At 41.5% G+C, this 144,179-nt stretch overlaps 4 protein-coding genes across 5 annotated transcripts; 2 read left to right on the forward strand and 2 right to left on the reverse strand.

Annotated features, from left to right (window-relative positions):
* Window positions 1-1,238: 1,238 nt before the first annotated feature.
* tmem121b (transmembrane protein 121B) lies at window positions 1,239-3,120 on the forward strand. The gene has a single exon (XM_035147606.2). It carries the CDS (start codon window positions 1,818-1,820, stop codon window positions 3,117-3,119), a length of 1,302 nt encoding a protein of 433 aa, XP_035003497.1. The 5' UTR covers window positions 1,239-1,817; the 3' UTR covers window position 3,120.
* A 5,981-nt stretch (window positions 3,121-9,101) lies between these two features.
* Window positions 9,102-19,873, reverse strand: il17ra1a (interleukin 17 receptor A1a). 2 transcript variants are annotated; one of them, XM_047338592.1, is made up of 11 exons: window positions 19,598-19,873; window positions 18,397-18,421; window positions 18,038-18,184; window positions 17,314-17,435; window positions 16,622-16,748; window positions 15,703-15,750; window positions 15,453-15,607; window positions 14,436-14,510; window positions 14,278-14,347; window positions 12,518-12,631; window positions 9,102-12,411 (listed from the first exon to the last, which is right to left on the reverse strand). In XM_047338592.1, the coding sequence occupies exons 1-11, from the start codon at window positions 19,688-19,690 to the stop codon at window positions 10,943-10,945; spliced, it is 2,445 nt and encodes an 814-aa protein (XP_047194548.1). In that variant the 5' UTR covers window positions 19,691-19,873; the 3' UTR covers window positions 9,102-10,942. The 2 variants fall into 2 exon arrangements, with proteins under 2 accessions (XP_047194548.1, XP_047194547.1); XM_047338591.1 differs by having other exon boundaries at window positions 12,518-12,634.
* A 9,978-nt stretch (window positions 19,874-29,851) lies between these two features.
* On the forward strand, window positions 29,852-33,418 carry rergla (RERG/RAS-like a). Its single transcript, XM_035147650.2, has 5 exons — window positions 29,852-29,903; window positions 30,148-30,204; window positions 31,610-31,683; window positions 32,582-32,730; window positions 33,016-33,418. Exons 1-5 carry the CDS (start codon window positions 29,852-29,854, stop codon window positions 33,299-33,301), a joined length of 618 nt encoding a protein of 205 aa, XP_035003541.1. The 3' UTR covers window positions 33,302-33,418.
* An 8,114-nt stretch (window positions 33,419-41,532) lies between these two features.
* arhgef39 (Rho guanine nucleotide exchange factor (GEF) 39) lies at window positions 41,533-92,640 on the reverse strand. Its single transcript, XM_047338482.1, has 12 exons — window positions 92,558-92,640; window positions 91,301-91,454; window positions 88,611-88,705; window positions 80,253-80,373; window positions 79,217-79,335; window positions 69,512-69,582; window positions 63,946-64,074; window positions 54,828-55,057; window positions 49,709-49,797; window positions 45,219-45,360; window positions 44,339-44,436; window positions 41,533-43,651 (listed from the first exon to the last, which is right to left on the reverse strand). The coding sequence occupies exons 2-12, from the start codon at window positions 91,433-91,435 to the stop codon at window positions 43,615-43,617; spliced, it is 1,266 nt and encodes a 421-aa protein (XP_047194438.1). The 5' UTR covers window positions 91,436-91,454; window positions 92,558-92,640; the 3' UTR covers window positions 41,533-43,614.
* Between the last annotated feature and the right edge of the window lie 51,539 nt (window positions 92,641-144,179).

Raw genomic sequence — 144,179 nt, forward strand, 5'->3', positions numbered from 1 at the left:
TTCACCTGGAAAATCTCCAGTGAGTGCAGAACGCTGTCTGCCCATTGCAGCCGAACAGAAGGCAGCGTTAGCATCTGCTCATGCTGGAGCATTTAGCAGCTAAACCAGTACAATATTTCCCCCAGGGTTCAATGGAGGTCAAACCTAAAGTCAGCTACTTATCAGTGTTGATGGAACCTCACAAAGCATTGAACCACTGCCTGGTTCTTCACTTTTTTGGGTCCCCTGGAAACATTTCCATTGTCGTTTTCGCAATTTGCAGCGCGTTTCTGTATTTGCATGTGTTGTGACTTCTTGCAGCGCACGTGTCGTCAAATTGATAGTTGTTTTCTTAATTAACACGTGTTTTTTACTACTTGCATGTGTGTTTTCTTAATTTGCAGTGCGCTGGGCTCTCTCTGACACCGTAGCTTAAGGGGTTTTCCAACCAAAGAGTTGTCGTTGTTGTGGACTAATGTCATCAGCTGTTCGCGGGCCCTCTCATTTGAAAACACATTTGGAATTTTAAAAGGAAACTTATACGCTGAAGTGGAGCATTTAGATATTTTGGGTTTCATGCATGTACAGTATTTTCTCTTTCTATTTCCATGGCAACGAGTTTTACTTGGCCATATTGAGAGTCTGCTCTCAACTCTGAACCTTTCAGCACTTAGCAACAGGCAGACACCGCACAGCATTCTGTTTACAGAGTGTGGGTATGAAGGTATTGACTTGTTATCACTGGCATCAGTCGATACACAACACCGGCACACTAAATACACTGCTGATGATATGAGTCTTTGATAATGCTGCATTTGCAATTTTATTTGACATGTGCTTTACATAAAAATGTGTTATTCACTGTGAATTTTCCATTTTACATGTTTGTATGTCTGCACGACAGGTCAAGAATGTTTCATTGTAAAATCAATGTTGTAAATATTGTAATTTTGTTGATGTGTTTATGCGACATCTATTGCAATTCTGTCCATCCCAGGAGAGGGATCCCTCACATGTGGCTCTCTGAGGTTTCTACCCTGTTAAAAGTGTTTTTTTAGGTAGATTTCCCTTCCTCTTGTTGAGGGTTAAGGGCAGAGGATGTCGCACCTTGTTAAGCCCTATGAGACAAACTGTGATTTGTGAATATGAGCTATACACATTTTTATTGATTGATTAAAAAATTCAGAATATCTTGTTTAGAATAAACATAAACAGATAGAATAAACTATTACAATAAAAAAAAAAGAAACAGCTCCCTCATGTCTAAAAATAAAAGTCACACACACACAGAGTTCAGTGAGGGCAGCCCTTCGCCCTCCACCCTGGAGTCTTCCATGGCAACAGCACCTGTGTATTCCATTCAGCCAATCAAATTCCCCCCTGACTCTTGAGAACCAGAGTCACATGATGAGCAGCACAGCCTTTGACCTTCCTCCGTGTTGTTGTTATGATTTTATTTTTTTATACATTTTTTAATGGAAGCAGAGATTTCAGTCCAACGGTTTTGGAAATCAATCGTCATCCAGCCAATGAGTTTAGTTCCAGTGCTGCCATCTGATTGGTCAATTCAGCCAATTGCTTTTTGTCTGTCTGTTTTTTTTAATGGTTGTTCATCTTTTTTTGTTGTTTCAGGGGAATATGTCAGATGTCATCTCCTGATGGTTGGAGTGGATATGCGCATCACTTTGACCACATGGAGGTGCTGATGGAAACATGTGATTATTGTCATTAAAAGACAGAATAAGACAAAAAATAACAATAATGATGATAATAAATGACTAATAGATGTATGAATACATAAAGAGAACTGCTCTTGGCCTGTAAACACACACAGGCAGATGTTGGAGGCATCTTTAGTCCATTCCAGCTGCCTCGGTCCGCGCCTGTCTTTGCGCATGTCTCTGCCTCCACCTTGGAAAGCATCGGGGAGGAAGGAGAGGAGGAGAAAAGGAGGCGAGCGCACAAATACAATGGTCTCGGAAACTGGCAACGACAATCTGAAGGCCGACTATCTCCAGTACGAAGCGAGCTACTCCCCCGACTCATCCTCTCCGGAAGCCGGCCAGCTGAGCAGGAGGCGGGACACCCAGACCACCAGCGGCAGCATCAACCCGGAGGAGAGCGGCAGCATCCGGCCCCTGGTCTCCTCTGCCGCGGCCGCCTCCTGCATCATGACATCGGGGGAGTTCATGCAGAGCGCCCCGCTGCTGGCGCACCGGACCAAGAGGAGCCTGCTGTACAAGGCGCTCTGCTTCCTGCTGCTCGTCTTCCAGGGCGGCGTCCTGGACTTCTACCTCATCATCTTCACCGACCTGTACTGGTGCTCGTGGATCGCCACGGACCTGGTGGTGATCTCGGGCTGGGGCATCTTCTTCATGAAGAACGCGCGGAGCAAGCGGGAGCGGGCCTGCGGCTTCCACCAGAAGGGCTCCATCTTCGGCTGCAACCTCGGCGAGTTCACCTACGCCTACCTGGCCTGGCTCATCTATGTGATCGCGTGCACCCCCAAGGTGGTGCTCATCCTGGAGACCTCCATCCTGGACCTGGTGGCGCTGAAGGTGCCGTGCGGGGCCACCGGGTTCAAGATCGTGGTGCTGCTCTCCGCGCCGCTGCTCTACTGCCTCATCAACTCCATCATCGAGGACCTGAACGGGGCCACGCGGCACCACTCCCACAGCTGCTTCCTGGGCACCTGCCTGGACCTGCTGGACAGCTTCACGCTGCTGGAGATGCTGCTGCGGAGGGAGATCCCCACCGCCTACCTCAAGTACACCGTCATCTCCGTGTACTTCGTGGCCCTGGCCGTGCCGGTGGTGTGGCTCTACGCGCTGACCGCGTCCGAGCTGCGCTGCCGGTGGCTGTGGGCGCGCTTCGCCACGGGCCTGCTGGTCAACGCCCCCCTGCTGGTGGTGCGCTGCTTCCAGGTGTACGTGTACGAGATGCCCGTGTCGGTGTTCATGTTCAAGAACATCTTCTTCCTGGCGTGCGCGCTCCTGGAGCTGGTGGAGCAGTGCGCGGCGGTGCGCGGGGTCCGGCGGCTGGCGGGCGGCAGCAACACGGCCCAGTTCTCCCACTGCGTGTCCGAGAACGACATGTGTCCGCACGGATACGTCAACACCCTGGCCGTCACCCAGTCGTAGAGCCCCCAGTGGGTGCGGCTGGAGTCGTGCTGCGCGCCTGGCACAGCTGGAAAAACTCTGAATCACAAGTCAAACCTCTGCTCCGGATAGTGTCTTCATTTAGACCAGTGATGACCTGAATAACAGACAAGCATAAAAAAAAAAGTAAAACTAATTTACTATCTGCAAAATAAATTAAGATTGAAAGGCCCAAACTATCCAGACAGGTCGAACTTCAATAGCCACCTCACCTAAATACAGAACAACCTCCAATCGTGAGAGGAGATTTTTATTTCTAATCCTCCGGTGCTCAACACAGTGGCAGGGCTGGATTCACCTGCTGACAGGCCCCATGGGCAACAGGCCCCCCCGAGGTCCCCACCGTAGTTCTGGTTATTGAATTGAGGCAAAAACTTTAAATTGTTCATGCACTTAAGATTCTGGGCTGTTTGGCCTCCATATAATGTCAGAAAACAGTCAAATGCACATTTAGGTGTTCATTTATTTGTCCATTTCTGTCTATAGATTGAAATCACAATCGTTATGTTGAAAGGGCAGTTTTTTCTCATATTCTGAGTCAGACATTTTAACTTGCACCAAACTCTCCGATTTAATTCCTGTCTATATTCTGAAGGTTTTCTAGAGGGTTTTGATCTTATATATATTCCACAGCCTAATTTATATAAAAAAAATGTATTCCTAAAAATGTAGGGAAAATGTTACTTCTCATGGCTGTGTTTTCTGATTTATGGAGTCATTAAAAGAGATAACACATAATTCTCTCTGTAAAAACCTTTAGCGCCAATATGTCAACAATATGAACCTGGCTTCATCCAATGTTCTGGAAATGTATGCAAATCAGTGCATATTTTGCTATGTGGTGCCTCATTTGCACATCCAGAAAACTTAACGTAATATAAACATAATAACTAGGGTAGTTTCATGGTGATATCAATTCATAAAGGTTATTTAAGCTCCTCCCTAGTAGTTTCTAATGTCAACTGAAATCTTAAGGGTATTAAAGCTTGGTTTAGACACTGGACCTCTCTAAAAGATAGGTCTTGCAGGACCATGTCCCTGTTAACTGGAAAATCAGTGGAGCAAACCGCAAACATTTATTTAGTGGAACAACAACAAAATAACCAAATAATTTCTATGAAAACTGTGTGTACTTTAGATTATTCAGTTACAAGGACATTCCTTATGGAAATAGATGCTTTTAAAACCTGGTGGGCATGAACTGAATCCCATCCGCCTCCTTTGTATTCGGGTGCAGCCAAAAATCTCAGAGATAAATACACAACCATTAATACGACTCAGTTTTTCAGTTATATATTTGTTTTTAAGTTGCAAATAGGTTCGTGGTCACATTTTTTTAAAAACAAGTTGCTGTTTGCCTCAAGAGGCATCTTAAGGCCGTGTGCAAGAACTCTGTTAATATGTATTCCTCTGATTTATCATATTTCCGCGTGGGCACAGGTCAGCAGCTATATTTAAAGTGCCGCCTAGTACCAGCTGCTAGGCCCAGTTAATCTGATACAGAGCCTTAAGGTAAAATTTGGGGTTTGGGTAGTTCCAATCCACCGGGCCTGTTTACCGGGTGATAACGCAGGAGCTACCTTTGGGCACTATTGGTTTATATTAACCAACAACTCTAATGTGATTTCCACATCTACAGCCTGAGGAAGTTGCCTGCTCGGTAATCCAACCATGACCAGCCATGTTGAGCCAATAACCACACTGGAGTTAAGGTGGACTTAAGACTATAAGTTATTTATTTAAGGCAAAAAAACAACAACCTGGAGCTGACTTATCATCTGAGGTTTTGATTCAGAATTCTGACGACTGTTCTCCTATAGCCGGAGAACGGGTTTACACATTTTTGGACACGACTAGAAGGCATCATCTGTACCAGCCTTACAATGCTCCTTTTTTTTCTCCGACCAGTCATCAGGTGCTACAGTCAAACGCCAACGCCTGCAACAACCTACAACGAAATGGAGGACGGACGAGTGTAGTGCAACAGACCTTGTTACGTTGTGTGTGTCCAATCGGAGCGTTTCACCGCTTGCACTTGAATTAAGTGCAGAGAGACGTTCGAAACGTAAAGTGCAATTTGAAGAATCCTGACTCTACTCGTGTACTTCAGTGTTTTCTATTGATGACAGTGTTGTCTGCTGGTGTTTGCTGCTTCTAAATGCTGTGTCCGGTCCCGAGATTAGAGTTAGACACGTGTGTGTAAATTGGTGCCATGCATAAAGACCTAAAGACCCGATAGTGCCATGACAAACAGGTTTTTCTACAGCCCTTTTAAACGGACCCCTGGCCAACAGGAGTTTCCGCTGGTATTGCTGGCTCTGCTACTGTTCTACTACTTCTGTCACGTTTTGGATCAGGAATCCCAACAAACAATCCCTGGGGACTGTTCACTCTTTCACCTGTCGATTTAAAGGTCTAGTTCTCTCCATCGCCCGAGGGACCAGCTCTGTCATTGGCCCACCAGTATTTCTTGTTTGCTTCAAGATCAAAGCCATGTGTCATGGTCAACACGTGTAGTGGTGGGACCACGTGGAATCTCATTGCTCTTAAGATAGTCATTTATAAAGGTTAAAAAATAGTAATGATGAAAACAGTCTGAGTCACTGTCTGAATCCAGTAAATCATAACTTTTACATGAGTATGTGCTAATCAATATTTTTATATTAACCGTGTCTTACATACCTGTTTTTGTCATAGTAAGGAACCCACAAAGATTTATCCCCAGGCTTCTTTCAGCTCATTGACTTGCTGTGTTCGGTCCTTGACTCCACTTCTATTCCATCCACTGATATTTCCAACCGGCAGCAGTTTTAAGTAAAATTCTATGATGGGATGCAATGTGTTCTTGTGGGCGTCAGAGGATTGTTGTGAGAAGTGATGTTGTGCTACCTGCTGTGCTTACACGCCTGTAGAGAAGATCATTGTTTCTTTTTTTTATGTCTAATACCTCAAGACTTTAGAAAAAAGAAGCGCTCTTAATTAATTTGCATTTCCAAACCAGAAACTTTCTACAAGAACTCATTTCCACTGCAGGCACCAGGGTCGAAATTAAGTTTTTCGGAAATCTTTTTTTCCCTCCTAAAAACGTCGCTGCTTTGTGGTAGTACTTTCTGAAAGTAATAGAACCAAGATGCCTGTTTGGTCGTGTAATAGTTTTCGATGTAGTCTACAGCAACATTATTCACAGTTGTGAAGTTGAACTTAATATTTCAGAATCTTACCTTCCTTTTTTTGAATACATCTGAGTCAATCTCCTCTATAGGTCGTACAATATGTTGCCTTACTTTAAGTTGAGCATTTCAGGTGTTTTGAAAATGCTTTGTTACAAGTGCTTGTCTCTATGCTGATCGTCATAGTTGTTGAATTGTCAACTTGATTACCACCGCCTGGTGGACTGGAGTGGAATGGCTTGTTGTAGCAGTTGGTCGTACATCAGTCAGGATCATTTGCCTCATCTCTCGTGGTTGAAAGACCACAGTGGAAACACACAAACAGAAACCTTTTCAGTTTTTTTTCCAGTTCCTGAGACTAAATGTTCCAGATGAAGATACGTGATTGGTCGAGTAAAGTTTCCAGGACCAAAAAATTGCATGAACTTCGGGTTGAAATGCAGCTGTAGTCATTGAAACTGTTGGAGAATGTCACAAGACACCTTTTTTCCACAGTGGGCCTATTGCAAGAACTATTCTTTATTGTCCTAAAGTATAATCAACACTAATATCAGTCTTTTGGGCAACACAGTCAAACCATCGGACAGAAAAAAGTCAGTTGAAGTGATTAACGGACCACCCTCAACAAATGAATAGTGGCACACACAGTGTATCCAACAGGTTGTGTTGAAAATGGTCTTTTGTCAGAGTGTATCCAAACAATCACTGGTGAACTGAACTGGAAACAATCTGTGCCTGGCGCTGCTGGGCACAGACAACACTGGGGATTCCAAAGCTCCCTCTCAGTGCATTATTTACCACAGTAGGTTTACTACAGTGACATCATGGCTTTGTTTGAACAGTAGGAATGTCATGTCGTGTCATGGTCAGGGTTCTCCATGATGAGCTTACAAGTATTGTCAGGTATAGAGTTTATGTGACTGAAAAGTATGTACAGTCAAGAGATTGTGCAATATGGGTCGGAGGGGTTCAAACAGATTTTAGTGCCTATTATTTACGGAGTTATAGATTATATAGTAATGAATGAAGGTTGATTCATTATGGTGTATTTAATCACAATGAGGGTATCAGTGCAATTTCACAGCTCTGTTTGCTTCAGTGTATGCAGGTCAGAGGTGAATAGGACTTGTGCCTTGTGAGCAGCATAGGACAGAGGTTTCCAGAGTAGGAGGTGGGGTGGGTGGTGTCTTTTTCCAGGCTTTGTCCGAGGGGAGGCCCACGATCTCAGAAAAAACCTCGGTCACACGATGACTGCGGAGGGGTCGGACTTGATGAGGAGAAAGGGAGGTCATGTATTTTAGCTTGCTCTCAGAGCAGTTCTGCACAATCATTCTGGCATGTCGGGGTCACGTAGCACCAACCAGGATTAAAAGCTCTGTTAAATCCATTTAAAATTAACAGAACTGTGGTTAAAGATTACATCGTGAGGTTGTTTGTTCCCAAAAACCTAGTCATTTGAAGATATGTGAATATGCAGCAAAATCCAGGAATTGTTCATTTACCTTCAAGGATTCTCACGCAATCACGGTTCCAGGTCAGGGTCCTTAAAGTGGACACCAGTGACGTTTTAATTCACATTTTCAATTAGGATTGGATCTAAAGAGCTTTTCTCTGCAAATTCTGTATTTACATCTTAAAGTGGATGGCTTTGTTTGAAAGGGAACCTCCATATGAATCCTGGAAAAACAAGGAGATTCTAATAACGTAAACTCGGATAACTGAGGTTTCCAGCTATTGGCTGCTACTGCACAAGGATGAGCGGATAAGAGTGAGCGGTGACTGTATATTTGACCTATGCTGAAGTACAATCCTAAACCTGCATCTCGTTGCATCTCATGGAGCTGAGTTGACTGTTTATAAATCCTCCCACTTCCCCTACAGGGGAGGGTGTCACCAGGTGTCACTGCTGATTCCGTCCGACATGTCTTTCTGCCATTTTCACAGCGTGGGTGTCCTTCCTCCAGCTGCCTGAGGTCGTAGGTCGGCCGTGATTTCAGAACGATGGAGGAAAGGGGCAGGATTTCAGTCGGTTCAGCTGCAGGCGGTGCAGTGGAATGTTTAATCGAAATAATAGGTTAATAATTTAGAATTATGTCGAACAATTAATCAAATAGTTTGAGAAAATATTCAGAATATCAACTTTGCTTTGTTTCTAGAGCTTTTCAGCCACATCTCACAGTCTTCTCCAGAGTTTCCATTAGTGTCCTCATGTGTCCAAACTGTGGATCAAAGTGGTTTTAAATGGAGGGAGGATGGTGATCACTGGTAATCTAGTGAACTTTCTCCAGACTCTTGGTTGACTGATGTGGTGTCACATGTGACATCCTGATGATGTCATGCATCAATGCCAGTCTTCCTCAGTTTTCCATCTTTATAAAAACTTGTTTAGGTATCTCCATGACAAAGACAGTATGCAATGAGGTAGACCATGAGATGTGGTTGAAAACTCTGTGAAGTCAGCAGATCTTAAGATTATTTTTTTATTACAACACAATACAAGTCAAAGGTCAAAGCCGGAACTTTCACTAAAATGTTGGACAGTTGCTTTGTCCCCTCCGCAGACGCCAGGGTGCTGCTGTGACGTTGTCCCTGATGTGCGACGTGTCTGTGGACGGTCACAGATCATAGAGGTGCTGCTGCACAAACAATGTAACGTGCTGACTGAGAGCAGAACGGCTTCTGATTGTTTGTTGCTTCTCATGTATTTTGCCAAAATTTTAGTAATGTTATATCATAGTATTTATTATAGTATTTTATATAACTTCCTCGTGCCAGTAATTTAAACCTTTGCTTATGCATTGTGACGCTCTCTGAAAACAATCTTTATTTGGATTTGCACACAAACTTCAACATCCCAACCACACAAGCAGTTTAATCACAAGCAGGACCGTTTTATTTACATGAAACTTTAAACTGACGTATAGTGGACCTCTAACCTTTAACCTGCATGAATAAGCACAGTTACACTGAAACTACCAAAGGCTTACATGGACGTGGCTATTCAAATTAGCCAGTCATGCTAAACAGATTCAAATGTTTAGTTTTTTTTGGGGCTGTGTGCACTTAAAATGTTTTCAATATATGGGTTTCCCTTTTTCTTCAAACTTGTTTACAGGGATAGGCCATTGCTATCGTTTACACATAGGACTATACTCTGTACTATAAAGTTGTGTGGTGTATATCTGTACCGATATAATCAAATCTATGTACTGTAGATGTAAATCAGAGTATTATGTGGTTGAAACCTGAAATAAATCTGAAGAAATTGCTGTACAAAGTGTTTATTTATGAAGCATTCTTTTATCGGTGAGGGAAAACAAAGATGAGTGCAAGTATTTAACAAAGAAAAGTTAACATTTACATGACATGCTGATAAAAATGTTATTTGTGATTCCAACGGGTTTGAATATAGATGATAACAACACATCAACTCACAATATTTCCTTCAGTACAGAATAAAAATCTGCAAATTAATGTTTAATGGCTTCACTGCCAGATTAACCCACTAGTGGGTCCGGGTTAAAAATTTGATGTGGGGCATAATAACCCACTTGTTTATATTTACGTATTAATAGCAGTTTGACTGAGACCAAATGTTTGCAGTAAAATGCACCATGTCAGTACAATATTAACTGAAATATTATATATATATAAACCTAAAACTCAATTTTAAGTAGATAATCTAAGTGCTACTTTTCTCAAGATTGTGCTAGCATACAAATGTGATCTTAAAGCTCCTATCATTTTGGTTTCGAGAGTATTTGGAAGAGAGATTCTGGATCTGGAACCTGCAGATTCTGAGGATCCTGAAGATCTGGTGTGCGCTGGGCAGATTCCGCTTTGCTCAGTTTATAATCCATCTTTCTGTCTGAGACCTAAACCTCGTTCATTCAGCTGCAGTTCCTCTGATGACCACTAGATGTTGGCTCCATGAAAAGAGTGTGCAAATGTCCAACATCCATCCATCCATGGGCTATACCTCTTATCCTTTGAGGCGCACGGGAGAGGGAGCCGGGGGCCAATCCCAGCTGGCATTGGGTGAGGGGCAGCGACACCCTGGACAAGTCGCCAGCGAATCACACGACCAACATACAAGAGACAAACAACCAGCAACACTCACATTCACTCCTACATTCAATATAGAGTCTCCGAATAACCTAATCCCAATCTGCAGGGGTTTGGACTGTGGGAGGAAGGTGGACCAAACCCACATAGACACTGGGACAACATGCACACTCCACACCGATAGACCCTGGCCAAACTGGGATTTGAACCGGCAGTCTTCTTGCTGTGAGGGGCCAGCGCTACTCACCAATGATTAAATTGGGCCAAATCCAGGTGCAACATCCACGTACGTCTATGTACGTTCACCTGTTTATGTTCCATGAAGTCACGATCATATTGATACTATTAACATATTGATAATGTATGGATTATTATATTCAGAATTGTTTATAACATATGTTATATGTGCACTTTACTGGCCACAAGTAATGGATTAGCACTGTCCATATCCACATACAGCATTTAGAGTTCTTGCTTCCTCCTACATTCTGAATTTATGGTGCTCACACAAGTAATGTAGGTTAGAATTGGTAAAGTCTGGTACCTATGGCTAAGGGTGGACTATGAGCATCAGTCCCCCTCAAGATCTAAATCTGAATATCTGAGATCCTGCTGAAAGAGCTCCTCCTGCAGCCTTGCCAGCGCCGCCAGAGGGTCTTCTTTGAAGGGGGATTCATGCTGAGAGGGCATTTTGGAGATGTAGCCTTGATCAGAGCCACTGTTTGGACCCTTTCCACTGGGCACCAGAACCTCATCCTCCTCCATCTCCACGGGCACGGAGCGGCCGATTTCAGACGGAGGGAGATAATCACTCCTCGTGTTTGCATCTGAGGAGTCTGAAGGGTTTGAGTTGTGAGAGTTCTGTTGGGCCGAGCTTCTCAGGTCCAAGTGAGCAGAGGGTTGGCTATTTTGCAGCAATGAATCATCTTCATCATCCTCAGTGGGAACTTGACCCCGTGGTTCTTCCTCAAGTGACAGCCAGTTCTGTCTTGGCGATGGAGGATTGTGTAAAACAGGCTCAACTATGTAGACAGATTCTGGACCGGGGCGGTGAGGGTGCATGTGATCTGTTAACACTTCATCCAGGTCTGATGGATACTGATGGTTGTACTCAGGGTTTACTTCTGGTGTAAGTTCTACCACTGATGACAGTGGGTGCTGGCAGCTCAGTTCGGGTGTGAGGACATAAACACTGTCACAATTTTCAGTGATCTCTACCTCATGGATGCAGACAGGAGGGCCGTCTCTGATTAGAGGAAGACACTGTAGGACTGGCGGGATCTGCAGCTGCTCAATCAGCAGGTTGGCGTCAGTCATGACCTCCTCCTCGTCATCCACACACTCCCTCTCAAACCAATCAGGATTCTCCAACTGGTAGGCCTGGAAGTTTTCGATGGCGTTCTTCAGGGCTCTGCCCGAGGGACAGTTGAAATACTCGTCCCCGCCAATGCCCTCGATGTGGTTGACCTGACCTGGCTGGTACTTTTCAATGTCCAAAATGCGGAAGTACAGCTCTTCAAAATGCTTCATCAGCTTGTATTTGACCGTGATGTCGAAAAACGATGGGATGTCTTGTTCGCTGCTGATGTCATCGAAGTATGCCGCCATGTACTTGCCCTGCATGCCTGCCTGGTGCATGTCTGGTAGGAAAAGGTGGAGAAAGGGGGTGAGCATGTCGTCTGTGGGGGAGAGGAGGTCCTCCCTCAGCGTCACCCGGCCTTGACCACACAACGCCCTCCACTTTGCCTGGACGCCTTGCGAGCACAGCACCAGAATTTTGTCGGACGGGTTTTTCAGCTGTTGCCGTTGCCACTCCAGCCAGCGGAGGCGACCCACCATGCCAACCGAGGTGGAGTCCAGCAGGTCTACCAGCACCTTGGCGCCACACTTGACCTGGAGGAAGGCGCAGAGCTTCAGCACTATGTCCCTGTAGAGGTAGTGGTCCTGGGAGTAGATGACCAGCACTTTGGGAGGCTGTTCAAGCTGATGCTGTGCCGGTTTGAAACCATGCACAGGTGCTGCAGCATCACCAATTTTGGCTGAAAGAGAAATCGCCAATAACTGTCAAGGCACAAATCAAAAATATTTTTTTGAAGTTAGGACTTAATGAAGATAGAGCTGAAACTGAATGTATTTGGAACTGACCTGGCTTCCTGCAGAGGACACATGAAATAACTGCCGCCACTACACACGTCAGCATCAACATCAGGATGCCATATGTGTACAAGGGAACACCGGGGATGTCTGGATCTTTCGGTTCTACTGTTGGAAACATGGTTCATTGATTAGCTGATGCCATGAAAGAGACCACTAGTTACCATTTTCAAGGCAAGTTTTGGATTGTGCAATCACACACTTTACAGGCGTCTTTCACTGTTTTTATTTCGGGAGAAATCAGCCATTTTAATGTGCATTTCCAGGCGAGCCATCACCACTGTGATTGGTTTAAAGAAATACAAACAATCCGTATTTTATTTTGCCTATAGCAGAATAATAATGGATGCAACCAGATCATTTTCCAGCACTGACACTGGAAATTTACGTATGTGTAATGTAATAATTAAACATACAAGTATAATTACAATTATCAGTGTCATAAAACTATTTGACAAATATTCTTTGCTGTTAAACAGTGATTTTGAAGATTTTTTATGGGCAAAGGTTGAGGTCACTCTGACCTCACGTCTGTCTCAACAATAACTTGAAGTGATAAGAATTTGTGGTCATAGGTCACAATAAATCATGTTTTTGGCTTTAACTCTAGAATTAATATCCTAATTATGACAAAACTATAGAGAAATGTCTGACAAATACAGAATTCACCATGTATCACAATATATAAGTTCACATATGTTTTAGTAACTGTGTCGACCTAGATCTCTGACAAACAAATGATATTCACCTCAGCCTCAGCTGTATTTGCTTTTCAGCAAATGTTGGTATGATAACCTGCTCAACCAGAATGGCAATCAGGAGAGTGCATACCTCCACCAAGGCCCAACGGTCCCCTTATGAATCAACTTCATTGTACCCATGTCAGCCTTTAGATATTTTGTTTACCAAAGTCCCCTAAAGAGCTAGTTCCTCTAAATGTTGTCTCATTTCTCTCCTTTCAATCTTAATCCCTCCCATTCAAGGAACAAGGAAGAGATAAGGTCGAGGAGGAATTAAGGAAACACATATTTTGATAAAGGAGACTTCCTGGACTTAAAGGTGACAGATGGATCACTGCTCTGGGGGCTTGAACCTGTTCTGTAAGACCTGATTGTCCATGTTGTCATTCTGAAGGTACAGTAGAAAAAGTTGTTGCTAATAGAAATCTATAAACATGCCAAAGTCAACAAGAAGTTCCGATCACAGGTGGCTGTATATCCTGGTATAAACTGAAGAGCCACTGTAGATGTTTTCAAGAAACAGGGGAAGATCTTTCTGTCCTGGCACCTATCCAGTACTTTTATCTATTTCATCAGAGCACACTTCCTCTTTACAGCCAGCACGTGGTCCAGGCGTGAGGTATGAGGTTTATCTCTTTTCAATTTCACCCTAATGGCAACCTACGGTGAAGGTGCTGCTGTCAGATAATGGTTTTCAAATACTAAAAGAAACATGGGAATGCTCTTCTTTTTTGACATGAACATCTCTGGCTAAGGTGAAGTTTAAGTACTGTGGAATAGGAGACAAGATAATGCTGTTTCAGCTGAAGTGAAATCAAATCTTTATCACAATCTGAACTGTTAGTTTTGTTATTGGTATATTCTGACTGTGCTATTTTCAATCTGGAGGTCCAGAGATACTTCTTGACCATGTTGCGAGTCTCAGCAACGTGGGATTATAATCACCAGATCGAACGTTCAGTCACTGTCCTGCTCGGCCATGATACTGATATTTCAAATCTGCCAACATACCATCACAAATATCCCCAGTTCCTCTCTGACGGGTACAGTCCTGGCCACACTGTGGGAAAAGAGGTTCGACCTGCAGGGAAGAAGAAGGTCATGTTAACTCAGAGAAGGGCGGAGGAGGCCGTGGCGTCACCCAGCAGAGCAGATTTGAAAAGATTTACCTGAACGTCGAACTGGCAGCAGGATCTCGGCCATTTATCAAGGCTGAATGTCGCATTCAGAGTTGTGCGATTGGCCTGGAAGACAGTGAATAGTTACTGCAAGATTCTGTGATAATTAGGAAAGTTATACATTCCCATAATTACATTATTTTACAACATGCTGTGAATAAAGAAAGCACAAAACACTGGAGAATTAAGAAAAGATCTATTTTGACGACACATGCACAGTAAATACTCAGACAACACATTTGTCGGGTGTATTTGCAGTGCATGTGTTTTTCTGATGTCGCAGTGCACCGAGCCCCCATCTCAAGTTAAAGGGGGAATTCTGGTATTTTTCAGCCTGCTGCTTACAAATGTGGGTGAGTAAATTAATAGTATTTACAAAAACCATTAGATTGACTCCGCTGCCGTCTGCGACACAGCAGCAGTGAGTACAATGTGTACTTATGGGGAAACTGCAAGAGTCCACGATATGTCGACTAAAAATCCCTTGTTTCACCAATAAAAGGCTCCAAAAGTTTCCGTTGTACCAATCGTACGACATTTATAGACATAGAGTCCAGGCTGACAAACAGCATATGATTATATACAGTAGGCAGGGATGAGTCTTAGCTGAAATGTCACTAATAATGAACCGTAGCAAATGATGTACTCTGAATACATCTGAATAAACTTTAACACACCAGAGACGACAGTGCTGGAAAGCCAGATTTACTATGTGTGTGCGCCTGTGCAGTTCTACTTGTTTGTAAAGTCTAATGAGCAATCTGTTCCACGATCAGCAGAAAAACGCTGCAAGAAACAGTTTCCTGCTCTGAGAAGTAACAAACAAAAAAAAACTGGGGTAAAAAGTAGGTCAAGATACAAAGCACAGGATGTTTTAATGAGCACCTACATTTCCTCGTGTTCTAGGTCAAATCGCTGAAAAAGGAAAACTGCGTTCATCTTCTGTAAGAGACGGAGGCGACCTACTGCGCAAGTACCCTTCAAATACTTTGTGCTATGTGGGTTTACCTTGTTTACGCGGTCTGCGTGATGAGAAGTGGAGCAGCTCACAATAACGATGTACTCCTCACACAGGGTGTCGGGCCTGAAGCTGACAGCCAGCGCAGACCTGCCCCCGGCTGCAGGGACCTTAGCCAGACTGATGTTCGCCTGCCACAGACTCCCTACGGCACAGACCACGGGACGACGTGTTAGAACCGGTCTGTGTGATTCAGTCACTCACCCTGAACGTGGGGGGGGGGGGGTGTCGGTCACTCACCTGTCTCGATGCAAACCTGGGTCATCTGCATTGTGGGATCTTGACAATCTGAGAAACAAAACAGAAGCCGAGAATCATCAAAGTCAAGGAGACTGAGCGTTGTGCAAATGAGGTAAAGGTGAAACCACAAGCACTAGTTTCTTTACTCCCCCTGGAACTTACAGTGGTTGTTTTGAAAATTGTGCTGTTGAGTTGTATGAGTGCATCATCTCACACTGTATTCTTATTTACAGACCTACATGCTGCCTGTCTTGGTTTTACAGATATTTCACATTTCTCTGTAAAGCTTATCTGAGGTTAGCAACGTAGCAATGTAGCAACAAAGGGAACACAACACCAGCAACACATGTGGCCCAGTATGTCGCTGTTCTTTCATGATCAAAGTAGTATGCACCTACATACAGATGCTGAACAACCCATGTACTTTCTTACATGTCTTTCTTACTAACCAGCCATCAGACAAGCAGTCCACCTGGGTGCAAGTATAACTGGTTTTCAAAGGTAATGGGAGACAGGACTGTGAATGGTTTAATACTGGTTATTCCCTAAACACACCCATTAGTCATTATTCTGAACCATGCACTTGACTCTTTTCTCTGCTGTTGATCTAGAAAAAAGTGCATTTGGACGTGTACTCGTTTCATGATCTTTAGACCAGGAGCTTAGATTGTTTTTGAGGAATTTAAGGAATTCGAGTAATTTCTAGGAAATCATTGCCCCCCACCTTTTCATAAATATTCAACTTTATGCAGGAAGGCGATCAATTAGTTACATAGTCACAGAGGCCAGGATGATGACATCATGTCAAACCCACTCATAACTTCAACAGTGACAGTAGCATGAACAGGACAGAAAGACAGACTCTGTGTCCACAGCAGCAGCAGCAACAACTAAAATGCTGCCTTCCACATCAACTCACCAGGAACAATGACCTCCTTACTGATGTCGTAGCTACTGTGGCGCACCTCAGGTTTGGGGATGTTGACCACAGAGACCCGGTATCTCTTACCAGGCTCCAACACCACCATGTTAGCTGAGAACGACCACTGAAAACAAGAAACAGGCAATTACACTCGGACAAACTGTGAGCATGGATTACTGTGTTACTATGACGCTGGTCATCCAGAGTCAGGCCTTTCCCTCTAATCTGTAGCATTTAATGTTGAGTCTCCGCTGTTCTGGTTAATCTGAGATTATACATCATTTTAAAATGTGAACTGAAAAGTGTCCAGTACTGAAAGTGAGTGACTGAGTTCTTCGTCTTGCACCTTTAAGTTTGATCAGATAAATTCCTTCCTTCCACAAATCCATCCATCCATCTATCCACCCATCCATCCATCCATCCAGGAGCAGCTATCCTCCCTCTGGATGTCCAAAATCCTCGTTGAGTCCAGCCACATTATGGACAAATGTCCTTTTGTCCGCTTCAATCTACATTGGCATTCTTTCTGTCTCTACCCAAAGCTTATGACCAAGAGGGAACTGATCACTGATCGCTTAATTCAAAACATCAATATGCGAAAACAATAATACCGTGGAGATGAAAATTAAACATACAGATCTGAAAATATGCACGATCAATGTGGCCAGAAATGATTTGGACCCACCAACCTTTTCCCCTGACGGACTTCTCATCGGGAGTTTGCCTTTGAAGGAATATCGAACACACAGGTTCTGATTTGTGGACATCACCAGAACCTGAAGCTCTGTGGCCTTTAGGTAATTGATGCTTCCTGAGAAAACACACAGCAGAGTCACATCCTGTCTCACTGCTACTCAGACCCATCAATCATCTTCGTGGTGATGTCAAAACGCACATCACGTGACTACTCGCGTACACTGGGCACGTGCGTGCCAGTGGGATAGAAGCCTGGCGAATCAGCGAAGGCTACATCGTGCCCTTCCAGACTAAAACGTGGCCATCAGCATTTCCAAACGTCTACGTTTTAGCAGCTCTAAAACTCTGAGTTGATGTTTTTTCAAAACTGAAAATATAGCAGTATGGTTGTAGCCTCATCTGACTCCTCCCCCTCCACAGAGAACCTATGGCGGCTCTCTCCCTATGAAGGACACATTCTAAGCTTCTAAGTGAACGTGAACACAGTTCGTAATTTCAGGTAATTATACATTAATAAAAAACATAATTATGAATATCATATTCAATTTCAGCGGATATATCCCGATAAATCCAACACACTGGACCTTTAGCTGTAGTATTCAAGTCATCATCTTAACTTAAGTGTTTCATTGTTTAATTAAGTGTTTGATTTAAATAGTCATCATCAAACACTAATTTTGATTTATGAATTTGAAATTCGAACAAAGACTAACTCACCATCATCCCTTATCTTCCAGGTGGCGTCCAGTACAATCTGCAGGTGTCCTGCCTCGTCCCGCCTGGTGTCAACAGACGCCTGCAGCTCCTCTGGACCGCTGGGAGTGTATTTGTGAGTTTCCAGCCAACTTCTGTCCATACAGTTACCTGCACACACACACACACACACACACACACACACACACACACACACACACACACACACACACACACACACACACACACACACACACACACACACACACACACACACACACACACACACACACACACACACACACACACACACACACACACCTTTATAACGAAGGGCCCTGTTTACATGCAGTTCGGAATGAACAAGAGCAGCATCTACTCACTTGTCGTGATGGTACACCACAAATCCTGTGGCAGAAAAAAAATCAGATAAGAGAGAAAATTGGAAAGGAGGATTGTATATTATCATTCCTACAAATACACTGTGGATTTGACTGTATTTTCAACCTTTGACCATTGACACAAAGTCAAGTTATAAAACAATAAGCCCTGCTGAGTAACTGCCACCAAGGCGCTTAACACGAAAACACTTTAGTGTCGTGCTGGGATTTTTCTGGTTATTGTATCAAAACAAAAGTAATGTTTTAATGTTTAGCATTAACGTTTGATGTTTAGCATTAACTATGACCTAGTAGCCTGCAACCTACCACCACATTAGGCTTCCTAATGGGTATAGAAGTGTAATGTTAATTTCTCGTAATAATTGTCTGTACTGATCCACCCAGTTCTACTGTTGTTGATGCATTATCGTTGTTTCATAGAAGCCTCAATGTAACAACATAGTCAAACATTGTTACATTAGTTAAAGGACCAAGTGAAATTTTTGAAGAAATAAAAAAACGAAAAGGACTAGAATTCTGAGTCACTTCTACACATACTCTTTTTCTTTTTCAAAAGAACTCAGCCACAGGTCTTGACCTTAAAGAACCTTGAGGTAATGTCTGCTGTCATTTGACACTATTGGATTTAATCTTCTTCCAGATTCTGCTTAATCTATTGTTACAGTTTGTATTAATTACCTGTGTCCCTCTTCTGTATTCTCCTTTATCTATTGTTTCTATATTTTTTCGCAATATCTACTGTTACGTGGCTGTACTCATATTCTGTATTTAACATTATTTATCATTACCTTGTATGTTTTATTTCTGTTCCACATTTTACCCATTGTTGTTGTTTTTTTCTTTTTCATGGCACTCATAATCAATATTACACTTTATCTGTTGTGGCTATCATTATATTACTGTATGTTTAGTTTCCCCCACATTATCTGTTGTTTCTGTTTTTCTCCTTTTCCAGAAACATATCACATGCCTCCTATCCTCCATATTTGACTACACTCTCTCGGTGTCTTTTTCTTTTTTGCCCTAATTCTCTTCTACTTCAAAAATGGCAACTTTAATTTTCCCTCTCCAGAAATAAAATCCACATTGGCACTGTTGATCTCCCTCGGTATAGAATAATGGAGCATAAAGGATCAATAAGAAAACAAGAGTGTTGAAGTTGAACTTGAAGAGTTGGAGTTACCTGTGTGGAGCAGTTGAGGGGGGGCCATGTCAACACCTTCACTGAGGACGACAGACCCAGACACAGCAACAACAGAACTCCTCTGAGAATCATCTTCTGCCTCACTGATCCTCTCTCAGATTACATCGGTGAAACGTTCCGCCATGAGAACAAGCTACAGACTAACGTATGGACCGCTGTGAGTTAAATGAAATGTGTCAGCACCATGAGAATGTGTCGACTGACGGTGGATGAAGTAAAAACTTCCTGTTCGAGGAAATAACCTGTTAACTGGAAGTTACCTCATGCTGCCTTCACAGCACATGGGGAATCAGAGAACTTCTGACAAGCGCTGCGTTTGATTGTTCACTTATTTGAAACCTTGTGAGATATGCACGTGTCATTGAAAATCAACTTTCATCTGATATGAGATATTGTTAAGTTTTTATTTTTACGAATAAAGCTCTTTTTAATCATTAAAAAATATTAGTATCCATTTTATTGCACATGAATGATTGAACCCTTCACTGTGGACATGCTGTTTTAGATGTAGTGGGAAGACAGTAAGTGTCAAAGATTTTCTATTATAATAATTAAATTAAATTGAAGGACATAATTGTGTTGAATACATTCTTACATTAATCCCTCATTACATCTACCTTTGAAAATATTTTTTTTTTGTTGTCATTTTTAAACCTAATAGCAGTTTCAACTCTTTCTAGAATCAGTGATACCTGAAAATTAGCAAACACTTTAAGTATTGTGACATTTTATTTTGAAGGTTGCTGCTTAAGAATGAACACAAATTAAAAAATTAAAAAATATTAATTTTCCTGCTCAACACATGCATAGACAGACACATACCTCGTACACTCGAAACCTGCAGGATTTAGTCTGCGACATTTTTCCTACGGACCCAAATGCACCATGGAGAGTTTACTCAGGGCTCTTCCTGGTTGTGTGGGCTCACACCTTCCAAGTACAGACCTCATGGAATGTGACGCACAGGTGCACTGTGACACATTCACCACTAGGTGGCACAGAAACACAGTGTCGTTCACTTCAATCTGTTGTGTCTGTGCTGTAGCTACTGTACATACAGTTTTTTTGTTACCCTCCATACCAGCTTAGCCAGAAGAGGTGTGTGTATGTGTGTGGTGTGTGTGTGGTGTGTGTGTGTGTGTGTGTGTGTGTGTGTGTGTGTGTGTGTGTGTGTGTGTGTGTGTGTGTGTGTGTGTGAAAAAGTTAGACTATTACTTGGAGGTGATAAACTTGTGGAGCTGATCAGTCAAAGGTCAACAAAAATAATCTCCTTGAACAGATCCTGCATGTGAATATGTAGAATCTGTCTGTGAGGAATATGATTCGAGTTTTGACCTCTTCAAGTTTGACCCAAATGCATCTGCTATAAGCTTTTTAATGTATCTGCAATCACATGCAGACAGCTGTAATAGAGTTTAGCCTAAATGTTAAATCGCTGTATCTGTCTACACCAGAAGAAAAGCACCAAAATATTGTGGATTGGCTCCAGAGGCTAATTCATCATCAGGAGATAGCTGATGGCTCCAAGAGTGGTGATTGTTCGATGATCTGAAGATCAAAGTTTCCAAGATATCTACTAATAACAGAGGATCTAAAACATATATTCATCGGAAAATGATTCCCCATCATATGATGTTACTTGATAAGTGACATTGTGCAGAAATCACAGTGAAGTAAGAAAAGTAGATCATACGTGGTTTGCATTTTTCCATGATTGTATGGAAAGGATGATTTCGTCATGACATCATCATGATGTCAGTCAATGATGTCATATAATAAAGTAATGCATTCAATTTTGCAGCCAATACAATTTTAGATGAAATCTACAGCCTATTCAAATTGACCAATCATTTAGCATCATATGGTATGAATGTCAATATGATGACATCATTATGTCATTTTTACTATATAAAGGCTATTGCCTGATTGGAGTATAAACAACGTGCACAAGTTACGGCTCGCCCCTCTGATGCTTTCCATATTTTAGTTTTGATTTGTTTGTTTTTTAAGCTGGACAAACTGTTTCCAAACAGTTTCATTGCTCAGGTTTCTTAACTTCTTTGTAGTGACACCATCATATTCCCAGAATTGACATGAGCACAATTTAAACAAGATGGTTCTCCAAGTAATAAACTGGTATCATCCTGTAGTATCCTCTTTGAAATGCATTTGTCAGCCTCATAAACCAACCATCACTAAATCAAAGAGAAGTCAGTCCCTCATGTCTTCATCCCTGACACCTGGATCTGACAGTTTAATCCGCCACACCTGGATTAAAGCGCCCTCCGCCTGCAGGGACAGTACTGTACCATAGCGGCCGTGGTCAGAAACAAAGCTCACTGACAGCGAGCGAAAGCTGAGTATCAGTCATGGATCAGTGTGGGCCTGCAGCAGCAGAGCAGGGGGCCTCTCCACGGAGGTATGAGCAGCAGAAAGCCTGCTGGCTGACATCAAATGGGGAAACTGCGCCTGGCTGTGCTGGATGAGGGCGGCCCCCAGTGAGTCCAGGTGTGTGTTTACAGAGGTTTCAGCCGCTCAAACGGAGATCAGGCCTACCAGAGATAAGATGGAGCTTCTTTTCACGGGAGGTGGGAATGTGGACAGTCAGTGACAACATGTGTCGGTGCCGTGACAGGCCGATTTGTACCGAACAGGCTCCTCGACTACAGGTCACTGAGATGACGGTGAACTAGAAACGCTGTCCCATGCTACCACCACACATCTGTGTCCACATGGGAGCAAAACACAAGGTGCCTGGGTTGCTATGTTCCAATCCAGTTGCAATCTCACGTCTCTGGATCAGGTTTGAACACTACTGCAAAAAAGCAGAACCTTTTAAATACAACATACTTTACAAAAAAACTGATCTACGTTCTTTTTACCCTGTTAAAAGGGTTTTTTCGTAGTTTTTCCTTACTCTTGTTGAGGGTTAAGGGCAGAGGATGTCACACCTTGTTAAAGCCCTATGAGACAAATTGTGATTTGTGAATATGGGCTATACAAATAAAATTTGATTGATTGATTGATTGATTGATGATAATAACACAGTCAAACTAATCAAATATAAATAATGTCAAGGATCGTGGATATTGATCATGGATGCTAATTGTGGACTATAACACAATATGCCTACTCACATATATTACTATTATTGGTAAGATCTCTATCATTATAACTGTCATTACTGCTTCCTTCATCTCTGTCAGACATGTTCTTATGTATACAAAACATTGATACACCTCTTCATTTGGGTTAGATGCTGGTTTTTCTCATCAGTGTTGTAAATGTTGTCGTTTTGTTCAGTTACTCGCAGCATCTATTGTCCGTCCTGGGATCCTCCCATGTGGCTCTCTGAGGATTCTTTTTGAGGTTTCTCCTAATCCTTGCTGAGGGTGGAGGGCAGAAGATGTTGCACCCTGTTTAAGCCCTTTAATACAAATTGTGATTTGTGAATGAGTTATACAAATGGAATTTGATTGTTTGTTTGATTTGACTTTAAACAAGTTAGTGTTGGAGCACATGTGGTGAAGTGCTCCCTTTGCAAGGATCTTAAAAACCCAGACTTCCACCATTTTTACGTTCAACCCTGGGAATCACCAGATGAACTAAGACCTCATGAGAATATCAGATATGCAGGTCAGACAGGAATTGTGACTGTCATGGTTTTGTCTTCCTAGTGTGATTGAGTGTTTTCAGTTTAATTATTATTACCGCCTCGTGTTTCATGTTTGTCCCTGTGTTTATGTTTGTTTATGAGTCGTGTCTGTGTGTCATGTTTGCCCACTCCCTGTGTTCTGTTTCCTGTTTTATTTTGTAGTTTCTGCTCCCAGTGTGTTTTCTTTCTTCACTTCCTGTCTCTGTGATTGCCTGCACCAGTCCTCATGTGTTCCACCTGTGTTCAATCGCCCCTGCCGTCCCTGTGTGTATATAAGTCTCTGTGCTTCCCTTTGTCCTTGTTGGTTCGTTGTCTTAATGTCTGTCTTATCCCTGTCGTTATGTTTCATCTCCTGTGCTCGCGTCCCCTGCTTCTTCTCGTCTCTTGTTAGCTTCCCCCATGTCCTCTGTGTTTTTCAGTTTAGACTTTTTTGTGAGATTGCTCTGTTTGTTGTTTTTTCTCTGGACATTTTCCTATTAAAACGACACCTTTTGTTTAAACTCTGCATCAGCTTAACCAAACCTGACAGTGACGTAAAGAAATCCCATTTTTTAATCAATACTAACTGGAATGTAGTAGAGTTCCCTTAAATTCAATCAAGCTGAACAGATCCATACATTATTCCCTGGGAAAGTTGTGAGAATTATACATTGGAGGATCCATTCTATTGAACAAGAAATTCCCCCTTTTGAATTTACTGGTCAAATTTTGCTCATTTATTTCCTCTGTCTAATCTTAAGAATTTATCAATGTTAAAATGTAAAGGATTTTCAATTCAAAATTGAGCAGCTAGACCACATCATAACACTTTTGTTCCTTTATTAGTCTATTTTTTTTTCAGAATTTGATCATTGTTCTACTCTAGTAAAGTGAAAAGTATTGAAAGATGAGATGAACACACAGTATTTGTCCAGGCTCTGGGCAGGTTTGTTTTGTGGAGTTATGCTTCCAGAAAAGAATACAGGGCACTGACGTCTTATGGAGGAGCACACTCCCTGATACAGTCACGACAGATCCTCGACTGTTTTTGTGTGTCCCACCTATTAATGTCCTTTTTCTGAGGAAGATAAATGTGTTCCATAAATGGCGACCTCCTCCTGCAAATGAAAGAAGTAATGAGCTCTCTGTTTCCACATGTGAAAGGAGCATGCGGGTGAAAATAATCATCTGACATTTCCCCTTAATGGACGTCTTTATTTCCGAGTGGCACTCGGCACAAACGGAGAGCGCTCGTGTCGTCAGCCCGACTTGTCTCTTCTGTCGCTGTGTTCGTCATATTTTTCCTCTACAGAAGCCACACTGCCTATTTGCTCCATCTGGCTCTGGAGATGATGTCCGGTGGTGGACACATGATGGGTAGAACCCGACACAGGTGGAGGAGGTGCAGCGATGTTATTAATAGCCTGTGTGGACAAGAATACAATCCTGTCTGAGCCAAACAACATGTTGAAACAGAAACAATCAACAACTGGATTGTGGAAAACGAATTGACAAAAGCTAGTGATGAAATATTCAAAAGAGTAGAACTCTTAAAGGCACCAGAGTTTCAAACAATCATGCATTTCTGCCAAACGCCTGTGAAAATAACAGCTCCAGCAGAGAGTGGAGGAGGCCGGTGTTAAAATAATCCATCACCCGTCCTGCAGAAGCAACATCTGTGCTGTGATAATCTATGTGGGAGAGACCGGTCATACTGCCGTCCCTCGGCAGATATAGACGCATATCTCCACCCTGCCTACATGCTCCCGTTCAGTGAAATGACACAGCAAAGGTTATTTCAAAACCTTCTATAAATATTAAAAACTACAAACTAAACAGCCACTTATCCTGAAAAGGGATGATGAGCAGCAGACGTCTTGGGGGGGGGATCTGCCCCCTCAAACGTCTCTGACACTGAACAGAGCTCATTCCTCTGACAAACTGTCAAAGTGCTTTTCATATCTGCTGTAGCCTGTTTCAAGCTCAAATTATTTATGTCAGGTTGCTGCTGATTTACATTATGTGATAAGATGCATAATAGTCAGTAAACATGACGGTGATAATGTAATCTTCCATGTCGGCCTCCCTCAGAGTCAGTCACAATCACACTTGTCACAGTCACAATCACACTTGTCCTAGCTACTGGATAAAGGTCCAGGCTGCCTACTCTTAGCCAATGTACTATTGGTTTGTATTCATATACATTTAGGACGTTTAGAGTCCAGACAGCCCCTTTGGTTTGCTGAGACTCTCACAGTTGACTAGGATGATGTCACCATGAAGTTAGCAGATAAGTTGTTGGTGCTGGTACATGTTGCTGAGTGGGCACTGGATGAAATCTTCTTTCATCCAACTTATTTTTAGAATACTTTGTTTCATGTTTTTAACAGTTCTCCCACCTATTCCCACCCTCGGTCTCATCCCATTGAAGTGTCTCCCAGAAAAGGCTCCCCTGTTGTTGCAGCCATACCAGACCTACATTGTCATGGTTACAATAATAAATGTGTGGTTAAGGCTCTTGGATTTGGGCACAAAAACAACTTGGATAGGTTTAGGAAATGATCGTCATCAAAGTAAGTGCTTTCCGAATGTAAGACAATCTGTCGTCATGGTTACAGTAATAAACCTGCATCTTAGGTTGAAGAGCAGATATTGTTAACACACCAGTGACTGTGGGTTTTGAAAGGAGAAACAAACAGAGGTCTCCTGTGTAAAAGTATATATTTACCCATCCATCTACCCTTACCGCCTCATTAAGTAGTCCTATTCATGGAGTGCCTCAAGGGTCTGTTTTCGGTCCGATTTTATTTTCTATTTACATGCTACTGTGAAGTCTTTTAACTCCATGTTTTGATATATATTTTTGATTTGTTATGCTGATGACACTCAGAAGTGTATAGACTCTGTGAGAAGCTCACATCATCCTCACATGTTTTTGTTTTTATAGTACATCGACACCGGCATCGGCCGTTATCACCAGAAACCCTCATAACACCTTCTTCGGTGTCTTCTATGTGCGTGGCACTGCTTTTTCATCCTGACTAATTGGATTCTATTTGTTTTTACATTTTTGCGTCTGTTTTGTGTTCTCCTGCTGTGTTCTCACAGCAGCTCCTTCGGATTTTCTGCATAATATATACAAGGGGGCCAGACGGAGAAAGTCTGGAGGACCTCCAGAGAATCTCTGGAGTTTTTAAGACACATATTGGTACAGTAAATGTTGTTGGCTCTGACTTTAATCTCCCACAACTCCCCCTTGCCAACAGGATTATAGTAAGAAAGCTAGATAAATTATTTTTGGTGAGTCTGCTGTTGTGGTTGCGTTTTTCAAAGCAATGATTGCTGTTTGCAATGAGGCGCTGCAGTGAAACACAGGTTAACCACAGAAACATGATGAAGACATGCATCTGAACATGCAAATTATTTCCCCTCCACTCTCCTGGCCATCTTGGAAAATCATTTTAAAATACTCTGCATGACAACAAAAACATCACCCTTCATTTTGAAGATATTTACTAAATCACAGATTGAAATGCTGACATTATAATTCATAACAGACTCAACTGCCCATGTTGCCTTGCTCTGTTAGAAGTGTCACTTACCTATTGATAAAAAAATTAAAATAATAAACATTTTTTTAACTCATTAAGTGCTTTAATTTGCTTTATATGTCAAAATGTTCGTTTTGTTAATGCCAGTTTTTTCTTATTGGTTTATAGAGATAACCATTAACATACTCTTTACAATCACAATTCACAATCTGTTTGCAACAACAAATTTCATACAAATGATGACAAATACTCAAATGAAATAGATGTGTCCAGTGCATTATGCTGTGGATGTCTACGTACATATCCGACCTCATCCTGACCAGTTTTTAAGATTCACACTGTTTTCTTTTCATACAAGATTTAATCTTTGATTCCAAACAGCGAAACTGTGCACGACTGGAGGCTGACATTCAATGATTATACCTTTCTGGAGAAACTACAGATAAGGCCCCAGCAGAATTTCCTCTGAACTTAGTGGACCCCCTGAAGGAGCCTGTGCCCCAGGTGGTGCAGAGGGAAGTAAATCCCTCAGGAAATCCTCTCTTCCATCTCCAGCATTTCTGCAGAACGACGTTGATCCAGAGGAAAGTATAACTGGCAGCTCAGCTGGTCCCGTCATCCACAGTGTTTACAGCTAATGGAAACATGCAGCTTATCAGCGCGTTATGTAAAAAGAGGAATGCCAGTGGGTCTGTGGGCCTCAGAAGTCTGCAGTTATTTAACTGCCATACCTGCACATGTTATATCCATGGGACTCTTTTTCCCATCTGGACCCACTTCACAGGAAATGATCAATTTGAAATATTGTGAATCAACACTTGTTACTTCAGAAGCCCTGTGATAGACTTGAGGAGAAAAGATGGGGTCAGATGTGGACTTGCAAGGGAACCTACCAGACCTGACAAAAACCTAAATTACAACTAACTACTACTTTCTAGTTAGACGCGTTATGTACAAGTGAAGTGTTGTGCAGCCCATCCAACCTCTATGGCTGCGGTGAAGCTGAAGCACTACATTGTCCCTTGTGCAGAGGAAGAGGAACTCCTCTTCTTAGCAGCTGCCCTGAAGCATTCAGGGAGGGATGCACTTGCCTGTGCCGTAACCACGTGCTGAAGGTAAAGGGGCGGCGTGCATAGTGCATGCCCATTGAAGTGGGGACAGGGGCTTTGCAGATAAGTCACTGTGCAAATCATGCAGGCTCCTGGGCATCAGCAGGATGAGGAAGACTAGTCAGAAGAACTTCAAAGAAAGTTCAGAAGTTTTGGAGATCCTCTGGAGTTTCTCCAGCTGAGGTGCATGTGTGATCGCAAATGTCCGAGTTGGAGCCTCTGGAGTTCCTCTGCAGGACGTGTCTGAAAACAACTTCAGATACGGACTGAGAACTAATCACTCCTGGTCGGCTCGTCTTAGTTAGTTACTATCAGTGATGATGTGTCCAAGTGTATCAGTAGATGTATACATCAACCTTCTTGTATGTCCCCATCTTGAACGCATTAAATCTGAAGTGACAGTGGTACCAGAGGAAAGGTCAAGGGTCACCCAAAATTTAAAGAATCATTTTCTTGAGACTGTGATTATACAAAGAACATTTCAAAATGTATGGACAATGAGAAAATTTGCGATCATTTCACTTTTCACTGAGATAGTCAAGAGTTCATCCCCGTGATCTAATTTGACTTTTTTTTTTGACCAACAAAATAATAAAACAGCAATTTGACCTTCATGTTGGTAAATTCAATTTTTACCTGAATATTTCACTAAATAAGTCAAATGCAAAAAAAGAAAGAATCAGAGACCTTCTCTTTAGTTTGTGTCAGGTGCTTACCCTCAGCCCTGACCTCACATATTGGAACAAAGACCTGAGGAAGTAGGTAATGGGCAGGTCCACACAAAGCAAGGAGCTGGGAGTCAGTGGTGCTGTATTATCTGTAAATATAATCTGTAATTCACTGAGCAGATGATTAGCCTGTTTGTCAGAATTTCAAAGAAAGTTGGAAAGTCCCATTACTTTTGTGTTGTGTCTATTGTCCACTGAACCGTTTAAAACAGGATAACATTTTCCCTCTATACTTTCCATGCAGCTCCATCAACCATCTCATGAACTCGTCAGTCTAGTTAAACTAGTTCCACCTCCAGCAGTATGTGAGTAAAATGCTCATTATAGAGTGAAAGTCAAATCAAAGTCAACTTTATTGTTGGACAGAACATATAAGTACGCAACATAATAAGTACTCAGAACAAAGTACACAGTACGACATGGTATGCAGTCATAAGGTACACGTTGGATTGGATGAGAGTAGTGCAAACCGGAATAGTGCAAGAGACACCTGCGGTTTTTAGAATTGATTTTAACATCATATGCTTGGTTTATAAATTACTTAGTGGCCCTAGTTCCTCATCCCTTATTCCCCTGCTCTTCAATCTGCTAAGCGGCTGTCGCTCTGTGTACCCGGGACAAGACAGAGGGTGGTCGAGCTGTCGCTGGCTCGAAATGACCTTCCTTTATCAGACAAGCTTTACCTCAGTGCTTATAAAAGGCCTCTGAATTAGACATCTCACCCATTATTCTCTTGCATTAACTGTGTAAACTTGTATTTGCACCATGTTTTACTGTTTTTATGTCACCAAAGCTCTTAACCTATTTTTAAGTTATATAAAAAGTTAATAATAAGTTAATTATTATGATTATAAATATCATATAATGATGAGTTTTTAATACAGGGATTTGACTTGTATAGGGGGTTTGCAGCTTCTATGGCTGCATATTTCTCATTATGATTTACTGACTTAAACCAGAATTCAACAAACTGTTGACTCAGTCTATCCTACAGTCTGATTCTGACACTGGGAGGAGGAGGAGGAGGAGGAGGAGGAGGAGGGTCGTGCAGCTAATTGAGGGGCCGCCCACTGGCCAGCATGCAGCAGACTCCAGCAGCTCTTCCCCTGCAGCTCATCAGCTCTGTGGCTCTTTACCTCCTCGGCTCCTCAGAGTGATGACATCTGAGGGAGATCACTGCTCCGGACACTGAACTGGTTTCCACAGCCAACATGACTGAGATGAAGATTGCAGTGCTGGGCGGTGAAGGTGTTGGCAAATCAGGTAGGACAGCTGGGACACATGTTACTGAACATAAGTCAGACAAGTTTGTTTCATTTAATGGACCTCACCTGACTAACTGTCTGTACATGTCTGTCTCCATGTACCTGTCTGTGTGTCTGTCTGGACCTGTCTGTCCATCTGAACTTGTCTTTCTGTCTCTAACTGTTTGCCTGTCCACCTGCCTGTCTGTACCTGTCTGTCTCTGTTTGTCTGTCTGTACCTGTTTGTCTATATCTGTCTGCAGCTCTCATCGTCCGGTTCCTCACCAGGCGTTTTATTGGCGAGTACGCATCTTCCTCAGGTAATAAACTAATTCATGAATTATCTGTGTTTAAATACTAATACTAATTACTTGTCCTTTTTGTCCAAAATGATTCAATAAAAAAAGAAAATGTAATAAATAGGTAAATGTACAGGGAGAAGACTTGGATATATTGTGAACATATTTAATTTCATTTGACTTTTTGGTCTCCAAGTCTTCTACTGTAGTTATGTATAGGCAAGTTTAAAGTTGTATAGAATAACCTTTGAATGATTCTCGATGAAAATATTTCTTTAAAAATGTCCAAAATGATCATTTTAAATGTACAGTAACTATTCTAACCATGTCAGGACACATGTCAACGTGGGGATCCAGATGGAAATCCTAGAGTTGGAACAGTTTGCTGCACAGCATAACATGCCAAATTAAATTAACTCGACAGGCAATTGTATTTTTCATGTGCAAAACATGAAGTTTATACAAAGACTAGTCCTGGTTAATAGTAATGTGCAAAAAGTTACCTTTTTACTTGCTTACTACATCTACTTTTTCCAAGTCGATCCGTGAATGATGCATGTCCTGCTTTATATCAAGACACTTTACATAGAAGGTCAAGACCTTAAACATGATAGAGAAACCCAACAGTCTCCACAATGAGCAGCACTCTATTCATTCTTGTATCAGATTGTTCCTGCTTGACTTCTAACTGCAGCTCAGTTTTCAGAACAGAGCCCTAAAACTGTCTGATCCATTCATTTCATCATATTTTTGAATCTGCCACCGTCTGCTCTGAGGAGCCACGCTCCATGAAAGGTCATGTGGCCTGCACAGAAAGTGACTCAACACTGTTCTTAGATAGAGGCTCAATATGCCTTTTGTTTTCCTCAGAGTAATCTGGTTTCATGTGAGCGTGTTCCCCTCTGAGTGTGTCACCGTTTTGTCTTCGGTCCAGATCAGATCAGCAGAGCCGAGAGTGGCTGCTTCGGAGACTGTGTTTACCTCTGGCCTCAGTTACATGATTACACGTGAAACTTTCTGGCCTGATTAAACTATCTACATTCAACTGAGAGCACACATCAGTGTTGTTGATTTGGCTCCACAGTTTATTCGATAATGCACTTTGCCATTAAGAAGGTGGAGGGCTTCAGCCAGTGTTTTTTGAGCCTCACCACTTCTTAGCAAAGGGTCATAAACTCTGTACAAACAGGCTGTCACACAATGAAGGGTTTCACAGATACAGTGCATAGCAATAAAGAGACATTAGTTTCACTGTTGGTGACACACGCATGGTTCGTGATCTACAAATACAGACAAAATATACAAAAGCGTGTGATTGTTTGCGAAGGATTATTTTTCATCCAAAAGTGCATCATCCAATTAAAACACCAAGTATTAAAAAGTAAGCTTACATTACACTCTTTTATTCTGTGATTGTCTTCCACAGAGTGCGTGTACAGGAAGTGTCTGTCTGTGGAAGGGAGGCAGGTTCACCTGGAGCTCTATGACCCCTGCTCTCAGGTGAGTTCATGGAGGAACAGAGTCTCAGGATTGTTATCGAGTATTATTTATGAGGTCTTTTTGCACAAACAAATCCAAGCACAGGAGAAAACAAGATCGAAGACCAGAGGAGAAATCCAAAAGCAGATGTGTCACGCGCACACAGAAGTAACTTGAGGACAAGAGCTGAAGCTGGAGCGCAGAACATCTGTCCAAGCAACAAAATATCTGAGTGCAAGCGCACAATTCGAGCTCAAGCTGAGCAAATCTAAGCACAAACAGGGTCTACTTGAGTGCGAGCATTACAAAAATCAATCATGAAATCATTAAATCCTTCTCTAAAACTGAAAAAGACCACACTCTTGAATAAAGAGGTGAGGTGGCACAGTGGTAGAGTCCTGGATAGTGGTATAGAATTGAGAGGATTGGTGAATTGTTGTTGTGTTTTGACTCTCATGGCCTCCATATAATTCCGGCTGTATGTTTGAAGGTGTTGTCATGCTACAGAATGTAGTTTCAGGCTGATCGGACGCCTCTGTCATGATAGATAAGAACCTACAGGGGGCACTTGGAGCTGTGCGGCCAAGTCCTCTCGCTGCAGTCATTCCAATTGTGCGATTGAAACATAAAGCAAAACCCCGTCAGTATCATCCATCTTAGTTTGCAGAGCCAGTCATGCATGTGGCCGTCCTCAGCTGAACCACTGTCCAGTCTCCGGTCCATTCATCTGAGTTAGATATCAAGGCAAAATTGAAAGTCCCCTCACAACCACAAACTCTAAACCCCCTTTAAAGTATTTATATTTACTCGGACAACAGTTGGATTTCCGCAAATTCTTGTGACCACAAAATGTAACATTCATGTTTTGTATGTATTGACTTGATTCAATATCATTAAACTGTGTTTGTCTCTGTTTCAGGCCTGTGAGGGTAAGTCTGCTTTAAAGAGCCAGATCCACTGGGCTGATGGTTTCATTTTGGTGTACGATATCAGCGACCGCTCCTCCTTCCTCGCCGTCAAAGCCATCGTGCACCTGATCCGAGAGCTGCACCGGGGATCTGCCAAAAGGTGTGGACCAAGATCACTGTAAAACTACCTCCGCCCAAGGTTAAAGCCCAAACTAGCAATATTAAAAAGGGACGAGCTGAGAATTTCCCGAATCTGCCCCTCTATCTGGATGTTCCCCAAAGTTTAACGAGTTCCTTCTTGTCCCATCCTTTAACAAAGATTAGTGGAAATCTGTGCAGTAGTGCATCTAAACAGTACTTGTGAGCAGAGTGTCCCATATTTCAAAATGTAAAAGCGATGCACAGATACGCCTGTGACCCTGCTCTGCTTCTCTTCTTCCCGCAGGGACGTAGACTCGCTCATATTTCTGGTGGGCAACAAACAGGACCTGTGCCACATGCGAGAGGTGCAACGTGAAGAGGGTCAGCGCCTCGCCGCCGAGTTTCACTGCCAGTTCCACGAGCTGTCGGTGGCTGAGCACTACCAGGAGGTGGCGCTCATATTCTCCAAGATGGTGCAGAAGGCCAGCCTGGGCAGCAAGGCCAAGGAGCGCAGGAGACGCCCGAGCGGCTCCAAGTCCATGGTCAAGCTCATCAACAACGTCTTCGGCAAGAGGAGGAAATCGGTGTGACGAGGACAGCTGTCAGTCAAGACTGGGACCAATGGCTTCATACCTTCATCATGTTTAGTGTTGCTGTTGATTAACATTGAACTGACTCACAGTTTAGAGGTGTAGCAACTGTCAGAATTAGTTTGGAGTGGGGGGGGTTAACCAAAATGTTCCCACATCACTTTCTAACTTTTTCTCTCATTGATCATGATTGGACCACTATTGTCACATGACACATGCGGTTGTACGACAAAACGTACACTGTAGCTTTCCTTAGCGTTAAATGATTAACATGTGTTTAAGTGTTGGTGTACTGCGGTTCCTTTGTCCCATATCGTGATATTAGATTGTCGTGGTTTGTATCCGGGTTTAGTCTTCAGTTTCAGAATCCTTACAGCTCTAGTGTGCAAACAGCTGTCAGCGTGATAATGCAGTAATACACAGCTCGTATTTACTTTATGACCTGCTTCCTGCTTCCTGTAGCTAATTCATACTTTTAATCTTTGAGATCCTTGGAAGTCTTTTAACGTGGGATGTGTCCTGGATCATATCAGTCAAAGAAACCAAACTTAAGGAAAAAGTTAGTAACATTTAATTCAAGAGAAACAAATGAAGTTAAAGCTATATGATGTGTGACTTAATGTCAGCGTTGCCAGATCGGGAATTGTTGAACTATCGAACCAGAAGCTTAAAAGGAAAACGATCTTACTCGGCCTGAGTAGGGATGGGGCATTGAATACGGACGTTTCGAAGCTGTGTCGAGGTTTAAGTGTACAGAAACGATCATTTTCAATGCACAAGGCTCTTATTTTGAAACATGTGACAGAAAAGACTTGTGTTAAGCTTGCGAAGGTGTCACGACGCGATGGTCACATTCGTCATCACAAGCTTGATTGGCTGAGTTACTTCACGTGAGAACAGATGCGTGAACACAGACGTGATCCATACTTTACTATCCAGATCACAACTGATAATACTAAGTGTCACAAAATGATCAAATAATCGTACACCATGCATTATTGATCGTACATCGTACAGAGGGCAAAGTTATCGTACAAATATGATAATTATCGTACATTTGGCAACACTGCTTCATGTATTTAGTATTTAAGACTCAAGACGGATGAGACTTAGATGTGGAGTGTTTTACTGAGACTTTTGTCACAAGTTATTATCTTCTCCAATTTCAATTAAGGTTAAGTCTGACGGTGGATAAATCTTGATTAGATCATGTCATGGTATATAATGTAGATGTTTTTGCATCAAACACAGAGGTCCAAAGGAACTTATAATGCTTTTACTTATTTTCTGTCAAATATGTATTGTTACAATATTCCATATCCATATTAAACATGGACAACTCCTTCCTAAATAAAGCTGATGTCAGCTCTTCAGCTCGATCTCCCACATCGGAGCAGTGTTATAGATAATAATGTGCTGCAGCATACAAATAACCAGCTGTTCAGGTTTATTATTCAGTCGCTTGTTGACATATGTTGTGGTCACTGGGTTGAGCCAGATTCAAATTTTTAAAAAACGCTGATGTTTTACAGCTCAATGGGCATTTTAGCTGAATTCCAACACATATCTACTAACTGGAGCATATATAGAAACATGTTTGTGTATATATATATATATTGTGTTTGAAAGAATAAAGCCACTGTTAGGTCACATAATAACCAGGTAACAGGTGTATTATTTACTAAGACCTGATACTTCACTTCACATCCTTGTAGTTATTCATCATCACCCAGCCAATGCTAATGTCTTCTTAATGATAAATGATGATGAGTAGGGAATATACATTTGCTCTGTCCATCGACTGCAACTCGCTGTTAAGTTCTGTCTCTGTGTGTGTGTGTGTGTGTGTGTGTGTGTGTGTGTGTGCGTGTAATGTAAGAAGCTTGTTGTCGCCAAATAAAAACAACTTCTGTCTTAGTCTGTAAATCATTTTTTAAAGTTTTGTTACAGAAATGTGTGGACATGGTGGGACCATTGGACACAGTGGAGTTGAATAGAGCAGCGTGCAGTACATAGCTCTGCAAATTCCCATTACTACCAACAGACCGACTGTCATGGTTTTGTCTTCTAAGTGTGAAGAGTGTTTTCTGTTTAATTATTACCTCGTGTTTCTTGTATATCCCTGTATTTATGTTTGTATATGAGTTGTTTCGGTGTCGCATGTTTGCCCACTCCCTGTGTTCTGTTTCCTGTTTTATTTTGTAGGCTCTGTTTCTAGTGTGTTTTATTCACTTCCTGTCTCTGTGATTGCCTGCACCAGTCCTCATGTGTTCCACTTGTGTTCAATCGCCCCTGCCTTCCCTGTGTGTATATAAGTCTCTGTGCTTCCCCTTGTCCTTGTCAGTTTGTTGTCTTAATGTCTGTCTTAATGCCTGTCGTCTTTGTCGTAATCTCCTGTGCTTGTCGTATGCCTTGTCTCCTGTGCTCCCGTCCTCTGCCTTGTTGTAAGTTCCTCGTGTTTTCCCCGGTGTTCTCTTAGTGGTTTTTCAGTTTAGATTTTTGGAGATTCCTCTGTTTGTTGTTTCTCTCCGAAAGACTTTTTTGTTTAATACTCTGCTTCTTGGTCCAACCTGACACCAACCACAGTAGTGTTTACATTGATATTGGCTTCTCGTCTTGTAGATAATAGATCATTAAAGTGGGAATGTGGATTTTATTCATCTATTATTGAACAAACGCAAACCTCAGGATCTTACAAGAGTCATGATGTTCAAAATCAAAGCAGAGGCTGAAATATTCAGATCTTTTACTCTAGTAAAAGTACATTTCCAACACCTCATTCCTACATTTCCCATAATGCAACCCATTACTTTTCTTTTTTAATATAAGTCCTTACATTTCAAGTCAAATGAATTGGAATCACTCAGCAACTGTTATTTCAATTTCTGTGACTTCCCCTGTGCACGACGGCAAACTGACCAATGAGTCGTGACCTCAGCCAGCAGTGCAGAACCAGTTCAGTTGCGAAACCAGTTCAGCTGCAGAACCAGTTCAGTTTAGGAACGATCTGAACGCATCATTGCAAGTTTGTAAAGACACAGTAAAAGTATTCTGATCATGTCCACACTCATTTCTACACTACATCTCCTGTTTGGTTTGGTTTCGATGAACAAAACTCAGTACAACACATTTCTGCCCGACTTGGTGAGAAAGTAAAGTGTTTCCATGGAGAGAACGTTGAACCCGACTGTGTTTGGCCTCAGCAGGTCCGAGTTGCGTTCAGTCTCTGGGAGCTTATCTATCATGAGCTGAGATCACGTTGAAACTCCAGTTTCACATTCCAGCCCTGAAATGTCACCAGTTTGCTTTGCAGCTTGAAATCGAGTTGTCAAACAAACCAGAAGAAGTAAGTGTGCAGGAGGTTAGAGCCGGGAGGGACTCCTGACATCAGTCACATTCAGACTCAGAAAGTGAAATTACTTGTGTGCTGAGCAAAAACTACCACAAATCCAACAGCTGCTTTGACTAATGTCTGCTATTATACTACATGATGTATTATTTTATATTTTCTGGTCAAATTTAGACCCCACAATGCAGTATTATAGAGAAACTCACAACAAGCAAGCACTTTGTAACAGTGGAGAGTAAAAACTCCCTTAAATAACATAAGAATATATAAAACAAATCTGAAGATTACTTTCATTAATCCGTAGACTTAGGAGCATTGCTGATCAAAGTCATCACAGCTGAATGACAGACCTGCTACATGTTGCCATTGAGTGTAAATAAAGATGGATGACAAATCTCCAGTTCCTCCCACTATCCAGGAATGAAGGTAAAATAATCTTGTGCATTTGGAGTTGTGATCGGGGAAAGGAGCAATGGCATCGAGGTCCACATATGAGTGCAACCAATCACGAGTCCGTCTCAGCTGTCAATCATCAAATAATTAAATAAAACCAGACTTACTGGAAAAATTAGCATTTGAACAAACAGTGTGATAAGAACAACCTAAGATGACATAAACCCTCTTCGAGAAAGATGTATTTAATGTCTTCTTTGACTTTTTACTTTGGTTCATGTCCCATCAGGGCGGCTGTGGCTGAGGGGTAGAGCGGTCGTCCTCCAACCTGAAGGTCAGCAGTTCGATCCCCAGTCTTCCCCATCTGCATGCCGAAGTGTCCTTGGGCAAGATGCTGAACCCTGAATTGCCCCTCATAGAACAACAAAGTGATGCTAATAGATGCACTGTATGAATGTTGTTCTGTGAATGGGTGAATGTAAAACTGTACTGTAAAGAGCTTTGAGTGGTCATGAAGACTAGAAAAGTGCTATATAAATACAAAACCAAACCCATCTACTAAAATGGAGGAAGCCAGAATTATGACCCATGTGGCAGCCAGCCACCAGGGGGTGATTGAGATGATTTGGCTTCACTTTGGGGAGCAGTCAAGTCCTCCATCTTTATTTATAGTCTGTTTCTGCTACCAACACTGTAACTTGGTCAGTGTTTACTCAGTTATCTGAGGAGAACAGGCAGGTGGGATGTTCCAGATGTGAGGTCCTTCCGGGCTTTATTCACCCGACAGCTAATAACCAGATGATTCTGTGAACCTGCTCCGTGGAACAAGCTGCAGGGCATGAAGGGTCCTCAGTGGTGTTCACCTCATCTCCCCGTTACAGCAGCTCCACCAGCTCTGAGCTGCTGAAACCCGGGTGAAGCACATCCAGCTCCAGCTGCAGGCTCCACAACATGTGGAAGAGAGAAGAAGCCACGTTAATGAACTCAAATAAAACAGAACACTTAACTTATATAAGCATACATGCTGGTGTAACAGGAATCTGCAAACCTACACTACCCTTTTTTTTGTTTTTATTTAAAGTCATTTCTTTCACATTTGAAAGAAAATGGATGAATGACTTCTTTAGTTTTTTATAAACTGGCCGTGATTCATTTAAAGATGAATGTACATTATATCCAGACTGTAATGCAAAGAATAAACAGGCAAACTACAATGTTTTTCTTCAGGTTTGGGACAACTCCAGGCTAAATGTGTGTTTTACTTGGAAACAACCAGAGGTTCAGGACATGGGGTATTGAACTAATCCAACTAATTGAATTAAATGAAATTATTTTACAATTACTTTATATATTAGTACTATTATAGTTCCCTTTCAGCCCATTTTGGCTGTAGCAGAAACAGCAGAGAAACCAGTCTTGTTCCTTGGGTCAACATAAGTGATGAAAAGCTTCCGTCTGTCACTCAACACTCACACAGGTAAGGATGAGGAGGAGGGGTGGGGGGGGTCTGTACATAGATCATATCTAAATCCAGGTTGGGGAGGGGTTGGGGGGCTCTGGAATCTTTTAGATGTTGGTGAGAAGAACAATGTCATACACCTGGCTCTGGTTATAGAGCTTTCTGTGGGTCCAGCAGCTGAAGGCCTCCAGCCTGATAGACCCCCCCCACCCCACTGTTATGACAGTGGATTTAAAATCAGCTCTGCGTGCGGTGGCTCCTAAGCCGTTCCAACCGTTAGAAATCCCCCCCGACTTTCTCTCTCACATTACTCTGCAGATCCTCCTGACGGACGGCTCAATGGGAACCACCTGCAGCCCAACACACATGGAAGTGCTGCTCTGCCGTGTCCATAGAAACCTCTAGACATGAGGGTGTAATATCACAATATGTGGTACTAGTTATAAGATAATATAACTCTTCTTCTTCAGAAACTTAGGAAGATGTATTTAAGATGTTTCAATTCCTTCTACGGCTCTCAAACTTTTCAACTCCTGTGAAAATGACACAACAGATGATGTATGTTGGGATTAATAATGCTGCTTTTAGCCGTCACCTCCTTATGTAAAGTCTTAGTAATGGTCATTTATCATGTAGACAGGAGAGCTGCTCTGAGGCTGTGAGGCTTACAGGGATTCTGTGTCATGAAATACCTCAGGTACCTTTTTAAATACACAGAATAAAGACAATGACACATTTTTATAGATGTTCTCCTAGTTCTGATCTAACCATTTTATGTTTAATTTAATTGTCTTAACTCTTTTCTCATCTGTAACTCTGCTCTAATGTTGTGTCATCTTCAAATAGCTTATTTCTTGTTTCTTATTGTTTGCCTTCAATGTTTAATTTTTACCTTGTAAAACAACTTGTAACTGTGTTTTGAAAGTTGCTATAGAAATAACGTTTATTATTGTAAATAAATGATTCGATTATAGATAAGTGACAAAATTACAGCACAGAAACATAGCTGCACCAGTATGTGTTCAGTCATGATGCAGGAAGAAAATCCATAATGTAAAAGCCTTTCTGTCACTGCTGTAGTTTATATATATCAGACAAACAGAGTGAATGAAAGATCCTGTGAAAACAGAGAACAGAGTGTGGGTGAATCAGAGAAATGCATCAGTGCGGAGAAATGTATTCCAGGCTAATCTCATGCCCCCCCCCCACACGCTGCGAGGGTCACAGGCTGCACATGACGCAGACACAGTGAACAGACGTGAGGGAAGTAACACAAAGAGAAACACTGACACGTCACAGACACAATGGAGGTGGTGCGTTCATGTGGGGGGGGGGGGTCGAGTGAGAGTGACGGGAGACAACTAATGACACAATCATACGTCAGTCACACTCTGATCTCAGAGGTGGTGAAGTGAAGTTTATCCAAAAGGAAAATTGGAAAAGCACATAAACTTTCAGACTCGTACTGAGGTGGATGTATTTGGACACAGTTTTCTCCAACTTTCAAATGTTTTTCTCTCAGCTAAAAGGAAGTGATGAAAGAAGTCGTTCCATAGTTTCACATCCCACTTTATCATAGCACCATAAACAACATAGACGTATTGACAGTCTCGCCCATTCCTTGGGCACAATTGCCCCTAGCAGCTGTGCCGACATGTTTAGACTGATGTGTGATAGAGAAAGTGCTGCACATAGATGCACCGTATGAATGTGTGTGAATGGGTCAATGGATATATGTATATATAATTACAGACGATTTCTCCCTCATTCTACTGACAACACAAACAGAGAAACACATGCCAGCTTAGACCTGTCTGCTAAACCTTAGCATTGGTGCATGAAGGTGCAACAGGGAGAAGAGTGTGGAGCATAACATCACAATCATAAACTGAGGCTGATATCAAATGCAATCTTAATTTATTTTGGATTTTTTATTTATCAATTCAACATTTGCAACAACAAACCAGAACTTGTACCATATTCATCATGGACAGCTCACACACAGAATAAAGGTTCATTCTTCATCCCAAGTCGTGGCGTAGATTACGTTCTACATTCGTGCATTAGATTGACGACAAAGAAAATATATAGTGAATGATAAAGGATGGATGTTAGACCTATATATTATATTTCCTTGTGCCAACCTTGGGACAAGCTGTGTGTTATGCTTTCAGAAAAATAAAACTACACAGTGATATTATTCCTTTAACAAATTTAGAATTGGCTCTGGAAAATTACATCTTTTCCAATATATTAAAACTTTATTAAATGTATTGTCAATTGTCCCTTCTGTCCAATAGGGACGCTGTTGAGCTTTATCAGGATGCACTGCAGCAGTTTATAAGATTTGCCTTTGCCGCCACCCTGTGTTCATAAAGCGGTACTGCAGTTTGGACAGAAGCAGTGATGGAGGTGTGAGGACTGAAGTGACCACCGACCATCATCTGTCTTCTAAAATAGAAACCTAATCACTTCCTGTTCTCTGCAGTCCACATATAGAAGCGCTGAATATTTAAAATATCCTCATTAGCGTGACACTGGCCTGAGCCACCGCTCAGTTAAACATAGATTTATATCAAACATCTTCAGATTTGTGAATTTACCCTCGAAACATATTTCTAATGTCATGTGGTTTAGTTTATTTCTGTATTTTGGACTGATAAATGATGGGTCAGCCGTTTACTGTGTGAGGATGAATGACACTAAAAGTAAACTTCCAACTTGATGTAATGTGACTTTTTATTCTTCCTTTATTCCTCTTTGTTCTAATCACCCTTCACTTCCATTTCCAACAATCTTTTGTTGGCCTGAGTGAACCGGAGGGACACAACTGGTTCAGTGTTCATATGAGCTCCTCACTGTTATTGTAAAAACATGAAACCCTTTAACACACTGGTCTCTGGTCCTTATGTGAGTAACCATGACGAGAAGTGTGTGGGATTCTTTGGATTTATTTTTTTAAATATAAACTGTTGCTCTGTGTATCCATCTATTGGAAAATCAAAGAGCTGAAAAACACAAACACACAGCGACTGCTTTTTAGAGTTTTATTGCAAAGTTGCCATCAATTCCATTCCTTTGTATGATTTGCAAGCAGCTTTACACAGAATCATTAAAAAACACGAAGAATAATATAATAAAAATAAACTGTAAAATACCCACACAACTTTTAAATACATAAAACAGAGTTAGTAAAATCTATCATATAGAAAAGAAGAATATATTTGTTGATTGGCTCATTAAGGATATAATATAATGTAGCATAAAGGATATAATGGTGATAATGTAAAAATAAAAAAGGTATTTAGATAATCAGCAGTGAACGACCAGGTTTTCATGCCTGGTTGTTCACATTTCACTGAAACCCCCATAAACACATGATGTCATTTCTAAAATACAGTGCACATGATTAAATGCACTTATTGAACATCAAGTATGAAAAGACAGACGTCCCCACTGTATGTCTCCCATGTCAAAGCTATGAATACCGGGTGTGTATTTGGCAACAAAACAATCGAATCATACATTTCTATAAAAATGTCAGAGCAGTGATATGACGTCAGGGCTCGTTCTGTGGCTGTGATCAATAACGTGATAATTCATATATTCATGTTCAGTGGGATTAAATGATGGCATGCAGAAGATGAACAAAAATAAATACCTAGTCATAATAATTGTTAGTTACTCAATAAATAAAACATTATGAAACAAATAATCATATTATTAAATATAGTAAAATGCACCAATAAATGGCTAAATAATTAAACTGTGTAATGAAACAGAAAATGACTGTGTAATATTATTTCTTCATTTTTATGGAGTCTTATTTCATTGTTACATTGGAATTTAGTTTAATGATAGACATCGTAATTTAAAAATAAATTTTAAACGGTTATTTCTAAACAGCATTTTTCTTTGGAAGGTGTGTGTGTGTGTGTGTGTGTGTGTGTGTGTGTGTGTGTGTGTGTGTGTGTGTGTGTGTGTGTGTGTGGTGTGTGTGTGTGTGTGTGTGTGTGTGTGTGTGTGTGTGTGTGTGTGTGTGTGTGTGCGTTCATGTATTTCTATGGTTCTGAGGACAAATGTTGGTTTAAAACCATCATTGGGCAAACATTCTGGTGTGATAAGGACATTTTCCCATGATGAGGACAATTTAATGTTAGAGTAAGAATTATGTTTAATTTAGGATGTGGATCAGTTTGAGTCTTTAGCGTTTAGAAGTGATGGTTAAGGTGAGAGCGATGGAATGCATTCTGTCACAGTGTCCTCACAGCTATAGAAAGATTAATGAGTACGAGTGTGTTTTTGTCTTTAGAAAAAGGGGCATTGGGAAAGAAACTATTTTTGTGATAAAGTTCAATATTAAAATGTTTCTGTGTGTTTGTTTATCATTACAATTTTTGGTTTATAGATTTTATATTTTACTCTCTATTAATATGATTAATCATTTCATAATGTTTATGGTCATTTTTGTATTTCCATCCATAATCACTACTCACACTTTGGATTACAGAGAATTCCACATGGCTGCTTCATTGCTTGTAAAGGTGATGAAAACAGCTCAGTGGCAGCTTCATGTTTCAAGTCAGTGAAAGTGAGCGCAGGTGAAGATCACAGCCACGCTTGTTTCAAAGCAGTGATGGTCCACATGTTATAAAGTGACTTTCCTCATGTATTTATAGTTTCTTTAGCGGCTATTCAGATCTCTGCTATTTGTATTTTTGTCATTTCTTGTGTCTACAGTCGGCCGGTAAATGTAATATAAAATCCCGACTGAAATAAAAAGACAAGCGGAAGATGTACATTTAGGCACAGACTATGAATAAGGACAGAAGTGGTGAACATTCATCAGATATTTGGTTTTCAAGCAGCACATCGATGATACGTTATATTGCACAGGATGAGCAGAGGCTGAAGCTGCTGTTAGTAACAAGCCAGACTTCTCCAGACCTCATGTTAGAACAGTGAAGGAATAAAAAAAGAGGCCGTGAGCAGCTCAGACGAACAGTAGCATGAGCGTCGCGTTGCAGAGTGGAACACAGACGTCAGTCTGAAACGAAACTCTCAGACTGAACCGTCCTGGATCCACCGAGACGCTGAAGACCAGTCGGTCCATCAGAGGATCACACAGCCAGAGGTGGACACCTCCACACTGCTGGACACAAATAACAGGTTTCAAATCATATTCAGTCAGAAACTAATCATATTATCAGCAGCCTTCACTTTGAAATATGCCTGAGCTCGGTACAGATCTCCTTCAGTCTGACTTGATTTCAACCTACAACCAAGTAAAAAAAAAATACTTTTTATATCTCATCTCCCTCACTGAAAAAATCTGGAATCTTTGAATGTGCAGTTATTGTTAATTTTTAACATTGAACTGTAGAGTGTACAGTGTTTACTGTTCAGGTTAATGATGTCTGATATAACGTCTACAACTTTTTCTAACAGGAAAAAAGCAGAAAAAGATGTTTAGTATTATTTAGAAATGGAAAAAAAGAAACATGATAGATTAATATCAGACACAACAAACAAAAAAAAGACACTTTGTACCTAATAATCATTAATAATATTAATAAATCATTACATGTAGTCCCCTGCTCTTAGACAAGTGAAGGAAAACATTAAAATACAGAACCAACAGTTACGTGTAATAAACTGAGCTTTAAGGAGAGCACAGAGAAACGTCACTTGTTCAGCAGATGAAAGTGAAAAACTGTCTGAATACTTCCTGACGCAACTGTACATCATTCTACACAGTGCAGCTCGGACATTCAAGTGAAGGAACAATAAGCAAAACACATTTTTAAGTGGAATGAAGATTATAAAGCTGTCCCACCTCTGCCCTGGAGCATCAGACTGCTTCATCCTCTTGGGGGCGCTGCCCTCCCACTCAACTGGAGGCTTCTGAGCGCGTTCCCTGTCCTCACTGGTCTCCTGAAGAGAGGTGGTGATGGCAAATTACACGGGGGTGAGGATTAAAGCTTTCGATAAAACTGCTTTTAAAAACTTTCTTTGCAGTGTCAAAATATGAATGACTAAATAAGCAACCACTAAGGTTAAAGTTTGAAAGGAAAAATCCGATGGTGATTTGCTTTCACAGAATTCATGACTATATACAGTAGGTAAAGGGAGAGGCTCAATGAAATGACAAATTACATGTTTCTAGTTTTCATTATCACAGTATTTCCAATGAAAATTCTTGAATTTTGTACTTTCTCCCCAGAAACCATGACAAAAAAAAAGTCTCCCAGTTAGCGAATGATCTACACTGAATAATCCACTGGTTCAATCAGAAGGGGAAGGTGCTGGTGAGAAGTCCTCGACAACAAACATCACCAATCCAAAATCCATCATTTCCTCCATAGTTTTGTGTTTTTACCAGACACACCACACAACTGTCATCCCATAATCCTTCACTTCAATCAATATTATTATTCCATCCCATGAACAGTCTCCATCAGGGTTACAAGATTATTACTACTATTACTATCATTACATCTATGAATATCACTCTTACTGGTTATTATTTTCATTAAAACCAGTCTGACAGAGAAATAATTTGATTTTATGAATTTGTACAGTACAGTATTCCACCAAATAGGACGACTAAATTCAACCTGTGTCTGCTGTATTTGGTTTTATGCACCTGGATGAGGAGTCTCAACTGCATCTTTGGTAGTGTGACGGTACCGTAACACTGTGGGTGTGTATCTCACCATGTTTCTCTTCCTGACAGGGTTGCTGCTGCTGCTGCTGCTGCTGCTCGGTGTGTTGTGGCTGTCGGCGGCGTGCAGGGCTCTCTGGCGCGGCGGCGGCTCAGCTCTTTGATAGACCACGGTCTCTTTCGACTGCAGCTTCCTGTAGAGACAACACACGCTCAGTTAGCAGCTGATCCAGTTCATACGGCTAAGTGACATCCAACACATCAGTAAACCCCTCACTGCAAAGAGTGTGTGTTTCTGTTCAACCTCTGTGTGGTCGTGCTTTATGCTGCAGTTTGTGCTTGTGTCCCTCCTTTCTCCTAGAGGCTGCTTCCAATGTTCAGTCCACACAAAAGACATACCCAAAGGGGAAAGGTGACTCACCTGTATGAGTTTACAATGTAACAAGTGTCCCCTGGTGGACAGACATAGTAGTGGACTCAATGTTTCTACTGAATGACCTAAAACACATTTGTCTCCTCATTATTCTGGACACATAAAGGATAAATAAAGAAAAATTGGCCATAATGCAGTGAAATGGGAAATATGCAGTGGCAAAAACAAAACTATCTCAAAAACAGAATTGTCATTTTTGTCTCTGTGATGTTTTTCTTTGATGTTCCTGTACATCACCTTGAATCGACCTCTGTATTTAGATTTAACATACACAAATAAAAATAACCTAAACCAAGTTAAAGGGTGTATATTGTGATAATTAGATTAATGTGTGATTTGAACCCTATTCAGAATTCCTCTTCATATTGCCACCAACTTAACACAATATCACACATACTGGAAACTTAGTCACACATTGTGAGCTTGGTTACAATCAATGATTCCAGTCCTGGTCGACGTCACCTTTTAGTTATTCCTGGTAACAATGACTCATAAATAAACAGACGAAATAAGTCTTCTCTATCTATGAACCCCTCAGTTCAGCGAAGAGTTAATAAATGATAATAAGGAAATCGTGACCTGCTACACGATTATGAATTTATCTCTTCGAGGTCGGCCTGAAGACCCTCTCCACCTTGTGAAGATGAGAAGTAAGTCAGAGTTAAACTGTCTTTAGCCTTCATTACATCCCTGGTGGTCAGGCCTCATCCTGCCCCACCATTCACTTAGTGTCACCGAGCATTGATCTACACACTAATTAAGTCCCCTGGCTAGAAGATGTGTGTGTCTGTGTGTAGGTACGAGGTATTAGTACGATTTTTGTTGAACAAAAGGAAACACGGAAAAGAAATTCAATAAGGAGTTAAAGGGAAGAATGTGTGTGTGTGTGTAAAGTAGATGTTTTGACTTAAGAAATAACGAAACCATGCCCACCAGTCTAATATGACTCAACCACACAAAAATAATAAATGTTTGATAATCTCTGGGAAGCAACATCCAATAGATTCAGAGATGTCAGTCCAGAGAGTGTGTAGTCTTAGTTAAATCAATAATTCAGCTGTGTGTAGACACACACACACACACTCACACCCCTCCGCCCTGCACTTCTCCCCAGTGGTGTGAGTGCTGCTGACCCCTGGTCCTCTCAGCCTGTCCCCTCCTCGGTCCTCCATCACGGCTAATTACACTCCCTGGAGTTTAGAGCCATCAGCCTGCAGCCTCGGCCCCCATCTGCTGCTGCGGCGGCGGGCGGCGTCTGAGCTCTCTGACAGCCTCCTCTCGCTCCCCCGCTCTGACAGAGTGATAAACTAATAAGCCTGGCTGGGCACACAGAGGTCGTGGTGAGGGGGTGCGGGTGGGGGGAGACCTGAGCAGAGCTGGACCCTTCCACGTAGCCAGGCTGACTCGGACCGTGCTCGGGGGAGGTGGGGGCCAGGCGGGCAGGGAGTGGAGTTACTGAGGTCTGGCTGATCAATGCTGAGAGACAGACAGGCCCGAGGTCCAGCATCAGTGTGTGTGGAAGTTTTATTAAGAGTCACTGTGAGAGTGGAAACACTCGCCGCTCACAGATATTCATATTCCTACTAATGCCTCATTAGCTACATGCTTCTCATCAGATCATGAGAGACAACACATCCAAGTTGGACACTTTCCTAAAATACAAAACGATGAATATACACCATGCACCATACATGCTTACAAAATCAACAACTACACATCAACTAAGCTCCCAGCAGCTTAAACCCTGTGGACAGCTCTGAGTACAGGTGTGAGCGTGCTCAGATCGGACAGCGGTCCAATCACGCCGGACCACATTCGGACGTGGTCTGGGTCACGTGTCCACATTCTTTTAGCAGTGAGAATACGAATGTGGTCCTGGGAACATGGATAGACCACCTGCTCAACTGACGTCCTCTGTGTTAGCAGAAATACACACAGAGGATCATACAAACTACAAAATGATCCCTGGATCTGTACCACAATTTAATGGGTTCTTTCCTGACCCACACCACATCCTCCCAGAAAGTTTCGTTATGCTACGTCTAGTGGTGTTTCCGTAATCTTGCTTGCTAACAGACAGGAGAGACAGGAAAACACAGAAGAAAACATGACCTCCTTGTTTCAGGTAACACAAAATATGAAGCTAGAAATAATGAATATTGGAATGAAAATCATTTTAAATATGTATTGTTTGTGCCATAATTATTTCGAGGGCATGCAGGCTTTTTTTAAATATTCCATATTTTAGGAAACTATTTTATGAAAAATAAATCTGTAAAGTGTGTTTTTGAAAGACACCAACCACTGTTTGTCTGTTTGACTTTAATGTATGTGATGTAAAATACATCTCCAATAGATCCATTTGATGGAATGATGCAGACATAACATTGATGGGTTTTAATTCTTAATTTAAAATTAGCCTCACTCTCACGCACAAATCCAAACAACACACAATACAGGATGTTGCTTTGTGCTGCGTTACATTTAAAAGGACAAACGGGCTAATTGAAGGAGAAGAGTTTACATTTAGAAATGCACCAGCTGTTCTCAGGTGGGGCTGCGTGGGTTGAGGACCTGTCTGGTGTCTCATGACTATGGACGGCTCTTTGACAGTTGCTGAAAACCTGGCATTAAACAGAGCCCGGGGCTAAATTATTAAAGACTGTGGCGCTGATAAGCTCTGACGTTATCTGTCCCGCCCTCTGTACGGCAGAAATTAAGAAAATAGGTTCCCATGTTTATTATTGCTCAATAGAAGTTATCTTGTACGTTTTTTTTTAATTAAGACATTTGTCTAGGATGTTTTTTCAGTCTCTCTCTCTCTCTCTCTCTCTCTCTCTCTCTCTCTCTCTCTCTCTCTCTCTCTCTCTCTCTCTCTCTCTCTCTCTCTCTCTCTCTGCCACGTTTAAGAGTGTGGATTGTTTAAGACCAGTTTTCAACTGCCCCTCTAATAGTTCATCAGTCGGTTCCTCAGATATGTTTTTATTATCGTGGCAGCCCAGAGAACACGCATGTAGATCCTTCATGTTTTTATGAGAGGTGTATAACATTTTGTTTGATCATTAGGAAACTGTGGTGGGACAAATGAGACTATGGCGAGGCAGCCTCAGTAATTAATGTAAAACAGGGTAATGTATGCGAGCAGCCTGGAGCCCAAACACCAGGAGTTAACTCGTTTATACAAACATGGCTTGATGTTTAAAAGTAACTGTTAAACTGCTGATCGTTATGTGTGCGTTCACGGACCCAAATCGGAAATCGTCTGAAGTGTCGTTCAGAAATGGTCTCTTTGAGTTTCGCATCATTCAGAGCTGGAGTGGATTTGGTGCAGTGAAAAGTCCTGTGTTCAGTTTTTCACTTAAGATAATTTTATGAGCCATTTTTCAGACATGACCTCTGGGTAAAATCCGGAGAGTCGGCTGGGGAGTTTACCCGCAGTTTGCCTTTCACACATGCACAACACAGCGGGAGGCTCTCAACACAGACGCGTTCACAACATCAACAAATCCTTTCACATTATTCAGGCGAGACCTGGAGCAGCCAGGTGCAGTAGACAGAAACAGGAAGTGACCTGTTAAACTCTGCTGCGTAAATCACATGATTTTGTTTACAGCACCCCGACACCGCCGTCAGCTCTTATCACCGCAAACTCTCCTGACGTCTTTGTCGGTGTCTTCTACGTTTGTGACATCGTTTTTTTCACCAGGAGATATTTGTTTTCTTTTTTGCGTCTGTCACATGATAGAAGCGTCATCGCCCTCCTCCAGAGAAAATACCGAGCAACTGCGGAGTCCAGTGCATGTCTGAAACTAGCTTTATAGAATGGATCTATTAACTTAAATAGAATTAAGTATTTATGTTTTCATTAGTGTATAACCACCTTTAACTACGGAAGGTAGAGTTTGTATTCGCTTAGATTGAGCCAGTAAGAACCGATAAGAGTACAGGATCAATAAGGTGTGTGTGTGTGTGTGTGTGTGTGTGTGTGTGTGTGTGTGTGTGTGTGTGTGTGTGTGTGTGTGTGTGTGTGTGTGTGTGTGTGTGTGTGTGTGTGTGTGTGTGTGTGTGTGTGTGTGTGTGTGTGTGTGTGTGTGTGTGTGTGTGCATACCTGATTGCTGAGCTCAGGCTTTGGTACCAGTCATTCAGATCCTCCTGGTTGCTGGACATCAGCAGGAGTTTGGCTTTGGGGAAGGTTAACTGGAGGAAGACGAGGTAGAGGAGAGGAATTAGGATGATTGTGTGTGTGTGTGTGTGTGTGTGATACACGATGGCAAGAACAGCACAGCACAATAAACATAATTCCAGTAAGATTGTAGTGAGAGGAAATGTAACTCAGGACAATTTGAAGTATTTAAAGAGGCACAGGAACCATATACATTTTCTACTTATCAGCTTTGCGTTGTATTTTAGAAGCCTCACCCTCTGTCAGTCATCAGAGGCTGAAACTGCAGTAACACTCTAAAAACAGTAGAGGGTAGGCCACATTAAGCAAAATCCTTCCCACTCTGTCACCTCATCATCCGAGCAGAACCTACGGCTGCTCCTCGCAGGCATCCATCGGCCCCGACAACTGTGAAATCCGAAGGTGAAGGAGACGGAGAGGTAAACGGCGGGGGACAGAATCCGATGCAGTCAGGTCACATTTAGTGGGAAACTATAATCGGGCTGGACAGAGATGTGTTCTCAGACGTCTTGCCCGGCTTGTCAGCGTCCTCTTCCTTTGAGTCAACAGTAATTATCAACTCTCTGGCGCACGTTGTTAAAGCCAGACTGTGATTGTACTTGTCAAACAAGCCAATGGGAGACGTCTGGGCCCAAACAAAAGGGGCTTTTAGAGCAGCGTAATTACACTGGGAAAGCTATTACAGGGGATCAAAATTAGCCCTTCACCACATTTAAATGGCCTCTCCCGTTTACCTGTGCCTCCAGCCGCCACGCGGGCGACCGGCGGCGGAGGAGAGCGGGCGGCCTGAGGTATTGATCATTTCCATGTGTATTTAGACAGAACTTTAGGCTCGAACAGAGAAGCATATAGCTCATCAAACATAATGATGTTTTAACACAGAGGGAGGGGAGTGTCTCTCATTATGCATTAAATAGATTAAGATTTCAAATGTACCATCATCAAAAGTATTATCTAATTACAGAGTTCAGTGAATGGGGCCCGATTTTGAGTGGCGCATGATATTAGGCACTCGCTACTTGGGGGACGGCGGCTGATTTATGCACAAATGCATTCCACTTCTATTGGAATGCAGTAATTAGGGATTTGTCAGGAAATCTGACCCTCTTAGGTAGAAATTACTTTGTATAATAAGAACGGCAGAGCATGGAGCCTCATCGCCGCACATAATTTAGCTTGATTATTTATACATCAAAGAGAATCTGTCAGGGATGTGGGAAAATATTCAAGTAGCGGGGGAATATTAGCAGGAGGAAGACTGCAGACAGAGAGAGAGAGAGAGAGAGGGAGAGGGAGAGGAGAAGGAAGGTCGAGGTAGACAAAAGGGAAGAGAAGACAAAAAGAGGGGGAAACGGGCCGAGGCACATGTAAAAGCCGGCTCTCCGCTAACATGCAACCAGAGAGAGAGCAAAAATAACAGGAATTTTAATAAAAGCATTTTTTCCCCCCCTAAACTTTGCATATAGATTGCCATGGCATTTACAGCTGTCAAATTTAATTTGGCATTAATTCTTCATGGCCCTGGATGACGAGGGCCCTGGAGTGCTGACAGCCCTTTTCTTTGAGCTTAGGTAGGGGCCCAGGATCAATAATGTGTCCTTATGAGAAATTACATGTAATGCTATTGAGTATGCATCTGGGCCTCGGCGGGATAAGAGGCTAATGAAATGCCATTTCTGCCATTAGATAATGTGCAGCGCGGCCGGCGGAGAGAGCGGCGACAGGCTTGAGGAAGATGTATTTACTGGAGGGGCCGGAAGAGATGGATCTGCAGCCTAATCTGATCCAGCAGCTGAGAGATTCTGTTGCAGCTGGCAGCCATCACTGCACACACACACACACACACACACACACACACACACACACACATCACCCCAAATAATACAGCTCTGACTAATCTCCCCATCAGCAGGCTTTTCATTCGTCACTTGAAGGATGCTTCTAATTCCCACTGCCTTTTAAAGATGAAGTCACGCAGGCCGAGCTGATGAGACCATCACACATGCAGGACACGCCGGAGTCTTAAACACTGAACTACATTTACCTGCATCCATCCTCTCATCTGTGTTTAATACATAAACTACACATTTGCAAAAACCGGGGACTCCACTGAATCGCTATATCCGAGTCGATAAGCACGGCAAGGTTTTAAAGTTCTAAAGTTTTTTACTGTCGCCTGAACAATTATTAACTGTCCAGATATTTTTTGTATCAATAATGAAAATATCTGCCAATTATAAGTGCTTCATTTTCTGTCTGGTTTTATTAAGTCTCTAAGTGTGTGAGCCAGCTGTGTGAGCAGACAGAGGAGGAATCCAACCTCTCCGTAGCCGCTGTGCATCACAGGGAGGCACATTAGAAACACAACATAAAGAGCTCTTTGAGCAAGAGCGCATCAGCTGAAATGAATATTGATACCGCGCAGCATTGGCACTAAACACTTGCTGCATAAACGCTTTGGTTACTTGCTCAATGACGCGCAACTCGTTCCCTTTTGAATGTTTCACGACAGCAACTACATCATTTAGACACAATTTGTCAGCCAGCAGCTGCACCGAGACCTGGAAGACGGATCAGACTGAGAGGAGAGACGCAATAAAAGAAGAAAAAAAGTTTAACTTTTGGGGCGCCATCGACAAGGGTTTGAAGGGATTAGGGGGAAGAAGAGGCGAGGTAACCGCAGGTCTCCTCTGACAAGCGGAACTAAATGACATTTCATTCAGGGAGACTGGAAAACATTCAGGAAACCTCCGTTTGGCAGATTATACAACAGGAGCCATCAAGGCCATAAGTAAGACAAATCAAAGCAGCATTCATCAAAGGAGGAAATTAAATAATGCCTCTGCTAGGGACTCACTCATGTGTATACTCAAACCAACGAACAGATGTCTCCCCACCTGCTGCCCGACAAACACTTTTCTCTTTTTCCCTTTCAACTTTTCTACAGTTAGTTACCCAGGACATCACAGAGCCTGTGTCAGCCGGTGGCTACAGTAGCTCTGTTACACACTAAGATCTTAAGTTTGTTAATGACCTACAACACAACTGTCACACAGTGATAGTCAATGACTTCAAAATTTTACTCAACAGCATTTTATTACCCTGTGTGCTAGGAAGGGTATTGTTTTCAACCCTGGGTGTGTGTGGACAAAATGACTCAACAACGCACAAACTCTTTAAGTTGATCGATCAAAGGACAAGGTCAACAAAAGACATCTCTGCAAATAATAGAGACCATCTAGAGTTTGTGTTGATCAGAAAACTGGTAACCATGAGATAATAAATGACCACATGAAGAAGTCACAAAGAATTAAGAAAATTACATCACGCATAGTTCATAAAAAAAGCATTTTTCCAGGTATCTCTGCATTCTGCAAGACTATAGCCAACAACCTAAAGCTTATTTGGATTGAAAAATCTGAATTTTTGTATGTTTAGAAGGAATGATGTCATCATGGCATCACTATGAAGTCACAGAATTATGTTATATAGCTTCACAATGCATTCATTTTTGTGACCAATAACATCAGACACAATCAACAGTCTATTTAGATTAACCAATCATTTGTTATCATATGGTGTAAATGACACCACTATTAAATGACATTATTACAATATAATAAGTTAACATTGTCTGACTGGGGTATGTTCTTTATAGCTGCTCTAATGCTTTTCATTCAATCTGAATCCTTTTTGAATCTCGTTTGAAATCTGTTTAGCTAGTTTGTTGGGTAATGAATATGTGGTAACGAAACTAATTTAAGTTGTTTGTTTTGTTTGTTGAATATTCAATATTCTAGTTTCCTAGAATATTGAACATCTTCGATACACATTTTGTTAGTCAAATTGTGATTCAGTAACCAATTACCAGACAAGAATGACTCTGACACTAGAATTAACAAACACCTAAAGTGTGTAGGTGTGTGTAGGGACCTTGTGGGAAACATTGACTGCAGAGTTTATAAACGATAATAAGTAAATCATGACTTCCTACATGTTTCGGAAAATTGTGTTTCAAAAACCCTGTAACAGAGACATGTGGTGGAACCAATCAGAACAGCCATCGAGCGGACAATTATTCCGTTGCTTTTTGAATGTGGCGTGGGTGTAATTGTCATCTCCGTGTTTGTCACCTGTACATATAAGTACACAACATCTTACAGAAATTCATAGTAAAAACATAAAAGTATATTCAGAAAATAGCACCGACCGAATTGATGATGGGGGCTATACAAATGAAATTTGATTTAATCGAAATTGTTTAGATACTGGTTTCAAAAAATGCCTCTTCCAAAATTTAATTGAATCAATGTCAGAGAGCCAATAAGCACGGATAATGCTTAGACCACGATCTAATGATGCTGGTGATTGGCTGTGTAACGTACCATTACAAGAACATGCACTGTGAAGACTGAGGATTTTGAAACATTTCATACAACAAATTGAATGTTGCTGCGTGTCCAAGTGCAAGAAGAGCCGTCTTATTCACATTGTACAAATCTGCCTCATCTTTCAAAACCGGAACCCCCCTCATCAAAGAGTACAGACAACTGTGCTGTGAACATATAACATTTAGAAAGCATAACAATTCAGCCAATTGATAAATGGTTGTTTACTAAATTTAACAAGACTATAAAATGCGCAGGGGCTTAAACTGGGACCTCAATGCAACATAAAGAATTAAACCACATTGTGGTAAATAGCTTCATCAATTTTAAATTAGGAAAGTGCTTCGGGGGAATGTCGATGAGAATGTCTCTTACAGTATATGTATGGACAGGAGGAATGTAATCATTCACTTCCTGCTGTTTTCCTTATGTATTATTCTTTTTTCTACTATCATATGTCAGCTTCTGTTCATAAATGAGTCAACACTCCATTATTTCCCCCTTCCTGGTTTGTTAATGTTGTTTCTCAGCCTGCTTTCTGCCAAATGAACAACATAATACAATATTCCAAGATATCCCAGACACTCCCTGATCCCTCTTATGTCACATGGGCCACACAGGTAAGTCCGCTAAGGGTCTACGTGGCTGATACTCACGCTGAGCAGGCCTCCTTTGCTCTTGGTGTGTCCAAACACCTTCTCCACAGCGCAGGCCTTCAGGGGGAACATGTGCTGGCCGGTGAACTTGTCTCCATTGGTGGGATCCAGGGGACTGCAGCGCTTGGCCTGCAGCAGCATGTCGGAGAACAGGAAGAACATCTTGGGCTTGGCCTCTTTACCTTTCGGAGGAACCATGTTCAGCCAGCCCTCGCGGATGTACCACCTCCCTGCGAGAGGAGGGGAGAACAGACAGAGGCATGAATGGTCATTATCGTTAGCAGCTCAGACCTTGTTTGAGTTTCAGGGAAGCTGAGGGTTTTACCGGCTTACACTAAACTGCACTGGAACAAAATAAGTAAGGACTTCTATAATTTACAAATTACAAAAATGATACCAACAATGTTGCTGATCTACCAAGCCAGTGTTGGGGCATATAGTCAACCAGCAAGTATATATACATTTAATATAGACTAAACCACTGCTGCAAAGCTGAAATGTGTATATACAGTCTATGGTTTTGACACTTGACCAGTTCATACATGACACAGCTCAGTCTGCCCATTACCTCTCACACACTAAAGACTATAGTACATCACTGTTTAACCCACAGATTTACAAAGTCCTCTTGTATTGTGTCTCTCTGAGGAGTGTGTTACAAATGGCATTGAAACAACATTATATCAAAATGCCATGGTCATTAAATCAGATTGGTTAATGCTTCGGTCCAGATCTAAGATGAGATAAAATAGCAAATAAATATTCGATACTGATAATTGCAGTGAAATGTAAAAAATCTATTCTAGAGTTGGTCTCCAGTGGGTTTAATGGTTAATTGTCTGTATTTATATTGCACTTTTCCAGTCTTATTGACCACTCATTGTTCTTTAGAGTACAAGTTACATTCACCAATTCACACACACATTCATACAGCACTTCTGTATGCACGGCTTTCTCTTATATACACTGTAGACACAAACCCCTGTCAATTCGGGGTTTAGTACCTTGCCCAAGGACACATTGGAATGGAGACTGGTGGTGGCAGGGATCGAACCACCGACCTTCAGGTTAGTGGGGGATCCTGAGCAGAGGAGTTAAGCTCCAGATTCCATTAGCTCTCTTTATCTCTGCAGACTCTCTCTTTGTTAGCAAATAAAGATGTGCGGGACCTTCTGGTTAGATTAGCAGGCCTCTCATTTAAGTGTTTTCCAAAAGACACAGCCGGCAGCTAATTACATCACCTGTAGCTAATGGTCATTGATCCAATTTCCAGTTTGGAGAAGTGACTTGAGGACGTCTAGATCAGTTGATATAATTTAGCAATCAACATTTGACGATTTACGCTGCTTAGCTTATTTTTAGGTTTTCACTATTAGGCGCTCCAAATTATCTTTGCCAGCAGAAGGGGGTAGAGATCCTTAAGTTTAAATTCTTTCTTCATCCGACAACGAGGGTATGTTGTTGCAGCTGTCCTTTTGTTTGTTTGTTTGTTTGTTGGTTGACTTTCACCAAACCTGGTGGCCGGATGGGACATGGGCCAAGAGAGAACCCATTCAATTATGGCTCGGATCCAGACAAAGGGATGGATCCAGAGATAGGGCATTTACATTTTCACCCATTTCCTAGGGAGTAATTCCTGGTCTTGATAAAATAATAATAATAATAATGAAAAATAAGGCATATTTAAGGGACTGATATTTAAGCATGTGTGCAATCTGGTGCAGCTTGATTGAATCTAGGGGACAGTTGTGCCATTCTAGTTAACTTAAGGCATTTGCAGATGTTGAAACCTAAACCAGATATAAATTCAAGAACGATTTCAAAAGGATTCAGATTCACTAAGTGGATTTAATACGGAATTCGGACTTGATGGTTGTGAATCCCCCAAACCAATGCAGGTTTATCTCATTTTACAGATTCAGTATAAAAGTGGTAATAACCTTTGTCTCCTCAGCATCGAATCGAAGGGAACAAAAAAAGAATGAGACTAAGCTATGCTGACTTGGAAAGATAAATGAAGGCTATTCAAAGGGAACAAAAAAAGACAAGAGAGAATCTAAGACAGACTCAGTGGGAGGCAGGCATATCAGGGTGTGGCTACAGAGGAGCGCTCTCATCTCTTTCCACTGTGATTGGCAGCAGCGCGATGATAGCTAATAAGCAAAAGGCTGACATTTGGATAGATAAAATGAAAATTGAGCCCGAGTTCCAGGATGTTTTTGTAATTGCCCCAGCCAGTAGCCTGTGATTGCAGCTAGCCTGAGTGGCTGGAGCTGTGCCTCTGGGGCTTAGAGAGGACATTTTCAGCTACAGACAAGTCTACTGAGATTAAGTGGCACTGCCAGGCGGGGGTCAAATTGCTTTTAAAATGCCATGGGTCTCAAACGGGAAAAACAGTCGAGAGACATGCCACGACTCTCTAAGGTGCTCTGTGGAGATTGGAGCAGTGGTTGTAATCGTTCTATTAAATATGATATAAATAAAGCCCTGTTTGAGCCTTATACAACTCTTTAAGGACACATTTACTGAGTGTGTAGTCAATAACCACTCAAACATGATCAGTTAAAGAAATTAAGATTTTTTGAAGTTGAAGACAACTGTAGGGGAACTGGATGCCGCACAAATGCCTCAACTTAACTGACAGTCCTGGGACGTATATCCATATTGTATCTGTCATACCATATAACTGCATAGAAAGTATGTGTCAAGCAGCTTATATTCACAATCAAGTAGATTTAAAGAGGTACAAGTACAAAAAAAAAGTAGTCCAATGGGATACATGTGTTGCCCTGGGCAGCCACCCTTTAAGTATGAATACACAACTGTCTCATTAGCCATAACTCCCAGTAAGAGAAAGGTATACCAGGAATGTATTATTGTCTTTTTTTTTTATATCTTCAGCCTGCAGCCAGTCGAAGATCTGAAGGTTTGCATTTACAGAAACACTCAAATAAGTCCCCCTTAAACTGTGGGATTTTCAAAAAGCAGATTTAAAGCTAAAACAGCAATTAGGCCAATCGGGCAAATCAATGAAGTTATTTCATCTTTAGAATGCCCAAAAAAAAAAAATGTTACTGGTTCCAGCTCATAAATGGGATTATTTGCTGGTTTTCTTTAGGGGATTCTTTTATTGTAAAGCACTATTGATTGGTTCATCTATAAAAGGTCAGAAAATAGTGAAACACGACTGTTGTAATTTCCAACAGCCCGAGGAGGTGTGTGTGTTACGACTTTGTAGCAAGGGCTCCAGACTAACCCGTTTTCACCGGTGCAACTAACTTTTTCATTTAGGTGCACCAGCATATAATTTAGGTGCACTGAAAGCTTTTCAATGCGCCTTTTGGCACCGCAATAATACACCTTGAAAACCTTTTCTTGACAGTTCCCATACGCATTGGTCATTTCTTAACTAGGGCTGGGTTTGATTCCATTTGATTGGTTCCAATAGTGATTCAGTTCAGGTTATTTCATTGTACAATGCCAATTTTGCCTGATTATGAAAGACGTTGTCAGAGAAGTTAAGCTACTTAAAATGAACAAGGAAACCTCAGAGCATTCTTAAAAATATTACGTTTCAAATTTTGTTGGACGATATTTTGTCCCAGAAAGTATTGCGATAAATTATATTATTGTCATCATTGTGAAACCATTTTATACCAATGTTACTAGGATTAATATTATAGTGTAAGAACAGGAATAGGAGGAATCTCATCTTTCAGACGGTAGTGGTGATAAAGTCAGAGGAGCTGTTTCAGGGGCACCAAGTTAAAGTCACAGATGGAGCATTTGTACAGCTAAGATAAAGATGAAATCACTCAAGCTAAATTTAATCAGTACAATATCTCTTTCTTTGATAGAAAGTCAAAACCACTGGCCTGTTGCATTTCTACAAGAAAGGTCAAACTTTCTCAGAAACAATTCATTAGACCTTTGTTGCCACACCCAAAGCTTGAGAGATACATTTTCTGTTATAAATTTTGCTACTTTCAAATACGTCTTCACCAAGTACTGACCATGATGAGTAAAATCATCTCTGAGTAAAATCAGCAGAATGCCCCTTTTTTAACCTCACATCGATTGTAAACAAAAGTATCAAGAGTGTTACAATATTGTAACATCGCACGATTCAAATCAGAAGGACACCAGTCAAAAAACTATGAATGTATTATTTGTTGATTGTGGCCATAAAAATGGCAAAATGTGTTCTCTTCATGTATGTTTGATGAATGTTCTGACCCTGATGTCAAATTTACGGTGGCAATAGAAATGTGTTAAAAATGATTAAATGATGTTTTGCTCATAGATCAGACTGAGATTGTACGGTTGCACAGGCTTGAAAAGAACATAACAGCAGCATTCTGTGATAACAGTGTGTTATCACTTTTAATTCACACTTGGGCAGCTATGTGTTAAGTGTCTGCTCAAGCATCAGAATGCTGCCAGGGTCCAGTGTGCCGAAACTGACATGTTTCAGTAGACATCAAGTCTGCTAGTTGCCCAGATGTGTTTGTGTCATCTTCTGCTCCCTTCACTATTCAAACGATACGAACGATTCAACTATTCAAACGGTTGCATCTGACCAGGAGATGTGTGCTAGAGGTCTGCAGCTGTCCTGTATTTCGCAGTTAAGGAGGAGAGGTGCTGACATTCATACTCTGAATACAATATCATGGACAACAATCACTTGTCATAATTCCTTACTATCTGTCGAACAATAAATATTATTTATTGAACTATACAAACATTTAAAAAAAGGTGTATTACTTTTCATAAATTTAGTTGTACATGCTAACTTGAATATATTAGGTGTTTATTAATGTACAATATGGAAACATACAAAAACTAAATTAAGTGCCACATTGGAAAGTATGGCTGTGGAATGTGACAATAAACAGAATGATCCGTCGGTGTCAGTTTGGCCGATGCTTTGAGTTCTTCCACACGACACGGATTCAGGAAGGGAATTTGCACCAACAAACATGGAGGGGAGTGAAGTTGACACAGGAGGGCGACTCCAACCAGCCGAAACAAAACAAGGAGCTCGTACCTAGCGGGGCTACATCTGTCGCATAAATGTGGTTTGGTATAAAAAGTCTGACACGGACCAGAAAACCATACATTGCAAGTTATATTGCAAACCGTTCCCAGCCGAAGACTCAAAAACCACAAAACTTTTACCATCCAAGGAAAAAAAGTCTCAAAGTACAGTGGAGTGCTCGAAACAAAGCCCCGACTCAGATGTTGCAAGAGGATTCTGCCTCCAACACAACATATGACAAGAGAAAAGAAAGTTACGGGGATGGAAGGAGATTAACAGCTGCTGTTAGAAATCAACATCTGTTAAGACACGGACCTGATTTACACAGTAACATTTACATAAAACGTGCGACGTCGTGATGTGCATCATTAACTGCTTATGAAATGACCTATACCAGGATATGAGAGTTTGGTGATATGACATGACCCTACTGGAAAATTATGATTTTCCACACCTTTGAGATAGTATCAGATATTCCCTATCAGACCCCCTACCTGGGTGAGTTGAAAGGGTCAGACGGGGTTGGATGTGCTCTAGGTGAGGAGGAGTCTCTTTGTGGACCAGGTTCCCTTTAGACCCCCTGCCTACATCTGACCAGCCACAGTACTTTGAGGCAGCGGCAGGTTCAAAGAGCAGGTGGTGCCAAGCACTCCTCTCCATGTCCAGGCCTTTCAGCTTCCCTTGTCAAAGAGCACCTCTGCACTACTACAAAGTCTTTTGGGCTGGACCGAGTGGGGGGGGGGCACTGTGGAAACTGGGGCAGGAAATAAAGGTTGATCTACAAAGGGTCCTGTTCCTCCTGGTGTGTCAAAGGCCAGAGGAATAACAGGAGCAGAGGGCTGGCCAGTGTGGCAGAATGAGGACAAGTCAGGTTGGGCATTGTTGAGTTCGGAAAAGTCAGAAGACTTCTTTCACCTCGTTTATATGGATTATAACAGAGGTGTGTGCTGTAGGTCAGAGGACTAATGGAAACTTGAATATTTAAGCGACTGATGACACTCGGGTTAACAGGTGGGCACAGGAGGGTAGATGAATCTAAGTCTGCAAAAACTTAGTATTTTAATTATCAATTATCTGCCTCATGTGGAGGTGCAAAGATTCATCAAAATGTTTTAGATAAACAACTCAACAGTTACAGATCCTCATAACACAACCTGATAGCAACCAGGTCTTCCAGATCAACTAAACTGGTGAGAAGAAGAACTAATTGCCGCCAGATTACATTTTCTGCCAATATTTGGCAAGTCACAAAAATGTCTTTTAAGAGAGCAATGTTCTTTCTCTAAGATTACAGGAGTAACAATTGTGTCAGTAGCTATTATCACATCAGGACTGTGACTAAATTCATCCACGTAGAAGGAAATTGCATAAACATTAAATGGAAGCAAAATGGAGGGTATTATTATCATTATAAGGCCACGTAAGTCAGAAGAGGGGGAGAGAGGGCTTTAGAGAGGGCAGCACTTACCACCCACCAGGTCGTACTTAAATGACATCTCAATCAAAGCATCACATTCTAAAAGGCGGTTGGAGAAGTCGAACACTTGGTTTAAGTGGGCCAGGATGAAGGATAAGTCAGAGAAATCAAGGAGTATTTCAACTGTAAGTAAGAGGTTTTATGTAGATGAGGAGGCAATTCCAAAAGAGAGAAAAGAGAGGCCAGCTGAAAGTTTATGTAGGTGGTACGATGCAGCTCTTAATGATTAGGATAACATTAGGAGCATTTAGATCAATGGAAAAGACGTCAGTAAATAGGGTCAAATATTGTCGTTGACAGAGGAGGAAAAAGGAGAAGAGCAATTCTTCCTCACGTGAGAACCTCAACACACGTGTGAACGCAAATGTCCAAGTGAGAGCCTCCGGCCCCCTCGTAAAAAAAAATCAGCAGAAAGTCTGCAGAATTTGATGTGAGCCCACAGCAGGGGAGGCCTGACCCATCAGGAAACTGGCGCTTTAATATACTGTTGGGGTCTCTCCCAGGACGACAATGCTCCCATCCACAGAGCATGAGTCACTGAATGGTTTGATGAGTAGGAACATGATGTGAATCATGCACTGTGGCCTTTACAGTCACCAGATCTCAACCCAATAGAACACTTGTGAGAGATGTCGGTCAGATGTTAGACACCCCTCTCCACCACCATAGTTGAAACACCAAATAAATGAATATCTTTTGGAAGGCGAGTGATTCCTGAACACGCTCATAGCATGTAATATCAAACACTAAGGTTTCATTAAGCCAGCTTTTTGGGGTTATATGCAAACAAGTAAAACATGCATAATGATTCTTATATGTTTATATCTCTGTTTAAAGAGGTATTAGATATATTCTTTTGCTGTAGAGGTGTTGTTGGCAGGTCAGTCTGGGAGCATTGTTTTGCAGATTGCCTAGATGGGGGGGCTGTAGTGGTTATATTGTGGCTTAGGCAGCAGGCTAGTTAGCATGGCCTACTGTTAGCATGCTCGTTAGCCCAGTGTGTGTATGTGCAGTTCGGTAACCACGCCCTGCTCAGACCTGGTTTTAACATCCGTCCTGAGAGATCTTATCACAACTGGACGCAACCCTCAGGAGCCCAACAGAAATAAAACCCTCCAGCCCCCCCCCCCAAGACGCTCAAAAGTCTGAACCCATTTTCATTTTAACAAAAGCAAACATTAAATCCTCACACGGGAGAAGCCAGAACCAGAGAATGGTTGGCATTGCTGCAGTGACTTACATTATTACTGGTCAGAATTGCTGTGAATTAATTTTATTTGGACTGACCGTTGAATCATTAAAATGTTTCAGATCGAAAAAGCGAAAAAAACATCCGTGTAGGAGGAGAATTTTCCAGGGAAATAGAGGAAACATTTCATTATTTCTGCTTCTCCAAGTTTGCTTAGACTCACAATAATGCTTAATTGAATGAGGTAGTCTGAGCCCTCGACACCTGAGACAAGAAAAAAGAAAACGCATACATATAAATGACAAAAGACGAAACACAATTATGTGCAATAGTCAGGGGGCATAGGGGGGACATACATTTGAGAAAAATCAATGCGAGACACGGTGCAGAATGTGAAACATCTTTGTTTTAAATTGAAGGAACAGGCTGGCAGACACAAATATGCAGCCTCCCAGGAAACAGGCCGACTGTCTGCGGTATCAGTGTCCCATTGATTCAGGCTTTGTGTCTCACAATCGTGCCCCCCCCCCCACCGTCTCCGACAGAGCTACTTAATATGTTTGAGGGGCTCCGACGCCTCTCATCTGTAAAAGGCAGAGCTTTTCTTTTACCCACATTAGAAGTGGAGTTGGTGGGAAGGAAGTAGAATGGGTCTGCATGGGGTTACGGGTTGGGGTGGTGCTGCGGCTGCTCTGAAGTCTGTCTGGTGGGACCGAAGCTTTATTGGCTGGAAAGGAAGCCGGCGGAGTTGCAAGGGCCTGAGAGCCTGGATGAGAGGAAGCTTTTGAAACTTCCCACATCGGCATTAGAGAGATGAGCAGCTATTCAGCACTCGCTCCCAGCCTACACACCAACACATCCGTAAACACACACAGACACACACACACACACACACACACAGAAAGCCAGCCTGCATATATCTGAGCAAACACACACTCGCGCTCGCTCGCATCCAGCAAACACACTTTGGCTTCCTTTTTATCTGCTGGTCCGTTAGATGAGACTGGGCTCTAATTGGTCCTGGGGGAGATTGGCAGGACGAGCGGATCAACGAGGAGGCCGGGCCCTCTGGAGACAAACAACAGGAGAGGGAGTGGCAGGAAAGGAGAGGGCCACAGCTCCACAAGTAGAGAGGGAACCGTGACAGAGAGAGGGAATAAATGAGCGGGAGGGAAGGCAGGATGACGAGGAAAACCACTGGCAAGAGGGACAGGTAACAGTTAATAGAATTCCATTGATTAAAAACCATTCGGACTAATGTCTCCATACTTGGCTAGTTCTACTTCAGTTTATCTATACTTCTATACTCACCCCCCCCTCCCATGTGTCCCATAGGACGTAGAGCAATAGATGCAGGGGAGATGGAGGTGGTTCTTGGACGAGATGAAAGGAATATGTGATCAGAGGCTCTAACCTGCAGCCAGCACCTTTGTACTCCGTCCTTTCAGCAGTTTCTGCACACGGCAAAGCTGCAGGTGGTTCTCATGGCGCCTGGTATTGTTCTGGATGCGCTGGGACACTTCGCTCACCGCAGTCACCGCCCCTGCAGCACACATGCACAAACACTGTTACTTTTACCGTACATGTGAGGACACTCACTGATGTGATCTCATCTGAGGAATAATATGAGACAGATTTGGGTCAAAATCACAAAGCAGGACTGATTAATAGCAAAAACATTTTTCAGGTAATTTCACTTGGTATTTAATTTGCCAAAAACAAACATTCCTGTATGATCACATGAACTTTAAACAGACTGAACATCAATTCAGCAAATTGACAACATCGCAAGTAATAATAACATTGCAGTAACATTGCATAATACATAATACATTACAGACATGATAAAGGGTATTTATCCGTGCCACCCACTCAGCGGACACAGCCCCAGTTTGTTCACGCTGGCCGTGCCCTCAGCGAACATTTCAGACTTTTCTTTGAAAATATATGGTGATCCCGACCATAAAGGGGCTTGAAGTAGTCAGTGACTTCCACTGGCAGTCATCGGAGATTTGAGAAATGACTTATATTTAAGTCCCTGTACAAATGCTGCTTTCTGAGCCCACCACCGGTGCTCTTTGGTTTCAAATGCCCATAAATGACAAAAAAGTAATTCCCTTTCATTAACCGCAAGAGGGAAAGAAGGCCTGGAGCACAGATGATGTACAGTATATATAGAAGTACATGGTTGGGGCTATGCAGAGCTGATTTCAAATCTTTGTTTAAGGCCCAACACTTTTTCTTAACCTGAGTCACTAAGTCTTCATTTGTTTACAGTATAAGACTTTATCACAGGTAGTTTTAGCGATGGGCTCAACTTCTCTTATCAATGCTCCCTTTTGGGCCCAGCACTTTATTGATCAGGGCCAGATACCTTTTAATGCATGCTGTTCTCCAACTGTATTTCCTCATTTACTGCCATCCCTCCATGACTAACCCTTTTATCAATTAAATAATGATAACAACAAATACGCTATGGCCCTTTTGTGGTGATACACTTAAGCCTATTGCAGGCTAGCAAATGCTACACGTGCAAAGTGAAACGTCAGGACTGAGAGGTATGAACCTTTGTTTTTTGGAGGCTCACTCGGCATCGAGGCCTGATTGTGCTTGATTTCATCAGCGGTGCACTTGCAGAGAACTTAACCGAGCTGCGCAAATTGAAATATCCAGACAGCCCTGATTGGGCCTGATGGTCTGCTGTGTGGCTCAGACTGGGCTGGGTCTTGTGTTTGAATGCGTGTTCAGGGGCACCAAAGCATGGTAGTATTCATTAGGGGGTGCTCGTCTCCACCACAGGGGGCCCTCGTAGCTTATAATGCATTGCCCTCCTGCAAATCAGCCAAACTGTCAGTCTGTAATAGTATGCAAACAACAGCAGCCCCAAAATAAGCTCAGCTCATTTGGTTTAAGTGTTCACTTCGACATCAGACAAAGAGAAGTCCCCTTCCCACCTTATCTGCTGTACAACACCCATACTGAGAGTTGAACATATAAAGCTGATACTAGCTAAATATTTTTTAATCAACAAAGTTGTTGGCAAGCACTAATTGACCAGAGGAGGAGCAAACACACTCTGAGCAGCTACAGGCTACATCCACACTAAACTGTTTCAGTTCTTAAAAAGCATCACTTTTGTTACGTCCGAGTGTTTAAGCATCTAAAACAGACACTTGGAAACACTTCTGGCCCCAATTTTTGTTTAGTAAACATGAGTTGCACTTTTGTCAGGACAGTCAGAAACTCAGACTTTTGGAAATTATGACGTGGTCAACTTTTTTCCGCTTCCTAATTGGGTCTTATCAGTAATGACTCGAAAAAAAGTGGTGACTGTAAAATGGATAATGAATTACAAGCATTTTAACTTTCAGTAACAGTTTTACTACGTTGTCAGTCTTACTTTTCACCATCGCTGCTCCTAGTTTTGAGCCTTTTCTGCGAAGTAGAAGATGCTGTTTATCCATACTTTATCTTAAGGCCTCTGCATAGTAAGAGAACTTTCAATATTATGGACAAACTCAACAGTTGCCACAACGAGCAACTCTTTTACTGGAAGAAACCTCTAGCAGAACCAGACTCAATGTGGGCGCCCATCTGCCTCAACCAGTTGGTGTGAGATGAGAAACATGGGGGAGAGGGGAGAGGTGGGTGAAAACTGGAGCCTGAAGGCTTGTCTGAATGAAGAATGTTTTTGTCCGAAGCACCATTTTAAAATGAAAACATATTAGTGTGGACATAAATTCAGAGCAAAATAACAACTGGTGTTATACTTGATGTCACTTTGTTTCAATGAAGAAGGACACAGAAGTCTGTCAAAAAGCTCTGTCATAGCATTGAGTTGATGGTGTATCTGTTTCCATCAATTGGATGTTGAAATAAAAGTATCTCTTCCAACCAATGCTTATGATTAGAGGACAAAAGGTGTTTTCGGATCAGAGGAACTTCTATGGTTCGGAGAAAAGTTGGAAGACCCTGCATGTTTTTCAGAAGTGATGTTTCTATACCAACCGCCAGCGAGCTTACCACACACAGAAAAAGCCCTCGAAGGTGCTGAAACGCAGTCATAGTTCTCGAGTTGTGAAGAGATACTGAAGAGATACTAAAAAGTAAACTAAGCCTGCTGTACAATAATATGCAAATGACGTCTTTTGGAGCGTTTGAAGAATAGATTACAGTGAGAAAACAGCATCTTGTTTTGATAAACAACTACATTTTACTTGCATTTCTATTATTTTAATCAGTGTCTAACAATAGGCAAAGTGGGCCTCAGGATAAACCAGCACACTGAGGAGAGCACGGAGGCCCAGAGGCAGCTGCAGAAGAAGAAGAAGAAGCGATTGAGGAGGGCGAGAGAGATGGAGGGAAGGAGAGAGAGAGAGGAAGGAGGGGAACACATTGTTCTTTTCTTTCTTTTTGTGTTTTTAGACTTTTTGAGTGCAGAGAATGGCATATTCCACAATAGTATCTATTAAATGACCAGGTTTAGAATCAGGATGTTCACCACTTTAATGTGGCAGCTTGTAAATTGGAACCCAAAATTTAAAATAAATCAAAATATAATCGAGTAAATGCAAAGTTCATTCAAGTGCAAATTTTTCACGTTGGTTTTAATTAGTTATTTGAAGCTATTAAACAAGTGTCATGATTGACAGGTGAGATTGACTTGTGATTGGTTGAGCATTTGTATCGACGGGACTTCTATCAGGTGTAAGGTTGGAACAGCACCTGTATATTTTGGCTTCATTTAAAAAAATTAAAAAAATGTTTAAATGGCGATATGACAATTTAAACATGAAAAAAATACAACATATAAACCTGAGAAAAAAAGGACATATCTGACTGGGCCAGTTCCAACTTCCAGTAGTTTAAGGTTTTCCATACCTAATTATGGACAGAGTTAAGCTAGTTTTATACCAGCTGTACTCAATTAATAAGAAGAATAGCAAAAGTGAACAATTTTCAATGAAACTCCACCAAACTAATGGATCTTCTATTAACGGTGCTATTCCAAATCTATCTGTGTGAAACTAACTCTCTCACAAACTGCCTTTCCTTACTTATTTTTGTACAAAGCTTTAAAAATCTTTGCCCCAGAACAAATAGGCAAATCATCAAAATAGAGAGAAGCATCCAATTACTGTGTGTCAGCCATAATAACTGCTGTAAACATTTAGAACGACATCATTAACGCGTCCAAAATAACAACAAACAGATGGATTCTAATTTCAAGCTCAACTTTCCTGCTTTTGTTCTGAGCGCTGGAACTCGGCAGATGAACTTGATCCTCAGGGCGACTTGTCTACACTGAAATAATCACGGCCTAATTGGCTCGCTTAACTTCACAACAATTACAATGTAAACCAAACAAGGCATCCGTGTAGACTTTTTTTTTTTTCTCCCTCCCTTTGTTGTTGTACGTGTTTGGAATATTTTCCCATAGCCAGCTTAAGAAAAACAACAGCTCCTAATTACAGTATTCTTGGACTGAGTTCTGGCTGAGGCATTAATAATACATCTGGCCCATTACACATTCTGAAGACGACTTCCTCCTCTTACAGCTCTTTATTCCTTTTATTCGCTGTTTGAAAAGTGTTTGACCGAGGGATGAGGACTGTTAACTTTTACTGTTTAAATCTCTGACAGAGTGGGACAGTCGCCCCCGTTTCTGCTCAGAATTGGTTACGGTTACTACAGCGGCGTTGGGTTGTGAGAGTGTAATATTAAAGCTGCCGGATGAAAACTGCTACAGTGATGTCATCACTACAATTAAATCCAACCTGAAGGCACTGCGAGGGGAAAGAGGGAGGCTTGAGGGGAGGGAGAAAGAGGAGAGGAGAAAAAAAAAAGAGAGACAAAGACGAGGAAAAGCAGACAAGACCGACAAGAAAACAATAACAACAACAACAAAGCCTCTTGTGATTCTATTTGCTCGTTTGCTTAATCAGATACAATGTGATTTGTCTGGAAATTTTCTTTTTTAAATTATTCCCTTTACAATACAAGCGCGCTGACTGTATGAAGTTTCTCCTATACCCCCAGCCCCCAATAAAAAAAGCAGAGGAGTTTAAAAAAAGGATCTCTAATGAGAAGAGGAAGCGGCGATGGTGGGAGCGCATTTAGAATATGTACCTTCATCTTAGAGTCAGGGGCTGTTTTAATTTGTAAGCAAAGGCAGCACACCCGCAATGAGATTTTAATTGATACACATAAATAATTCCTTGTGTACATCCGCACTTGAGTCAGATTTGCTGTTTATTTGACGATTGAAATTAGTCATTATCGGGATTCGTGTTGATGTTGGAGATTTTATTTATTAATATAGCTCCCGCTTAATATCCTCTGATCCGCTCCCAATTAATTATGTCAAAATCCACATCAAACTAGAACTTTACACGCGCAATCTCGGCTCGCCTCGCTTTCATTCCTCCGCTCGCCGCGCGCTGCTGTGACAATAACAACAAATGAGGAATGAGAGGGAAAAAGCACTTTCCCTTTGTTCCTCAAATGAAGATAATGAGGGCTGTCTTTCACTATGAGTCTGACTGGTGCGATGAAAGTCTTCACAGGTTGCAGTTTTTTTTTTCTTTCTTGTTATTGTTTGTTTGCTTTCCCCACTGTTGGAGGGCTGGACTTTTTTGATGATTGTACAGCTTTGCTTAACTCTCCTGTGCGCCACGCTGCTTGTTACAGGTAGGAAGAGTCCCGCTGTGAGCGAGCCAGAGGTCTCTGTGTCTACAGCGATGCAAAGCACATCATCACACAAACACATCGCTTGTTGTTAGGTCGCTGCCACGGAAGGATCCTGACAGAGCGGGAGAGGCGACGGCGCCGACCTCGGGTTCACGCGTGCGCAGCTCAACGCACGTCGCCCCAAAACACACGATAAAAACCCACACAGGATCAATCTGCAGGAATTTCCCTTGAGAAGCAAAAACAAAATTACGATTGGGGCAGCGTGCATGATCAGAAGAGACACTTACTTGAAAGCTGCTCAAACTCCGGGTTGTCTGGAGTGGTGTTGGCAGTCAGGTCTTGTAAGAAATGCATATACCTGGGAGAAAAACAGAAAAACAAGCAAGGTCACCGTCTAAAGCACGAGCTGAAATTAGCACGACAGACTTTTTTTTGAGTCGTGTGGCTTTGTCCTGTCACTCAAGCCTCAACGCGGGAGAAGCACCAGCGGCGTCGTACAAAACACACTTCAGGAGAAATCAGAAGTAACAGGCAGGAAGATGTACACAGTGAGGCTCCAGACTCGTGGTGCAGATGGGGGAGAACGGCGTTTTGCTTTGAAGACTTGTTGATGGTGACAAACCCTGACAGATGCAGCTGGAACACCAGGAGATGGAGATCTCCACTGGTTTTTACTCTGAGTCCTCCCCAGACACATTGCCTGGCAGAAAACAAATTACTCCATCGAGTGAGTCAAGAGACAACCTGGTTGTAAAATGGACTTTTTCACCTTTTTAAATAAAAGTTATAAAAATCTGATGAAGTCCATCAAACTAAAAGCTGGCAGAGAGTAGATAACAATCCATGTGTTGTGTTCTTAAGACTGACAGCCTAGAAACATTCATATAACTACTAAGCGAATAACCTGAGAGTAAATTTAACAAAGAATTATCCACAACAATAGTCATCATGGACGTTTAGCAATATTGAATAAACACAAACATTCTCATAAATGATGCTTTGCTCAGAGCAAGGTTCTTGACCTTTAGAGCCCTTGTTTAGTGTTTTGCTAGATCATCGGTTTTACATTATCCACTGTGGAATAACGAACATGGTTTATCTTGGTTCTCAGTGCAGCTGCCTGACCAACTTTTGCTGAGATATTTAAAACGTTTCTATGACTCATGTTTCCACCATGGTAGGATACGTTTCAGATATCCTCTGATGTTTCATCCTTCAGGACATAAAAAGAACAGACTCTTCAGTTTCAACTAAATCATCCATCTTAAAATAAGACGTTAGAGTTGCACAGAAATTGCGACAATGCATTTCTGGCTCAAAGATCCAGAGCCATGCTGCGTCATTATTTTGTTCAAGAACAGCAGTGGGGTGGGGATGGGGGGGATCACAGGCCCAACCCTACATGTCTGATTTTTTATTTATATAACATTTGAAAGTCTCTGGCTACATCCACACAAGTGTGTTTTAGTTTAAAAACGCATCACTGCTGTGTTTCCGCCTGATGGAAACACTATTCCAGAGATTTGGTAATTTAGTTTGAAAACTCCAGGGCTGTGTTGTATTCTGAGACGATGACACACTTACTCACATTAACTCGCTGATTGGTTCTTATCAGTCAGAACCTATGCAAAATGTTGTAAACACATGCTGTCAGACACAGTTCTACCTCATCGTCGTTCAACGGAAAGAAATCCCTAATCTAACTTTTCATCATTGTGTTCCTCGTTCGTACTTTTTGCTGTCACTAAGGAACCAACTAAGTTGAAGATCTGCTTTCTGTTTACACTGGTGCGCACATGCTCAGCGTCATTCTCAGGCTCGGTTACTTCTGTTACTTCAATACTCAGGTTTGGTTACTTCTGTTACTTCAATTCTCAGGTTTGGTTACTTCTGTTACTTCAATTCTCAGGTTTGGTTACTTCTGTTACTTCAATTCTCAGGTTGTTATTTATTAATTCTCAGGCTTGGTTACTTCTGTTACTTCAATTCTCAGGTTTGGTTACTTCTGTTACTTCAATTCTCAGGCTTGGTTACTTCTGTTACTTCAATATCCAGGTTTGGTTACTTTTGTTACTTCAGTACTCAGGCTCGGTTACTTTTGTTACTTCAGTACTCAGGCTCGGTTACTTTTGTTACTTCAGTACTCAGGTTTAATTACTTTTGTTACTTCAGTACTCAGGTTTGGTTACTTCAGTACTCAGGTTTAATTACTTTTGTTACCTACTCTTCTAATCTGATGGGGGCAGCTCTATTCTTTTCTTGTTTTTAAGTTAAGTAAAAACTAAATTTACATTGAGTCTGATTATTAAACTTGCACATGGAACTTACGAATAAAACCTTCCTCTACTGAAGAAAACGTAATCCATTTGTGGCACATTGAAGTAACTTATTGTCCCAGCGTCAGCCTCCATCTAAAGTAACAGTTGCGAAGCACCAGCTTGCTCTGAAATCTTTATCCTTTTCACTGGGATGATGTTACCTTGGAGTGCATGGACAATTGACATTGATTTCCAGTGTCTGTCTCTGCCTGTGCAGCCCTGTGTTTGTGCAGTCTGGGCCCGCTCCAGAGACACAGCGGTGCCAATGAGAGAGGCCATTATTGATGCCAGCAGACTGTACACCGCTGCTAGTGGGCTATTTGGTGGCATGAGTGGGACGAGACATGTGTTGGAGAGTGACAACTGTGTAGTGGGATGGTGTTTGTATACAGTGTGTAGAGGATAACAGCAACACAATGGTGGTTCTTCAAGCTGCTTGTAGAAACCTGCTTGTTGAACTGAATCTTTGTGTGGTAATCCTGTATATTGAGATCAGGGAACTACATGAAGAGCTGTCAAATTATCTTCATCATCTAGACTAGTTGAGCGATTTGTACTTTAAGGATTTGTTTTAAAATATCAGAAATTAGTTAGATGTATAGCCTCTTTAATTTCCCAAAGGTGGGGTCTTTTTTATTTGACTAACACTCCAAAAACCACACCACCATCAAAACTTCCCTTTAGAGAAGCTGTAGCGAGCAAATGTTGGGAATCATTTCTTGAAAGAAATTTCTGTTAATGAACAAATTTAATTAATTGACTTGTATTTAGTGTTTGAATCTCTAAATATTAATTATAGTCTACATTAATAAACAATATCTTTCGAACAGTTTGCATTTCGTGTGTGTGTGTGTGTTAAATACCTGTGTGTATTGGAATGTACATGTTATCCTGTGTGTGCTTTAGTTTCACGCCATGAATACATATATTAGATATGTTCCATCTTTATAAATACTGAAAATAGTCATTAGCACAGATTTTTTTCGGAATAATCTCTATTCTATTTGATAAACACATTATTCACTTATGCTTAGTTACAGCACAGTCCAATGAAGGCAGAGTGGGCAAACTACTTACAGTATTTAACTCACGTAACAGTTTATATGAATCTCTCGCTCTCATTTTTTTTACTTTAACACTTTTAAAATACTCTAACTCTTTCAATGTGTTTGCTCGTCATCAGTGAGGTCATAATATCAGATCCACACACTGTATCATCCAGGCTGTATCGGCATCCGGATTCAATATTTATGCAGCATTCAGCACCAGAAGCTAGACTATGAACTCCGCCAAAAAGAATCATACTCAGCGCTGTTTTCAACACCCCTCTCTGTTTACTTTACAGTTACATTAGTACAGCTTCTGTGTAAGTGAAAGTTGACAGAAAAAAAGTAAAGCTGTTTGGCCGGAAATTAATCTGATCGAGTGTGTGTGTGTGTGTGTGTGTGTTGTAGCTTTTAGAGGAGCTGAAGGAGAAAGCAGCAGGTTAGCACGGTGGTGGGTCCGTGGGTGGAATAGGAGAAATGCCCTTGTAGTCGGCTTCTCATTGGAAATGAACACGGAAGCTCCAATAAGCTCCAATTATGCCTCCTTCAATTAAGAGACACTTAAAAGGAGGAATAATTTCACATCTTCCTCTTCTTGTCTCATCATGTAATAACAAATGCATTACAGGTATTATTAGCGATGGAGGCCCTCTTTTCTTATTAAGGAGTGCAGACGAAGAGCTAATTAAGGCAACCGCGTAACAAAAAAGAAACACGCTGATGAGCATTATTAAGGCACATCTCAAATAATGTAAAACCCGACTCTCCCATTTAGCTGTCCTGTCCCGCTCATTAGCAGCAAAGCAAAGCAAAGATAATTAGACAATAACATAATCTGAACCATATTTATAACAGTTAATATATATTCTAATAATGAGTGCAGCTTCAGAGAGCGTGTCCTGGTGAGGGGATGTGCCTGCCACCGCTGCAGCAGGAGCTGCTAATTCCTTTGTAACATGCAGATGATATGCAGGCTCCCTCCTGGCAGACACATCAGGTCATTTGGGCATTTACACACAAGTCGGTAAAGGGAGAAAAAAAAAGAGGAGGAGGAAATATCTGTCTAATTATTTTGCTTCCCATACATGCATTAAGGATTCAAATTTGTAATTAAGAGACAAGAGGCACTGGCAGGCTTCTGCATGGGTTAGTGAACATGGCTTGGGCTGGTGGGTAATTACTCAACTTTAATAGCTTAAAAGCAAAGGAATGCACATTCGCGGAAAAATACAGAGGACTGGAGATACTCCGCAGTCCAAACTTAAGCAATTAATATGTAATATGAAGTGAGCGAAGAGAGCATGTTATCTCTCTGAAAGTGTGACTAAAGCAGCTCTGTAACTGCGGACATTAGAACACACTTCAAAGTGCACACAGACTGAAGCTGTTATTACTTTGTGCTGCAGCATTAGTCAATTTAAGGCCAAGGCTTCTACAGCAGCCTGTCATTAAAAGGCATGGGTTCGCCTGAAACAGGGCTCCAGGCGAACCATTTACATTGGCTGCACATCATTTAGGTGCACCCAACATTTTTTTATTCGCCGTATGGCACCCCAAAAATACGCCTATGATAACTTTTCTTGGCAGTTCCCATATGGATTGGTAATTTCTTAACTAGGGCTGGGTTCAATTACATTAGATTTTTTCGAATATCGATTCGGTTCAGGATATTTCATGGTACAATGCCAATTTGCCTGGATATGAAATAAATTCTCAGGGAACTAAAGCTGTAAACTGAACAAAGAAACCTCTAATTTAGTCCATTCTTAAAAATATTAAGGTAGGCCTGTCACAATAACATATTTTGTTGGGTGATATTTTGTCCCAGAAATCATTTCGATAAATTATATTGTTGTCATCATTGTAAATCCATTTTAAAACCACTGGTATGAACTTAATTCTAAAGAATATTCAGCCTGACATTTGAATTAAATTAGGATTAAAAATATTAAAATATCCTGGATAAATAAAACATAAACCACCGTCAACCAAAACAATAGCTGGCTCTGTTAATTGCTCCTGAATAAATATTAAACATCTGTGTGTGTCTGCAGTGTGCACAAAATGATCAAATCAAACGAACACAAAGTAAACTTCAGTATTATTTAGGTCTTAATAACTCCTGATGAGTGTCGGTGTTTTTTGTAAAGTGTAAAGTGAGTGCAGGTCAGAAAGCAGTACTTTCCAAATACTTAAATTACAAACAAATCCTTTTAATAGAACTCATAACCCAGTCCAAATTACTTTTCCACACAAAACCTACTTGTTGTTATAGTTTAGTTGCATATTAACAGTTCCAAGGTGACATGACATGCCAACATTTGGAAAGTCTAAATGAGCAATTTGATCAAATATTGTATTGCATTCATATGTGCTGACAGGAAGTCAGTAGATGCCTTCATCAGTGTTTCCAATTAATTATCTAGACTGTGGTGGCCTGTCACATTCTAATTTGACCCACCACAGTTTCATAATGAACCAAAAAAATGTTTTACACTTCTCATTTAATATAATAAATCTCTTACACTGTGTGTTCAGCGCTATTTGCTACATGCTCCCTCTCCCTGCCCCACTACCGCATGCTCGTGCCATGTCCATAGTGTTTTTACCGTCCACGCAGACAGTCAGACCTCAAGGTTTCAACTGCAGCTGTGGCATCGATGCAGTTTCTTCTCTCACGTGAGAAGTTATCTTTCACTCTTTAGTCTGTGTGTCCGTCTATTAGAAACTGTTGCGCATGAGAGGGATCGTTCTGGGTGTGCATGCAAGACCCTGCAAAAGGATTGAAATAAGTCTGTAAGAAAAGCTGCCTTCATCTCTTATGCTCTCAATCTTCACTGTTGAATACAGATTCTTTTAATTAAAACCAACATCTATAGACAAGAAAAGATGTTTTTTTACTTTGAGTGAAAAAAATGATGTATTGGCCCACACTGGCATTACTTACTATTCAATAATATTCAATATTCATATTCAGTGATGAGAATTTTGAACTTGGGAAATGTGGACTCTAAGTTCAGGGTCAATAGAATTAAGTAAAGATTCACCCACAAACCACTGTGGCATTCAATAATTGCGGCACTTTACTGCCATCCTCTCTACAAACTGTGTAACACAATAAAGTGGAATTCAAGCTATTCACTGAAATACAACCCAGTGCCTGTAGACCACAGAATGGAGCCCTTTCAGAAACATTTTCAGAATTCCTTTAAAAAAAAAAAAAGTTAATCAAAAGTCCAACCTTGTGTTGGAGAACCTCACTGCGTTTGGCTGAAGGAGCTGATGGAACTACCTGAGCACATAAAGCAGTCAATGTGAAAACCCACAATGACAAGTGAAAGACAACATTAGAAATGACCAGTGCACACTGCTACACACTTACTGCTTAGCAAGTATGACAATGACCCCGCAACCTCTGGAGAGTTGCGGCCTTTTGCATTCAGCGTGCGAACCCCTGGGTCGTTCCCTTGTTAGACTAAGTGATGCTCATCCTAGAGCAGATACGTTCCCAATTACTGCCGTCTCTATGAGAGCCGCATCTCTATTATCGACAGAAACGTGGCCAATACAGGCGCAAAAAAGGTTGCTACTCGCTGCGGCAATCAACTCAAGGCCCCATCACTGTCATAATGGCGGGCTCAGTGGGGAGGACACCAATCCAGCTGGCTCCAGTGAATGCCACTTAATAAAAGCAATGATTTTATTCCTCCCCTGGCAGCAACATAAGTATCCGCACTCAACACATCCTGCTCGCCATCCATCATTCTCGAATGGTGATAAGTGACAACAATCTCGTGCTATTTCCCAGCCACAGAGCCAGAGCAAGGTAAGACACCCGCCATTGATGACTGTCTGCCCATGCTACTTAAAAATCATCATAAAATTAAAGACGTGTCCCTGGAGTCTCCCGTTTAACAGATGAATCAATAATGATGATGGTGGGAAATGTGGAGCAAAAAGGCAGAGTGAGAGAGGGCCGAGATATTTTAATCATTCACTAACGCTGGAACGCCCGGGCCACACTGATGCATGCACGGCGTTGGTGCGTTGTGCAACATGAAGATGGAAGGAGTTACCTGCTGGCTGCTACGACTTAAGCTGAATTAAAAAGAACACGACTTTCAAAGTCATCGGATCGCTGCGTAGTTCACACGACACAACTTGTTGTCTTGTGATCATACTACATGTACCTTCACCCTGTCCTGTGCTCTGATTGGCTGGAGTCGTTGCTGACTCTTACAAGATTTCCAGCAGGCCTTAAATCAGAGCCTCTCTTATCGCATCTTTGAAGAGTTTGATATTGGGCTTTTTGTCAGTGTGTTGAGAAACTCGTTGGCGACTGGCAAATTGGAATGTGAACATAGCCTTGGCGCCTGCAAAGACATTGATCCAATTTACATGGTTGAGAAAACTGTAGTGGTAAAGAGTAAGGATATGTAGTGTTACCTCAATATGGCTTTGCAGATTGTCTGCCACTGGTGTGTTTTGTAGTGTCTTCGGCCAGATGGGAGACATCACAGCTGTTATAAAGTCCTGACATGCAAAAATGTGAACATGGCGGCAAATCATCTGTGAATCATCGGTGTAGACGCACTTCTAACATGTCGGGATACACCACTGACGTCCAACCACATTTGCTTCCCACAGCTACTTGTGTGTGGTGACCCAAGGCAACACACACGTCTGATCCAGGCATTCATTGATTGTATCAACTTTACACAGCCCAATTCATTTTCAAACCTGTTTGCCTTTGCTATGCCAGCAGCCAAAAACGAACAGCGACCATTCCATTACAACCCCTTCAAATCACCGCAGTGTTGTGAGTGAGTGACCCACGGATGACCTATGGAGTTCACAAAAACAAATAAATACCAGCCAGCAGTTTTGAGTAACCCAGGGCTGTGTTTTCCTGCAGACGCAATGCAAGTGCAAGGGCAAACACAATTTGTATGCAATTTTCCTCAGGCGCGACTCTTTTGTTTTTTTGTGTCTACCCCTGACTGAAGCTCAGCCCGACTCCACCTGCTGATTCTGTATTCCTGACTGTAAAATTGCATTCAGCCTCTCCTCCATGTTGCACCCAGCTAAGCCTGGTTGCGCCTGGTTTGCACCAGCGCCTGTAGTCACCAAAAATGATTAGAAAAAAAAATAATGAATTAATAAATAAGTTTCTGGTCAAACCCATTTGTGTTTGCTCTTTTTTTTTGCCTGTCCCTTTTTCAGGAAAATACAGTAGAGCCTCAAACGATATGACAACACGCATGCAAATGTCAAAACATCTGAGGAAATTAGGCGGGCCCTCAAAGTGGTTAGAAAAAAGTAAAAGGCCTTTATTTTTAATGGGCTTGAAGCTTTGAAACACACCAACGCGTATTGGCTTATGCCTTCATCAGGGTGTACTGGGTGTACTGCTTGCAAAATGTACCTTACGTTAACATAATACCCACGGTACTCACATAATGAGCTGCACAGATTTTGAATATGTGAAAAAGAGAAAACTGGCTGATGCTCATTGTTGGAAATACCCCGAGTTGAGGTATGAAAAGAAAAGGTTGGATTAGCGCATCCCTATCATTCTCCATGGCTTGGAGAAGCTGCATGAAGAGTTTCCCATTAAGCCTTGTGCGTGGGACTGTGAGGAAATAAAAGGGAAACCGATCCTTTGTTATAGAGGAGAAAGTGAACATAAATGAGATATACAGCAGAAGTGTCTCCGATTGAAAGGCGAAGAGTCAGCCCGTCTCCCTCGCATGATGGATGGATGTAACATTACGTGTGCTCGACTATACATCTGGAGAGACGAGAGGATGAGGAGGCCCCTAATTAAGACGCGAGGCAAGCAGCTTGATAAACCAGTGTCACGATATCCGCTGCATTGGGAAGCACGTTTCAGCCCATTTCTTCCTCCTTGTTCCACTAATTAACGAGCGAGATCAAGACCGCGTGAAATTACAGCTAACAAATACTGGTGTTTAACAAAAGGGATTCTGACAGTTTCTGGACAGTCTGAGTGCTACATGTGTGCTACATCAAATAATAATTATTACATCTGTCACGGGACGCTGTACATTGTGCAACGTAGCGGGTGACTGGTGAAAAATAAACACCCAAACAGCCACCAGAGGAAGTCGAGTGTGAAATCTGTGACCCGTTTGTAACAGAACTGGTGATGGTGGAACGGCGGCGCCACAGCACCTCCTGAAACATTCAAATTAGTCTTTTCTTTGTGTGAGTTTAAAAAAAAAAAAACTGTTTCTATACAACTTGAGTATGAATTATATCCAGACAATTGGAAAATGTACAGGAAACCTTTTCTGGTTGTCAAATTAAAGCTCTGTAGGAGATCATCAGTGTATGATGGGTTTTGGGGGACATATCTTTGAGGTTTAACAGACAATGATAATGTATATATTTTCTGTACAACAATGGAGAAATCAGAATAGCTTTCGTTGATGCTCATAAATTGTAGTCCAGTGCCACTGTTAATCAACTTAAGGTACCATTCCACAATGGACCTAACTCACAGTAACCCAACCTGTGGTGTATCACTGAGCTTATCAAACCTAGGAAATAGAGAAGGGACATCTAGACTTCCTTCATTTACACAGTAGGCAGAGGGCGGGCTTACTGATCAATCCGCTGAACGGGAAGTTGCAGTAAATCCTCCAACTTGTGGTCCTTGAACTCTGCTCGGGATTCCTGCAGTTTCTTGAAACGTCTGAACGCCTTGTTTTTCTTCAGCGTGATCTGAGGCAACACCCAAAAAAACACACATATTCTTATTCTCTAAGCCATACAGGCACATTTACAAGTCATATTTTGTGATCTGCGATGAGGGATTACGTGGGCTGTCCAGTATTTTGGGGTTATGATGGCATAATATATGATTACCACATAAAAAATACCCCCCCCACCCATCCAAGAGAAATTACATCCACGTAAGGCTATGACAGATAACCCTGTTTCCAACCTGAACGCTCCTCATGCCTTTGGCCATGAAAACAGTACATGAAAATGTCCTGTACACACTAGACAGTCTTGACTACATGTTGTTTAAAGGCCTCTCAGACTACAAGAACATGACATACTAATGAGCTGTGTACATCGTGTCTTCTCCCCCAGGCAAAGTATATATTTTGGTAGAAGCAGTAATACAGCCCCTACAGCAAACAGGCATTAGAAATGAACCTGTGTTAAAATGTTAATGCACCATTTCTTTTCTTGTTTCTGCATTTGAGCCTCTCGTGTTTAATTAACAGAGGGGGAAATGTCCATTCATAATATTTATATATTGTATCATGTCATAATATTAGCTCAGGCCTCCTTACGGGAAAAAAAAACCCTATGAAACCTCTCTAAAATTCTAAATTCTTCTGATTGGCCAAACTGATTCCCCGCACCCAGCGCTTGGGAGCACAACAATATAGATATGACCATCTCTGCTGGTTGCTCCCAGAATCCCAGTCCACAAGTCCAGGATGTAACATTTTGACAATTATGATGCATATTTAGGGAAATATGCAAATGTCCTTGCTTGACTGACTTTTGTAAATGAAAGTTTAATGTTTCGGATTTAAATAATGTAAAGAACAGCTTGTTAAATGCTCATAGGTCTGACGCAGAGGTGTGATCGCCACGTGGCAAGAAAAATGTTGAGTTCCTACCCCGAGCACTTTGCTGGCATTATAGATGTTGTCCACATACGTGTTGTAGTGCTGCAGATGTGGACAGAACTGGTCGAAACCTCGGCCAAAGTAGCTGTTCTCCACATGGACCAATAGTGATCTGCAAAAAAAGGAAAATAAACACAATAATACCACACCAGAACTTACCAGGACTATAAAGAATGCAATTTTCAAATCTAAAGAGCAGACTTTTAAATGTACAAATGCACCAGGTGAATCATTTAGGCGGTCTATAATGGCAAATGACCATTCAGCTGTAGTTACATGACATATCACAATTCCTTGAGTATATAAAGTAAATACTTACTATTGCAACTATTGGTTATTCTTGTCTTGGTCAAAAAAGTGTGATGTTTGAAGAACACACACACACACACACACACACACACACGCACACGCACGCACACGCACACACACACTTTCACTTAACTTTTAATAAAAGGACTTAACTGCAATATAATAATTTGTCCAACAAATAGCGATTTGAACTTATATGACCAGTGTATACATGAATGTATATAATATTGATAATGATGTTTTCATTAGTGTTACATCACCCGAGGAGACTCCCCGAGGAAAGGCCGGAGATCCCCACGGAGATAAGAAGAGGGAGGAGGGGATGCAGAGCTGGAGCTAAGTGCCGGGAGAAGAAACCGCATGTACCTTCTGTGATTATGGGGAACTTGAGATCTTTCCCCTATAAGATGGAAGAGCTAACGGCGCTAACCAGGCTGCAGAGGGAGTACAGGGAATGAAGCAATATGTGCTTCACAGAGAGCTGGCTAAGTGAACTCACTCCGGACTCGCTCAACTCTCCGGACGGCTTTCAACTGCTGCGGGCCGACAGGAGAGCGAAGGGGAGCGGTAAGAGGAAGGGCGGGGGAATAGAGAAGTTGTAACCCGGGGCTGTTCACCTCAACAACAAACTGGACTGGTCCACCAACACAGACGTCCTGTACAAGAGGGGCCAGAGTCGTCTCCACCTGCTGAGGAGACTGAGGTCCTTTGGAGTGTGCAGGACAATAATAAGGATTTTTTTTACACCACTGTGATGGCTTTCTGCAGTGTTCTACACCATTGTCTGTTGTGGGTGTGGCTGCACTGGGAGGGACTGAAAAGGACTAAATAAACTGGGTAGGAGAGCCAGCTCGGTCTTGGACTTCCCTCTGGATTCCACTGAGGACGTGGGTGAGAGGAGGACTTGAGCGAAGCTGAATTTCATCATGGACACCTCTCATCCCCTGCATGACACTGTGGGGGCCCTGAGTAGCTCTTACAGCAGCAGACTGCTCCACCCACAGTGCAGGAAGAGACCACTTCCGCAGGTCCTTCATTCCCACTGCTGTCAGACTCCACAACACCATCCGGAATGAAGAATAAAATACTGCACTGGTTTATCAGTGTTTTCACGGTCATTCCACTTACTCAATACAAACCACTTCTGCAGTGAAAGGTGTATATTATGTACATATTCTGCATTTTTATTTAATTATCTATTTTTATTCTGTTTCCTTTTTATAATTGTATTCTCTTGTCTACCTCATTATGACTTCCCTGCTGCTGTAACAACTACATTTCCCCCGGTGTGTGGATCAATAGTTTTTTCTCAAACCAAAACTTTTTTGTATTTTCGTTGCCTCTGAATGATCCCTTTATTTGTATATCAGGAGCTGGTCTTCTTGCAAGGACAAACACTGGCTCTACTTGTTACCTGAAGGCCATTGTATGTTCCCCTTACACGATAGGAAGGAGAGGGTGAGGCAGTGCAATCCACAACTTCACCACTAAATCCTACACACTGAACCTTTACATCGTTCAGCCCTGAATCAAACACAATCAAACATTTGCAGAGTGTTCGACTATCGTTTGTAATTCACTGGGTCACTATTCACTGTTCTCCCCCGGTCAACCCACAATGGACAGGTTAGCGTACAGTGCAGCTTCCGAATGAACTGCTGCTCATCAGTGGAAAGACGCCGCTCAAATACGGCAAGATCACATCTTCAAGATATCTTTTTTCAGCACAAGGCACACATGTTTAGAGAAAGTGCGGAGGTTGAACAAAGTTCAGAGGATTGCTCCCCTGTTAAATGGGAGGTTTAGCAGGCGGGGGGGGGCTCTGTCATGTCATTTGAAGGCCCCTCTCCCTGTGGGTGACGTACTTCCTGGGGCCCAGACGGTGGGTCTGTCTTCGGGGCACCCAGGGCCACTTTGTAGTGAGAACATGCCTGCTGAACTCAGGAACAAAACAACTAGATCAAGGCAGAGGCAAAGCAATCGTTCAGCCTGTCAGGCGCATTACAGTAACACGGACGCAATTGGTTGGGGGTGTTGACACTTGTGAAGGAGCTTGTTATCCAAACTTAGAGGAAGTACCACACACACACACACACACACACACGCACACAGTCCTACTCTCTAATGATGCTCCCAGAGACTTCTGTTCGTACATGCTGTAAAAAGGAACACTTTGCAGCTGAAGTTGATTTAAATAGATTTTAATGAAGTTGCGTGCCAAGGTAGCCTCTGTTCATAATCAGGAGATGCAGGAGCAGCCGAGAGAGTTCTAACGAGGGTAAAGGGCGGGAAAAACTGTGTTTCCGCTCTCCCCCCCCCCTCTCACTGCCAGAGGCTATTATGATAAATATGAAATTATGGATTACATTTTTATACTTTTTTTCCCCCCCCTCACACAGCAATTAAATTGTCTGGCCATCAGCGGCAAGGAAGGAGATAACATTAGCATTCTGTGCGCGTCGCGCTAATCCACATTAATTCCAAGCAGTTGCGACATCTGGGGTGGATACAACCTTGACCAAACAATTCAGGGTGAGACGCCTTCATTTGGGGAAGGCTTGAACAGAGGAATACTAATTGTAATCAGAGAGCGAGGACATCCGCGAGACATAAATGACTAATTATTGAAATAATAAACATAACCAGGAATCACTGATAGGAAACAGTAATAGAGCTGCAATTGTGTTAGTCTCTGTGAACTACGGGGTGTGCTTCATGCTTTGTTGACACATAAGCTGCTTTCAGACATGAACTGGACTCCGCACTTCCTCGCTATTTTCTCTGGAGGAGGTGCATGTGTGAACGCAAATGTGCGAGTGAGACGCTCCGTAGTTTCTGCAGACTTTCTCCACCTGGCCTCCTGGTATAAAGTCTGTAGAAATCCAGGAGAAGTCGATGTGTGAACAGCAGGGGACCTCCCGCTGGATTCATCACTAGCGAGGGGGGGGGGTGATGACGCTTCTGAAACGCGACAGACGCAAAAATTAAAAAGCCCAAAAGAAATATATCTCCCCGTGAAAAAGCGATGTGACACCCGTAGAAGACACCGACGAAGATGTCAAGAGTTTGCACCTCGCTACAATTTAAACTTTGTTTGAAATGACGCCACAACATCAACACTGATCACCACATAATGATCCCTACTTTTCTTCAATGAGTCAAATCTTTCTTCACGGCTGGGCATTCATTCCTAATTCAGCTGACACGCACTCACACACACACACACACAAACAGTGTGATCGGACACATGTGGAAACTCAGACTGGGTAAAAACAACACAAGTTGTAAACTTAGTCAAAGTACTGAGAGCCGGAGGAAATGCAGGGTGCTCTCGGTGAGAGGAGCGGTAAATTACTGACAGAGCCGGTAACTTTTTTACCGTCCAAACATGTTTGAAAAGACCCAAATGAGCTCCCTGTGCGTGGCTCCCTGGGTGCCTGCGCCATTGACTCACCATTGTTCTGACTGTGTGCACTGATTAGAAATGAGCTTGGCTCGAACACGTTCCAGGGTGAGTCACATTGTTTTGCTCTCTCGCTCTTCACCTAACATATACTCTCCCTCTCTTTCACTCTCGTGTACACACTCTCTCACCCAGATGTGCTCACAGGTACCGAAATTTGGCTCCGATTGATTTCACATGAATCGTACCCAGTTGTACTGACGTTATTCGGTCAATACCCTTAAAAGTACAGAGTTCGGTACCTGACCATAGTTTTAAAGTATTTATTTGATGCAATAAACCCGGGATGAAATGTCATGATTGACAGCTGAGATGTCGTCACCAGCACAACATGGCAGCCCCTGTATCTGGAATATTTTGACTTCATTATTTTGTATAGTGGGAAGTTGAGACGCATTGTTCATCTTTATACACCATCATTGGTTTTCAGACAAGAACTCAACAAAGACTTCTGAGAGCAAATGCTCATACAACAAACAACATTTGCAAGCTGTTTCTGGACAAAGACTTCTAAAACTAAACAGATAAATTCCCAATAATGTTACGCTGAAAGTTAGTTTAAGCTACCTTTTACAGATACTGATTACGATCAGCGCTAGCCATTAAAGTAAATCATATTTATATTTTTCTGCGGTGTGATATAGTAAAAACCCTATTTCCTTATTTGGGCCACCACTGCATTGAAATTCACTTTATCAATGTATAGTATCATCAGGTAAAAGTTTAACTGTGAAATGAATGATGCCCTAAAATCCTTTTTTACATTTTTAATATTGGGCTAAATATAAGTTCCACTCATTGATACTGATCCTTAACTTTAATTCTTAGTACTTGATTTGTTTTATTTCATGAAATTCTTACTAATAAATGTACAATGTATTCGAGTAAAAGGCTGAAAGTTAATTGGTAGAACATACAGTCATTATTTATTGGTTAACCAAAAGGATAAATTTACTAATTAGAAAAAAATCAAAACATTACAAATATAATCAATACATTTATCGACTGATAGAGAAACCCTCCTCGTCCCCATCACATTACATTCATTGCAGATTGTTTGCTCCTCACTGAATGCACCGACAGCTCTCTCCTGTCTGTCATGTTCGTCGCTGGGAATAATTGGCTTCCTGCGTCTGCTGCCTCCTCTGTTTGACACAGACGGTTCGAAGCAGAATAAATGGCACGACCTATCGATATATTCAAATATCTTTCCCTAATGAGGACAGAAGTCATTGGCCCTCTTCCCACTGAACTCTGAATTTAGATAAGTAAAGACGGAAAGATCAGATGAGATAAATATACCTTCTGCACTTGCATTTAGGGTCAGAGAACCGAACTGTGTGGAGTTGAAAAGCACAGTTCTCACAGAAGGTTTCTGACACTGGCAAGTGGTTCCTTGCTGCTGTGTGAGGATAACAACTCGTCTCAGGTATCGGTGCCCTGCTGCAAAAAAATCATCCAATTAAAATACTTCTCCGCAGATTGCCACAGTGTTGGATTCTTCAGAAACCACACAGCACTCAACATCCATTTGGAGCGCCATCATATTGGGACCTGCTTGTTTAGCCTTTCATGTGCATGTTGTTTCCCACGGTTTTGATTTGATTTATAAATGTTTCAAACATCTCTATTCAAAATATACAATTTCTATCTATTTTGAATGATAATGGCTTTTATTAAAGAATTATTGCCACAATTCTAGTTCGATAAAATATGAAAATAAAAAACTAGAAGTCGGCCATGGAGGAGCTATTCGGGGAGACGTTTGTAAGAAGACGTTTGCCAAAACCATCAAAGAGGACGGTGGCATCCTACAAGGTAGCAAGTGGGATTCCAGTGGCTGGTGATTCACTGGCATGGTGGTGGAAAAGCAAACACCCTCATATTGCTATGATGGCAGGACGCTACCTCGCTGTCCCTGTCACTTCTCTACCAATCGCCAATACCTGTCCCCAGACAATGTAGACGTCCTCATATTTGTGTAAAAAAAAGAGTTAAAAGCTCAGGACTTTTTATTTTTAAACTTTGTTATGATGTAGAGGCTATTTTTTCACTTTTGTTCAAGGGAAGAAAGTATCGTTCCACATGTTGCACTTATATTTTAAGATTTTATTCATCTTGAATGTTGTTTTCATTTAAGACCATGGTTCCTTGCATTATGTGTTCTTTAAGTAATAAATGGAAAGCAACGTTATATTTGTCTCTCTTTTCTTTTGTTTTTGCTGATCTGAAAAATGCTCCGACCCGTGACTCAAAAAACCGTGATACGATCCGAACCGTGTGTTTTGTGATCCGTTGCACAACTACTGTTTATGGAGGTTTTCTTCTGGTTAAAAGGAAGTTATTTCTCTCTATAGTCACCAAGTGCTTGCCAGTTGTGGGAACTGTTGGGTTTCTCCATATAGTAAGGTCTCGTCAATAATATATAAAGTACCCTGAAATAATGTATGTATGATTTGGCGCAATACAAATAAAATGTAATTGATTCGGAGACTTCTTCTACTTAATACGATATATATTAAGTATAATCTGGAGCTGCAAACTACTGCAAACTCCGTACAGAGTGTCAGTATGCTTGCAGGCAGAAGCAGCAGCAATATGTCTTTTTATCATTGTCAATCTGTTTAATGCAGTAAGACTTACACTATATAAGACTTGATGTTTCGCGTGTGACAGATAGACGACAAAGTCAAACACATATCCATCTACGGGAGCTTATTATCACCACTTACTATCAATTATTCTCGGCACTGTGACACCTATATTCAATGAATGCCAAATGTGAGAGTGAGAGAAAGTGAAAAGAATATGGGAAAATCTATAATCAATCACTTAACAGTGGTAAATAAGTCTGGCGCGAACACATTGTGTCTCCACGGACCATTTTTTAAATGGAGTGCTTGCCATTATGTTTCAACCATTGATTCACTGAGGGGCTCATAATGAAGATGTATGAGATGTGCAGAACCATTTATCCAATACACGAGACTGTGTAATTCATACTTCAATCTTCATTGTGGAACTCTCAACAAGAAAGCCCGTCAGTCTGCAGGAGACGTGAGCTTGTGGGAACCCACACAACTCATTATCTGTCTGGAAATGGAATTTCTCAAAATCAAAGGTATTCCGAGCTCTCATACCACAGTTTGTCATGCCGTCTGATACTGAGCTGTGTGGGATTTGTCCACGACACTGTGTGCAGACTGCAAACCTGATGGGTTTCTCAAATCCAGAGCCTTCACTTTTTTACATTGTGATGGTGAAGGTTTTATACTAATCAATAGTGAATTCAGAAAGTGTTCCAATCCTTTCACTTTCTACAACTACTTGTGCTGTAGATTTAATTGTAAGTTGATGAAATTCAGATTTATAGATTTTTTTTTTTACTTTAAAACAAGAACTTAAAGGGATAGTTCACTGAAAAATTTAAATTAAAAGTCCACAAAGCACTTCTGGGGTCTCAGGCGTAAACCGTGTTGCAGCTGAATCCAATACAATTGAAGTCAATTGCGACTGCTGCTTCAGACATCAAAGTTACAACAGACTAACAAACCCTTCACTAATAGGCAGCCACACACACCGATACCTCCACATCTGATACCTCCCTCCATCTCTTCCTTTGAAAATCCACATAATGTGCCAGCCAAGTTAATGTCACCATATTATATCCAGCAGTCATCCAGAGTTCATAGAACCATAGTTGCACATGTAACTTGCTTTAATCCATAAACTGGCAGACCTGGTATCGTCTGGGGTTGTCATCATATCTAATCTTTGGTCTAGAATACTGATTATTAAAAATATTTGAAACGTATGTTGCAATGAATATCACAAACTGGACCATATTCAATTAGTAGTACACTTTAAGTACTGTGCATATCATTTACTAGTCAATTTGTGATAATACATCTTTCTAAGTCTTTTTATGAAAGGGCTAAAATCCAATAGAATATTGAGAGAAAACTAAATATTGTTATCTTTGACATAGGAATGATCAAAGTTGAAACCTTACCTCTTTGAAACAAAAACATACATTCTGGTATCAGCGTTCGAACACCCACTCCTACTATAAGTTCTGTTTTTCTTCTTTATCGATTCATGGATACCATCGCTGAATCCAGCGCCTCGGCCTGTACACATGTACCAACTTGAAACATCAACCTTTTATTTGTGCAGCCGAACTTTCTGAAGTCTTTCAAGTGCATTTGGAGATTTTGACTTGAACAGCGCCAGATCAATTTGAGACATGCAGTAAGATCAGCTTCTATCAGCCACCCATTTTCAACAGCAGGTCGGGTGCGTAACAAGCTCATGAATTTTCAATGTAAACAATAATGCTCTCGGCTCGTGATATCACCTGGAGTAATTCCACCTGATATGCAGTAATGTATCCATCAGATAGGAGAACACCTCGATGGTGGAACACAACATTACTGACTCGTACTTATGGTGAAGATAAGGACTATACTTATGCAAGAGTGTATCTTGACTTCATTCTAAGACAAAACACAACCCAATAATCCTCACCCACCATCTCCAAGCATAGATATTCTTTAAATTATTCAGAGGATACTTACTGGTTTACGGAATGAATTTCTTTAATTGAACTGAAGATGTTTTCTCTAATGTCCGGCCCCAGGGTTCCTTTGGCCTTCAGGATCTCCACAAAGTACTGTGAGAAACAAGAGACGGAGGAAAAAAAGGATTCCTCAGCATCTGTATGAATAAACTGGAACCGGGTTGGATCTGATGAGCTCTACCAGTGATGAATGGAAACGTTCTTTTGGATAAGGAGGAGCTTTCACTGCTGACATCTTAATTACTCTCCCAGAAGATGTAATATTAAAGGGATAGTTCACAGAAAAATTTGAATTCACTCATTATCTACTCACCACTATGCCGATGGAGGGGTGGGTGAAGTGTTTGAGTCCACAAAAAACTTAAGGAGTAACATGCCTCCATACTGCTCGTGTGGTGTCATCCAAGTGTCCGCAAGCCCCGACATTAATTTTCGACTCAAAACAGCATAATTCACACCAAGTTTTAAGCCTGCTGATATCTTCCTATGAGGTGCGTTCACGGACCCTCGGACACACCATCGTGTAGCTACGTCCGCTAGCTTAGACACTTCCTAGCCTAAAAACATGGTGTAAATGACCTCGTTTGGAGACAAATATGCGGACACTTGGGTTACACCACACGAGCACTATGGAGGCATGTTGTACGTCTGAAGTGTAGGTCACCATTGACTTCAATTGTATTGGATTCTGCTGCAACAAAGTTTACCCCTGAAACTCCAGAAGTGTTTTGTGGACTCACACACCCCTCCCATCGGCATAGTGGTGAGTAGATGAGGGAATTTGAATTTTGCTGTGAACTATCCCTTTAAGACCAGACTGCACCAAACATACAAGACCCTTAACTTCTAACAACAGGGACTTGTTGTGCATTTGAAGAACAAAAACACAGGGAAGTTACACACAATGTTCACAATAAACCAACAGCTGTGCAAGTCCTAAGTCAATTGAAGTGAAAATGAGCAATTAGCAATTCGAATGTGCATTCGGCCTAAAATGAGTCCTAACTGGAGTGAACAGGTGAAGGGTGAGTTATTGTGGCTACAGTGTGGAAAAGTCTGTTCTCTCCACAGGGAGGAAGATTACCATGAATTCCACCTTGAGTCTGTAAATATATACTGAACAGAACATTTCATAATGTAGCAGTGGAACACATTGTTCAGAATCGCCTGTTTGCTCAATCTTTTGACTGTGAGAATGTTTGACATTGAGGTTCTGTATTCGTTCTGTGAATATATTTTGAGGAAACAATATTAGTAAAACAGACTTTGTAAAAGTTGACTAAAGCCGTGTTTCGACCCGAAGTTGCCAGAACTTTTAGTCCCAGCAACTTTTCTTTGAAAGAACTGCGTCTCCTTCACGATGTACAGACCAGGTGCTAATTCGCCTGCTGACATTGACTACAACAATTCTTGTTTCATTCCAGTCCAACAGGCGGACTCTTTTTCCTTCAACAGAGGCCATCCTCTGTCAAGCAGAGTACTCTTACTGCCTTCACTAAACCAGTGTCATAGACTTCGTATAATTGTGATACATTACCAGTACGGCTGTGCAACAGTTTGTCAACTGGAGGAGTTCAAACTTACTACTCAAAGGTCTGCATTTGGATTTAAGGCCAGAGGTCTAGACAATAAAATCACATTGAATCAACTTACTTATAACTTATATAAGTAACATTGAACCTGGCACTCTCTCCAACAGTTAATGTCGCCATGACAACCTATATCAATAATATGGTAATAAGCTGCATTCATCTGGGGAAAGGATTGTTGTAAATAATCTCAAAATACAGTGTAGATTCTGTGTCACTAATTTACAGATCAACAGAAATGTTATTTCAAAATAGAAAATGTTAAACTTCATAATATATTATATTCATAAAACAAGGTGTAGGCTGGGTCCAGTCAGACTCGCTGTTCGTGTCCAGACTTTGACAAGTCCTGAAGTAGATTATTCCATAAATTTTAGTAGGTTCATTATAAGATGTTAAAAACCTAAATTAATAATTATAAGTTTTTATGAGACTGATTTTAGGAGACTGATTAGATAACCCCATTGCACCTTTAAGACTGAGTGGATTTGTTAACTCTACCTGGTCTGTATTCATCAGAACATTTCCAAAAAATCCCAAAATGTTCCAGATATGACACAGAGGTACAGTATGAATGTGTCCTCTCAGTCTCTTGTAGCCACAGCCAGATCATTATTTAATATATATTGGTGCATATCTCCAGAGATTTGACAGAAAAACACACAAAAATAAATAGTTTTCATGGTCTGATTGGAGCAAAATAGGGCATTATGGACTAAAGATGTAATGCCAAGAAAAGGAGGGACATAGAAAATAAATCCTCATAGAATGTAAAAAGAAAAAGCCTCAATTGAAACTCATAAAAATATAATATATAAAACCTTTTAAATGCTACACTAAAATGTTATCATATATTTCAGCAATTCCCCTAGGATAGACAGTCATCTGTGATTTTGGAGAAGGGTATCACAAGAATTAAAAGTACACTACTACAAGTATAAAACTAACAATGTAGTATATAAATAAAAATATACATGTCATTGTAAAGTATATGTCAGTATAAGGTTTCTGGCACTAACACCTCAGGCCTTCGGTTCAGACAGTGTCACACCTCAGAACTACAAATCAAACCATAGCTCATGACTGCTACATTACGTACAGTGGTGACCAGCTTCAACTGTTCGCAGTAAAACTGTTCCGTCTTCACCAACTCTTTGGCTGTTCGGCTGCGTTTCCTCTCCCAGCGGTCCCTCTGCTCCTGGATAGTGCTGCATTGACCAGTTAGGGCACTCATGGTCACGGTGACGAGGACACTGCAGAGACACAAGCAATCAGAGCAGGCCAGGTTTACAGCGAGGCGTTGCACTAAATAAACTGTGTGTAAGTGCTGTTAGTTCGGATTTGCTTAAAAGATCATTACACGATACACTGAAAACAAACCAACATATCCAAATGTATATTTATTAGAAAGTTATTAATTCTGCCAAGCAGTTTTGTTTTCTCGTCATTTGTTTGTTCGTTTTGCAGGATTACACAAAAGCTACTTAACAGGTTCCATCAAACTTGGGGTAAAGGGGCCTGGGCAGAACCCATGACATTTTGGTGCAGTCGCTGATTAAGTGGCAGGTCCAGTTTTTTTATTCACTCAAGTAGGGCTTTACATTTTTGTAAATGTTTCAGGGAATAACTCATGGTGATTGCAAAAATATCTATTTTAGTGGGCTGATTAAATGAGTTTATACAATTGCGGATCCGGTTTGGTAGAGGTATGCACTTGTAATTACTCCTGCTGCCTGTGCAGTGGCAAACTAGGAGATCCCTTCCTACTTTGACTCAACAGATGTCTGTGCAACATGTATTCTAATGTCCAGCTGATGGTAACACACAGTTTAAGGAGCCTGGTGTAGACAAGTCAAGTGGGTATCTTCTGTCCGAGTTCCAGTCTTACGAGTAATCTTTGCTCAGTGCAAAGCAGCAAGCAAAAAACTACACAAAGCTACACATATTTACATTCACTATAACACTGATGAGAATTTCCTAGGAGCTATGAAGTTTGATCTTAAGGCATTTTGTTGCCCTGAGTAAATAACAGTATCCTTGAGTTTCATGACACATTTTTTAGTGTACACCAAAATACATAGGACTGATTAAAATATTTATTTTATTCGTAAAACTCTGTAAAAAGCACTACCAGCATATTAATACAATACATAGATGTACACCAAACGTTCCTATACTTCTGTGTAGCGACTGTGTCACTTTAAGGCTACATAAGAGCTAGAGGTGTTATTTAGTCAGTATCGCTCCAATCTGTCATTATAGACGATAAAAGGAGACGTCGCAGAAAAAGTGAACATGTTAACTTTAATTTCACAGCAGCGCAGTTTCGTTCGAGTAAGAAGGGGTTTGTATTTACATGAGGAGTCTTCGTGTGGTTTCTGTATCCTGTGTTGAGGCGATCAGCTGCTCCTCCTCCAGGTAACGTCTCCGATTTTTTGATCCAGGCGCTCTTTTCTCCCTCTGCTTCCTGCTTCCGGGCTGCGGTGTACACGAGCACACGGATTGGCTGCTCAGCGACGACAGCAGGAAGGGCCGCCCACTTTGTGACGCGGCTGCACAGAGCTGCACTGATACCATAGTAACTACTACAGACTGTATATAAAAAGTATTACTTAGTGGTAGTAAGTACACCATAATGTGAGCCTTATTTACACTGTATCTGCTCCACATGTTATGTTTCATTGCAATGGCTTTGTAAAGGATTTATGTTGGAAGAAAGTGTGGATGCTTCCCCCAAAAAATCAGGTTTAATTACTATGATTTCTCCTTTTTAGATTTTCTCTTGAAGTACCTGTGCCAAATTAAACCATATCTGTTCAGGAGAAACTATTTGATGGACCAGAGGTGTCACAAAATTGTATTGTAATTTTATTATCAAAATGCAAAAAAAACAACAACCTTTCTATCTCTCTGCCTGACTCCAATGCTTACAAAAGTAAAAGACAGCACACTCTATGTTATATTACCTTTGTTTCCCCTCTTAGTGAGATTTGAAGGAGTTTAGGTAATACATATTGGATCTGCCCTTACTGTAAACCATGTAATTAAAACGTGCACATTCCCAGAGATATTACAAGAGCAAGACCTCATTCTTCTCACTGGTAGCAACAGTTTATTGTATATTCAATATAAATAAATCAAGGGAGAAGAATACTTTTATGCCATTTTACTTTTTACTTTAAGCAACTATTCTTCAATCAGGAGAAACACGGTTCAAATGTCTCACACGTGTTTATTCTGGGTTCTTTTATTCTGGGTATCCAGAGTTTTGGAAATTGTGTTTTAACGTGCAGATTTTGAGGTTAGAGTCTGAGTGAATATTTGTCATGATTTAGTCCCTGATCATTCGAAATAGATCAATCCATCTTTCCATGTTTTCAGTCAGCAACTTCATTACAGATATGAACAATAAATAAGACTAAGAAAACTTGGAGAAGGCTATTTTAAATGAGATTTCATTTGAGGTTTAAAAATGAAAAGACAGGATTTAATAGACCCCCGTCACCGATTTGAAAATTGTCATAGTAACATTTATTCTCCTAATATTAAAATAGGAAAATGTACTGATGAAAAAATAGTTCATTGTGTTGAATAGAAGATTGGAGCAAGTTTAATTATTTCTCCTTCAAACCCAGTCCCTCAGAAATAAATTCAAAAAATTGCAGACTTTGTGATGAAAATGTATTTTCTTTTAAGCCTTGTAATTTTTACAAATTATATATCTGTGTTGGCGATCCTATTTTAATGTTTAAAAAAGATGTCATGTTTGAAAATATGTCCCTTTTACCATAAGTGGATTATTCTGTTATTGGGGGCAAAATGAGCTCCTGGCCCCGATTTTGCATCACTTTTTATACGTTTCTTACAATCTTCCATGCTAGAGATGGTGATCTGATTCAACATATAATATGGGACTAAACAAACAAGCACAATAATGAGTCGTGCATAAACCTGAACAAATATCCAATTAAATTTGCACAAACCAGTTGACACATGGGCTCCCAGGAGGTTTAAAGCCCCCTGGAATTCTTGTGATCCAGCTTCCCTTTTTCACTCAGGCTCCTAAATGTTACTATTAGTCATATACATGTTATTTATATATTAGACTCAACAGTTGAGTGAACTTTTGGTCATCGTGTTTTCTCGGATTCTCTTTTTTGTTACTTTTCCTGACTCATTCCCAGACCTTCAACAGATTTTTGCCCGTGGACTTGTAAAGTTGTATCTTTTATTTATTTATTTCTTTATTTGAGGAAACCTTGAGGAAAGATACAACGTAACTGGCAGCAAGTGGTGAGAGCCGGTGTGCTGTGTGAGACTGGCTCCAGAAGGAAGTGCAGCTCCAGCACTTTGTAGCTCATTAAAGATAAAAGTGATGCCCTCAGTAATCAGGCTGTGACGCAGGAGGCTACAGAATGAAATCCACGAGGACTGAGGACTTTCAAGTGAAAAAAAAAAAAAAAAGATGCATTTCTTTTCTGCAGCGTGTCCCAGGCTGCAGTTCATGTTGCCTGCAGCTCCTCAGAGCAGCGAGAACACTGACATCTAGTGCTGATAGAGGCCAAGTCCTGCTGCAGGACAGGACACGTCTGAGAGGGGCTGCAGTAGAGACCAATTGTTTCTCACCATTGACCATTTATATTATTGATCATTGAATTGTGGATTTGCTGGTAACTTTTTTGAATTCACATCTGGACGGTGGTTTGAGTGGCAAAAACACAAACTCCAGGGGTTAAGGGCCAATCAGGGGTTTCTCTATAAAAGGTAATGGTCTTCACTCACATACTGTGATTGAAAATATTGGTTGAGATGTGTTTGTTTGTTTATTTGGATCCCATATAAACAACTACTGACATTTTAACTCTTTTAGACTCCGTTTCTTTCCTCTTTCACGGCTCTACCACTTTCAGATGCTCAGAGTCCATTCATTGAAGTTTTTCTCTGGAACATTCCTTCCAATGTGACCCCCCAAGGTTATATAGGGACATAATAATTTACATTTGTTCACGATCTTAGACAACATGTAGTGATTACAATGATAATTACTATGTTTTGTCACACTTCCTGTCTCAGTCCTGGACAGATGTCCACCAGATGTCCACCAGATGTCACTGGATGTGACCACCACCAGATGTCCTCAATCTTTCCCCCCCATCATTAGTCACCTCAGCAGCACACACATTGGCTAGCCTCCTATCTGCTCCTGAACTAGTGATCCTCCTGTACACTAGCCGCCTGTGTGTACGGCATTCACCTACCACTGGTTCTGCAAGGAACTGGCCAGCTCCTGTTCCCAGTTGGCTAGCATCTGGCCTGCTAACCTCCAACGTGTTTAACAGTTGCATCATCTTAGCGTCCAGCAACAGCGGAGCATCTGCCGTCAATCTAGCACCTGCTGTCGGCCTATCGTCCACCCTACTAGCCTCCAGTCTGGATTCCAGTTAAGTTTAGGCTTCATGAGCTGCTTTCAGACATGCACTGAACTACAAGTAAACTCTTGACATTATCCAAATGGGCTGTATATAAAGGATGCAAATGTCCAAATGAGAGGCTGCAGACATTCCACAGAGCCTCTGCTGCCAGGCCCCAAGTAAAAACTTTGGAGTAGGAGATTCTCCGAAGGGGGACCCTATTGTTTGGACATTGTCCAGAGTTTATGTCTGAAAACAGCGAGTCTCCAGCCTGTTTTCAAACTGGCTAGCACTTGCTAACCTCCTGGCTGAACCATACTCAAACTGAGTTGGCCATACTCACCAACACCAAGCCCAATGCAAGGTGTTCCAAAATCTCCCTGTCCTGCCCTCCAGCTTCCAGCCTCCACCAAGGTTTCTGGTTTCCACCTGCTCTGGTCTTCAGCTGGCCACTTTAGGCCTGATGGAGATCGAGGATTCCAGCTGCCATCCATTTCCTCTGCACTCCTTCAGCTGGCTGCTGGACCTGATCTCCACTCTTCTGCCCGTCCTGGATCTCCTGCTTTCTTTCCTGCTGTCCTCCTGCGTACAACGTCCTGTTTTTAGATAGTCACCATGGAGTCTGTATAATGCTTTTAAATGTTTCTACCTTCAATAGCTTCCCTCCAGTGTGCTCATCCTCCAGTCTCCATCCAGAGTAGCAAACCCCATTTGTTCCATCTCTCTCCAGAAACTCTTCCAAACATCCTTACTTTCCTCTCTGGTCTTGAGGCTGCCCAAATGAGATCTCCTGCTTTGCCATTTTACAGCCCTGAGTTCTTCTGTTGGACTCGGGAGGGCCGTCCTCTGTGTCTCTGTTCTGTCTGGGAGGCGTTGCTCAAAGAGATGGCGGGGCGGTGTTACCTGTTTTTGTTCCGTTCCTCTAACTGCTTGTCTGCGTCGAGGTCCTCCCTGTCTGTGCTCCACAAAGTCATTTTAACACCACTTCATCTTATCCATCCTAATCAATCAATCAATCAATGTTTTGAAGCCACAGTTCAAATGTAACATCAGTTAACATTACAGTTCAGCATGTGATGTCAAATCTATCCAGTCAACTTTAAGCAAAATAATGATTTGAATTAAATTATTATTAGAAATAATACTTTACATTATACAGACAATATACAGGGAAAAGCATTAACTATATATTTACTTTTTTTTTATTTACACATTATCTCGCTTAACTGTGGAAATGAGAGTCATGTCAAAGGAAATATTAAAGATACTAACCTTGTTATATTGTTCTTAGAATTTTTAAGACATAACTAGCCTGACTTACCGCATGTTTACTGTGGAATACGCCTGTCATTGGTCATCTTGGGCTTTGTGTCGGCCAAGATGATTGTGATTGTTTTTTTGTTTTTTTTAAATAAAGCAAGAGTGGTTTGTTTCCCCGATAGCTGAATGATATTGGGTGCAGCCAGACCTTTCTCTTGCTATGACACAGCACTGAGGAGATAGATCTGACTATGTGAGACAAAGCATGGCTAATTTAAAAAAATGTTTGGCAAGACCATGAAGAGAACACATAAAGAGGCACAGTTCACTTGTGAATTTCCACATATAAAATAAAGAATTAGATGAGGAAGTCATTACGCTGTGACAATAACTTCATGTGACAATGTAATATGATCTCTCAGTCGTCATCCATAGAAGAAGAGGTGAAGATTAAGTCACGAGTTGAATATGTATTTTAATTAGATTTAATTAAAGTTCACACTCATCAGTTTCATGGTGTATGAATTCCTGTCTTCATGCAATTTTTCACATATTCCATGCGGATAATATTTAAGTGGATTTATACCGAGGCAGAAGTGATCACCTCTCAGCAGCCTTCTGCAGACCAGGAGCAGGATGTCCAGGCTCTGCAGGTAATCTGGCAGTGTCTAAAGAGAGTGAAGCAAAACTCTGCAAATTGCTGAACAGATAAAATGCATCTTTAATGAGATGATTATTAAAATGCACGATACTGGTAGGCCCATTCTTTATTGTTTTCAATTTTATTGTGTTTCCACTACATTTGGTATTATAATAATTGGCCCCATAACAGATCGGTGCAAATTAGGCTTCTTTTGCCTCGAGGCGATGGAGCAATGAACGGTGCAGGAGACCACAGACAAAGGGTCCTTTTTTTTTACCTGAGGATAGGAAGAAAAAAAGTAAAAGCGTCAATAATCTACACAAGTGGAGGAACTCTCCCAAGGTTCTGGAGCCCTCCGGTGTATTATTCATATCAGCTATTGCCAGAGGACTCATAATTGACCTATGCACTTTGTAAAAAAAAAAAACTTCACGAGATGAAAGAATGTGATGTTTTGTAATTCAACTTTTGAATTCAACTCTCCCCAATCCAATAGTATTGGATTGTAAGCCATGAATTATTCAAGACATAGGAGGCAAGGCTATCTTAGCTGGAAGATGTTATATGAAACAAGGTTTCAAGACCAAGAGATATCAAATGATTTGGCTCGAAAAGAAAAATAAACCCCACAACAAATAAAAGTCACATCAAAATAAATAGGAGCACTGTTGGACAGAAATCTCCTAAGTGACTACAAGGGGAAATAATTCTGTCAAATAGCACTTTTTCCTGCAGGATGCCAACACGAGATGTGAACACAATCTCTTTAAGTGTTTATTGATGTGGAATCCCATTATCTGTCTTTGCTGAAGGGGGGGGCAAAGGCTTCATTTATGTATCAATGCTTCCCCGCCAGCACTTCACTTAACTTCTCAGATGTAATTAACAATGTTTTTGTTAAATTGTAATCATGGCGTCAAGTGTTGACACTTTAGATGTGTTTCTGGGCTGTTCCCAAGTATCAGTTAGATTTAAGTAACAGAAACTCTCATGTGTTTGTTTCTGTGTTTGAATGAGAACTCCTCAGAGTAAAGTATCTGTTGTCAAGAAAAGCATGAAGGCTTTAAATGTGTAACTGTCACAGATTTGTCGATTTGTAAACCTGAGGCTGTAGAAGTGATAAAGCTTTGCCAGGGACATTACATTCCAAACAAAAACAAAATCCCAAAACACGCACAGAGTGCAAATGAAAAAAGGAGAGTGTTTTTTAGCGATGTTCAAAAGCAATTAGCTGTAATTGCTCATTGTGTGCCTTTAGTAGCCTTGGTTAAAAACTCTCAATCAGCATTTGGAACCTTGCACTTCACACTCCTTTGCTGCTTTGTGTTTCATAGAACGGTGAGCTCATTAAAGCAAAATGACCATTTGGCCTTGGGAGAGGAAAAAATAATCCCATGGTAACAAACAGCTGCACAATATTAAGTGACACTCAAGTGATGGAGGACCATCAAAACAGCAATGTGTTTGCAAAACCCAGCGGTTTTCATGGATAATGATAAACTGTCATGCCCGCAATTACTGAAAGCACAGGATGGCGGGGTTTTTTATGTGTGACAGTGAGGTCTGCTGCTAATTGATGGTCAGGGACACTAACTCACTCAAGAGCTGTCGCTCAAGCATCACACAGACAAGGTCTGGGGGGCTGCAGAAAAGCTCCAGGATATTATAACACACCACTGAAGACCCTCTTTGTCCTCTGCGTCTTTTAAATCTGGCTACAAATAACCACACAAAGGTGCCGCATACTTTTTCCAAGAAAAACATGGAGGGAGGTGGGGCAGAAGAAAATTGAAAGGGTTATTTTCCCTCTCAATATCACCAAAAGATACTGATGGACCCACTGTTATAGCCGCAAACTCTATATTTTCCCACTCAACTGTACAGACTCATTTCATTTATAAGTGTACATATTAATGTCTAATAATATATACATCAAGTCACAAAACCCAGGCATATCCTGCAAAATATACATACATTTCTGAAATGATAATCCATCTATCCATTATATTCCTCTCATCCGGGTTCAGGTCGTGGAGAGTAGACTGCCAAGTAGGGTGTCCCAGACATCTCTCCCCCCCCGCCAGCCACGCGTTCCAGCTCTTCCTGGGGGATCCTGAGGCGTTCCCAGGCCAGATGGGATATGGAGTCCCTCAAGTGAGTTCTGGGTCTGCCTCGGGGTCTCCTCCCAGTTGGGTTTACCCGGTAAACCTCAGATGGAAAGCGCCCAGGGGGCATCCTGAATAGATGCCCAAACCATGTCAGCTGCCCCCTTTTGACGCGAAGGAGCGGCGGGATGTCTGAACTCCTGTTTATGTAATCTGTTCCTGTTGAGACTAATACTTTTTAATTTAGTTTTCACTTGTGACCATCTAACTATAAAGCAGTGTGTGTGTGGGGCCCATTGTAATCGTTCAGGGTCGGGGTTAGAGATAGCACAAGATGGTCATGTTGTTTTGAGCTTCTCACAGACCTTGCAGCTTTTTGTTTAGAGCCTATTTCTTTAAAAAAGAATTCACCCCAAAATTACGCCGCTAATTTAGATATAACACAGATACATTGTTGGACATATGAGATTTAATGACCACTTAATTCAATTTCTCCACTGGAATCCCTTGCTCATTCGAAAAGCAACCACAAAGCACCATCTCCTACTTGGTGAGACCTCGGGAATGTTCATACCCTCAAACCTGTAAGCTCCGTACACCTGGAGTGCCTCACATTCATGGCTATTGTTGCAAAAGCGGTGCACATACTACCACAAGCCAACATGACTCATTTAGCTGTACAGGTCAATCAGCAACATAGAAACCTCGCACCCATGGGGCTGCTTTTAGTTTCCTGAACCACTGCTAGTCTCCCTTCCACAATGCCGTCCCACCCCTCCTCCGCCTCCTGTTCATCAAATCAAATCACTCCTCAATCGTGCTTCTGCCCACCTATAGGCAGAAGCTAAAGCCAGAGGTACCCACAGCAACTTTCGGGAGATAAGATGTAATATGAAATATGATGAATATTATTTTAAATGCTGGAATTTTGCTTGTAACAGTGAATGTTTCCTTTATTTGAGTATGCTAGTATGTAAGAGATGGACAAGTGATATAAACAAATAGTAAAGGTTTACTCAAAATGATTGTTGACCTATTGTATAATCTTATATATGTTATCATCAGAACCAGACAAACGTGTTGGTCAGCGCTGCCACAAGAAAGTGTGTTTGGTCCTCATGGAGCCCCTGCCTTCCCCTGGGTAGTTGATTATATTGAATATTAAGCAAGAATATGGACCATTCATTACCAACAGTAATATTAAACTCTTTAAAACCAGAAATTGACTCCCTCAGGGCCAAAGATTATGTAAAACAGGTGGCTGTCCCTTAAATGCCTTATCTATTTCAAATTAAAACACTGATTTGAACTATGCAGGTACAGACGACTGGTAAAAACCTGCACGACACTGCAGCCCGACTATCAACACTGGGGGGTGAAGCAACGAGACTAGAAAACCTCTTTAATCCCAATATTATTGGTTTATTCTCCAGAGATATTGTTTATTTTCAAAGCCAATCTCTTTTTATTCATTCCATTCTTTGCAAAGAGAATGTGGTGTTACTGATAATATTCTCCAAACATATTATTCCTGCTTCTGTTTCTATTGTAGCTTTCATGATTCACCTGTCATCAAATTAATGGATGGATCAAAGGATGGACAGTTAAATTATTTCACACGTTAAAAAATACTTTAATTAAAGGTATTTACTACCTTAGTTCACCATATCTCTCTCAGTTATATTTAATCATTACATATAAAACAAATGACAATGTTTATTGTAATGTTTTAATAATTAACACTAAGTGGTAGTTAAATAACACTAATACGTAACGCCAGGGCCACATTGGGTGCGTCTGCAGCACGTAACAGCTGATAGACATTGAAACTGTGGTGAAGATCATTAACACTGTCTTTTGTGCTGTGAACCGTAGGTGGTGCGCAGTGAAAATAGGCGTAGAGACGTGCTCAAATGTGCGCCGAAATGAAAAGCAAGCGCGGGACACACGTAACTCAAACGGGGGAACAGTCAGCATGCCCACCACTTTGTGCATTTGTCATAAGAACAACAATCGTAATATTATACACAACATATCGTGCCATGCCAGCTGTCAATGCAATAGGAGGTCTGGCTGAGAAGTACAGGGAGATAAAATCCACAACCAGATGAACATGTATCAAGTTCACCAGCTGCCTCCGCCTCCTCTTCACAGGCTCATTTTTTGACAGTTGATGTCAGGAAGTGCCTGTATTTGCATTAACACGATTTGATTGGCTGACCCTGTGCCTGTGCTTCAGTACTTGTCTTAACACGGTTTGATTGGCTGGTGCCTTCGCTGCTGCATTAAAAAATGCTGCTCACTTAGTAGTACGAGTAACATGAGGCACTAAGACCACAATGCAGTTCAGCAAAGCATGACATCACCGCATTCACAGCCTTTGTGTGAATCCTGCATAAAAAAATTGAGAATTTTGTGAATTTGAGGTAACTACTACACAATATGATTAAAACACCCAAGTCATTAAGTAACAAACACATTAATAATGCAGCAACAGGATGGCCGGTCCCTCAAATATTTAGTTTGGTGGTGGACACATCCTGAAACAGGAGGGATTTCATATTAGGGGAAGATACAGTTTATTTTACCCTAATTTAGACCGTGCAACACAGCTTTATCTGCGTTTCCTTTTTCATGAAGCTTATCTGTTTTGGAAGAAGCAGTGAATGAAATAATCACAGAACACTTCTATTACTAATTAGCAGTCTATTTCATTTATTCCATTTATTGGCTCGTTTGGACTTGTTTCTGAGCTGAAAAATGCTCCAATTCCAGTGATGTAATGACTTTTTATGGGTTTGCCCCCACATCCTAATAATTACACATTTCTTTGAGCCGCAGTTTGGATGAAGGCATTATATTGGAATCAGGGGAGCCACGCAGATGAATAGAGTCACTCCTTTAAACTGGAGAATTTTCGGCTCTTTTCAATCAGACGTTGTCAGATGCAACCTGGTAATTCAAATCAGCACGTCATCTCTCACTGTTTTGCATGTTCTGGTGTCCTTGCTAATGAAGGGATGACAGGGAAACCGGTGAACATATGTGGATGGAAGGGCAGAGTTGGCCTGGAGGGTGCAGAGTGGTAAATGAGAAATGTTATGGCAAAATAGGCACAATTTTAAAATAAGAATATATTTGAAAAGAAACCTTTGTAATTGCAGCATAGTGGACAACCGCAATGATATGGTAGATTGTATATCTTCAAGAATATCATCTGGGAAGAGCGAAAATGGACCTGAGCTACACGACCCCCCCTCCATCATGCCGACCTGGAGAGGGAAAAGACTGCAAAACCATACAAGAGGTAAAACCTTGCACCTTTACATGTTTAGGAGAAGGAAACAAACACAGAGGGAGAGAGAGAGAGAGAAGGAGAACATCTGGAATGAAGCACAGACAGTCAGGAGAGAGAGAGAGAGAGAGACGTCCCAGGACGGCCAATTGTCCAGCACAGAGTAAGAGGTAGAGTCAAAAGAGAGGAGGGAGGGGAGACAATAGGGGGATAGAGGGAGAGAGAAGGAGACACACACACACACACAGTGTCATGTGCTTGAGGGAGTAAATAATCAAAGGATTAGAGAGATGCAATGCTTATTCGAAAGCTTACAGCAGTTTCGTCAGCCAGACAATGTAGACTGCACTCTACGTAGTAAGTTTGATGGATTCATTGAGACTGAAGCTGCTGTCAGACCTCCACTGAACTCCGGTTAAATCTCCTAAAATAATCCGGAGAGGCTTTATGTGAGAATGCAAATGTGAGAGTCGGAGGCTCCAGACTTTTACCGGAGCTCTCCCTGCAAGCCCCCTCATAAAAACTCCAGATAATGTCCAAATGAACCCAAATTAGAATACAGCAGGAGATTATCCAGAGGATTCACTGAGAGCGAGTGGGCATGTTGATGATGTTTCTAACACACGACAGTGTAATGGTTTTGTATTTTGAGTGTTTATTTTCCCGCCTCTTTATGAAGAGCGTTTTCTGTTTAATTATTACCTCGTGTTTCTTGTATATCCCTGTGTTTATGTTTGTATATGAGTTGTTTCGGTGTCGCATGCTTTCCCACTCCCTGTGTTCTGTTTCCTGTTTTATTTTGTAGGCTCTGTTCCTAGTGTGTTTTATTCACTTCCTGTATTTGTGATTGCCTGCACCAGTCCTCATGTGTTCCACCTGTGTTCAATCGCCCCTGCCTTCCCTGTGTGTATATAAGTCTCTGTGCTTCTCTTGGTTCGTTGTCCCCATGCCCTGTTGTAATCTCCTGTGCTTGTCGTAATGCTTTTCGTATGCCTTGTCTCCTGTGCTCCCGTCCTCTGCCTTGTTGTAAGTTCCTCGTGTTTTCCCCGATGTTCTCTTAGTTGTTTTTTCAGTTTAGATTTTTGGAGATTCCTCTGTTTGTTGTTTTTTCTCTGGACATTTTCCTATTAAAAGGACACCTTTTGTTTAATACTCTGCTTCTGGGTCCAACTGCATAAACCAAACCAGACAGACAGAAGCAAAACTGAAATAAAATAACATGAATATCTTCTACACGTAGAAGTCACTGACGAACTTCATACTGCACCACCCTTCACCTAAACGCTTCAAAGATTTTCCTGTTGTGAACGCATCTGAGCGGAGAATCTTCTGCGGCGTTCGTCATATGTGAAAGAAAAACTCATCGATCCCATTGTCCGGAGTCCATGTCTGAATACGGCTTGTTATGGCCCAATGGCGGGAGAATGGTATCAGGTATCAGTTCTGAAGTAATTAGAAAATAAACCACCAACTGAAGGTGGATCAATGGTTAATCCAAATATTTCACAAAGAGGAACAGATTGGTCTTCTTTGACGGATTTGACGAGTTGAAATGTCTGCTCATCTGTCTTACATTCAAAGATTTTTAAATATTATTCTTTCTCCTGGAATCTCCCAAGCTGCTAAAATGGATATATCATCGATATATAACCTTTCTAGACTCCAAGTCTACTCATCAACAACTAACTCTTCTGATCTGACCACTTCCCCCTGTTAGCGTAATTTGTTTTTGTGATAGAGCCTCTTTCCAATGCTCCATACTCTCCACTGGTATTTACAGAGCTGGACTGGAACATTGAGTATCTCTCTATGCTGATGACCTTTCGCTATATGTCACAGACCCAGGTAATTGTGAAGATGATATTTTACAAATCTTGACAACCTTTGGATCATCCTTGGGCTATAAGGTAAACATCACTAAAAGGAAGTGGTTTCCTTTTTTAATGAGTGTTTCCTTGCCAAGCAGATTCCATCAGGAGCTCTACCATTTCAATTGGTCCGCAATTGTTTCTGTTATTTAGGTGTCAATATATCTCTCACTCCACTACGTCTTTACATTTTCTTGGTACAAGCAATTTTAGTTTTTTGGGTCTGGCAGGAACATAAGAACATGTAGAGCAGTATTGCAGAGAAACAAACCAGATGAGGGGTTTGGATTGTTCAACCTATCATTTTATTGTCCTGGAGCTAATATTTAATCTTGGTGTCATTCTTTCCATCGGTATATATTTTCTCTGCTTAAATAGACTGCCTAATAGGGTGGGTGTGTATTATAGATGATTGTGGAGAGTGAGGTATGTCACATGATTGGAACAGCGCAGTTCAAGTTGGCTGCCTGAACTGGCTCGCAAGCGTCGCTCCATTTGTGTGAGTAATAAAAAAAAGTTTCAGACAAAATTTGTGCCTTCTTTCTCAGCTCCTCACAAAGGGCCAATCACTGTAAAGTGAGGGTGAATGTCATTTAGTTGAGTACATAACCCGACTTTTATTCAAGGAGGTTATACTAGAAACTAGAAATGTGGCAGAACCATGGTGCAGCCGTTCCGCAGCACAACCGCAGCCAGTGTGGCCCCGGCATTAAGAATATGGGTACTGTAACTGTAGGAAAATTCAATTCAATTTTATATGTATAAGATGCAAACAAAAACAATTTTTGTGAGCACAGTAGTTGTTACATTACATTTTTTATGCTATTTAGCTTATATGGAATGTAAAGAATATTGAGGGGAAACTCTTGTTTTGTCCTGTTTCAGCTTTTCAGAAAGACAGATTAAAGAAACCCTCCATGTGTTAAGTCCTGTCTATTCGCAGCCATTGCCCCAGTGATATCTGTCCAGCAATATTTGGCCATATTTCTTCTTTAAAAGATTCAAATTGATCAGGACAAAAACATCGACAGCAGTGTGTCCTTCTGAATACACCACAAAACTCTGAGAAAACCCAACAAACTATGTACTGAAGAAATACTTCCTACAGCCGAAAGTCTCTGAGAGCGTGAAAAATTTTAGCAAACGTTGTGATCCTTCTCCCCAAATGTCAGCCTGGATTAGCTCTCTTACAAACCTAAAAAGGAAAAGTGGCATAGCTAATGGGGATGTGGCAAACCCAACTGTTAACCACTCCGTACAGCCACTGAAAAAGTAGCTCACCACTTCGAACTAAAAATAAATCCAGTTGTGCGAGTTGTTGTCAGACAAGCTTGTGAGGTCAGTGCTGACTGCTTGTTTGCATCATGAATCGCAGCCCCCCCCTCTCCCTCCCATCCTTCGCCTAATGATTTCTCTCAGGCTCAGAGTATCTCCCCAAAGCTGGATCCCCCAATGGGCACAGGAGCCTTTAAACTCAGCAGAAAACCTATTTACCCGCAAATGAAAGCACTGCACTGGGGTGGCGCAGGAATCCGTGGTTGCTGAAAAACAGGGCAATTACTTGGAAAGAGTGAGGCGGGGGAATAAGCCCCATCCAGAGAGTAGGTGTGGCATGTACTCAAAACTTTGTGTTTAGAGACGAACGGGGTGGAGGTTGGCGTGTGGGTGGGGCACACTCTTTAAAAACTTCCTCTCTTAAAATGAGTGAAAAGTGAAGATGAAAAAGAGGAGATCTGAGAGTGATGAGAGAGAAAAAAAGGGAGAAGCCTTGCGGGTTCATTACATCATAGAGGATGGAAGATGTGTCTGTGTTTGTGTGAGTGAGTGAGTGAGGGGAAGCAGGAGATACTGTGCATGCATGCAGGCAGTCAGAAATGGCCGCTCTCCAGCGGGAATTGCTTTGTTGTCTCTGATTAATGTGGAGATCGACAGGCTCGGGGGAGGGAGCCATGAGTTTGATTGGGTGTTTCGGGCTTTTTATAACGGTCCCAAACCCCCACACTACCCATCCTGCATTCCGCGTTGCACCTTTTCAGGGAAGCTTCCTAGAGATGGCATGAGGGAAACTGCTTCCGATGTGCCTCCTCCTTTGGAAGTGTTCGCCCGTGGGGAACTCCAACATGGAGGGTTGTCAACAGGGATACCAGCCGCTGAGGGAACGGCAGAACCTGCTGTACTGGCTGGCTGAGAGACGAAGATGTGTTTGATAATGTTACTGTAGGTGTGTACATGCATCTCATTTCGACTTCCTCCACAGCTTGAGGGCCGTATTAGCCACTGAGTGAGGGGGTGTGGAGCCTGGCTGTGATTCGCTGGAGCTTTCTGTAAGTACCTACTGTATGTTTACTGCTACTTGTAATTAAATCCATCAGCTCTGACTGATGCTCAGTAGCTCTGGTTTCTTCTGGTATAGGTGTAAACTACATTGTTGTAGACAACCTCTCATGCCAAAATCTGGAGTATTTGCTCGATAGCACTTTACGATGCAGTACATAAATTGTGTGTAGTAACTGAGGAACTATAGTTTAATAATTCAGGAATGACCTCATAGTTGTCGAGTCGTCGATAAGTATGACTGCAACAGGGCTATGGAATGGATAATGATGAGACAACACTATATTGATGACTCATGAGGTAATAAGCAGTTCATCCTTAACCCACCGATGAGCAGCACAAAACCACTGATGTATTATTTACAACTATAATGACTTTTTGGACATTCTATAGTGAAATAAAATTCTGATTACTAACCCTGTACTCCTGTACTGCATAATTAAATAACCTCTCCAGTACCTAATGGTTTTGTGCACCTCAAGGTATAAAAAGTAGATACTGAGTAATCCCTCATTGCTTCATCGTTATCTTACCATTTTCTACCATTTCTGTGCGCCACAAAGTAAAGTTGTATCATTGATCAGTTGATCAGAGGCCAAGAAAAAAATGCACACCTGAGCTTGGAACATCATTGTTGAGGTATGTATGTGTGCTCCCTGCCAGTCAAGACCACAACAGGTTCTGGAGGGATCTGTTGTTGCACCCCTAAGTGGCCGAGGAGATCCTTTCGTAGAACTAAAAGTTCAGGGATGAGTTGATATTGTTGTGTAGTCTAATGGCTAACTGTATAAGCATGTTTGTGTGCAACATTGATGTAACCCAGATGAGTTGTTTGAGATCTCACAGGTCACACCTTGACAAGGAAGCATAATCTCTTAAGAGAGTCTGGGTAGAGCAGGTGTTCCTCAAGTCGTTTTCTAGGAAAGAGAATGAGAAAGGCAGTATTAGTGCATGAGATAATGAATTTAGTCGTACTTAACCACAAAAGGATGAGGAGGGCAGGGAGTAAATGTTAACATATACATACATTTTCCAAACAAAGAACATTTAATGATATGCTTTTGAAGACAATGGGAAAAGAAACCGAGGAGGGCCAGATGTTGATTCCTGGGGACTTTAATCAGGTGCAAGGCGCCCAATTAGATCGAACAACGCATCATAAAGCCGCGCCAAGGGAATGATTAGCTTTATGGTTGATGATGAAAGACCTTGGTCTGGTCGACATATGGAGACATGAAAAAGAGTATTCCTCCGCTTCACCGATGCATAAATCATTCTCAAGGATTGACTATTTTCCCGGTATCCAGAGAAATGATTGAGGAGGTGGTGGATTGTAAGATCATTGTGATATCTGTCGGAACATGCTCCGGTAGAGGCAGGCACAGTGATAAAGTCAAGTGGAAGGTAAGAGGTGGAGATTAACAGCATGGCTGCTTCAGGATCCCACATTTAAGAATGCAGTGAAGACTTCTTTTGATTATAATATTGATTTAACAGATACTCCGAGCAGTGTGAGACGCTTCGGAGTAATATGTAGGATGGGTGGGATCATCTCACACAGTAGTTCTCTGACATAAAAGTTGATTGATTGATTTATTGAAAAGGTTATGGATAGGGTGACCAAAACAAAAATTAAAGAGCTTGAATCACAATTAAAACTAAGGGACACGAGCAGTTACACCATTAAATTCACAATACACAAAAATACACAACAAGAAGGCAGAAGATGCAACTGAGATTCTATGAAGGTGGATAGAAATCAGACAAACTGCTTGTGAGACAATTGTAAAAAAAAAAATTTAAAGTGCAAGTAACACCTACTCTGAAAGTGGTTTACACAGAAGCACTAGCAGAGGGAAAACTGCCACTATCACCAACATTGTCCTAGTTTTGTCTTCTAAGTGTTTTCAGTTTATTATTACCTCCTTGTGTTTCATGTAAATCCTTGTGTTTATGTTTGTATGTGTTGTTGTTTCTGTGTCTCCCACTCCCTGTGTTCTGTTTCCTGTTTTATTTTGTAGGCCCAGCTCCTAGTGTGTTTTGTTTCTTCACTTCCTGTCTTTGTGATTGTCTGCACCAGTCCTCATGTGTTCCACCTGTGTTCAATCACCCCTGCCTTCCCTGTGTGTGTATATAAGTCTCTGTGCTTCCCTTTGTCCTTGTCGGTTCGTTGTCGTAATGCCTTGTGTCCTGTGCCTTGTTTTATTCAGTGTTGACTTTTTGAGATTCTCTCTGTTTATTGTTTTCGCCTGTTAAAGACATGTATCATTAAAAGGACACTTTTTGTTTGAAACTCTGCTTCTGGGTCCACCTGCTTAACCAAACCCGACAAACCTCCAGTGTCACAGTACTGCAATGCAAAGAAAAGATTAACTTTTGGCCAATAAGATGGTTAAAATATAGATTTCAAGGAGTTATTAGTCATGAGAATGGATAAAGTATAACCACAAGTTATTAATGATGACCAGGTCAGTTTAAATCGAGTGAAAACATGTTTCACTTTTCTTGTTTGAAGCACTGAGGATATCCAATGTATAGACTTTGCCGGCCTTTTGAGAAGGGTTTAATAAATGGGTTCAGGACCATGGACAGCAGTTCTTATGAAAGACATCCTTATTAACCAAGGATGTGGGACTAGGCATGGTGATCCCCTGTGCCCCATTGCTCTTCACCCTGCGTATGGAACACTCACGGTGTCAATCAGAGCATTGGATTGTTGAGGGGTTTTCTGGGATTTCAGGCCAAATCAACGGGCACAAATCAGAGTTAGCGCCCGTCTCTTTGGGCTGGTGTTCACGGGGAGGTTTCAGGACGGATCCACGGGGGTTGATTACATACAGTCACTGCTGAGTGCTACATTTGCATGACTTGAGACTTTTAATGCACACGACTACAAGTTCACAGCGGCCATGTGGCCCACCAGGACTAATGCTGCTTATTTTACACTGACAATACCACTGCATGCACACACTGTCCAGCAATGTATTCTTTATCTCTTTTAACAAATTAAATCACTATGATCTGTGCTTGGTCCTTATAGACGTGAGCAGAGTCTATGTACAAAACATTATGAACAGGACAGAAATATAACTTCTCTGTATCACATAGACATAGAAATGTAAACACATTCACACATAAGGCTAATTTGGCATAAATTACCAATGCAGAATGATCAGATTCATAAAAAGGGGGTATCCGGGACCTTCATCATTGTCACTTTTCAATGTCCTTATGCAAATCCCTACAGGGAGTGGAAGAGGTGGCACAACAACACAGGAAACAGACTCCCGGCCATCCAGGACATCTACTACCAGCTTTGACTGCGTCCGGCAGGCGGTACAGGAGCTCCACACACCACCAGACTTCACAACAGTTTCTGTCACTAGGTTTCTAAATTTGTGGTCAATTCAAATCCAACAACCCTCTGTTTACCTGCATGTTTGCACTTTTTTTTTCCCACCTTGTGAAAATTTGCAATAACTTATACACAGACTTTCCATACAGTTAAAGTTGTCACTTCATTGGCATCCTCGAATGTTACACTGCGGTATTGTACTGTATTTTACTTTTTTTATATTAAGCTCTTGCTTAATGTCCTGACCTGTTCTCGTCCAACACCTTTCATTGCAATGTTGACCCTGTGTCAACTTGCACTTGATAAATAAAACTCCAAACTAAACTGAATTAGGGTGTCTCATTTGAAGCTAATACGAGGTTAGTTTGAGTTATTCAAGTCAACTTGATCAGGTGATGTGATTGAAAACTCAAGAAAAGCCCCAAATCGCACCTTGTGGTGTGGTATTTTCTCGACTTGATTAAATCATTGAACATCAGAGTGTATTTCTACATTCGATCTTGATTTTAATCTGGCTGCTCTGCAATGACAGCAACATCTGTCCTTTGTGATGTCTCTGTGCTGAACAAAGAAAAAACGTGTTGAGAATCTTTACATGTGCACATGGCCGACAAATCAGATTTCTCAAGGAGACGTCTGGCTGGAGATGTGATATTTCCCCCATCCCGATGACAGAAACCAGCTTTCTTCTTGACACGACATCGAGCAAATTAGTTCTCAGCAGAAAGACGATGTAAACGTACTGATTATTTACTGGATAAACAAACATCTCTCTGCGTGAAATCCTTGACTGCTGCAGAGTTAACATCTAATGAACAACAAGCACAGCTCGCATATATAATGCAGTGCAACACTTAGTCTCCTCTGGACCTTTGTCTCACTATTATATTCAATTCCATAAAGGAGGCAGTCACAGACGCAGTAAATGCCTCGCTGCTTGCATCATTGGCCTTCCCCCCCCAATCACTGCGTTTGCATTGACTGAAATTACATATCCGCTAACATAACAACCCCCAGTCAGATGGCTTTTGAGTGTAATAAATTGCCTCCTGAATTGCGGCTTCATAAATGGCTCTTAAATGGAGAACAGGCATTGGTCTGATGATGTTTTAATTGTAACTTGCAGAATGTATTAGCTGTGACCTACAGGCTTTTTGTGGCAGCTTCCATTCAATATGTATGTGCGTTCAGACACCTTGGGTTTAGAAAGGTTAATTAACCTCTGGTGGAAGACCTTTCCCTTGCACTTAACTCGGTCTATGTCCTGATAGTGCCATTAACCCATGCCCTAGCCTCTTAACCTCCCCTATCATTACCCACATAAAAGCCATTAAAACTTCCTATTGATTTTCTTTTTAACATGCAACTTCTCCTTGTTCTGCTCGGCTCTGTAACATTTCCCATACTCCGCATACATAAAATTAGCATCTTATAAGCACGTAGCAGTGCAGTTGGCACGGGGGAGTTTTAGCAAAAAAGATCAAACGTAAATCCAATTGGCTGTGAAATGATTATACTTTTTAAAAGGTACTTCAACGAGATGTGAATAAAATGTATTTAAATGGCTTCGAGAGTCTGAGGTGAAGTGTGTGAAAAGTGACGCTGGAGTAGATTTGAACAGCGGTTGGAGAAGGTGCTGTCTGTGTAGCCTGGTTCCACACATCTCTGGGAAATGATTATCAGGATTCTCTTGGAGTCCCGTGGTGGAGCCTACCAAATGTTTTGGCTGGTGAAATTCAGCACTGATTAAATGGCTTGTTTCAGGGCATCTCTTGGTATCTATCTACAAATTCTACAAATCTGTCCGTCTGTTGCCTGCGTATCTCGAGAACCGTTCTTCCTGTCAGCTTCACACTTGGCTGGGACATCAACGTTGACGCTCACTGTCGACACCAAAACGCCAGCAGGTTCCCCAGTTCGGAGTCTCACCGAGCTTTGAATAAACCGGTGAACAGCTCGTTGTGCAGCAGCGGCGGTGCATGATTTCATTTTGTAAGGACACATTCAATAATGGGTTACACTCATTAAAGCCTGTTTAGCTCTTTCCCTCTCTCTCTCTCCATGTGTCAGAAACAATAAAGCACAATGTCATCTAACTTGCCGTCCGCTCTGTTACCACAGTAACCGCATTGATTCATTCCTGAGCAGACATTAACAAATGAACACAGTGAAAGCGGCCACACACGCGGCTCCTTCAAGCAGCAGTGTGTCACTTGTGATGTGCAGGTGTTTCCCAACAGTAGAGATGGATAGATCCCAAACAGGGATGACACATATCAGTTTCATATCAGAATTGATGATATCACAATATCTATAGAATTATAATAATATTAATGATAATCATTTTCATCTGTGTTTTGTCTCTTTTTTGCCAAATTAGTTACAATATAGATACTAACACATGCTGGAGTGTGAGCTAGATAGTTACATCATCTCATCAGAAAGAAACAGAATTAGAAACAAAGCCATTGATTAATGAACATAATACCAATTTCATTTTCTTTTCTTTTCTATTACACTTATCATCAATAACAGTACATTGCAACACCCCTGACCTCAATGTTCTCCTTTACCTTGAAGGATTTCAGATTAAAAGGTACATTTACTTGTTCTCTCTCACAACAGCTTGGTTCTCCTCGTCAAACAGAAATAAGGCTTTTATCGCTCTTTGTCTCTAATGATAGGTCAGTCAACCATTTCTAAGAAGCCTCTAGCCTCATTTAGCTGATTGAGCTCCCGGTCTGTTGCCCCAGCAGACGCCCCTCCCCTCTCCTCCTAAGCAGCTCATTTAGCAAAGTTGGGTCAAGACTCATGGAGCCTGTAACAACACGACAGGTAGGTTGCGTTGCGAGACAGCTTGCCGGCAAAGGTTGACTCTCATTAGGTCTGCAGAGTCCCACTGTCAGCCTTAACAACGCTCATCTTCACCTGCAGCTGCTACCTGTGACAACACTGCAGGCTGCGGCCCAAAGGAGGGGCACCACTACAATGTTCTACTTGGACTGAAGTCGTCACACTTCTCCGACAGTCTCTGAAAGATTAGATTCGAGTAAGTTTGAAGGGAAGTGAAACAATCAAATCTGCTAAAAGTTGCAGAACAAATTGATGGACATGATTGGTGATTCAATCATTTTCCAAAAGTCTGCTTCAGTGATGAAGGGAAGCAGGGGTGGCCTCCACAGGCTCGGCAGAAGAGGTGATGGGTTGAAACTGAGGGGAGAGGGCATCTGTTTACAAACATTTGGCCTTGTGCATATATTTTAGGATTTTGTAATAGCTCTAAAACCTAAATGGCCACTCTACCCTCTGACCAGTGTTTCCACAAAGAGGGCGTGTTCTGATGGCATGCAGAAGCATATCCACAGAACTGCAGTTGCTAATTGTTCCAATTGTTACGGTCGTAGCAGTTAGCAAAACCCAGGAAGTGCTTCTACTGCCTTAACAAGGATGGAACAAGCTTATCTATGACTGCTGGGAGAGGGTACCTGTTCTTGATGGCGATGTCATTGACAAATTGTAGTTCATGTGGGGACAGGGATATTTAGAAGACAAAGCCAGTGTTACCTTCCGCCAGGGAGTCATTAATATATCTCTCCATGACCTGAGTTAGCCAGTTGATAGATGATGGGGAGGGAAGGAGTTGTTGTTAAAATCCTCCTTGAGATCCAGATGCTCATGAGGGACTAGAGAGATGTGGGAACTTGTTTGCAGGAAGAGGACTGGGAGCAGGAGACAAGCAGGCTTAAGGGAAGTAGCACAGCAGTGGCTAGTTGAATCCAAAATAATCCCAGAAGACCAGCCTATAGCCATTTTCAGACATGAACTCTAGAAAATGTCCAGTCAATGGGATGTGGACCTTGTTCAGAGTTTGCCTTTCACATATGAAGAACACAGCAGCAGATTCTCCCATCAGACGCGTTCAAAACAACTTAAAATTCTCCGGCGTGTTCAAGTGAGTGGTGGTGCAGCATGCAGGGGCCCAAACATAATGTTATAAGTCCACTGCAGAGAACACACAGCACATTAACACAGGCATCAGCCCTTGTGACCAAAAGCTATCAAATTTTGTGTCTTTCCAACTGTGTCTTACAACATTCTCTCACATGGGCTCATTCGGATATTATCCAGAATTTTACTGGGGGCTGATAGGAAAAACATTTGAGTTCTCACATGCACTATGATTACCTGGAGTTCAGTGCATGTCTGAAAGCAGCTTATGTGGATTCTGTCCGGATGGCGGAAGATAAGAGTTATGGATGAGGTATTAATCAGGTTGAACTTAAGTGTTTCATAGTGACTGACCTGCCCAAATCAAAAGGAACAATATAATGGGTGACAGAGCTAAGAAGAAATCCATCCGTCAGGGGCACTGGCTTCCAGGCCAGACAAGGTAAACTGTTGTATGAAGCTGTTATCGGAGCAGAAATTGATGAACTCAGAGTCATTTCAAGTCTGTCCGAGCAGGAATACCAGAGCGTGAAGCAGAGATTGGAAGGGCCCTTCTGGATCTTGAACTTTGAACCCACCGTATAGGTAAGCTCATTGATGTAGTGCACAGGCAGCAACAAAATGCCAGAGTTGGTCAAAGTGCATGCATCCATTCTCTGCCTGGCGGTGCGGTCGCTCTTCGGTATAAAGCCAGGTTCCACCTAGATTCATGGATATATCATAGAGGATAAGAAAGCTATTGTAGATGCAAAACAGACAGAAGGTGGTGAGTGGAGGTGGCTTGTGTATGTATTATGGAGCTAATGGGGGAAGTGGAAACCAGTGGGCAGGCAGAGAGGCTCATGTGAACAGTGGTGAACCACAGCAGGGCAAATGGAGGGGACTGGATCTTTACTGGCAGGAAAATTAGTGGACGACAACACATAGGGTATAAGCAATTTGTATCAGATCTTTGCACAGGACTGCGTATGGCCTGCACAAACTGGACTTGATTGACAACTCCCTCAGATCCTTTCAATTCATGTGTGTTGCGTGGACTGGGTAGCTACCCAATCTGAAAAACGCTAAGCATAACTAAAAAAGACGTTAAAGCATCTGCCTCTCCAAGATACATATGTAATCTTTACTCCTCCCAGCTGTGACTACATCAGTTCGTGCTCTGTGGAAATGGGCGCTACATGCTGGGTACCCTGTGATAACAGCACATGAAGTTACGCTGAAATTACACTGGAGCGACTGGGAGAAAAGAAGCTCTAGTGGGGGTGCACTGAGCTGTTATAGTGTTAATCTGATTGGATTGGCCATGGGGGGTCCCAGTCTACTGGTTTTTTTTTTAGATGCAGCCCCACCTGAGCAGATCTGATGCAGTAATTGCAAACACTTAAGTGCATATAGGGTTTCAAATTGATAATCATGCGTGACATCTGGCTCAAGACATAGTGGAGTTTTACACCCGGCCGAGCACATTACGTTTGTTACTTATTTATTCTTTTTGATGGATAAGAAGTTTATAGTAGGATCAGGGGACAGAGAGCAAGGGTGAATATTAGGTAGGTAAATACTCTTGAAGGCAAATTGTCACGGCTCAGGTGTTTTCCCTGCTCTCTGTGTTCCCCTCCTTCCCTATGTGAGTGTGGGGGGGGGGGGGGTGCGGTCTCCCCTCCTGGCACCTGGCGTGAGATCCACTCCTGGCTTCAATCATCAGCTCTACAAGAACCCGGGTCCTCGTCACCAGATTGCTTCAGTCACTTTAGTGGTACACTCTCTCGGCCGCTCTGTGTTACTCTCAGAGAAAGATTTGTTCCATACGCTTCTAGTGGATTCTACTGATTCTATTTGTTTCCCTGGTGTCTCAGGATCGCCAGAGCCAAACTCGCCTGCCCTTGCTCCAGCTCGCCGCATCTCCTGCTCACCCTCAGCCAGCCATCAGCCTGTCACCTGCTTGCCACAGCTTAATATCAAAGACCCTGTTCATTCATAACCAGTTCCTCCCTGTGTCTGCTTCCGGGTCCAGTTCCAAACAAAACCTAACACAAATAGAGATTCAGTGACTGAATCGAGTTTCGGTCTCTTGTTCCCCCACCCAGGAACCAAACAGGGGGAGTTTGGATCTAGACTTCCTGCTTTGTCGTAACGGTCTGACGAGTTTCAAATTGTAGTGAAAGAGGAAGTGAAGTGAGATGGGTGAGACTCTGGCTCATGGACACAGATAAGTGACTTGAACAGTATATAGCTTTAAGAAAGATGCTCTGAACAGGAAGTAGGCAAATTAACTTACAGGAATTGAAAACATTATGTAGGATTAACATATGAGAAAAAATTGTCTAATTTCGGCCTATTGTTGACCCATCTACTTCCTCATTTTTCTCTTTCACACAGGAAGCATGATTCAAATCACCACTAGAGGCCCTTCCTTTTTGGAAAAATTCAATGAGATCATTTTGACCCTCACATCCAGCTCATTGAAAGGCAATGACCAAGCTGAGCTCCCATATATTGATATTGATTTGAGCTTTACTGGTATTACTAACATAAAAATTGGATTTTAAATTGCATTCAATAACACAACTGTTACTAACAAATGCATTTCTCTGAGTTTTGCATTACTGCCCACTTCTGTTGATCACTCATGACAGTATCATCCAACTATGTCCAATGTGTGCAAATTACTGCGTCAAAGCCAAACATTACTGACCCACCCACAAATATAGGATTAGTCCTATTACCTTATATCATTGAAGGTACATAAAGGTTAAATTTAAGGTTAAAGAAGCTAATTTAAAATGTACCCAGAGAAAATATGACAAAGGTACAGTCATTAAAAATGAACCTACCCTTCTTATGATTGTCTCAGACAAATGTATTGTAAAGTCTGTGACCTTTTTACATAGAATTAACACCGTGCAGCTATCCCATAGACTTGAAAGAAAGAAATTATCATTATGCAACAATCGGGGATATTTGGTAGTTTTTCTTTACTCCTGTTAAGGGATAAGGACGGAGGATGTCTCACCTTGTTGAGCCTAATGAGACAAACTGTGATTTGTGGGGATGGGCTATACAAAATATATTTGATTTGATGCACAAACAAATAACATGCTGTCCATGTTTTAATGATACAGCATGGATTAGTAAAATAAAAGGAAAAATATCAGTTTTTCATACATCAGTTTATATTAAGATGTATTTTAAAATATACTCAATTTTAATTATAATGAAAAAATATATGAAATTAGCTGAGAGGTCACAATGGGAGGATTTGTCAGACCAACGCACTCCATGTTAAAAAGATTAACATGCATTTACAAAACTACATTTGGAAAGATTTTGTGAAAAGGAAGAAGAAGTGGATTTTCATCTATTTTGATTTTGCAAGAATGATTCATATTTTGGATTCAAGTCAAAATATAATTTAAATAGTATTAAATAACATTATTCATAAAATATTATTATTATTTTAAATGTAAATCAAATGTAGTCATGAAAATATCTTCATGAGTTAGAGTAAAACAAAAAGTATTTACTAAAATAAATGATTGTGAAAACGTCCTTCATCAGTTGGTGTTTTCATCACCATAGCAACCAGATGCTAAGATTTGACTTTGAAGCTGATTTTGATTGACAGAGTAATTCCATCATAATTCCACTGGGGCTGTGACAACAGGACGAATCTGATTGGACACCTTCCACAGGAGACCTCTGATTGGCTGTTGTCTTTTTGACTCTGCCTTTAATGCTGTTAAAGTTGAAGACAGTTTGTTATTGCACTCTGACCTTGTGTGAGGTAAGTCATGTCTCCCTCTCTTGAACTCTGTATTTATCCAGCATGCTAACCTTTACATTTCAGGCTCATAATTCAAGTTTGAAATGATGCTACTGTAAAATATGAAGCTGCTGCTGTTACCTGCTGCTGTTAAATGTTGATAATGTGCTGGTTTCTGTGCTGGTTGTTTATTAAATGTATTTATTCAAATGGGATAAACCCCTTGAGTTGCACCAACTGGTTTTCAAGAGGGTGGTTGCTTTCATAACAAATTCCTGTGATTCCTGTGGTATTCTTGTCATTTAATGTTGCTATTTAAATGAATGAGTGATACTTGATAGCGTGATGCTAACTCTAACTACAGTATTTAAGGCAAAGTCAAAAAGACAACAGCTGTCACTGCCAATCAAATTCAGATTCAAATTCAAAGCATCTGGTTGCCATGGTGACTGATGAGGGAAGTTCTCTCTCTCTCTCTCTCTCTCTCTCTCTCTCTGTGCCAATTATTTTATATTGAATGTCTGTCAATAGATCAATTTCACCTAAATCTTAAACACTATTTCATGTTGTCACCTGCAGACAACCGTTTTTTGCCGCCAAGATCCAGACGAGAGCAGAATATTCTTGCGAGAACAAATCCTCGACAACTACTATTCGACAAGAAGTCAACAACCAACCGAACAGACGAGAGGAAACTGTGAATCAACTCTTTGAACTCGAGTTTCTTCCGTGCTTAATCAAGAAGAAGTTCTTGTCTCCGTTGTGAAATATGCAACAACAAGACACTGTGACGAGCCTCAAAGCCGAACTCATCCGAGCCATGGATGAGATAAAGGCTCTCAAAGATGGAACCTCGTCTCTGAAGGAGCAGGTGGAGCAGCTGCAGGAGCAGCTGAGAGAAAAGGATGGTCTCGTGAAAAAAGAGACCAGGAAACGACGTAATCGCTTCAGAGCCTACATGGACTGCCTGGTCGAGCTCACTGAGTGTCAGGCCAAGTGTGGGAGACTGGAGGCAAGAGGTGGAGAAGGAGAACCAGGTTCTGAAGGAGGAGGTCGACCTGCTGAAGGTCGGACAGAGGAGGCTGGAGGATGAGCTGATACACAAGAACCAGCTCATCGTGAGTGCTACTAAGGAAAAAAGAGCTCACACCAACGCTCGCATTGACTGCCTGGCCGTGCTCACGGCTAAAGAAAAGGAGCTGAAGAAGAGTCGGGCAGAGACGCTCGAGGTGAAGCTGCAGCAGACTCGATCTGAGAGACTGAGCTGCAGAGAGGTGGAGGCAGAGACGAGCTGGAGTAGAGAGGAGGAGGTGGACAAGGAGAACCAGGCTCTGAAGGAGCAGGTCAACCTGCTGAAGGTCGGACAGAGGAGGCTGGAGGTGAAGCTGCAGCAGACTCGATCTTTAAAAAGCTCAGTGAGAGAGAGAACGAGCTGAAGTTTGTTGAGAGGATGTGGAGGAGAGAGGAGCAGCAGCTGGGGACAGTGAAGGTCGAGAACAAAGACAAACTCCTGAGCCAGCAGACAGTCATTGTACAAAGAAGAGAGGGATGTGTAGATACAAGTTTGTCCAAAATATTATAATGATGTAAATATTGTAAATATGTTAAATTTTTTTAAATAAATATAACAAGTCAGGTAACATCTACCTGTGTATGTCTTTCTGAATATAGATACAGGATTCATGGCTCTGATCAATTAACACAGTGTTGGAGTTAAACACATCAGTGTGACTGGTTTAGTGTGCTACTGTTCACAACAACACAACACAGCAACACAAGACAAACAATGTTTCTTACATTTTTTACAATTGGTTTTATGTATATATTAATTATGACAATAATACAATAATAATAACAAAGATACACCTTTTACACTGACAATGATTTTCTCATGTCATCGTATTTACCAGCCATTTAATACCAACCTTCATTGAAAACAAATTTAATTAAAGCCCTCAAAAAGCCAATTCAGTTGCCTGAAAAAAAATAAAAATAATAATCCTTACAATTTCAATAGGGCGTCCCACTGTCTCCTACTGTTCAGTGCTCGGGCCCTAAAAATGGATCCGTGTTTACAAATCAGATGTTTACAGCCGTCCTCTGACCATGTTTGGCAATTTAAGTGATGATGTATATATTAAAGCTACGATTTAAAACAATTAAAAACATTGATGAATTAATTCATTCATTAATTAGTCTATCCTTGGAGGGCCTTGGGTTGATGGAGCCACAGTTAAACAGATCATTTTCAAATGCTCTTGAAGTAAAAAGGATGTTATAGGAATATTTCTTTAATGGATGGGAAGACGGCTGGACTTAGAATTTGCACTGGAATCCATTAAAGTCAATTAAAGTAATAATTAAAGTATAATTTACTTCATTAACTTAAGTGATTTTTTTCATCTTCCATAGTATAAATTAACTAATACCACGTGTGTGTGTGTGTGTGTGTGTGTGTGTGTGTGTGTGTGTGTGTGTGTGTGTGTGTGTGTGTGTGTGTGTGTGTGTGTGTGTGTGTGTGTGTGTGTGTGTGTGTGTGTTGAAATAATATTATGTTGTAACAATCAATTAATTAATTTTCTATTAATTTTAATTTTTTCTCTGTCTTCCAATAAGCTTTTTCTTTTGCATTATGACTATTGCTCTTTATAACACAATACAAAAATAAAAAGAAACTACCAACAGAATGTTATCACATTGGATTTGCAGCATGCTTTGCAATAAGACAATAAGAGAATGAATATTTTAATGTTGATAAATAAAGTGCATGAAACGAAAAAGGGGGCAGCTCTCCTCGGGTATTAAGTCATCAGATTTACTTTTATCTTGATCGCATTGTGGGGGTCGTGAATAATTAATGGGGGGAGCTTATTAGGAAAAGATGATTAGGCAAATTACACAGGTGTCGGATGCATTTTTCATGATGAATTTTGCCGGGACAATCCTGGATTTCCATCTGTTCTGCTCCCATCAGAATGTCACTGCAGGGGAAATTAATATGACACATTAAAAAACGCAAATTGCAGCCTGGCAAAAAGAGAAAATAAAAGTATAAATAAGACTTGAGGGTTTGTGCTGAAATAAACATAAAGAGGGAATTGCCACTTTCAGAAGCTTCCCAATCATCAGCAGGGTTTTTCGGCAACTGGGACATAATAAGCTGGTTCTTTTTTAATGGACACTGGGAATTTCATTTTATGATTACACCGTGCGAGAAAACGACTTTGTCCTTCGCCATTATGTATGTCTGAGCTCATTCAGTCCTCACTATATGTAGACCATTACTGCAGGTATTAATTAAGACTCACCTTTCATTTGGTCTTTTATAGAGGAAGGTTGGCGAAAAAAGCTCAGTATTATTCCCTGGCACTGTTTATCACCCCCCCTAAACATAGCTGTCGCTGCTTTCTGCTTATCACTGGAAGCATTTCTTTTAATCGCTGATGCTTAGAGACCTTCGCTTTAACTGAGCGGGTTTTTTTTCTTCAAACACCTCTCTTAAAAGCCACCATAAAATGACCCAGGAATTGGTTTTTATTTACACCTTGACACATTCTGAATAGTTTACCACATTTCCATGGACATTTCAATGCGACGAGGCAAATCAGACATTGAGCAAACCACTTACACTCGAAGCATTGATACATATTTACTGTCGTGAATCTGCAGCGATAACAAACCGAGAAAAGACACATTCAGACTCATAACACCAGGCGTGTGTCTCTCTGCAGCATCCTCTCCGACGATCAAACCTCATCAGCTCCTGCATTATTGAAAGGAAAACTCTTCTCTCGGCTCAATGTGGCCACCTTGTCTTTTCTTGGTGTGGTCCTCCACTGCTTGCCTTTATTGGGGCTCCCCAAGGAGTACTTCAAGGCCCCCTCAGATCAGGCTCAGGCGGTCGGGGTTTCCACCTCTCACACCTGTGAACTGTCTTCATAAATTCCATCCGAGCACAAGCAAATCAGCAATGCTGTTTGTGCCGCTTTCATCCCGGCCTCCTTCTCTTGCTGTTGGTTGCCGAGCGGCTCATTTGTCAGAAGAAGAGTCTAAGAGACACCTATGAGTGAGCGTGGGTGTGGTGTTTGTCCAAGTTTGTGTGTCTTTGTGTGGTTGTGGGTATGTTTTACGTGTGACTGTGTGTCTACTGAAGGTGCCAAGGGTTATCAAGTTTTCTATACCCCTCTGCATTGGTATCTTGAGGGGCCACAAAGTGAAACAGAGGAGGATGTCTGCAGGACGTGTTGGGGGTTACTTCTGTCCCTAGCTTTAACATCTAAAGTAAAGGTTAGGGTTATCTACAAAGGGGACGCCTGCTTAATTAGCAATAAGCTTATCAGATCTAGACTATCCCCATAAGAATGTTTGATATTTAATGTAACTAATCTAATCCCAGTGTGATATTGAATCATTTTAAATTGAGCAAAAACCAGGAAAAAAAAGTATAAAATAAATACAAATGTCATTCTTTCTACAGGCTTAAGATATTTAGCAAAATAAAGTTATAAAGTTCTATGAAAATAAATCATGCATTTATTTTTACTTCGAATAAGAAGACTGATTTACAAAAGTATTCAATGTTTAACTTTGTGTGTTCCCTATATGAAAAACCAAGTCTTTATATTTGTTTCATTCTTACTTTCTGTTCGAGGAGATACATTCGTACTTGTCAATACTAAGTGATACAGAATTGTTAATAAAATGTCTCCTATAGTGTCAAATGATAACAGATTATCTCAAAGCACAGAGCGAGGACAAGACCTTACAGGAGAGAAAAACACGACTCAAACCGGTTTAATGTGGTTCCTTTTAATCCCAATGACATGTTTCAGTCTCTGTAATAATAATGTGATCGAAGGAGACAAATGCAGCACTGAGGAAAAAGTTCTGAGGCCGTGAAAGGATCACTGGCAACTTTCCCCAGTGCGTCTTGAAGAGCTTCGAAAACACCATCCCCGTGCCAATAATGACACTGAAGTTTCTCCAAGGATTTTTCTTTTTAAAAGAGGAGGTTGCTGAACGATGGTTAGAGTTCTTAAAGGAGGTGGCGGAGAAGGTTCTTCTCAGTGATGAGGGTTCAGTTCAGACACAAGAGACAATGTTTCTCAGTTTGAATAAAACTCTGGGTCAATGTTTGTTTCTCAACATGCACTCGAGAAGAAAATCGACGCAGACAAAAAGCTCTGCAGGGTTTATACAGCTTATATATAGTTTATATAGCTCTGTGCGGTAACACAAACTACACCTGAGATATGACTCACTGTTAACTTGTTTCTTTCCGGACGTAGAATGGAAAAGTTTTCCGCTTCTCAGAAAGAGCTTTCCTGACACAATCCAGTGAATCTTTTTCAGCACACGTCGGTCGTGATAGATGTAACCTTAGAGTTTTCTAATGTATGAACATGACGAAGAAAAGAAAGTGTGCATATAGTAAAAGCAAAATCTCAATAAAATTAGATGTATGTATATATGAGGTTGATATCAGTATGCACTGATCTACATACAAATGCACTCATGCGATATGATGAGAAATCTTTTGAGGGAATTACTGATATTTTTGTTGACAGAATAGCTAGATCCAAAAATGTATGAGAATGGAGTGCATATATGTTTGGTTTAATTCTAACCAGGTGGAGATTATATTACACATGGCTGCGTTCCTTCATCTTTGGATTTTCATTCTCTTTTATTGTTTCAATAATCAAAACAGCTAAATGTAAAACAGCTGCTAAACAAAGTGAAATTGTGCTTCCAGTTTATAATGAGCTCCCTCCAGCAAGGGTAAAAAATGCATGCCTCTGGTTCCAAGGATATCTCCCAGTTCACAGCAAGAACACCTCACGCGGGTCATGTTCTGTGGCGGAGAATTCACGGAGAGTCGAAATCTAAGTTCACTCTAAATTTGTAAAACTTTCTGAGGATTTGTAATGCTTTTATTTACTGTTATTTAAATCTATTTATTTGTATAGCCCATATTCACAAATCACAATTGCCTCATAGTGGTTAAGATTAAGGAAAAACTATTAAAAAAAACCCACATAGCAGGGGGAAAAAAGGAGAAAACCGAAGGAAGGACAGAATTGCAATAGATGTGAAAACAGAGCACATCAACAAAATAACAGTGTGATGATCCAGGTGAGGAAAGACAAGTCTAACAATTCAGCCAGGGTGGATTTGAAAAAGCTAAAATCTGCATCCACAGAGTAGGCAAATGTGAGCAAGCATAGGCCCCTTAAGATATTAAAGCGAGCATGCAAAAAAACAGCATCCCTTTGCAAATGAATACTTAAATTTCAGCAATTTGACAGGTCAAAGGTCAATCAGATTTAGCCTGTGCAAAATGCATGCCATGGATTAAAATTAATTTGCTCTCCTGTTGGCGTGAGGCTGGGATCTGGCCTCTGATTGCCTCCAAGTTTTCCTATTTCATTACTTGAAGTGGTGCTTCATGCTACAGGGCTGACAGACATTTGAGGATAACACACTCATTAATCACACTATAGCTGATTTAATATGCAGTCAACTGAATTACAGTTAAATACTGCCGTGCAATATAATAAATTCCAGTAGGCTTAAAACACAAATTTTTATGGTATGGTTCACCTTTCATTATTAACTTTTATTGGAGGTTCTCCAAACAGCTGGAAGGGAAGGCGACAAGCTGTCAGGACTTGGTGGCGCTGCCGGGTGGCTTCCTGGCCGCGCCGGATCCCCTCCGAGTCGCACTGTATAATGTTCCAGTTAGGATGATGATGAGGAGGGTGACAGATAGCGAGAAGTTTGAAGGATGGCTGAGTGGACAGACGTTTGACCTGAGAGGAGAAATTGGATTTGGCTCCTGTCTCTTGGCACTGGCAGCGGGTGGCGACAAGCTCGGTAAACTACCTCCTCCCACCCACACACACACACACACACACACACACACACACACACACACACACACACACCTCCCCTCCACGCCATTTCCATTTCATTTTCCGCAAAGCATGAAATTAAAGCTATTTATAACCTGGCTGATAATTACATTATACTTATTCCATCACGATTAGGTTTCTGGTTTTTATGATACAATGTCACAGTTTTAATTAAACCATCTCTGGCAGCCTGCTCGGCCAGCCGCGCTGTTTATTCACTTCTCACATGCTTCAGGAGCAACTCAGGCCTGAGATGACCACCTGATGACACCCTTCACCACAGCCGGCTGATTGACAGCGCCGCCGCCGCCGCCGCCGCCGCCGCCGCACCACCTATGATTACACTGGTAATCTGTCTAATTTGACTTGGACATATCCCCATTTGATTGTGCGCCTTAAGGGTGGATGTGATGAAGTTTGACATCGACGGATCATGTCACCTTTAAAACGTCTCAGTGTCTGCTTAATGGCTAATTACATTACCAAAGCAAAAGCCTGACTGGTGGAAGTCCTCTGTCACCTTGGACGATTTAATGATTGAATTATGAATCAAAAGTCCCCCGAGGGGAGCAAAAGAAAGTTGAGATCTAATGTTAGCAGTGATACTTTGAGAAAAAAAATGAATGTGAAAATGTACCCTCTAGGTATTGTGCACCGAGACCTAACTTACGGGTAAGAAAGAAGAAGTTGGTGAATTATTTAGCAGTGATATATCCTCAATAATAAATAGGTGATAAATAAAATATACAAGCTTGTCTTGATTAAGGTGTGTGTATTCCCCTCCCCTGACGCTGACAGGCCTTTGATTCATGTATCTGTGTTTGTGCAGTCCTCCTTCCCCCTCATATTCAACATTTCCACTTTGTGAAACACACTTGAAAAGGCACTGGTTCTTGGCTGGAGGGATGTTGTATAGAAAGGAGCCAGAGGAACGCCTTGCCTATGGCATTGGCTCCAGGCATAGTTAGAAGCCAAGACCACCCTGGATGCTCATTCATGTTTCATTGTGGAGGGAGAGACTATGACTGTAAATGTGTCCCACTTGAGTGAATTGTGGGTATGGCAACCGAAAATTGTGGAGCACATTAATTAATACCTTGTGGATATTTCTCTCTTTTTTCCCTCCGCTGATTGATTAAATCATGCAAAACACTCCTAATTATAAGACTCCCCACAGGATGATGTGTCTCTGAGATGACTGGAAAGTATCATGGATGAGTGTTCGTGGCACCAGCACTGACTCCAAACTCCACTGGAGACAGATGGGAGTGAACTTTGTATGCGTCTCCGCGTCCAAATGAGCCACCAGCCGGGCCATCTAAAACCGGCGTCGGAGCCATTTATCACTGTGCTGATATTGGCCTTTCAATAAAACTCATGTAGTGGCCAGGCAGCGCTGCCCGGTGGAATTGATCTGGGAGAGGATGGGACATGACGTCTGGTTGCAGCTTCAGAGGTGTCAGTCCGTGGAAGCCGCGGTGAAACATGCTTCGCTATTCGTTAAAGGATCAAACGTCAACAGCGAGCCGGCAGGGTCGTTTGGGGATTAAACGGAGGTAATCCTGGTTTCCAGGAGCAGGCAAATACAGAAACAACCATGTGTCCTAACAATTAGGTTTGTAAAGTCGAAATGACCACTTTTTTAAAGAGACAGTGCACCGCAGATTGAATTTTTATCAACAAAATAAGGAAGTTTTCCTAATGAGCACATTAGCACATTTTTTTCTTATTTTGGACTTCTGAGTGATACAAGAACAAAGAGTGCCTCCTTGTGGAGTCGGATAAACAGATGCCAATCCACAGCTCAGCAAGCGACTGTCTTTTCCAAGAAACAACTTTGGAAAAACGCCTTTAGTAAAAATCCTTAGAGGAGGCAGGGTTGCCAGAAGACAACAAGTCCTCTAACTTGGACCACAAAAAACTGGTCATGATTTTGTGAGATCGAGGCAATAAAACCACTATGTTCAGTTTTCACCTGCACTGTTATCAAAGAAATCAATGTTGGCTGTGGGCAGGAAACTGTACAAGAACAATGAGCTGCATCTCAATCCGAGGGCCGCATCCTTTGGAGGATTTGAAAACCGTTTGTGTCACAGTGGTGCGACTGTCCCAATTCGATGGCTCCTCCGAATGTGTCCTTCCACATCCCGGTCAATTGACGCTTCACCAGGTGAACCCTTCCCGGCCGAATATATCCCACGATTCACTGATTCTGTGACAAACTGTTTTTCAAAGAGGTAAAGGCAGCAACAACAGAGGCGACAACGTCACAAGAATTTAGTTTGAAATGTTAATACTCAACTGAATAGCTAATAGTACACATGCTAAAAAAAACATCTTTTCAACGTTTTTAATGAGCTGAAGAACTTGTTCTTGTGTAGCTCTGTTGCTAGGCGATAGCTGTAGGGGCGGGACAAGCTGTCAATGCAATAATAAGACCAGTTCACCTGATTTCAGTTCGGCCAACGCGGTCTGCGCGGCAGACAAAGGATGCAGCCAACGTCAGCTGCGAAGACAGAGTCCTCCAAAGGATGTAGCCCCTGAATTCAGACACAGCTATAGACTTGTCTGGATGAGGTTTCTCAACCTTCTTTATCCGGTTTGTTCTCCTGTGTTTCCTCTTCCTTCTTGTGTGTTGTTTATCCCCTGTATGTCAGTCCTGTCTTTTAGCACATGTTCTGTTGGTTGTGGCCTCTGGCTACCGCCGGCTCTCCTGCAGTTCAATTCAATTTGTACAGCGCCAAATCATAATATACATTATCTCAAGGCACTTTACATAGAAGGTCAAGACCTTCAAAATCATAGAGAAACCCAACAGTTCCCACAATGAGCAGCACTTTGGCGACTGTGGAGAGAAAAAAACACCTGTGTCATCTACTACCATCCACTCAAAATGTTGCGCCCCCTCTCTGTTTTGCTCTGCAGGGACCTGTTTGCTTGTTTGCTCTGTCTGGTTCATGCTGTTCCCAGCAACCCGTCACGTCCAGCCTAGTCCTTTGCTACCTTCAGATAAGGGTCGTGTTCACTGTGTTCACAAGAAGACTCCATGTGACGCTCCCCACTTTGGTTGTTGGGATGTGTTTGCTTACATTTTTTCTTTGTAATTTTATAATGCATCTGAGGAAAATGTTGATATTCCCCTACGACCTCACCTTTTTCGTCTGCATTACGTTACCTGATTGCTAGCTTGCTAAACTGTACCTGTGGATTCTAGATGCCTACAGTAACATTAATACTAGTATCCATGTTTCTATTGCCTAGCAATGGTGTTCTCATGACTTAACCACATGTATGCCGAGCACACTGTCGTGACTTCTCGTGTCATGACCATGGGCTCCTGAGTTCCTTTTGAAGGCAGCACATGTCGCCCTCTGCCAAACTTGCCTCATATTATTCACAAGTATTTACAATACAGAACCTCAGAACTTTCCAAGTCCAAGTCCAAACTTTTAAAGGCCTTTAACAGATGCTGCCATTGTCTTTGTGATGGTTCTCAGCCATATTTCAACACCATCTGTTTAAAATTATATTTTATAGTCAACTTTCATATAACACATTCTATTTAGCATTTCTGCTTGTTGTTCTTTACTGTACAAAGTTAAGCCTTTAAAACCCATTGAAATGCTTAGCTCAGTTAATATCGAGTTGTTCGCTGTCAAGGTGTCAGGTTTGGCCCCCGAGTACACACTGTACACACTCACTGAGTGACCCGTGACCCCAAAGAGTTGCGCTTCACTTTCAATCCCAAAGTCTGTAAAACACCTTGAATGTGTAAATCGTTATAGTCACAGTCCTAAATCATTCTTTGAAACACAATCTGTGTGTGACATTTAATACATTTAGTTTTTTCATTTATTTTCCTCATTTTATCCATAAATACTTTATTTCTCAGTTAAGACCCTTGGTGCCTTTCAACCAAAGCCAAATTTCAAAATGGGATCGTCACAGGAACTTCATCCAAAGGCCCTGCCTGGCATATTGTGGCAGTATCCTAACATTAAACTTTAGTGAAACATTCAAATGAAGTGTTTTTGTACTTCAGGATACTTTCATGCCTCGATAACTGTAGGGTGCTCTCGTCTGTTATATATGGACCCTTTGTGCTCATAAATATGCTGGTCACACCTCCAGCCGAGGAGACAGCAAACTAAAGGGTAAATGTAAAGTGTAAATAGTACACATGGCCTTTAAAGCAATGTTAAGGTGAGAGCGGTGGTGCTCCTCAATGCCAGGACACTAAAGGTTGCACACCTCTCCGTTGGCAGAGCCCTCATAGTTCTGACAGTCCCTCAACCCGCCGCTCTCCCAGTGGCGAAGCAAACCTTCCACTAAAGGTTTGGGGAAGTGCTACGTCTGACCTTTTCCCATCCGCCAAGATATATGTGTGTTGGTGATGTTGATTGTTGGCTGTGGGTCATAAGTACAAGTTTAAGGGTGAATGACCCTCTGAGGTGCGGCTCTGTTGGCATTGTTTTCTTGTGTCGACACTGGGGTTAATTACCAACAATAGCTGCTTGACCTTCTCACAGGTCTTTTTTCGTGTGAAATGCTGGAGATGGGTACAAAGCACCCAGCAGGACTGTGGCTGTCAGGCTACATCCGTACTACTACGTTTTAGTTTGAAACTATGAAACAATCTCGGTGTCCACACAAGCATTTTGGCTCCCGTCCATACTAACACACCTGAGAACGCACATCATCATGTCGGTTGTTGGTTGTCACAGATTGCTTGAATAACAGCTTGACTCTTACACATGTAAAGCAGTTGTAGTATTGTAAAAAGCAGAATTTAACTACACAACAGCTGTTAGCAAAGACAACAGCGTCAGCAGCGCTTGTAATTGATTATCCATGTTGTGTTCTACAGTGGTAGCCGATGCTAATGCCTCTTGAAGACGTTTATGTGAAAGGAGCCTGATTCAAACATCTCCGTTTCTGCCCGTCTAGACGAAAACGCAGCCCTGGAGTTTTCAAACTAAAATGGGGTTTGCACAGTTCCCAAACTTCTCCATTTTAGCAGCTCTAAAACTCCAGTGTAGCGTGGACGTCAGGATTATCCGTAGCAGAGTTCATGCGTTTTCAAACGACAATGTAGCAGCGTGGATGTAGCCTTAGATCCAAGTTCCATCACCTACAAGCCATAAGCGATGGGGGCGCTATATTTAAGGGATTTGATGTGTTATTTTTGATAGTACTTTTCTAGGGGTAATGGTACGCAACACGCGCTCCTGACTATAATTGTGAACACAGGATGTTGCAGGTATGTGTTGTATGACGAGGCCACCAGCCTCCTCAATCACATCTAGGCCCATAAAAGTGCAATTTCAGAGCTAAATGTAATTTCTGCATTCAGTGAATTTGACAAAGTACCAGATCTTTGATCCACAGCCCACATCTACTAGGAGCCATAGAGGCGTCTCAATTATAGGCTCCGTAATTAGTAAAAGCTGTTTCCCCCAGTTGGAAAGACAATCAGAGTTTTGTAGGCCGGATTACGAATTGGGGAATGTTGTCGTCCTGTGCCAGAGCCAAAAAAAGAACTACATCCAGGGGAAAATTGCAGAAAGACGGAAAAACAATGCTGAAGAGCACGGACGAGATGGATGCAGCTTCTCACAGAAACAAAAAGAGACTCCAGATGAATGGTGCGACTGATGTAATGTAATACAGGGCTTGTAGCTACAGCTAATTTGCAGCCCCCCGTCCTTTGGTGGTGCTTTTGAATGGAGGTTCAAAACATCTGAACAAACAACTCTATAACACTGAAACAACATGTAAACAGTAGAACGGATAAAGAACATGTGTATGTGTGTTTAATTGTAGTGTGTTGACATTGACATCTAGGTATTTATGACAAGTGAATTTAACGTGCGTAGAGAAGACTGTGGAGAACATGTTGATGAACATAATCGACCATTTGAACTTCACTGTTCCCTCTCCTCTTGACTCCTTCCCTCTTTTTTATTGATCAATTTATAGATTGCATTGTGGGCGGGGCCTTTTACACATGTCATTCTTATGAATGAGAACTTCCTAAAATTGTCATAACAAGGCAAATTGTTGTTGAAGAATTCGACAGTGGGGCCATTACATTCATGTCTGATCCATTACCTTTAAGGTTTGTTGGTATAATGACATTATTGACTCCATTACTGTGTGGGAGGCCTGGTTACACATGATGGCACAAGAGGATATATGTCATGTAAGCTGCTATGATTCATGTTTTCCATACTGTACGTAATCATATATGATAGCCATAATACCATGTTCATGTTTTGCAATTTACTTTCAATGGCACATTTCATGAATATGTCTGCAAACATTGGAGATACTTTCTATACAATAGTTCTCGGCCTCATTTTACTTCCTGTCTCTGTACTCTGCAGAATAAATCACTGTGCCACTTTCTTTCTATGTTTCCTTTAGAGTAACAGGAAAGGGTGTAAGAGCGCCCCCCCCATGTCCAAATATGTCCTTGTATGATCAAATTTTTTTTTTTCATTTACCAACTTGTTAAATACTGCTTTTAAAAAGAACTGGGTGCATCTGTGACTTTGCTTGTAAAGGCCTTGAGCTGCTGTCAGGTTCAGCTCGGCATTTTCCCAACATTCCCTTTATTACAAACTCCGTCCATGACTCTCATTGTTGCGAGACTCTGCTTGTTTAGTACTTGTGTGTTGTTATGTACCTATGTTGTGTTATTTGTTAGAGGTTCAGCTAAACTATGCGGGGAAACACTTATTTATCATACACACCCTTGTGTTCTATAGTCTTTTAGAAGAACTTAATATAGAAATTCAGCCGATATTGATTCCACTGAAATTACAATGCCTAAATGCTGTTTATAAATTCAGTATTATTCATTATTTGTCATTATTTATTTATACAGTATATTTGAAATATCCTCTTATTTGAAATATTTTTTCAATTCATATGTTTAGTCATGTCATGTTTTTGTCGTACATCTTTGCTTTTGATCTTGAAGCACATTGAGCCAATCCTTGTCATATGAAATGTGCAATATAAATAAACTTTAATCTCAATAAAGTTACACTAAACAGTAAGAAATAGAGGTAAATAATTAGTCCGACAAAGTACATAGAGGAAAATACTTATGATTAAAGGAGAAGACAGACACATTACTGTGGATCCTCTCCAGATTTATGATTTTACACAGATTTCTATATATCTTATTATTATTTTAGAACTGGATGAATATTATTGCATTTCTTCCTTAGGAAAACTAGTGTATTCCAAAACAAAATCATAGATTAGACAAGAATTATATTTTAAAAGGATTAATCTCATTAATCTAATCAGTGTGCTTACGAATGGGAAATCTCGTCGCTAACTTTTCTTGGAGAGATTTATAGACTTTTTTCTATTCTGCACATCTTTTAATTCATAAATATTAATGTCAGTAATTAAATCTTATTTAATAACACGTAAAATCCCCCGGCCTTTATGTATGGCTGGAATTACTTTGTGGGAAAAAATGGTCAAAGGTCTTTTCTTATGTTCTTCATTTGACCAATTTCCAGCAAAGCTTTTGGCAGTGAGACTTGAAAAAGCACTTTGTGATCAAACAGGCTCTGCTCATAGTCGCTCATCCTCTTATGATGGAAGGAGATATCTCAGTATTTGGTTTCAGACTCAGGACCGCCTGTCTCAGACAGTTATAGTCCCCGTTGATGCTGACAAAGCAAAGTTTGACAGAGTAGAGTGGAGATATCGTGTGTCTCTCTTGCAATATTATAACTTTGCTCCCATTTTTTTGATTATGGATTGAAATACAATAGAAATCTCAGATGACCACAGACCGCAGTAATAATCAATATTCGGATGCTTTCTCTCTAACCAAAGGACCAAGCCATGGTTGCTGTGCCTCACCTGCTCTGTTTGCCCTTGCAATTGAGCCTCTTGCTGTTATCAAAGCGGCGAAAAATGGGAATGACTACCAAACTATATTCTACCCAATTAATTCCATTCAACCTTTACTGTTACTCAGGGGCACCGCCAGGGGTTTTGGCCTCATTTAAAGATGCAGTACCACATTGAGACCCGACACAGGCCAGGCTGGACCTGAGAATATAACTGTACATGGATTCACTATTTGACTGGTAACCTCTATGAGAAATATAGTTAGCCTATATTTATTTATTATAGCCTATTTTACAGTGTAAATGTAAAACAAAATGTCTCAACATTAATGAATACCTTAGAGTAATTATAATGTGTGTGTATAACCTTAATTATTGAACGTAAATCTATTCAATTAAAACATTTAAAACAAATTAACATCATAATTTATAGGATGATAAAAAAACTTTTAGTTGTATCTATAAATTAGCAGCTGTAAAAGTTTCCGCAGTTATTGTTTCATATAATAATCATTATGTGTAAAAATAACAGTGTTGTTATGATTGGAATGACTTGGATGTTTTTTTCTTAGTGATAAAAAAGAAATTCCCACAGATCCCTGCAATTATGCCAACAGACACGGACGACTGATTCACTATGTCTGATAAAATGCGTATTTCAAAATTAACTGACAAGATGTAATGGATTTGTTCTGGTCTAATTCGGGTCTTTTTTATTTTTACAATTATATGTCCAACATCAATACACAGTTCATGATTCAGTAAGGTGAGCATTTAAGTCATTCCTTGTTTACTGTTAGCTCTCTAGCTTTGAGCAAAGCCACACTTAATTAAATATATTTTGAAAATTGTTCCATGTTCAAGCACCTTTTGTACATTTAAAAAAAGCTTAGAAAATATGTTTTTTCAGAATTGTTTGTATGGTTAGTAGGTGCTTATTTAAAAAAAAAGAACCATAACCCTGCTGACAGGACAGGGGCACTTCAGGGGCCAATCAGATTTCAGTGCCCCCCTTGCCCCGCCCCTGGATCCACCCCTGCACAGACGCTCTACATCCCGACCTTATTGTGCAACATGACCAGGCTGTCGAGGAGATTCTGGGCTGCCTCAAAGATCTTTCTGTAAACATTAGTTTGAGATGAATCACCAACCCAAGCTTCTCCGGTAGCTTCTGTAGTCCAGCCTGTCGCTCTCCCTCTTCTCACCATGAGCTTTATGTTTCCACACCGGAATGCTATGACAGAAATCGGGGTTCCTGACTCTTCCTTCCTAGTTCATCGCTCTCTTGTTTTTGAGCCGGAGCAACACACGTATGCCTCCTTTCTGCTTCCTGATCAACTCATCGAAAGGCATTGAGTCCCACACTGCAGACAGGAGGTGAAATAGCGAGGCCGCAAAGTGTATAACATAGAAGACTAAGTTTCCCAAGATGTACCCTTGGACCTCAACTAGTGTACATTCCCTTGCCATTGGGGCGGCTGTGGCTCAGGGGTAAGAGCGGTTGTCCTCTAACCAAAAGGTCCGCAGTTCAATCCCAGTCTTCCCTAAGCCGAAGTGTCCTTTGGCAAGATGCTGAACCCCAAATTGCCCCTTCTCATAGAGAAAGTGCTGCACATAGATGCACTGTATGAATGAATGGGTGATATGTTATAAAACTGTACTGTTGAGTGGTCATCATGACTAGTAAAGCAATATATGAATACAGACCATTTATTTGGACAAGAGTCTCTGCAAATCTTTAGACAAATGATGTCTTCGCAACTGCCCTTTGCTGACAGGGTTTTGTTGCTTCTACTGCAAGGAAGGACATATGTGGTCAATATTTAGTTTTTTCCGCTTCTTTCTTCTTTACAAATTCTCTGTGATTTCGGGGATCATTGTTATGTAGAAAATTCCTCTGAGAGCTTCCTAGTTTCATCTGAGCAGAGGATGCAATGCGATGACCTTCACACAGCCTGAGTCACTGAAAAACCAACTTTCACTGATGCTTGTGCAGAGAACCAGAGAATGGTTTTGAGGACGACCATAGAACTTTCTCCTCATGGTCGTATTGGCTCCTCCTGTAACTTCTAACCACTGTTTGCAACTGGGTTTCAGTCTGCTACTGATGGCCTTGATCCTCCTCCCATCTTCATGAAGTCTCCCAGTCTAAGCTGTTATTTGTTCTGGCAGTTACTTACCACGTTGCATTAGACACAATCCAGACTAAAACTGTCATTGTTCATACACTTAGTCTTCACTTTTGCAGTGAATTGAATTTTACTGTAGTTACTACAGCTTTGGTTGGATTGAGATTGTAGTTTGTGGCCCACATTTTCAATGTATTCCATCTAACAAGTTTGATTTTCAAAGAAATAATGAAAATCAGCTTTCTTTCAACTTAAATATAATGTAATTATTTTAAGATGGTGCAATTTCTCAATAATGTAACGCTATTGATAACGCATAGGAGTGTAACGCATAGGTTCGTTGTGTATACTGCAGAATCTGTATGGCCCCATTCACATTTGACAATCCAGAGGAGACAATAGAGCAGTTCTGCAGCATGAGCAGGTAATCTTTATGGGAGTCCTGGAAACAATGGGAGCCAGGAGGGGTTCACGTGGTAATAAGTGGACAGAGCCAGGAGTGATTAACTGTGTTGTAATCCTATTGAGTTCAATCAGAGCAAGCGAGTCGTACTTTGAGGGAAAAAAAGGGAGGACTACGGAGCCAAAGGAAATGGCTGACCGGGTGTCGTGCCTGTAGAAGTGGATGCAGGGCACTGCCTCAACGAATGAACCGATTCAGGCACTCGGGAGGTATTTGAACCTGTGTGAAACGCTCACAGAGGAAAGAGGGAGCTGAATCAGCCTGAGTCACAGGAGGTTTTTTAACAGTTTGGCTCAAGTTTAACACAAGAATCTGCATCAAGAAAATGAAACCTTCCTTTAAAGCCGTAATGTTTGGGTTTTCTGGAACCACTCTGAAATAAGTCATTTTCCTGGTCGTAAATTGATCTATGGGAGAATTAATACCGCATGAAGACCGAAAAAACGTTTAATTTGCTGTTCAAATCCGCATCCCCAAAAAATCGGCAGAAATGTTATATCGATGAGATGGCTTTCATATTTCCAGAAAATTGGTCAGCACAGCTGTCATTCAATAACATCATTTACCAGGTCTGTCCAGGACAAGTCCACTACTCCCGCAGTAAAGTGTCATATGAGACAGTCATATTATGATGTTCCCGCTTTTCCCAGAGCTGTAGAAATCCAAATCCAGTTATGGATTTAGTGTTTACGGAAATGAGATGCTTACAGGATATTTGAATATGTGACCAGGGCATCTGTCATATAAAGCATTCCCATAAGGGGAGGGGTCAATAGGTAATCATTGTCCGGGGCAATACATTGTGAGCATGTGATATTGACATGGAGGCGCTGGATATGGAACTGTGGAGACATGAATATGATGAGAACACAAACTGTTCAACTGCATTCGTTTTCTTTGACGTGGAGGGTCGAGTGATCCCAAATCAATACAAATCCAAAGAAATGATTAGAGGGTGATCGTAATGTAGAAACGCTTTGACCAGGTGAAGGCTGCTGCACACTGGAGAGTAATCAGGCTTTTTAGATCCGATTTGCCTCTTCCACCAATCACAGGAGCGTTCGGGACTGGAGGTCACTCATTGCGTGGGGGTGTGGGGGTTAAAAAAATAATCTTAATGCTACCGATTGAGTTGTAGCCTCCCTGATCTCGAATCAATCGGCAATCAATCAAACCATCGGCTCCGAAAGAGACGGGGTCTGTGCAGGTTTCCTCCAGGTCCTCTGGCTTCCTCCCACACTCCAAAGGCATCCAGGTTAAGGTTAATTGGAGTTTCTAAATTGACTGTAGGTGTGATTGTGAGCTCAAATGGTTGTTTGTCTCTATGTGTTAGGCCCTGTGATACGCTGGTGACCTGTCCAGGGTCCTGTCCCTCACCTCTTACACAAGGTGTACACAGCTGAGATTGGCTCCAACCCCACTGTGTATATATATATATACACATTTGTTTATTTGCTGATTAACTTTAAACTTTTAAAAATCTTGTTTTTGTCTTCCTGAGAGTCATGAGTGTTCCCAAGGTATCAAGGCATAGTCTTGGAGTAGCCATTTTTGTTGGGTATCAAACACTGTTAAGGTGATGAGAGCTCAGACAGCTGGAATGTTAAATAACTACCCTGTCTGCATGGTGTGGTTGTTCAATATTTAGATTCTAAACAAGGAATATATAAATGACAAATATCTTAAATGGCAACTCCCTGTCTTTTTGTGCATGCAATTGAATTATCATTTATACGTGGCTTATTTTTGCTCATATAAATGTATTAATAATATACAATAGCTGGCACAATGTGCTTGTTTCATAATTTATTAAAATGTTATTTCATCAATAAATTTCTTAAGTAGTTAAAATAGGTAAATATATTAATTTGACTACTTTGCTATTTCACCTGGAAAAATACCACTTATCCTTTGTATTCAGATTTATATAATTTTTACATCCTGAATGCTGACTGAAAATGAATGTGAACTGATTTCCACTGTAAACCAAGTTACTACATTAAATTGTTAGTTACACTCGTGATCTTTAGACTCACAGTTTGAGAGCCACTTTGATAATCCATGACAAATTGTGCACTTATCTCATTTAAACAGGTTATTGTGGATTATCCTGCTTATTTAAAGGCAGCTTTGAACTCGAATTGTGTTTTCTTTGATTGAGATGATTCAGTTTGACGTATTTCCAATCCCAAAAAAGACAAGTACAGAGAGACGTTCGCTGCTAGACCTTTTTTTGGTGGTGGTGGGGACAGAGTATAAACAACAACTTTATTTCAAGGATTTGTCTTTGCTTGGGCTCATCCTGGACAATTACTTCAAAAATTGCTGAGAGATGTGAGTGAAGACACTAATGAACAATTTAAATAGTGTTCAAATGAGGAGGATTTCAGTGGAGCACAACAAAACACTCAGAAACCATCTTGATCCGGCTGTTGGCATTTATTTAAACTGTGATTTAAATGCCACATCAGATGATGACCAATCAGAGTGCAGTATCCTCCGTGGCCATGGTATATCGGATGTTCATTTTCCTTATAATCAGATGATATTGTGCTGATTCATCAAAAGTGGACTGGTGGCGGCGAGTCGCCAGTGTTTCCGGTAAGAGCAGGGAACTAGTGGAGAAGGACAGAGACGGCAGAACAAGGTTACAAGAGCAGGGGCGACAGGTTCGCAGCAAGGCGACAGAGCAGATAGTATTGATAATATGGGAAATGTGATCGCCTTTAGTCTGCGCTTTTTCATTTGGGGAAGGGAGAGCAATCAGAGGGAAGACAGACGGGAGCGTGTAAGGGATCCTGCCAGTCTCTTAGTGTCTCGCTGTAACCTCCTGCAGTCTGCCGTTCTAATCAGTGGAGCAGCGACAGCCATCCTGTCTTACTGCCGCCTGGCTGCCACTCCGCAGCCTATTGATGGGAGTTTGGGGCGGCCCAGCCCGGCACTTTCTCATCTGCCACTGGAGTCAGGCCGTCTGTCCGGTTCGTATCCAAAAATGGACGACCCCGTCTCGGAACTGAGAAGGGGACCAGGGGAGAGGCTCTAGTTCGGATAAGATGTTTGATTAAACCCTAGAACATGGAACCAGGATTCAAACCAGACAGATCACTGGCTATTGCTCCAAATATATGACTCCACTTGTGTACTAAATCCCCAAATCCAAAAATGTACTTTTGTATTCCTGCTTAATATTTTTTTATTGCAGCTATCACATGTCCCTTGCAGATAATTTGTAGGGATCTCATGTGAAAACGTTGCTGGGGCTGAGGTGGTGAAGTCGTGTCGTTCATGGGACCAGTGAGACAAAGAACTGGGATCCAGGAAGTCCAGCTGGAGTAACAGATTAATGTGTTTGTTTGTTCAATAGTTTGTGACACTCCCAGACTGGGTTTTACTACTCTGCAAAGTTAACACAGTGGGAACTATTTTATCGTTCGTCACAGTAATCGCGAGGTAATAATAATAACTGCATTTATATGGCTCTATTCTTAACAGAGTTACAGGGTGCGTGGTGATAAAACCCACAGACTAAACTGTAAAATGTTAAATTAAAGAAGAACACTGACTTTAACGGCGAAACAATGGGAAATAACAGCGAGGATTGAGAGAGTGATTTTTTTAAAAAGTGAGTTTTAAAAAGATGCCGCCGAGGTTTGCCAGCCTCAGACACCCAAGCAGGGAGTTCCAGAGCTGAAGGACAAGGCCTGGTTACCTCAAGTGAGTCGCTGGAACAAACGCTGCTGCCTGAGGACCTCAGTCTGCGGTGTGGCTCTAAAGGGATTAACATATCAACTATATCTTCAGGCCTGACCATGCAAAAACCTTAAAAGTTATCTTGAAAGCAGTTCAAAAAAAGTCACAGAGAGCAAGTGCAAAATATGCAAGACTCCCATCGCCTACATCCACACTATGTTTTAGTTATATAAAACATCCAGCTACATTCGAATTGTTGGATGAGACGTCTCTCCACTTCCTCCCATCTTGCACTGGTGATGTCGTTTGGAGCCAGCCTCTGTGCTGTAGTGATGGTGGAGGGAAGCCACCAGTCCGACAGATGCATGCACTCGACCAATCGCAGGTCGGTCTCAGCTGTCAATCATGACGTTTCCACCTGTTTTCATCACATCAAATAACTCACCAAAACCAAACTTATCAGAAATAATGAACACTTGAACAAACATCAGTTTGATAAGAACTACCGGAAATGACAGAAATCTACTTTAGTCTCACGTTTTAATTTGGTCCATGTCCCCTGTGCTAACATGGAGGAGGCTGGGTTTATGACTTTCAGTCTTGTTTTAGTTTCAATCTTGGGAGCAGCTATGTCCATCTTTATGTACAGTCTGTGATTTTTGTCTGTGTCATCCAATACTTTTTCTAGGCCCTGAAAATGTTGAGTGAAGATGAGAACTCTGCAGCACTTGGACGCTGGAACATTTCGGTTTGCAGCACTCTTGAACTTGAAATATCTCATCCTGTAAATCATCAAAATTGAACCTGCACTTTTCAGACTCCAGTTTTTTTTGGACAGTTCACTCATTATCTACTCACCACTATGCCGGCGGAGGGGTGTGGTGAGGGTTTGAGTCCACAAGACACTTTAGGAGTCTCGGAGGTAAACAGTGTTGCAAAGTGACCCCTTCTTCAGATGTAGTAAAACAACAGAAAAGTCATAGTGGTAAGTAGATAATGAGTGAATGTTCATTTTCCGGTGAATCCCTTATCCCTTTAAGTGTAAAAGAACACAAACTAAATGAAATGATTTGTACCTCCAGTTCCTGTGCATTGATTAATATTGATTTTCACGTTCACTGACACACGCTGGTCACCTTTCTTCACTGAGGATATATTGAGAAAGTTTAGTCATCCGTAGCATGAACCCATCCCCTGCTCTTAACTCAGGAGTTCCCCTCTCCTGTCAGTGTGTCTACAGGGAAACCTCTAGGAAACATTTAAGCCGATCAGTGGTAAGATAAGAAACTTTGTAAATACAGCCCCTGAATCACTGTAATTCAAATCTGGCATTATTCAGCTCATATTTTGTTTTAAATCAGATTTAAAGTGGAAGAACAAACTCCTGCTCACTGTCTGCTCCATAAAGAACTTTAAATACATTTATACAATTTAAGATCTTTATAAACAGAGGGATGCAACAGCAACAAATATGTACAAACTATTCACGAGTGGTAATAGGCTTCAGCTTGTGGCTCATTTGTCACAATGCATTATTACAAAATAATAGATAGATAGATAGACGTATTTGTTTTATCCCAAATTGGGAAATGATTGTGTCACAGCAGCATGTCAAGGGCATTGTACATAGAGCAAAGTAGCAATAAAACAGATACAAAGAATTACAATAGCTCAAAATAGAATGTAATAAAAATAAAATGTACCAAAACTGTAAATACTCCCTACGTAAATGATACACAATAAAGTACTATAATACACAGTAAAGTACTAAATATAATAGAAGGAACAAGCCTATAAACAAGAGACTAAATACAAGAGATGACCAACTATGAACAAGAAGTGAGCAAAGTAGCAGTAGTTCTTTTCATTTAAATAAAATGTTATGAGGTAGGTAGGAATATGACTTATAAAATATGAATATAAGATGTGCAGATTCACAGTTATTGCAGGAGTAGGCAAAACGTTTTGGTGACACAAACTTCATACGGCTCAGGGTCGTGAGAGTTCAGTGAGTTGTATTGAGTCATATATATTCAACAGTGTCTGGCGGGAGACAGCAGAGGTTCCTGTTGTTCAGTGCTTGTGCTGTTTTCCTCCGTATCGGAGAGAGGTGACTCATATCGGTGAACCTGCGGAGAATTATCACCTGAATCTGGAGCTTTACTCAGCTTTACAAGGCTGTAAAGTGAGTTCCGGCTCGTTCAGCATGTCTGACCCACCGTCAGCTGCTCTCACGGTGTCAGTTCCAGCCGCTGTTCTTAGAGAATAAGTACTCTAACAACTCACTGTCCAGCATTTGCTCAGCAACAGACACAGTTAGTTATAGGCTGGTCGACACAGTGGAGCATTTAACCAGAAACAGAGCTAAATATTGAATCCTAAAGCTTTGACACTACCCAAGGTATATATGAACTTAAAAGTTGATGATATGATATGTGTTGTATTCACATCTTGTTTCTGCTGCCTCTGAGTGGCCAAAAATCTGTTATTGCAGGTTTAACCCTGATCCACACTCGACCAAGAAGTGTTAGTGCCCTGGACAAAGCCAAACATTGAATATACAATGATTGCATATTCTGATTGTCTTTTGTAATCGTTTTGGGGGGGATGCAGGAACATGATCCATTGTGTCATATTGGTATTAGGCCTCATGTTTAGTAAAGTGAATAGAAAATTGTAGAAATTGATTTATATTCGCGTTGAAGGCAGAGTAGTGAAGATTAGTACAATTTGGCAAAATGGTTCAGAAAATATTTTATTTATATTTAAGATAAAAAGGCAAAAACATCTGCAATAGTATATATTTTTTTCCTTTTTCCACTTTAGCCACTCTGGACACTGGACTGTTCAGCCATCCCTGGGTCCACAGACACAATTAGCTGCACTTTCAACATGGCTGCACTTAAGCTTCAGTAATGAGGCCCAATTTGACTCTATTAGGTGGTGTTTGTGTTGATGGTTATTGAGTGTGCGTGTCGTTGGGCTTGCAGGCCGTTCCCTCCGGGGCTCCCCGAGGCCACAGTGTGGATAATTAGAGTTCGTGTGAGAGGGTTAACCCACCTCAGTGGGCACAGGAGAGCAAGACAGCTCACTGCTGCCTTGCTTTTGATGTCTGGTCAGCTCTCTCTCTTCCCACTATCTACCTGAATGTCAACCAATTGGGACAGTGCAAGGGCCTGACATTATGTCTGCCGGTTATCATTATATGTATTTTTTTTTTTTTTTTTTCACCTGATCGATTGGCTCTGGTCTACAGTGGTGCTTCTGGGGCTAACTGTCACCGCTAGTTAGGGATTGACCAGTGGGTATCATTAAGAGCGAGAGCGCCTGCTTGGGGGGAGCTTTGTTGTGGGGAGGGGTTGTGAGGAAGCCAAGCCTTTCTCTTTTAGCCTCCTGGACTTAGTTGACCTTTCACTTAGGGAGCAGCTGGAGCTGAGAGATATTTAATTGAATGGAGTCTTCAGATGTATTTTGGAGAAGAGAGCAGAGGAGATACCGGCAGCTCAAGACCAGGCAAGAGTGGGGAGACAGAGACATGGAGCGCGGGAGGAGAGGTGTTGAGGGGAGGAGGGGGGGGGGAGTTTGCTTGACCTTCAAAGCCTAATTGATAGGCTTTTCATAGACCTTGTTTGAGATGAGCGTGGTCCCTGTTGTTCAGCAGACCCTTACAACTCCTGCAGAAGTACAAAGTCAACCGCAGGTAGGGAGCCCCCAGTGGCCCGCTACAATCAATAGCAGCCGGCTCGGCTAACGAGAGCAGCAGTCACTCTCCAGCTTTCACAGGCCCCATTAACAGGCGGTGCCCATCCTAATTCCGCAGCCTGCACTCATTAATGTGGAGAAACACAGGGCAACAGCAACATTACGAAACAGCCTGGAGAAATAAGCGATGCTCATATTTGGCAAAATGTAGTCCGAAATGGAGCGGCAAAATGATACTGTCTGGTGCTTGATTGATTAGGAGAAAGCCAAGTTCACAAACGAGGGGATCAGAACAAAAAGCCGCCTCGCAGTGCTCGCCGCTCCACTCTCTGCCCAGTATTTCTCCTCCCCCTCCCCTCCGCCCCCACTTTTTCCTTCCTCTGTCTGCCTCGCTGTTTATTTTAGCTCAGTGAGTTTTGATAAAACAGGGCGATGGGCAACGCGGGAGGCTAAAAGAGATTAATGACAATTCAATTTCCTTCGCACCGCAGAGATGCAAGGCTGAAAAAAAGTAAATTAAATAAATAGGGCCGAAGCTTGCCGTCCGCCGGCGACAGGGGAAGTTCAGGAAGAGGAGGAAGCTGCGGCCTTATTGTTCGGGATTTAATTAGACCTCCCCTCCGTCGCCTCCTCGCCGGTGAGCCGGCGTGGGAGGCTCCGACGAAGGCCTTGGACGCATGGAAGAAAATTGTGAAGGATCATGTATGGAGATCAACCGATAAGCAGCTAATTTTGTGTACTTATGGGAGCAAACGATCCAGTGCCACCCCCCCACCCGTCCCACACTCCTCGCAGAATTCCTCCAGCCGAGAGGATGAAAGCAGGGAGCTGAGCCCAGATCTGAGGCTGTTTCGGCCATTAATGCTGATCTCCAAAATTAAAGATTTATACCACTTGATAGAGCTCACTAGCAGCAGCAGCAGCAACATGCACCGGATAAAGAGGGATGGGGGTGGGAGGAAGCTTTCTCCTTTATAGCTTCTTTTTTTTTTTTTTAAGTATTTGAATAGGAGCGGGGGGCGTGGGTGGGTGCGGGGAACACAATAATGAAGAACCACTCCTCGGCTAATTGGAATCCCTGGAATAAGTTAGCGGTGAATGATGTTTAATTTGGGAAATGAGTGATCTTACCGACACTTTGATGGGAAATTAAAGGAGAAGGGACTCATCAACTCAGCCGGCATCTGAAGCAGACGTGACTGATCCCACATACCTCAG

The sequence above is a fragment of the Hippoglossus stenolepis genome, chromosome 22 (assembly GCF_022539355.2).
Source record: "Hippoglossus stenolepis isolate QCI-W04-F060 chromosome 22, HSTE1.2, whole genome shotgun sequence".
NCBI lineage: Eukaryota > Metazoa > Chordata > Actinopteri > Pleuronectiformes > Pleuronectidae > Hippoglossus > Hippoglossus stenolepis.

Coding starts and splice junctions, on each gene's coding strand:
- tmem121b (XM_035147606.2), top strand. CDS start 1,818: ATGTTGGAGGCATCTTTAGTCCATTCCAGCTGCCTCGGTCCGCGCCTG.
- il17ra1a (XM_047338591.1), bottom strand. CDS start 19,690: ATGATTCTCAGAGGAGTTCTGTTGTTGCTGTGTCTGGGTCTGTCGTCC. Junction 17,436..18,037: donor CTGGAAGATAAGGGATGATG/GTGAGTTAGTCT, acceptor GTGTTTTCTCAG/GAAGCATCAATTACCTAAAG. Junction 15,751..16,621: donor TAAGGAGGTCATTGTTCCTG/GTGAGTTGATGT, acceptor TTTGTTTCTCAG/ATTGTCAAGATCCCACAATG.
- rergla (XM_035147650.2), top strand. CDS start 29,852: ATGACTGAGATGAAGATTGCAGTGCTGGGCGGTGAAGGTGTTGGCAAA. Junction 31,684..32,581: donor TCTATGACCCCTGCTCTCAG/GTGAGTTCATGG, acceptor TCTCTGTTTCAG/GCCTGTGAGGGTAAGTCTGC. Junction 32,731..33,015: donor CACCGGGGATCTGCCAAAAG/GTGTGGACCAAG, acceptor TTCTTCCCGCAG/GGACGTAGACTCGCTCATAT.
- arhgef39 (XM_047338482.1), bottom strand. CDS start 91,435: ATGAGTGCCCTAACTGGTCAATGCAGCACTATCCAGGAGCAGAGGGAC. Junction 79,336..80,252: donor ATGCCAGCAAAGTGCTCGGG/GTAGGAACTCAA, acceptor GTGTTGCCTCAG/ATCACGCTGAAGAAAAACAA. Junction 44,437..45,218: donor CTGTCAGGAAGAGAAACATG/GTGAGATACACA, acceptor ACCTCTCTTCAG/GAGACCAGTGAGGACAGGGA.